The sequence below is a fragment of the Pseudopodoces humilis genome, chromosome 2, assembly GCF_049639895.1.
Source record: "Pseudopodoces humilis isolate 2021_Gansu_Grassland_sample_001 chromosome 2, ASM4963989v1, whole genome shotgun sequence".
Taxonomy (NCBI): Eukaryota; Metazoa; Chordata; class Aves; order Passeriformes; family Paridae; genus Pseudopodoces; species Pseudopodoces humilis.
The window spans coordinates 61916126-62054379 of NC_142201.1; the positions used below are offsets into that span (position 1 = coordinate 61916126).

General features: G+C 41.4%; 4 protein-coding genes across 19 annotated transcripts; 2 read left to right on the forward strand and 2 right to left on the reverse strand.

The window, feature by feature from the left end:
• Positions 1–2152: 2152 nt before the first annotated feature.
• On the reverse strand, positions 2153–63087 carry CAB39L (calcium binding protein 39 like). Of its 9 annotated transcripts, XM_088051909.1 has the most exons (11): positions 63073–63087; positions 61925–62051; positions 45537–45762; positions 36410–36558; positions 26055–26219; positions 21725–21843; positions 17127–17295; positions 13507–13566; positions 11889–11954; positions 11123–11266; positions 2153–3955 (listed from the first exon to the last, which is right to left on the reverse strand). In XM_088051909.1, exons 4-11 carry the CDS (start codon positions 36509–36511, stop codon positions 3776–3778), a joined length of 1005 nt encoding a protein of 334 aa, XP_087908035.1. In that variant the 5' UTR covers positions 36512–36558; positions 45537–45762; positions 61925–62051; positions 63073–63087; the 3' UTR covers positions 2153–3775. The 9 variants fall into 9 exon arrangements, with proteins under 9 accessions (XP_087908035.1, XP_014107595.1, XP_014107600.1 ...); XM_014252120.2 differs by lacking the exon at positions 63073–63087 and having other exon boundaries at positions 61925–62134; XM_014252125.2 differs by lacking the exons at positions 61925–62051; positions 63073–63087 and adding an exon at positions 56096–56111.
• Positions 63088–63490: 403 nt separating this feature from the next.
• SETDB2 (SET domain bifurcated histone lysine methyltransferase 2) lies at positions 63491–86276 on the forward strand. 3 transcript variants are annotated; one of them, XM_005516353.3, is made up of 14 exons: positions 63491–63786; positions 64771–64830; positions 67143–67265; positions 68696–68761; positions 69325–69427; positions 70035–70601; positions 72078–72197; positions 73176–73345; positions 74102–74324; positions 75210–75294; positions 76246–76339; positions 76990–77318; positions 78313–78401; positions 80428–86276. In XM_005516353.3, the coding sequence occupies exons 1-14, from the start codon at positions 63771–63773 to the stop codon at positions 80543–80545; spliced, it is 2163 nt and encodes a 720-aa protein (XP_005516410.3). In that variant the 5' UTR covers positions 63491–63770; the 3' UTR covers positions 80546–86276. The 3 variants fall into 3 exon arrangements, with proteins under 3 accessions (XP_005516410.3, XP_014116375.2, XP_014116335.2); XM_014260900.2 differs by having other exon boundaries at positions 78318–78401; XM_014260860.2 differs by having other exon boundaries at positions 69328–69427.
• A 6315-nt stretch (positions 86277–92591) lies between these two features.
• Positions 92592–120043, forward strand: PHF11 (PHD finger protein 11). Of its 5 annotated transcripts, none has more exons than XR_001331311.2 (12): positions 92592–92704; positions 93595–93730; positions 95356–95463; positions 96207–96340; positions 99276–99322; positions 102445–102503; positions 102903–102969; positions 104775–104897; positions 106109–106180; positions 109282–109339; positions 110006–110119; positions 118304–118429. XR_001331311.2 is itself a non-coding variant. In XM_014249954.2 (12 exons), the coding sequence occupies exons 2-11, from the start codon at positions 93623–93625 to the stop codon at positions 118402–118404; spliced, it is 933 nt and encodes a 310-aa protein (XP_014105429.2). In that variant the 5' UTR covers positions 92592–92704; positions 93595–93622; the 3' UTR covers positions 118405–118440; positions 119297–120043. The 5 variants fall into 5 exon arrangements, 4 of the variants coding, with proteins under 4 accessions (XP_014105429.2, XP_014105448.2, XP_005516409.2 ...); XM_014249954.2 differs by lacking the exon at positions 109282–109339 and adding an exon at positions 119297–120043 and having other exon boundaries at positions 118304–118440; XM_014249973.2 differs by lacking the exon at positions 118304–118429 and having other exon boundaries at positions 110006–110909.
• On the reverse strand, positions 111488–136400 carry RCBTB1 (RCC1 and BTB domain containing protein 1). 2 transcript variants are annotated; one of them, XM_014249935.2, is made up of 12 exons: positions 136306–136400; positions 129667–129837; positions 128629–128779; positions 128009–128175; positions 125272–125430; positions 124068–124175; positions 122996–123138; positions 120070–120260; positions 116957–117083; positions 116347–116498; positions 115575–115705; positions 111488–112627 (listed from the first exon to the last, which is right to left on the reverse strand). In XM_014249935.2, the coding sequence occupies exons 2-12, from the start codon at positions 129808–129810 to the stop codon at positions 112487–112489; spliced, it is 1614 nt and encodes a 537-aa protein (XP_014105410.1). In that variant the 5' UTR covers positions 129811–129837; positions 136306–136400; the 3' UTR covers positions 111488–112486. The 2 variants fall into 2 exon arrangements, with proteins under 2 accessions (XP_014105410.1, XP_087907071.1); XM_088050945.1 differs by lacking the exon at positions 136306–136400 and adding an exon at positions 136033–136127.
• Positions 136401–138254: the final 1854 nt, after the last annotated feature.

The following is a 138254-nucleotide window of genomic DNA, read 5'->3' on the forward strand; positions in this document are numbered from 1 at the left end:
CTTCAGCATGGGCTGTGATGGCAGGTACTTTAGCTCCTTCTCTTCCCCAGGCCACAGCAGCTCTTGCTTGCAGAATTCCCTCTCACCATGTGGCTGCACCTCCCATTGGAGGCTCTGGGACACCTTGTAGTCAGTCCATGGAAACCTGCATCTTTATGCAAGAACGCTTAGTTAAGGAGTGGGAGAGTTACATACAATTCCCTTTTATGTCACAGAGACCAAAAGCTGTATCCTGTCTTCCTCATAACAACTTTCACTGCCAGGCATAAGATGTTCCGCAGGAAGATGCTTTCAGCCAAAATGTTGAAGTGCTTCTGCTTCAGAAAGAGAAATGAAGCTTTTGTTGGCCCAGAGAAAAAACTTCTCTACTGACCAACACCATTGCACCCCTTTCCTGGGTTCTCTTAGCCCTGCTCCAATTTCAAAAGCAAGAGCAAAGCACATGCCAGAGAACAAATGGGATCTGGATCTCCTCTCCCTCTTGTGAGTGCTGTTATCATTAGGTAACAGCAGAGGCTCAAGTCATTCTTTCCTTTTCATCTGATCTTGTCTCTGGAGAATGCAGATTAAGAGGCTCAAGCGGTCTTAACGCCCACATTTGTGGAAGGCCAGAGTCCTTGGCCTCTCCCAGGTTCGCACCTGCTGCTGTACACACCAGGACACTCTGGGGAGCCTGTGGCTGCTTCTAATCAGATTTTCCTGATTTCGGCACAAGCTGCCCAAATCCCATAATAGAAGCTTATGGTTTAAAGATTCCTGACTCTTTGCTGTATCAAATAAGGGTTGACATTGCAGGATCGTACATCGTATGTTGGCAGAGATTCATTCATGCAATCCAAACCCCCTGAATGCTGTGTGCAGAATGGAATGGAGAGGCTTCCTCCAGCTTCTTTATCTTTCCAGTTTACAATCTTCTTTCCTGCCTTCACTCTGACGAACCACGTCCTCTGATGAACACAGCCCCCTCAGACAGTAATTTCAGATAAATTGTGAGTTCCTGGTGGGAACATTCCCTTAGGCAGGAGAACCACCTTGGCTGAATTCACCAAAGGAAATTGGGAGTTCTGTCATTTTTTCAAAGTCACATTAGGAAAGACCTCATTTTCATTTAATTAGGGATCTTTCCCCACCTGCTGTGAAATATTATTATGGTGCTTAATTTAATCTTCACCAATTTTTATGTTTTTTATTCTTTCAAAGATCTAAGCAAGCTGAGCTTGAGGAAAACTCTACTTTGAGTTGTGTTATCTACTGCAGGACCAATTTCTGGTAAGACAAGCTGCAAAGGCCCTGGTATATGCCATTTTACTTGTAACACCACTTCTCCCCACCACCCTTACAGACACACACAGATGCCCTTTTTCACAAGCCATCCTTACCACTTACTTTCTCATGTGGTCCAAAGACTTCTTGCCATGGACTTCTTGCCCTTCCTTCACAGGGCCAGGCCCATCCCTGTTCCCTGTTGGTCTGACACATCTCTGCCTATGCAGACACCAGGGTGTAACCCCACTCCTTGTGTTACCACCAGGTTTGGATCTCTTCAAGTGCTCCTCTGTGTCCAGACCATGCAGAAAAAGCTCTCACAGCATGATCCCTTATAGACTCTCTGAGCACCTCTGTGTGGGTCACGCTCACTTTGTCAAGGGCAGGCATTCCCCAGCAACACACCATGAGACACTTTTTCCTAGCACTGGCTGGAATCCCAATGTTCTCATGTGACTCCAGAGGCTGAGGCAATGGACACGTGTCTTTGTGTTAATCCAGCCCTGGAGACCAGCCCCACCCCAGGAGCTCAGAATACAGCCAAGCACCCTTTGGATCCAGGCTCTAAATCTCAGAGGATCAGACTAAAAATGACTGGCTCTGAGGACTGCAAGACGCTCCTTTATCGACCTGCAAGTGACCACTGCCAGGAAACACCACCCACAGAGTGGGGGTGAGGCTCATGGCCAGACTAAGCTGGGCTCTGGTTGCCAGACTCCTGCCAGCCAGAGCTGCAGAGGTGATGCTTCAGAGACCATTGGCTCTGAAGGCAGTGCTCATCCCTCTCCATCTGCTGAAACCAGCTGGCAAAGGAGAGAAGGAATTTAGCACTGTAGAGTCTGGCTATCCAGAAAGGCAAGAGAGAAAAAAACCCCAGAGACAGAAATAAAGAGTGATCAGTAATCATGCCTTTAATAGCTTGTAAATATATTTTTTTCTTAATTCCAGGCAACTAAGATGTACATTTGTTGTATCTGACATCTGAAAAAAAAAAGAGACCACAATCTGTTCTGTTTCTTCCCTTTTCTAAAGCACATAAATTAAAGTGTCAGTTACCTCAATACACAACAGTTCAATGAAAGAAAGGGGCTAAGGGGCTCGTTCTGTTTTTACAATTCAGTGTCACCTGTTATCTGAAGCATTAGCTAGAGTTTTAGCTAGACAACTTTCTTACAGCAAATAGGAAAACTCAGAACTTAGGGTGTCCAGAAAAATTCAAGAAATTTCCACTCCCTGCTCTCAAACTCCACTTCCTAATAAAGCATCAGAGTAACATTTTCCTGTTAGAAAACAAAAGACCCCAAAAACTCTTCAAACACACCATGGAAACACTGTCTGTACCATAGAGTTTAATAAACTCAAAACATTATTGGTGCAACAACCTCCTCTTCTACAACTTTAACACAGAACTGAATTCATGTTAGGATGAACAAGAACAGAAAATGCCAGACTATGGGTGGCCTTTGGTGCCTGGGGCTGCCCAGTGGCCTCCTGGGCAGATCTGGCTGAGGCCTTTTCATGATTCCCTTGCTGAACTCAGCTCAACCCCACCTTGCACAGCCAGGACTGGAATTCAGATACAAGGACACTAAGGACCCTCCCCTTACGCTGGTGCTGAGGCTCAGCCCTTGTCACAATTCAGCCAAGCAGCTCTGGCTACCACCCAATATTCTTGACTATGGATGGTTTCCATAGGTGGGGGATCACTTTATCGGCAGTACAGCAAGGCCTTTGATGGGGGGGTTGCCCTTGCCTTTTCCCATTACAGGGCATGTGAGCACTGTGTACGTGGGGCTGCTCCTCATGAGACTGCTTGGGAGCTGGTAGGAAAAACCTGTGCTCTAGCACAAGATAGATCACACACAGAGAAATGGGAGTTAGGCAGGAACAGCTCGGATGGCTGATATATCCATCCATTCCCTAGCACTGAATAGAAAACCTCTGATCTAGGGGAAAAAAAAAAAAGATGGAAAGAACACAAAAAGAAGCAAAAACGTGACCTTTACTGCTTTTCATCTTCCATAGTTTTGACTAAAGAACCTGACCTATAAGTGCAGCTAACTCCAGAGACTAGTGTACTCTTTCACAGTCTTGTGTGTGTGTGCAGTGCTAGAACCAAGTCACAACTACAGGTGTGAAGGAACAACGTCACAGTCCTCAGAAGACCTGCTCTGTGCCCTTGCCAGAGCTTGAGTTTGCTGATAAAGTTAAGCAAAGAAGTTCATTCTTCTTGAGCACAAAAAACCAATCTGTCAAACCAGCTTCTATCACAGAGAGATTCTAAACTGACATAAATAATTATAGTCTTGATTAAAAATAATATATTATTCTAGATTTTTGGTTTTTTAGTTCTCATGTAAAACCCCTATACTCTTGACATCTAGGAACAAAGACAAAATAAAAACCAGGCACTTGCTGTGCCTTCTCAAGCACTATTGTGGTGTTTAAGGGACACAGAGGAACTTAACAACTGAGATTAATGCCTACAGTGGAAAACAAGAGGTGTTCTTCACGCCGTTGGCTTTTTCAAGTCTCGGATTTGCTTAATCAGGTAGTTCTTCTCATCAGTGAATTGTTCGTCGTCCGTCCTTTCTTTCTGGAAATTGCTCAGAAACTCAATTAGCTTGGGTTGGTTTTTCAACAGGATCTCCACAATAGGCTGTGTTTTGTTTGGACTGGCCACAAAAACCTAACATGCAAACAAAATCAGGCACAGACAGACAGTGAGGGGGTGGGGACAGAGAGAGATAGACAGAGAGAGAGAGAGAGGAACATCAGTCACAACATCCCCATAAATTGCTTTCTAACGAGTCTGCTGAAGGCTGGCATGCAGATACTCCACTGCTACACACCTTGTCCCAAGGCAGTCAGACAGGAGTTCAAACATGTTGGTTCAACAGAAAATTAAAGCAAAACTATGCCTGCGTGTGGTATCGCTTCCCTTTCATTTTGGTCTTTGGTGATAAAAACTTTTGACTGTAAACCCAGCTGTTGAGAGGGAGCTATCAATATTCTCAGCCTCTTCCCACCCACAAGACAAATACACAGAAATTAATTATCAGGAGAATGGAAAAGCTTTGTGTCAGTATTGATATCATTTCCATATTAAACCAGGCCTAAAATTAGATTTGCCAGCTTTGTTTTGGTTTGGAAAAGTATGTCAGAGGCCTCACTTCCCTCTGCCTAATCCATTCATGGGAGCATGGAAACTTACAGCAGCAGGAGCAGGAGGGTCATGGTGTGCCCAGCATCTCTGCAGCCTTTGCTGACCAGAGGAGGGTGGCAGTGCAGGAAGGTGACATGAGACACAGATGCTCACCTAGCACAGCCAGCTCAGCACCGTGGGCTTAGTGGCCTTCTTCAATGCTCTGACTCTTTCTCCTGTAATCTCTAAAGCTGCAGTTTTCCAGCTCTGAGTAGGACCCCTCATGCCACAACACTGTTTCTTTACCATTTTCTCTGGCTAAGTGCAACCCTAAGGCTGGTTGCAAAGGGCAGCAATGAAAGGCTCTTTTCAGGGACCTCGGGATGCCACAGAGCTAGGGCTATGGGGATGTCAGTCAGGAGGGGCAGATGGGGCGCGGGGCTGTGGTGGGAACACAAGTGTAGAGCACCCCAGCCACTCCAGGAGCAGCTCCCATGTCTGGCTCACACCGAGGTTACCATGGCTGGTCAACAAACACTGCCTGAGCGCTTGTGCAATGACAGAAATAACTCCAGTTATTCTCTACCCGATGAGAAGAAATTAAGGATGGACAGAACTGGAAAGCATCCAGTTTCCCTCCAAGCCTGTCCAAACCAGAATGAAAACATCTGCTGACAGTACAGAAAGGCATGTTGCCCTGCCGAGCACAGGCGGCACCACCGCTGGCTCCCAACCTCGGGCTCTTCTGCAGGTCCCTTTGTCTCCCCTGAGGTTGTATCCACAGGAGAACCTGGGCCACATCCAGCTGCTCAGGGAAGAGCTGTGCTACCTGATGAGAATCACGCACACTCTGTCCTGGGGGGCTGTGCTACAGCCTCTTGTCCCTAAGACAACACCTGGTAAAGGTGGGGCAGGGTTCAGACTGGACCCACCATTAGACTTCATATTCCAGAATCAGAGGATGTTATACAAGTGGTGGGAAAAGTGCCACATTGGGGGAACATGTGGAAGGAGTGGGGTTCAACACACACCAACAGTACCCCACTGAGTACTTCTGCCCAAAAAGGAACCTAGAAGTGCTTTTTCATTTCACAAAGGTGAAGCAAAGCATCTGCTCTTAAACCCTGGCATCCTGATGCTAGAATAGTGTTAATCTATGTCTATGTTTTTGTCTCCTCTGGATCCCTCCTCCTCAGATGCTCCTAGGAGTCCCTGCTGCAAGGTACTTTGCCCTCTGCTGTGCAGAAAGAGCTGCAACCTCTACCATGCTAGGTAAACCCTCCCCAAATGTGCTACAAGTTTTCCTTGATCTAGTGTCCAGGCCATGGTCCCAGTGACAGTACACTATCTACAGTTATACACACAGGCCTCCACCTTGTCCTTCTCTAATTACCCTGAGCTATCATCCTAAATGATTACTTTTTATTCCCCCTTGCCACCTAAAACTTCTCAAGTGCAGCACTAACAGCCTCCACTCCCAAAGATCCCTTCTGAGCAGCCACTTTCCTGCACAATGCCTGAAGTACTCACAGGGCAGGCCTGTACCAGGGACACATCTGCCTGTGCGTGGGATGGCCAGTTCACAGCTCTCACTTCACCTGAGGGACACTCAAAAGCTGATGGATCTGAGAGCAGCATCTCCTCCTTTGCAAATAACTTTAATACACTGATGTTGATGCATTTCCTCCCCCTAGACTGGAGGAAAAAGGGTTTGGGGATGTAAATCTGAATGTACTTTACAGTCCATGCTTTATCTAAGGAACATGAATCTTGAGATCTCCTGAGTATGAATGTTTGTCTCTGGAGGAGGCTGCAGCACTTCATGCTCTCAGCTGGAGCAGCCCCAGGATGCAGCTCCCTGTGTGCTGACCTACAGCAGGTGATCATGCTGAGGGAAGACAGACACTTCCAGGATATGGACTATGATAAGCCCCCAGTCATCTGGATGAGCTACCATGGGGCAAAGCAGGATGTAAGCCTACAGGCAGGGATTTACTAACCTTTATGAGAAATTTTTATTTTGGAGTTCAGTTCCCCCTTGGTGATGAGGTGAAGAAATTAAATGCACTGGCAGCACCAACATGCTCAGACATCATCTATGACAATGCAAATGGAAGGCACTGAAGAAGCCCTGACCTTGAAGTGCTGAACATCTTCCTTCAATGAGTATTAGGCCTCCCTAATATTTGTCTGAAGGGTGACTCTCAAAATGAAGAAAACTGAATAATTCTTCTTATAAAAGCTGTCTGCTCTGCAAACAGAACGGGAAAGTTGGTGGTAAACCTAGTAAATAATATTTCATATTGGACCTACCACTGGTATTACCATAGCAAATAATAAAGAACTTAGTTTCATAGAAGCCATCACATCCTGTTTATCTTCCTGCTCAATTATTTATAGATTACAATCTTCCCCTTGCAAAACTGGCAAAGTGAACATTCAAACAAAGATCATCTCAACTGCCAGTCTTGCTCAGTGTCAACAGGGACTCGTAAAGAGAGAATGTTCAAGGACCAGAAAATTCCTGAAATGTTATTCAATACTTTGGCTAAGCAAACAAAATAAATTCTGCCAGTATCAACTGACCAGTTTCACAGAACCCAGGAGTAGGACCACCACAAGACTTTTTGTCAGAAAAGGTCCCCCTCATTCAGAACTCTGCATTGGCATAGAGATGGCGATCAGTCCCTAAAAACAGAAACATTATTAATGCTATCTGGAACATTTCAACTAAAATGAAGTTGGATCAAACCACAGAGAACTTGGTGTCACCCGTGGTTTTATTATGAAAGGATATACGTTCTAGAGCACTAAATTCAGATAGATGAGAGAGACAGAAACCTAAAATAAAGACAGCACCCATATAAAAAATCCAACTCTAAATATAACTGTCTCAAAACAGAGACAGATCCCTTTCACGAGTATTTGCAAAAGGCCTGGAATGAAAATGAACTCCAAAGCTTCAAAAGTTGTCCAAAGTGGAACAGTTGTTACCTTCTCCATTAAAAGTCCTAATGTATTTCTGCAAACAAACATCAAAATTATTTGATTAGAAAATCTGACCTTATTTCCTTACAATTAGTAACCAGGCATTACCACCTTCAGGGGCAGGAGTAGAGCAAGAACAATTACAGGATGCTCCGGACTGAGTATTTAGGACTTACTCTGGGGTCATGCACAATGTCACTGTCAGGACACTGCACACACAGAACACACACTGTTCATGCTCCTTATAGCACAGTGCTTCACATAATAACCCTTGCCCTTTAGATTATGCAGCTGAGAAACAGAGAGGACACATCCCCACAAACAAGGCCTCAGCTTCGTACCAAGAGCAAACCGTCAGTATGGTCAAATTATGTGAGGCTGTTTGCAGAGCAAGCTGCAGGAGGTAGCTCGTAATGTGCATGAAAGAGAATGGAAAAATGAAACTGAGGTCACAAAACACAGTGTACCCATTCTAATTTTAGATTTAAACAGTAAAATATATCTTGCTTAATGTCTCCTTAAGAGCAAGAAAGTCACATAATCCCAGCTCACTGCTGCAGGGCGTTTTCCTCAAAATCAGCAAATTGTGAAATCCAAGAGAGCTGTTCCTACCCTTTGTTTGTGAATATGTGAGGTCAAAGGAATCCCTGCACCACGTTCACACACATCTGAAAGATACAGCCTCCCCTACAGACAGGCAAACTCAGCGTAGGCTCCACTAGTGGAACACATCAAAAACCCACCACAGGAGCTGGAGAGCCCTTCCCAATATTTGACCCCCAAAGTGAGCACGCTCAAGACTGGTCCTTCTCTCCACTGAAATCACTGCAGAGAAGAACCAGTGACTCTCAAAGCCTGCAACTCTAAGTGATCCCCTTGGATTATTATGAAGGAAGAGCGAAGGGGTGAGGTGTGTTAGCTTTTCCTCATGATAAAATACTGGGTAATCCTTATGCATACGTTTCCTGGGACATCCAATTTCACAAAGCAGCTGCAGGCCTTTAGGATGGTGCTGCAAGGCAGAAGGTCCATTTTTTTCAGGCAAAAGAAGAGGTGGGGCTGAGTTAGGAGGAAGATCAGCCATCTCCTAAATGGAGAATGGAAAGAGTCACTGCAAGTGGGCACTCTGTCTTAATTTTCCCACTCACAGTAAGTTGGATGAATTACATATTCTCAGAGCTTGGGGGTATTGACATTTTCAGACACAAAATGTTCTCCAAAGTAAGTTTGCACTAGAAGTGCTCATCACTTTCATCTCTATCTTACAGTTTAAAATCTGCAATAATTAGAAATCGCCTCAGGGAGTAAGAGTCATAAGCCTTTTTTTGGGTCAGCTGGGGCATGGGAGTGTTGGAGTCTGGATGCTTACAAAACAAACACTTTTTCATTTAAACTGTGTCTAACTGGTGAAACATCTAAATCAGGTAATTTAAACCCAAATCTTTTGGCAGCTCAGACAGAGCAGCAAGTATTCACTTCTCAGCAGACCTTTAATTCCAAATCACTGTGGTTATTCTACTGTAATTTCAGCCAGGACTGCATAGGTATTTTGCAAGCATAATTTAAAAATGCAGGCACAGTTTAAAATTTATGAGATTAGAAGCTGAGGACAAGGTTCCTCTCCCAGTAACATCAACATGGAATATTACAAATGACAAGAGAACCAGGCTGAGGGACACGAACCCAGAAACAGGAGGCAGGGACACTGCAGAACAGGGCACAAACAGCCAGTCTCTTAAATATATAAGGATTTCAGTTGTCCTCAAGAAGTTAGAACTCAATTTAAGCAGTGAAATCAGAGGGAAAAGAGCTTCTCTGACCCTCTCTACAAAGCTAATTCACAGTGCAATTTTCTGTAACAAATCCTGTAACAACCCTTCCCCCTGGAGAGGATCTGGGTATGTCCAGGGAACCCAGACCCTCGGTGAGGAGGATCCTAAAAGGGGAGCTGCTGCACCTCTGCAGCTACTCTGTGGTGTGCTGCTGGTGGCTGTGAATGAGCAACTTCCAGTTGATCAGGTTCTGCTCTGAGTCTGCAGCTGCCCCACAGGGAGCACAGTGTGTGAGGCAGTGTGAGGAATGCCATGGGAATACCTTGGCCCTTCTGAAATGCTGCTGACTGGTACCACTGGAGAAGACCAACAACACCCCACGGAGGTGTCTGAAAACAGGGTTTGGCCCTTTGGACTGAAGAGACACAACACCACTGCTGCTCATGGTTTGTTTTGCTGGCACTCCAAGCATTATGTCCACATGGCAGCAACTGCAAGTGGTCAAGCAAGGATGAGCCTGCAATATCCCCACTCCAACTGGAAATGGGATGCAACATAGTGGAAGGGAGGAGAGGGAAGGCAGACTGGGAAGAACAGCACTGTGTTACATGGTTGCACACTGGAATCCCTTTACATTATTCCAAGTTCTTTTGAATGCCTCCTAAAAAAAGTGAAATCAGCCATTCCCAAGGCCTGGTCCATGTCTATCATTAATCCAGGAACAGCAACTCATGTCTTTCATAAATAAAAATCTTGCATTTATTCACAGAGCAGCTAAGAAACCCCAATCCTCCAATACCTTCTCCCCACTGGCATCTCAAAGGCTGCAAGTGTCTGGAGCCAGACTGCTTGCTTATCTTGGAGCCACACACCTCCTGATAAGGAGGAGAAGTTACTCACAGTGGTTCAGTTGACTGGAGGAAGCCAGCAAGGGAACAGCTTACCAAGCTGCTTATTTCACACAAGGAATTTTCTTTTAATCCTCCTTGAAGCTTTTTTGGGTTTGTTGGTTGGTTTTTTTAGAAAACTTAAAGATTTTTGGAGAAGCTGCACATTCTCTAAGTCTCCACACTGAAGATCTGAAAGCATTTTTTTCCAAATCAGAAATGGCATAAGTACAAAACTCAACTAGTCACCCTGAATTTGTGGAGGGTGTTGTGACCTCTTTCCACAGTCCTTTGGTGTTATCTGGTATCTTTCTTAGCCACCTTAGAAAAGGGATATCCTTAGAGGCTCAAAATTCCTCTTCTGGTAATAATTAACAACTCTATTTATAGTTTGAAATTAACATGTTCATTCCAAATTAGAGTTAGTTTTGCATAACAATCTTACCTTCTGTTCCAGAGCAAAGAACTCTTGTGATAGGAAAATGGTAAACTTCTAACTTTAGTTAGTAACATTAATCATCATGAAAAAAGGGACACTGGTTTGGTCTGGCAATTGTTTAACACTGCATTAATGTCACTGCAAAATGATGGAAGGGTAAAATTAATTTCAAGCTCAGATTTACCAAACCTTTTTAATACCTTTAAAAGCATGTTGCTTTTGCACTGATGCCCAGCACACCTACTTTTAATCTTAAGATAGAGATTTAAGATTATTTTTTTATCTTTACCCAGAATCACATTGTAAAATGATTCAAGAGTGGGGAGAAGGTCCCCTGGATACTACCTGGAAGTTGTGTATTTTGCTACCTGTATTTCATGGCTACTTCACTGACTACCCCCAGCTCAAACCAAAATGACACTGCTTTAGGTCTCACCTGAAGGCAGGCAAACAGAAAACCGAGGTTGAGTGATAGAAACCTTTTCAATTATGACACTCTCAAACACTGCAAGTGACTGTAAGCCCCAACCTTTGCCTTAATTTTCTGGACTTCTTCTTGCCCAGCTTGAAAGACACTTTTATGAGAAGAGAAAGTCTGCCATCTCTAAAACTCATACTGGCTCACCTTGAACACATGGAATGCTTCAAACTGAATGTTGGGGCTTTTATCTCGCAGCAAGTTCATCATCAGCTTCAGGTTTTCTGGTTTGCTGATGTATTTCGTCATGATGGCGAAGTTGTGTCGGTCCAGAATCAGTTCACCCAGAAGCTGTAAGCATGATTAGAAAAAAAACCACATTTTTTTCAGTTCACCACATCATTTTTGAATGCAAAGAAAGCAGCAGCCTATTTCAATATTTGCTTAAGAGGTTTCAATGTCACTACCTTTAAAAAAAAAAAAAGAACTAGACTTCTTATCATGCAGTGGGTTACTTAATGCCCAATAATGCTCATCTCCTAAATACTACAGAGAGGGATTCTGCATATGGGCTGGTGTGAGCAGCTGAGACAAAAGCAAGTGTAGTGCAGCTGTCCCTCATTTCATTCCCATGTTATATTCACACCCCTCTGCTTCCATGTGCAGGCCATGTCACACTTGGTGCACCAGACAGAGACTTTCAAGTTCATTGTAACCCACATTCTGAACCAAAGCACAGATCTGAGCTCAGAGGAGAGGTGATAGTGCTCGCTCCATAGAAATGGCCCAGTGCTTCCCCAAAGGTCCAGGAAAGAAAAGACACAGTGACCTCCTGTGCATTTCAGGAAGAGCATCACAAGCCCTTAGCTCTTCTTTTCAATAGAAAAATTGCTGCTCCATTGCCATACATGTACCTTGATATTCTGCACAACACATAGTACAAATTTAGGAGGAAAGTGCTGAGAGACTTTACCTTCAAAGATTGTCTCTTTGTTACATAATTCTCAGAATGAAGGAGTTTTTCATAATCCTCAAAGATCTAGAGTAACAAGAAAACACAAATACATCAGATTCATGTCCATCCTTTCTTCTCTTGGTCCTTCTCTCCCCAGAGGAGCAGCAGAGGCTGCAGCAGTGCCACCCTCTAACACTTCACTGCAGTGCCAGGCCCAGCTGCTCTTGGCTTTTCTCTTTTCTCTTGGCTGGTTATCATGCACTGAATTAACGCCCAGGAACACTCCTCTTCCAAGTGCTGCAGATGGGGAATACCACATATGGACTGGATGGAGCAGGGGGTGGTGTGAGCCAACTGGGATAGAAGTATGCCTGGACAGCCTTCTCCTACAGAAGAGTGACTCTGCTGCCAGGACATGTGAGTCCAGCACATAACATCCACTCACTCAAGATCATGGTCATGCCTGGCTGCATGACTTAATACAACACCCCAAAATGGTGATGGGGCATCCCAAATGCTCCTTTTGTGAGGTGCCACCTCACCTGCCTTCAGCAGCCTCGCTCAGTAAAGCACTTTGCCCAGGGAGCGTCACTAGGAGCAAAGTGTGTGCTGGCTGTTGCAGGGATGACCAAGGGGATCTTGTGCTCAGGAAGACTGAGAGAAAAGGCTGCAGTATCTTCAAACCATCTACCCAACAAGTGGGCAAAATCAACAATGCTGTCCAATAGTCACCAAAAAAAAAAAAAACAACCAGCTCGCTTAGGCAACTGATACTTAAAAATTTAAAATGTCATATAAATGTAGAATGGGGACTGTTCCAGTGCAGTGCTTCAGTATTCAGAGAAAAGATTAGCGGAGACACTTATTTTGCTCCAGCTAAGCTGCATTAGTGACTCAGCAATAATAAGCCTGCTCTTTATTTAACCTTTTTGGTAATCAGAATGAAAGAAATTTGTCTTTTCATTTTGGCAATGAAATAAAGAATACCTCAAGTAACATGAAAACATAACCCACAGTCTAATTCCATGATCTGTATCAATCCAATTTTAGTTGAATCCAATGAAATTTTTCTGACCCACATTTGGTCCAAAAGGGAGCCAAAAAATCAAGATGAAAAACAGCAACTAACTAAGGGACTAATTGCCTTAGGAAGATAATAGGAATACTCTGACCTCAGTTCCTCATTTAGGCAAATGTAACTCCCAGTAATGCCAGAACTTGTTTCAGTAACTCTTCTCCTCTGTCCCAAAGTACAACAAATAACACTGGTATGGCCCTGTCGGTGCTGGGGTATCTCAAAACTGTTTAAAAACATGCACAAGTTTTCTCCCATGATCTGTTTACACAGGAAGTTTCAGTTCCATTCACACTTGAGGAGATCCAATGCACACAGCAAGGAGTAAAACTTGCTCTTAACCTATGAGTTCTCCTGAAACCTTGGTGTTTGTCCCCAGGTGTGGGCAGAGAGGATATCTGCATTTCACAGGCCAGGCGTGGATTCTGCTCCACTACAAAGCAGTGTTTGATTTTGCAGTTCTGTGTGAGGAGTTTATGCAGAGCAGGAAACCACCTGCACATTTTTTTCCAGCCAAGCCAGAACAGATTTTTTAAAAAGACTTTTAGTGTTGATACTTACTACATCATAATTTTGTTCCAGAAATTCTGCCACCAACAATTTGTGTCGTGTTAACAGGTCCTGGGGAAGAACAGAGAAAAAGGTTACCTGAGAGAGCGAGTGCCTTTGATTGTCCCTTGATTCTCAAATGTATTTCAGCACTTTTGACCAGAAGGCATTTACAACATAATTTCCATAGACAACGTTGCATTCATTATGCGTATAGTAGGACTTTAGGGAGAACTCAGTTAATTAATGCTAACAGAATCAATATAGAGCTATTCTAATACTCTTTCTTTTTATTCCTGTTTCCCTTTTCTTGTTGTTGATAGGTCACAATGCACATTATTCACATTAAACAGGGATGGGGAAAAGGAAGAAATTAAATTAATCCTTTATAGAGGATGAGCTATGGTCTCCAAGCCAAAAGTGATCCACATGCTACCCCACAGCTGGGAATGATGCTAAGCCAGAACTGCTATTGCTCATCTCCAAGAATACAACACGGAAAACTCAAATTCAACCACTTTATATACATTCAACAATTTAATAAAGAAAGCTAGGCACCAGCCTAATGTAAGCCATCCACGCTCCCTCCATCTCCACTCCCTTTCCTGGAAGGAGTCTCAGGTAAGTGGGATGAGTCCCTTCTGTAGAGCTTTTCTTGCCCAAGGTTCGCTTTCTGACACAAAGCAGTAGTGGACCTTTCAGACAGCTGGACAGACTGCCTCCCATTACAGAAGGCAAACTAATCCAAATTTAAATTAAAAGAACCTTTCACACAGAATGGGGATCCTGGTGCTCGGTGACAGAGTTGCAAATGTTCAGCTCCACAAGAAATTGAGTCTTTCAGCTGGATGAATAGCTACAAAATGAGTGGCCAGTGTGAGACATTTAAGTATGATTTTTATCTTAGTGGTTATTTTAAAACATAACATTGGTCACAAGAAATGCCTGATGAAGTCCATTCAATCTGGTATTTTTCAGTGAATCAGTTTCTGCTTTTTTCATAATCTTTTTCTTGGTTTCCCTACCCAGGCAGAGACTGAAGCTGATGAGGAGCTCTAGCAGATGGACAGACACATCCTCCCAGATAAAAGAAATCCTTCACATACTAATCCTTTAATTTATTTTTACCATCAATTATAAGAGGAAAGCAGAGAGTTACAAAATCCAGTGCCTGTTTTAAATACATCCCTTCATTTAGCAGGACTGCAGTGACAGCAGTTTTAAAGGCTGAGTGAAACACGTGATTCAGGAGCTTTTGTGCAGGGCACTTAGAGGCAAGTATAAGTCCTTCAATAGGGGGCACAAATGAAATATAATCCAAAATGAGTTTTTCACAGGAAATAAAAAGCAAGCTTCCTCCACGAGGAAGTGTGGAGCAGCAGCATTCAGCCAGCCTGTTCCAGCTGCTGCTTGCACCCTCCACACCCAGCTTATACCTTGAAATACAAGCCCTCTTCATTTTTTAACAGCTCTGTCTCCTCTCTGCAGTGCACCTGGATAACTTTAAATAAGAAGTACATCTCCAGATCATCAAAAATTCCAGTGCTTCCCTACTATAAATATCCTCAGACTTTAATGCACATTTAATTAAGCCCTCCTCTGGTGTATAGACTATCCAAGGCTTTCAGCTCAGAACCAGACACCCTGGTGGCAATTGCAAATGCAACATGGGGACAACAGAAACGAAAAACGTGAGTTCAGTAATCCAGCCAGCAAACAATCACAGCACTTATTTTTCCAGTATTAGAAATGAGGTAGCTCCAAATTTCATGATTCAATCACTTCCACATCACTTCTTGCTGTTCCAGCTATTCAGAGTAACAGACAAACAGGAGATGAGATGAGATGAGATGAGATGAGATGAGATGAGATGAGATGAGATGAGATGAGATGAGCAGCTGGTTTATTTCCAGAACTGACCATGTATCAGGTGCTAAGAGGCAATTTCAAAAAAATCTAAAAATGCCGTTTATACATTTCCCCCAAGCATTTTAAAAGGCGATTTCTGTCCTTTGTCTGAGGATGAACTGCCCTCATACTCCTCTCTTTCCAGTGCATATGAGGATGTAGAATCCTATTTTTAAATCCTGCTAAAAATACCCTTCGTTCACAGGGGACAGAAGTACATTCTACAGCTGTAGATCTGTGAACAATATCCACCCCTCTTTTTTTGGGAGGGCTGTAACGGCCTACAGTCCCTGTCACAGCTTAATTCACCCTTGTCCCCATCCTGCCTCCTGGCTGGGGTGAAGACTGTCCATCACCACCAACACACTCTGCTGTCCTTATCAAAGTAGGACTTGTGGAGAAGATGCAAATCTCTTCTGTCAAGCTGGGAATTGAGTCCAGGAGCACTTTTTCTGACCAGAGACAAATATTCTTCTGAGCATAGAATAAAGCACCAGAAACAGAAGATTTAAATATCTCAGTTATGTTGCATTTTTATACCTGGCCTGTGTTTTTGTGCTACTTTGAATTTCATGACCTTTACCTAATGGACACCACAACAATGAAAACTTAAAATAAGGGAAAGATGTTGCAACTGATTAAGGGGTGATTTGAATTGCTAATCCTGCTCAAGTCATTACTGAAGAATGCAATGTTATCTCCATTATGCAAATCCTTATCCCATTCAGTAGGTTTGTAAACACCAGCAAAAAGACAGGTTTCAGTGTATATAGAATCACTGAGTTGAGCTCTAACATGCCTTACAATTACTCCTGAGGTCTATCTAATCATGTTTCTAATTAGCTTTGAAAGGAAAGAATAAACAATGTGTTTCCATGACAGCAGGGAGCTCAGTGATAGAAGAAAAAAAGGAGTCACATCTATATTTAGAAGAGTCTTTAACTAAAAAGATTTTCCCTCAGCTTTCTTAAGCTGTTTTTCAGAAATAAATTAATCTTCCCTGTATGTGAAGTTCACAGGCATCAATTTATTTTTTTTTCCTCAAAGACTCTACTAGCACCTGGTGGGAAGGATGATGGTCACATACAAACTCCAAGAAATTTGGCAACTTCACCCAACCTCATTTTTAATACAGCACAAACTCTACACAGTACACTCTGCACTCCACAGAGCCTATGCAGTGCTTCCACCTACTTTGCTTTTAGCTTACACTGAACCATGGGTCACAAAAGACTATGAATACATTGTAAAATAATCAGCAGGCTTAGCATTAATCTAAACTTGACTGCTGAGCTCAGAAGGGACAGCAAAAATTACAATGATTTTAAATGTTAGTTTTAAATGGTGCCTTCTATTTACTCATGTGGTCATGATGGGCAGCGGGTTTGTCTTGGGGGAAGGCAGGGAGAGAAAAAGGTAATGCATTTTACAAGAGCTGCAGGTAATACATGATTAATTTGAGTTTTAAATAGTAGCATGAAAGACCATGGGTTTGTCAAGGTGAAGAATGTTCATTAAACAGAGATTTACATTTCTCTAAAGATTCTTTGCAGACTTGATCACTGTTGTGAATCCTGCTGCAATCAGACCAAGGGTTGATTAATTACATCCTTTACTGAACAATAAAAAAGCCACCCAGTTCAAAGCAGCACAATGCTCAGTGATAACTTCTGGTGGAGTGCTGCTTTTGACATAAACTATGATGCACATATTGAATAATTCACCTTGAATGTAGCAAAGGCATCAGAAGCAATATCAAATGTTGACATTTCCACATATTTAAAAAAGTCTCTGAACTGTTCTGAAAATAGTATGATTTTGGCCAAGGGTTCATGGCGGATACACTCTCTCAGCATAATTCCACAACGTAAGGCAATATTTGGGGATTCATATCTGGAGAAAGAAGAGAAACAGAAAACATCAAAACATAGAAGAACAAAGATAAACAGGCACCTTTCTAGCAACAGGGAACTTTGTGGTGCAGGGAACACATGTGCCAGAAGGGACACCACACGTGGAGGGCAGCTCCCAGCCACAGTGCCATACCCAGCTGTAGGACCTCATCCCAAAGCTCAGGAGCAGACACACAGATAATGCTGACAGAATTTTTCATTGCAAAGCTCTCTCTTCCCAAGTCAAAACACATTTCGGTGTAAATTTGCACTACACCTCCTCTCTGTGGAAAGACCATGGGGACTGTGCAACATTTCAACAGAGCTCCTTCACCCTTTTGGATTTCTGAGAAAGCACAGCCTGTACAATATAATAACCTCCCTTTTCAGATTTAATTCTGAGAATTTAAATCTCCTCAGCTTATCCAAGAAAACTGTAACACCTCATGACCATCCATCACCTCCCACTCCTCCTCTAGAGGACATCACTCTGGAGTATTAATGAGGAAGGCAGGAAGAGTCTCTCCAGTCAGTCTACACAGGATTAAGCTTTCTGTAAGTCTGATTTTTTTTTTTCTTTTTCTTTTTTTTTTTTTTTTTTTGGTTTAGCAGGAATTCTGCTCAATTCCTCTTCTGCAGAGGCTCTGTCTGTGTTCTGGACACAAGCACGCATTCCTCAAGTTACAATCCTGTTATGGCACATGCACTGCAATAGCCAGGAGCCAGCACATATCTTGCCCTTGGAGAAAGGAGGGAGGGAGGAGGGAGGCAATTCTGATCATCTTCAGTTTCTGTAAAGTCTTGATTTCTTTAAAGCTGAAATTAATCTGAAACAAAACTGTTAGAAACACATTAAAAAATAAAAAGGATGAAATCCAACAGTCAAGTAGGACTTAAAATTAAGTTCTTCCAGCAGTCTGCCAGAAATCATGTGAAAGTGGTGAAGTCCAGGGGGACAGAAAGCACTCTCTGTTTCAATAAACTGGTTATACCATATCAGAACTGTGTATTATCACCCAGAGCTTATCAGCATCATTTTTCCTTTGCACAATTAATTCCTATCACTAGGCCAAAAGAAATACAATTATAAAAAAGGAAGAAAAATACAAAAGGCCATCTGTGCTGTAAGTGAGTGGGCCCTCAAACTTACCACCAGCATGCAATTTAAAAGAATGGTAGTGTTCTGCGAGCATACCAGAGCTGCATACTTCAACCTGCTGTCAACAATAGCTGGCTTAATGAAAATGGATTGCTATTCCAAACAGGCAAATGAAGCTTCCCACCCTCAAGGATATGCAGGCACTCAAGCCCCTATTTGTTTTAGTTTAGGGAAGCATTTGCAAACTTGAATTTCTAGCTCTACAGACAGCAGAAATTCACTGATGTTTCCTATTGAGGCATCAACTCTATTAACAGGAATATTAATTTTTAAGAGAAATGAGGCAGAGCTGCTCCTAGGAGTGCAGCCAGGAAAATATTTAATAGTTGGCTAATGAATATTTTGGTTGGAGTAAAAGCAAATTACATTGTTTCCAGCACAATAACTTTTAAAAACATTAAGTATCAACAGAATCATTCTTAGTCAAATGCTCCATTATCTGGAAGTGGGTTATGGACCTTTGGCTGTTCACATAAGCAAGGGAAGTTGAGTTTGGCATCTGGAATAAGCCTGAAAGAAGTTTACAGGCTGCCCAGTCATAGCAAGTATGTCCTTTGCACCCACACTTAAATGCACAGCCACCAGGCAGGAATGATAGAAATGTGTTTCTAAATCACTTTTAATGAGCAATTAGTGCTCTATGCTGATTAATTCCCACAGCAGAAAAAAATACTGAGTTCTTCTCTGTCTGGATGAACTTATAATCTAAAGAAACCCCCACACAGTGAATACTGGAGACAACTAGAAAATTAAACAATGGCCTTGAAGTATTTTCAAAACACTTATTGTAGAGTTTGAAAGAGGCAAGACTGAGAGCAGAAATGCATTTCTGTGTAAAGGGAATCATTCTTCCATGGTTAGTGAAGATGGTACAAGGTGAGGAGCACAGACAGGAGACTTGGAAGGCATCAAGGCTGGGAGACACAAGGTGTTAAAGAGATATATTCTGATCTGACTTTACGCTACTTGTATAGCCTGAGTTTCTTCTTGGATGAACTCAAGGGGAATTCTGCAACCTCAGCCAATATACCATTAAAGCTCTAACTGCCCTAACTATCTAACTGTGATATGAAGAGGTCATCACAACACAGGGTGAAGCAGTGTCTAGGGTAGAGATAGCATGTGGCATGAGCTATATAGATATATATATTCATAAAGAAGCTTCTAAATGTGTAACTTGAGAGAGACAATGCAAGTGCCATAAACTAAGTCCTCAACAGTCACTTACCTAGAGGGAAAATATTTTAAATTACAAAGGACCAAAGTTATTTCTGGGCTAATTCAATAGGCTGACACCAGAGAAAAAAATTGGCCCAAATACACCTGGTTCTCTGTGTACACCAAATACTGTACTCATCTGAAATCTTATACACAAAGCCTGCACTCAGAAAATAAGATGCTATTAAAGCAAGTCCTCGTGCAGCAGCAAAGTCAGATCACCTACATGAACGAAAGGAAGAAAATAAAGACATTAACTATGTGCTGTGTGTTTTCTGAAACTGAGAAGATGGAAGCAGGCAACAAGTAAAACAAAGCCTAAAAGGTAGGAACTGTTATCTCAAGCTGGCAGTTCCACTGCAGTCTGAGACAGGAAACACTGGGTGGGAGCTCTGACTGAAGAGAGCTCACATTGAGCCGCATAAAAGCGACCTTTTGCTATTGGGGACTGACGGGGGCAGAGGATATTTTGCATCCAATAGAAATACAATGTTCACAGTAGTCCTGGGCCATTTATTTTATAGTCATGGTAGAGGTGATTTTTTTTTCTCTCCAGGTAATGTCGTGATGTCATGTAACAAACACAAAATGGCACAAGTTAGCCAAACCCATTTCCTTTAAGCAGATTTTGATTTCCTATATTTCCTGTAGCATTATATAAATATATAGCTATATAATATAAAGGATATAATTCATTCAGAATTAAATAAATAAGAAAACATGTCCTCAAGTCACATTTTCACATGATGGTGTCTAACACGAGGTGCTTGTTTCCCAGTCCTACAGCTGACTGTACACACGCACCCCACGCTGTAGGCACGCAGCAAGCTGTGTGTCCAGGGACCTGCTGTGGCTGCAGGCACAGATTTTAGGTCTCATTTTCAGACAGTCCCAGCAGCAGAACACAGGCAGGGAAGGCATCATCACGTCTGACATCATTACTGCAGCATGTTCTGCAGCAGCTGCTCAGGCTGGGCAGGACTGACTCTGGACTTCTGCTGATGGATTCAACTGCACTTTTTTAACAAGACATTCCAGAAATGGCAATTCTGAACCAGTGCAGGGCTAAAGAGGGCTAGACAAGACATCATGAACAAGGAGCCCAAGGACCACAGACATGCTGCTGCATGCAGCAGCATTCTCCAAAAAAAGAATCTAAGTGACGTCATTTAAATTCATCCACTGACTCAGGTCACTTACTGTAAAATGTCTGTCAAAAGCACATATGCATAAAAACTTTACTATCATCTTAATATTCTTGGTTGCTACAGATGCCAAAGAAAATCTGGGACATAATCCAAAAATATTTTTTATCTTTAAATAAAGCCCAGACATATGGTAGTGATACATACTCAACATGCAAGATCAAAATGAGTGAAAACTGAAAAAGCAAAGACAGAGAAAAGGGAAGAAAATGATTGTATATACATATGAAGTTAAAAATAGTTTTTAATAATGATGAGAGAATTATCATCACTGTCCTGAGGTTGAAAAGACAAAAAAAAAATAAATTAATGTTGAAAGTTGTGGAGTTAATTACAGAAATAATTTAAAGTTGAAGTTCACTTGTGGCCACAAGCATTGGAGAAGTCTGTCCCACAGGCACAACTACTTTTTTAATGCATTTTTGCTTCTCTCTGTTCTACCGCACAGTGCTCCAGTTTGACTCCAGTTATTTACAGACACCACTGTTGGTCACTCCTGCAATGCAAAAAGGTCTAAATGAACCTGAGCAGTCACCAGCTATGCTACACATGAGCTTATGGTGAGAAATTAAATACATATCATGTGGGGAGCAGTCAAAAACAACCAGCACATAATTATTTCAGCATGAAGTTTGGTGAAGAAATAACAGCCAAATGAAATAACCTGATCATTAACAACTATAGAGTTCCATAGAAAGAAAGTCAATATGAAAAAAAAATACAGTTAGAAATAAGGAACAAAATCTTAAAATCCATTTTTTTAAAAAAAAATGAAAGTGAGAAAGTAGATCAACTGCAATGCCAACATGTTCCAGGCAATGCTCTTAAATGAAACTCAAAGCACCTACCCCTTTAAAAGCATGAATAGGATATGTGGATGGGCACTAATGTATTCCACAGTAGGGCTGCGTGTGCCAATTTGTCTTCTCAAGATGTTGTTGAATATCTGGGAAACATCCTTTTTGCCCTGTTAAAGAAGCAAAATATATCTTTGCTTAGAAAAACATGAGCAAACAACCATTTACTATAATACTGATTTAAAGTACAAATGAAAGTGAAAACAGAACAGGTCAGCCTTTTATTTTTTTCTCCATAATGTCTCTGCCTCATATTTGCTGTTTCCAGAAGAAAGCTTCCTCCTCCAGGCAGCTCTGAAGGCTCCTGACTTCCCCACTCCTATTTGCACCTTTTTTCCACTAAATGAAGATGTGCATTCCTCTTACAGTGTCAACCAAGTCCCTGGCTATTTCAAGCAGCAAGACTAAAGCACCGTGAAAGCAAGCCACTACCCCGAGCCAAGCGTGCTGTTGCCGTGTGTGCTGTTATTCCCGTAGCCTCCAAATGTGAGTAATCGAGCTGGTACCAAACCACTGCCACACTGCCTACACTTAAAAAGCTAAAGCTTTTCATTAGTCAAATGCAAACAATTCCAAGTATGATTACATTTCTGAAAATCAGGGTTGAAATTAAGCTGTGCCCATTATTTACCATGGAAAATGAAGTAACTACTACCAGTAAAACAGCTGCATCACATACGTGCCTCTGCTTTAATAAAAACTGAGGTCCTTCTCTTTGTCCTAATGTTGTGCTGTATGCACCTATTTACACAATCACATTTTGTCTTCAAATGTTTCCCTGTGCAAACAGCTTTCCAGAAGGTCTTTCCAAATCATGTTCTATTCAGCCACAGGGCTCACCAATACCTCTTGCATTAGAAATCCTCCTCCTCCCCTGCACAGCAGACAAATTGATGTGTGAAGTTAAGGGAGGTGGGAGATGGCTGCACTAAGGACCAGTAACCAAGGCACTGAGTCAACAGCTGGTCACTATGCACAGGGCAAGCTAAAGCAAAAGGTCACTTATAATCTGTACATGCTCATTGATCTGTCTTGGGAGGACAAACATTCCTTGGCAGAGAATTTATTGAATGTTTGAAGCCAAGGAGCAGATAGTTTCACATGGAGGAAAATTCCCTGGTTTCACCTCTACAAATAAATCAGTGCTAAGGAACACAAAATATTCTGCTTTCCTACTTGTTCCAGCCCAGCTGGTTTGGAGACTTGGAGACTCTGGGAATTAAACAGGAGAATCAAATCAGAGCAGGCCAGTCCATCTGCCTTTGTCTGCAACACTTTTTTTGACCCTTGGACGCAATTTCAAATAGGCTAATTCTGTATAAAGTCATCCCATTCTCCCGTATCTTTATAACACCCATATCATATGCCTGGAATCCTGCAATCCCCACGGGCTTCAGCAGTTGCTCCAAGATGAAAACACTTCAGACAGAGAAGAGCTGTTGAAAGAGTGAGGTAAAGATGGCCAGAAATTAAGGGATCCTCTCTGCTAGGCCAGATTTTATATTAGTTACTTAATACTGTGTGCATTGCGGCATAATATCCATGTGCAGAGAGGAGATAGATATAGATATATAGATATATGTATCCAATTATAGCTAATTTTCTAGAGATCAGTGAAAGCCAGAGTTGATTTCCATGGTTCTCCAGGAGGGAATGGAGGCAGATAGGAGGGAACCCTGACAGATTTCCCTCACCACCTGACATACATTAAAATTGTGGGAGTACTTTCAAAACACTCCTTACTTGGATCCGCAATTGAATTTTGCCTTATAATGAAACACATATGGCCACTGAAGGAAAAGATAAGGCAGCATGAAGAGAAAGAGGCTAGACAGGAACAAAAAAACCTGCCAAGGATGCATTATATAAATAAAATTTGTATAACACCCATACCTGTTTCAAGGCAAAGTAAGGGAAAGATTATAAAATCACCAGTTCTGGGCTTGTAGTTATTTATTAGGAGCTTTGGTAAAGCTAAAGGTTTTTTAAACCTTTAGGCTTATACACAGTAACATCTACATTTTTAGTCGACTTCTTCCGTTTGCCTCAGCTCTTCAAAGTTCAAAAATAAATTTCATATTTTAAATTTCTAAAAATCCAGTCTGATCTTGATTCTGGGCTCCTGCCCAAACCCGACTTTAATGTTTCATAACAACATCATCACTGAAATTATATCTTGTTTGTTGAGAGGCAGAAGTGATAAACCTGTGTTTTCTACAGATGTGTGATGGATGTGTACAAGTCTTCCCTACACAGTCTTTGAAAACACAAAGGGAAGCTCAGCTGTGAAAAATTGGGATCAAAGTAGGCAGAAGGGTTGGTGAGGAAGACACAGGGAATCAAGACAAAGCAAAGTAACATTATCGCCTTCAGAAATCAGATTTTCAGTAGTTAATGATTTATTTTTTACCATTACATATGGATGAAAAAATTAACTTTGCATGTTATAGAGTAATGAAATTGTTTGTTCAAAGAAGAAACTTAAATACCAGCTGGGGCCACCAATATAACAAAATGGAAACAGAAAAGTTGATAAACTGGAAAAGTCAGTAGGAAGACATGAAGACAAAGCAGCACATACTCTTACTGTCCTCTTGTTCAGTGACATTTGGTCTCTAGTGTTTTGTCCAAAGAACATGTATAACAGCTTGTCTAAATGATTGGAAAGTTTTTGCAACTAAAAAAAATATATTTTGCAATAAGAATTATGAGAATTGTTTGTAACAACAGCAATTCAACAACAGACTAGGTATTTCATCCAGTGCTTGCTTTTAAGGACTGTATGTACAATATGCTCATACAGAATTTTTTTTCTGGCAGAAGTAATACAGACTGTCTTGTAACTAAAAAAATGCAGAAGTGTCCCTTCTGTGCTAACAGTATCTTCTCCTTCCCTCTTCTCTATTTTTCTTAAAGGGTTTTTTAAGGACTTGGGTTGTTGGGTTTTGAATATTTTTGTAATTAGACATTTTACAGCAACCAGAGGAGTCACAGAGAAGACAAAGCATTAAAAAAAAATCTCCTGAACTTAAGACCCGAGCAAGAGTGAGAGAATTCCACTAAAAACTTTTTCAAAAATTAATACAAAATAAATAAATCAGTCCCTGATCCTGGATTTACTGGTGGTAGGGGACAGAGTGGGAAAAATAAAACGTAAATCACCCATTTTCCTCTCTTTCATTCATTTACAAAATGGGAAGAAAATAACTTCTACACATGACTCCCAGAAAAGGTGTCTCTGAGAGCATCCAATCTCTTTGAAAAACCAATTTTTCTCTTCAGCACCTGCCTGTACATTGGGTACTGCTCCTATTCCAGACCTCAGTGGTGGAGGTTTGGCTCCCGGGAGCTGAGGATTTCCCACTGATGGTCAGACACTACTGAGGAATCACCAGTGTCCAGGAGCTACAGAAATCACGGAACTCATAACAGCAGTCCCTGGGGGCCACTATCCCAGCTGACTGCAAACCACAAGAATGACAATGACCTGAGAGTGACAGAGTTTATTCCCATCCCTACTGGTCAACAGTAAATTAACATGTTGATATTTATCCTGAATTACTGCAATCTCTGCTGCTATAACTCTTCTTCTCATTAGTTATAAGCAAGTTTAGTTGTCATAGCAGTTGTTTACTAGGTTTTTTGCTTTAACAACAAAGCTGGAAAGAAGTTCCACAGAATATATCATTTTATATATAAATATATAAAATTAAATAATATATACATATACATTCATATTAATTTTTCTACCATGAGATAAAAGTTACATTCCTTTCTTCTTTTAATTCAAACAATTAAGTGGGGAACACCCAAATTACCTTGTGACATGCTGTCTGTTTTTAACATGTTTTTCAATTCCTTTTCTCTCAACTAAACCATTTTAATCCTTTCAGTCTTTGACACATGAAATTCTCCATGCTTCCAATTATTTTTATTCCATGTCCCTGAACCCCTTCTAAGTTGGACACTCTTCAGAGACAGCAGATAGCTCTAGCTGCAGTATCCCAAAGATCATCCCTGCAGTTTACAAGGTTGGTCCTAGACAGTATTCCCAGTACCATGTCCTATCTTGACTGGATACACATGGCAATATTTCTTTATTGTTTTTGTTTTAATTAAAAAAAAACCAAACAAAAACCCCGAGATTTACTGCCAGTGTATGAGCATGTCTTTCAGAACACCAACCAATCTAGAGCAGCAACTTTCTTCAGCCTGTGGAAAACAGTTTTGAATGCAATGAAATTATTTAGACTTTAGAAAAATATGGCTCTAGTCACTGACAACACCAAGACCAGGGAGATGAAAGAAGTTTATGACCTACCTCAAAATCTATCAGCTGCAGGTTGGCAATAAGTGTCACTAGAAGGCCACTGTTGTAGAGCTCTTGTGCCAGCTGGGCCACGATTTCTGTGGGTGGCTCTTTGTCTGTGGTCCCACATAGAATTTCCTTCATTGCTTGCAGAGATTTTGACACCTCCTCCGATGCCTTTTTGCCAGCACATAATGGGTTTTGTTTAAAAAAAATGAAACAGGAAAAAAAAAGAGTGTTCTTTTAAAAGACATGCATTTCAAAACAAATGTAACTAAATGTACTTACAATGATCATTATCTATTGTAAAAGGATATCCTAATTTTAGATAATCATGGAGGCTGGAGCATCCATACTGTACCCTGCAGGCCTTACACGAGATAAATTCAATTTAAACATGACATACCATCACTTACAGACTACGGGCATAAAATAGGGCCAAGAGAGCAATTACCAACCAGAGCCAGCAAGATCCTTTAACAGGTTTGGAGGCTGGCACAGTCCTGCAGAAGCAGCAGCAATTTCACTGTTGCTTCCCCTGTCCTCCCCAGTGGGTTCCATGGCACATGTGGGGCAAGAGGTACCTGATAAAGGTCCCAAACCAGGTGGTTACTCTCACCAGAGGGGTGGCTGATCCCATCCACTGCTTCCTGATGGGCTGTCCCAGCTCCCCTGCTGGGAACCCAAATAAACCCTCACAGCCCTGTGGCACTGCTTAACCCAGCACACAGCTGCACACCATACAGCCACTTGCTCGCTCCCCGCTCAGCAGGATGGAAGGAACTGGGGGGAGGAAGTAAATTTTTTGGGTTGAGATAAAGATAGATTAATAGGATAGAAAAAGAAGGAAAAAATAGTAGCAATAATAACAACAACATAATAAACAACAAGTGATGCACAATGCAATTGCACCCAATGTCCAGCCAGTTCCTGAGCAGCAGCCCTGGGCCAGCTTTCCCCCCAGCATTACATACTGAGCATAATGCCATGTGATATGGAATATCCCTTTGGCCCACTGGGGTCAGCTGTCCCAGCTGTGACCCCTCACAGCTTCTTGTGCCTCCAGCCCACTCGCTGGTGGGGTGGGGTGAAGAGCAGAAAAGGCCTTGACTCAGTGTAAGCTCTGCTCAGTAACAACTAAAACATCAGAGTATTATCAACTTTATTCCTATCCTAAATTCTAAACACAGCACTTTACCAGCTATTAGGAAAAAAATTAACTTTAACCCAGCCAAAGCTTGACAGCTTTGCATTGCCACCACCTATTTCTCCTCATCGGGTGTGATTTGAGCCAAAATCTTCCACAAGGGATTTGCTCTGAGGCAGGCACTTCAGTCTCAGGTTGAGAAATTTAAATTAAACAACTTGCTTTAGTAAAGCTCCACATCTGCCACCAAGTGAAGTAAAATAGATATTTCACCTCTTTTGCTCCCACCTAGAGTATACTAATCCTGTGCAATGTTTCAGGTACCTAATGTAGAGGATGAATCAGGAACTAATTTACGAAGTATCTTGACCAGTAAGATTACAACAGGGGAAGGAAAGAGACCTGCCTGTAAACAGGTAACAGCTTAGCATTCATGCAGCATGTTTAAATCAGATATAAGTGATAATACCCTACTTCCCAAGGAAAATGACTGCTGGCTACAGCATGGCAGCTCTGGCTCACACTCTCCTCACAGCTTCATTCCACTTGGAACAAATAAAGACTCTCTGGAGGAAAGGAGTCATTTTTTGATGTGTGTGTGTGGGCTGTAAATCCCACTGGCTCCAGCCATGGGGCTACGGAGGCAATGGATTCTTCTGGGTCAGGTTATATTTGATACACGCATGACCTGCAGCAAGGTCAATTGGATTCTTTGGCAGGGAGTGGGAAGAAAGTAAGGAACAGGTTTGAAAGCAAAGCTGAGAATGACAGCAAAGTGCCAGGCAGGATGCTGAAGACAGGACAGTGTTTTACATCTCTGAAACACCTTAACTTGAAGTTAGCCTTTTGTTAGCATAGCAGGTGAAAAAAAAAAAAAATCTGGACAAACGCAGAAAACCCAAGAGTGATTTGTAAAAGCTAACTGGGAATTAATGGATGTTCAAAGCCAAGTCAATAATTTCTATATATCTCTTACATATATTGAAAGGAAAACCATCATGCTTTCAAATACCACCCCATCAATCTATATAACATAACTCCACAGTACTCTGAGGAGGCATCTCTCACCTGCTACTGATATTCCAACATTTTCAACCACAAATTTTATTCACATTAGTGAATAAAAATTATAGAAAAAATGACAAGTCCCAAAAGAAACCAAAACCAACCACAGTAAAAAGCCACTTTTACATTGCTGCTACCTGGAAGATTTAAGCACTGGTTTTGCACAGCATAAAGAGCTGCTGTCCTCCAACCTTTTTGTACCTACTCACAGTTTTCTGCTGGTTGAGATAGGTCAGCATGAGCAGCGTGTAAATGAGCATGACTATGTGATAAATTCTAACAGCAGAAGTCTTGATGTTCCTTACCATCACTCAGCAAAAGAGCCTATTTTTACCTCAAATGTTAGTGGTGTGTCACTTGAGATATCCCACAGAGTACAGATGGGATTAACAACAGGGGCTCTATCTTAGAAACTAAAGCTCTAAATCTTTATAAGAGCTAGGGAAATATTTTCATTTCAAAGGAAAAGCCCGTACATTTTTTCGCTTTCCACCCCTTCTGCTGGGTTGGGTGTGACTATCTCTGGCATTCTGTAATTAAAAAAAAACATTAATAACTTTGCTTTCTAGTATAAGTAGTCTTTTCTGATATGTAGAAAAAAGGTCTGCAGGACTCAGCTTTAGGTTTAATTCTCAAAAAGGAGACCAAAAAGTGCTGTGTGAGAAAATGAAACAGAGAACACTGGTTCTGGTGGGCAGAAATGGCCACCACAGCTGCATTTCTCTTATCACTTGCCATCCCATCCACTCGTCTCCTCAGCTTTTCCACATGAGATTTACATTTCATGTGTCACTTCCTCCCCCTTCACAGCCTCTCCACAGCCTGTGTTTTGACATGCAGCTCAGCACCAAAAGTTATTCATAGTCAAATATCTAAGGACCACTCCTCAGGGGATATCCCTCATAATATGGCTGGAGGAAATCTATAATCCCAAACACAGATTCTTAAATTAACAGCCTCCATTTTGACATTACCACTTAATCTCACAGCAATTCTAGAATAATACCTTAAGTACATAAGCACTGTTTCTGGGATGGAAACTTTCTTAAGACTCAGAGAAAAAAAGACATTCCAAGACCCAACATCTGTCCAAAACAAACAACAAAGCACATTTATTCACTAAAATACATGGAAAATGCGAGATGACAAAAACATATCTGCATAAGAAGTCAGACCAGTCCTGACCCTCTTTAGGAAAAATTGCAAAAACCAACAAAAAGCCTCAGCAAGACATCCTCCCCCCAGTGATGTCACAAACAGAATTTCAGTGGCAAAAAAATAAAAAGGAAAGAAATCCCTATTATGACTTCCATGCTACTTTTTGTTTTCCATCAGTGGGAAGAGCAACAATAGCAAAGTGCTGCAACCACCACTCCTACAGAAGTTACAATGTAAAAAAAAAAAACCAAAAAAACCCAAAAAAAACCACCAAAAAAACCCCCCAGTTTCATGAAATATCAAAGCATTTCAGCCATTTGCCTCACTCTTGCAATCAGGTACAAGCTTATTTCCAGCAGATTTTCTTTTTATCCTCTAGGTACAAGTCCTTTCCACAATTACTGAATTTATGCCATTATATTTAGAGAGGCTGTTGTGAATAGAGGGAAAAAAGAAGGAAAGGAGAAAACTAAACACATAATCCTAAACAGAACAGCTTATACACATATATATTAATGTCAAAAGTGGGATATGCTGAACTTTCGACTGTCAAAAGTTGCAGGTAGAGACAAAAAAACGAGGATGAAATGCAAGCTGATTCCCAGCATACACACAATTTTAGTGTTTGCACTGCTGTCCCTACACAGACATCAGGATCTCAACCTCCTAGGCCAAGTTTCTGGTCTTTCCAACAAGTTTCTTTCCAACAAGATCTGACTCTGCATCCACACAATAATATAATAACCACCAACCCACAAGAGGCTTTTGTGGGTCCATCTTGAAAGACAGGATTTTGTGTAAATGTTGAACTCTAACAATCCTTGGATTCCTCTGCCAACCCTACTGGACTAGATGATCTACAACAGCCTTGGAGATAGAAAACAGACAGTATAGATAAACCTGCATAACTTCTCTATGTCAAATTATAAACATGTTCAACATCCCCTCCTCATATAGCTGTTTTTTTGTCAGCATTTATGTGTCTTTCTAAACCTACCAACAGCTTCAACCAGAGCTGGAAATGTTATAAGTTGAAGATTGTTGTCTCAGTGTATTTTCCTCACAGATCAAAGTTTTGTCACTGTTGACTTAATGGGAACATAATACAAAGAAAGGAGCTTACAGAGAAATGATTCCCTGAAATTCTATATTAAAAAGTCTTCCCTGAAAGACTGATTGATTTTCACATGTGGGATAGTCTGTGGAGTGCCATAAGAATATGGCAAACAGGAGCATACAGCTTCTGTTTGTGTACCTAGCACATTTCCAGATGGAAAATCTCTCTATAAACTGTTTCCCTCTTGCACAGCAGCAGGCAGTAACACACAGAGATGCCTCCCAGTGCGATGTTAAATACTCCAATGTGTGATTCAGTGATCTGCCAGTACTCCATGCTATATATTGCAACTAAAAGCATAAAGCTCCTTGATTCAGTCCTATCTGGTTCAAAAATATTCTTACTGTGTGATTCAAACCACTTTTTCTCCTTAAAACAGTGCCAATGCAGCTCTCTCTACATGCGACTGTAAGGATTCCCAAGAAAAGCCACTAGCAGAATCTGAATCCAACAACCACGTAACATCAGGATCACCTCAACTGGCTTATTCTTGATGCAGTTTCATGTTAAATGGACCTACAGGGCCAAACTGTGGATATTTTAGATCAGGAGGCATGATGTCTGTCATTTAGCAAAACATTATGGACTAGTATTCAAGTAAGCTGGCAAAGACAATTTGGCCAAGCAAGTACAACAGGGAAACGCCTTTTAAAAGGATGCATGATCAAATGGAGAAGACAGCTGTGCCCTACCTGGACATAAATTCTTTTACCACTGTTAATCCTGTACTTAAGACAGAACTAAAGGTTCTAAAAGTCCTTAAAACATAAAAGCAGAAGAGACAGGTTTAAAACTTGGCACCAGAACCTGAGAGTATCTGGAGTTTCTCCCACCTCTAGAGCAGTAACAGGCCTTAGCAGAACAGGGAAGCTGAAACATGAAATGCTCCACAAAACCCCAGGACACACAGAGCTAGGGGGAAGGGGTGCCAAACCCTTCTTATCTCCTTCCCTCGGTTTCAGTGTGCAGCAATGAAACGGAAAGCAGTTTTGCAACTGGCTCTGGCAGCTGCAGAATCGCATCCATGGTGTTCACATTCCCAGCAGTCACGTAACTGTTCTTCCATGCAAATGCACACAGAGCCCTCTGCATGCACCTCATCTCCCACACCAGTCCCCAGAGCTTTACTGACGCAGCAGCCAGCAAGGTGAACTGCAGCCAGGAATGGCTTCCTTGTTGCTATGTAAAAGAGCAGGATTTATTGATAGAAGTATTTGTTCCAGATATCTTGAAGTCTTTTAATTGTAGCCCTAATAAATTGCTGCTCTTCTGACCCTTCTGAACAGCACCAAATTTGTTACAGCATGTGGAGATGAAAGAGAGGACAGATTACAGTGACCTACCTGAACAAGCAGTCTTGTTAGAGAGATTTAAGTGAAAGGGGCAGAAGTGTGGCACTTCAGGTTATTTTACATCTCACTTCCCTATGCTTCTGAACACTGACTAAAGGCACTGCAGCCTCCAGTTCTGCCTGACAGGAAAGCACTCAGCACAGCGCTCTGAACCTGCTCTAACGCATTTGGGTTCATTTTCCACAATAAACCCTTGTCTTGGATCAGCTGTACCAGAAACTGCAAATCTTTCAGCCCATCTAGACCACATGCAAAGATTAGACCGAGTTTCAACCAACCTCAGATCCGTTTGCTGCACTAAATTAAAAGCCTGTGACACTTGGAAGGCTTTTGCTGCAGGGCAGGTTCAGAAAATGTTACCAAACCTGTAGGCACCACAGATGGCACTGAGTCAGGCTGCCGCACCCAAAGGTGTTTGGTTAGCAGCAAGAGGGTGATGGGTTCAAGGACGTCCTTCAGTGACAAACTGGATGCCACCCGCACTGCTTTGTGCTGACTGGGCTCAGCAGCTGAACACCAGGCTTTGAGAAGTCAGCATGACACACCTTTTTCTTGTGAGGTTGGTCAAGCACCCTTTCTATCAATGTTCCTTTACAATCTCCATCAACAAAAGACACAGTGACGCATCAGTAGTAAATGAAGCACTGTGACCGGAGTGTCACATGCTGTCTGCTCTTCGTCAGGTTCAACAGATATGACCTCTTGGTATCATGGGTTCTCTTCTCTTCATCTCTATTTACATACATCCTCCAAATGCTGTAGGAGTTAGTGCCAGAAAGAAGGAAGAGAGCCTAAGCTCTGAAGGCTTCATTTCCTATGTATGTAAGTACTTTCCTGCTTTTCTAGGTAGTTCCAGAGTGGGCAATTGTCATTAAATTCAAGGACTGATTGGTTCTACATGATTGAGATTAAATTATAATGACGTTGATACAATACCAAAAAAACTTAATTAATTGTTCTTCACCACATCAAAGCCCAAACACAATATCAGCAATTGTATATGCTGCAAGAACACATTATTTTATTTCAGATGTTGGAAGAGAGGAGGATTGTTGATAAAGGTGGTTTTAGTCCACTTTTTCAGCTCTGTCTTACCCTACTTAAACTCCCAAATATAGCATTAAATTTGCCAGTGCTACAATCCCCTCTTTAAAATAGATACTATTCTTAAAAATTTGTAAAAACAAGGTATTAGAAAGAGCACTTCAGAGGAAAAGGAGCCAGATGTGCTGGCACTTCTCAACCTATGGTCTGTCAACCATCAAAATGTAGATGAGAAAATGGCAAAGCTTTAAGCATGCATATATCCATGCAGGCAAACAAACAAGAAAACCCACACATAAAAGTAAGAACCAAGTGTCAAACTTAGCCTATTTTTCAGTAGGGGGTGTTTAAAAAGCATTAAAAAGCACTATGGCAACACTACACACATTAATAGTTTAAAAAAAAAAACTAGACACGTGGAGAAAGTGGGTCAAATTCAATCCTTATCTAAGAAGACAGATGCTAGTGCAGTCAATAGAGTTTAGTTAAAGCTTGAATGGGTACTGCTCCATGAGTAACAAAAAGCATAATGAAGAAAGAGTGCAAATCTCTGTATATTATGTGTGCATATGGAAATGCCTCAGAAAAGATGTATAATTTCCTTTACATTTACAACTGGCTTCTCTGCATCCTGTCTATCAAGTTATATCCTCCACCCTTTTCCCATTACCTAAGAAGTCTTAACTGCCCTGCTGCAAAGTTCCCTCTACCTGTGCACTGCCTAGCTTGTCAGGAATGATCCTTTCTGCATTATTTAGAAATATTCCCTCCAAGACAAAGATGGTTCCTGCTGAAAGTTGCGCAAAGTTTTGTTATTATCTGACCTTGTGTCCTCCTGGCTGCCCACAGCATCTTCACCTCAAACTCACGATTTCTCAGCTGGGAAAGGAAAGGAGGTTCTCTGCCAGCCCTGCAGTTCATTCAGGCTTTGCCCCACTTCTCTGACAATTCTGGCTGTATTAGCAGCTTTTAGCTGTCTCAATACACATACCACATTGGCTGTATTACAATAAAGCTTAATTGTCACCAGATAAATATTGTTTAAGCATCTGAAGCAAGACAGATTTGGAAACTACTTTGCATGCTAAATCAGGGATGCTCTGGAGCTGCACCCTGGAAGTGCTGAGAACCTTGGTTTTATGGTGAGGCATAACAGTAGTCTTCTAGTTCTTACAGCAGACTAGGAGCTAGAAATCTGAAAAATTGGACAGCCCTGAGTCGCAAACTTCTCAGGTCACAGGGCAACAGGGTCCAAACCTAGCTCTGAGACATCTAGCATCTCTGGCTCTTGCAGTAGCTAAACCTCTAAGCCCTTGCATGAAAGTTTGATAAATATCCTCTCTCTCCAGAAATCAAATTGGAGGTGAAGTTAAAAACCTTGCTAGGTCTTCAAGAGCACAGTGTACAGCACTGTGCTTCATTTCTCTTTGCTTTTGTTTTCAGTCAAATTTCTTTAATCATGCTCATGAAAAGATGTTACTCATTAACATTACTGAGCATCTTTTGAAAATCTGTGGGCCACTGAAAGGTTTCCTATTGTCTTTTCTTCTCCAATTCAAACATCAAACAACACTTAGAAATGGTATTACTAAGTTCACAAACTTGAATGGATAGCAACAGGTGTGATTGGGCTGATTGGTTTTGCAAGAGCTATTTTTCCTGACATTTTAAAAAGTTTATTATCATCTCAGTAGTAAAAATAGTCCTTATGATTTAATTCCATAAACTCAGGAGAATAAATTTATCTATTTTCCTTAACAGGTATCTATTTCAGGACAGCTCAGTGGAACACTTTAGATGAAAGGCAGAACTACCAAGGAGTCTCAAACCTTTCCTTCTGCAAGGAAAAGGGCCCTATGTGCTTCCTTGACATCACAGCACAAAGCCCTGAGTCAACAGGCCACGTAAGCTTAAACAAGCCCAAAAAAAAGGCTTTCCTCACCTTCAGCCTTGCTGCTGCTTGTCCCCCTCTCTCCTCTCCCCTGATCACCCACATTCACGCCAGGAACAGCCTCTACCCTCTTGCAATGAAGTACATAAAAACTAAGTGAAAACTAGCCTTTTCCTGTAAAATAAGCACCATTAAGTTCACGAGCTGTTTCCATTCTAATACTCCAGGGAAATTTTCTGTATCTTTCCCTCTGTGGGGAAAACACACACCAGCTGTTCTGACTTTTATGAAAAATTTACATTGAACACTCAATTTTCTAAGAAGTCTGAATTTCTCCTTGTCACTGACACCCAAATATACAAATCAGCTCAAAACCAAAAGTTCCCAAAACCACAACCCAGAAGACTCACTCTGCAAAACAAATCAAAAAGAAACCCAAGCATGGAACTTCTGCTTTGAATGTCTTCTTTAATCAGGCTCCAAAGGATGAATTCAGCAAGGGAGAACAAATTCTGTTGATTTATTTAGTTATTTATTTTATGTCTTAGTTCAGAGTCAAACTCTCTCAGTTCTCAGGTTACTGAAGGTATTTCAGAATGAAACATCAAATACCAGAGACCGCCCAGAAATCTATGTGACTTACATAATTAAAACACTCTGAGCTACTTGCTTTGAAGCAAAAAGTTTCAAGAGGATTTCACTAAAGGTGCAAAGGGGGCCATACCTCCATTTGGGTTGGGTTTGTTTTCATACAACTTCCTGCACAAGGTGGGGGAGGCACAACATGCATGCATGCAAACATCAGCTCCATGGGAAGTGTCCCTTATCAGCTATTTCTGCTTCCACTGACAGTCACTTTTAACTTAAAATTAGTCTGTTGTTAACTAAAACCATACACTTCTACTACAGCAGTAGTGTAGGGGGAAAAAAAAAAGTTTTATGCAAGCACAAATTCCTATCTGGGATCATTTTGTGTGTTGGGGTGTACCTTATCAAGTGGTCACTGGGAAAGCAGCTAAAGTGACTTGATTCTGTGTCATAGAACTAGAAGAGAGCAGTAATATTAGCAAAAGCCTAGCACTATAAATAGAAAATTCAGCTCTTTTAGGAAGCACTAGCACCCAGAACATTAGAAAGGAGGGAGAGAGATCTCTTTTATACACATCTGGACACATACAGCTTTCCTGGTTTCTGCAAACAGTGTTCATTAGAGATAGTTTTTCTCTGTGGGTACCTACACATTAATTGGCAACCTCATTTGTTATCCTGCTAAAACCATTAACAGTACAATAGTTTTCACACAGCCTTCCAAGCTGTTTTGCTAGATCCATTACTGTTTGAAGTAGTGGGAGATCACCCTTGGTTTTGACCGAGGCTCCTGGATCTTAGCATTTTCTGCCTGACCCTCAGATTTTATGTACTTTATTTATGCAAAAGCCCCCTCATTTCAGCAGAACCATTCAAACACACAGCTACATCCACAGGCAAGCACTTGCAGAATCAGGGCAGTAACCAAACACAATATTATTCCCTTTATTCTGCTGTTCTCCCAGCATAAAAACCTTATTTGTCTTCTACAGCATTACCTCATACCTTGTCTGTCTTTTTTTCTTGTTTTTCCAATATGGCCATATTTTCTTTCAGAACTTTCACAATCTCAGCAGGATTTTTGTGTGATTTACTAAACAAAGGCATGGTCTTCCTTCACCTGGATTTCTTCCTTCAGGATACAAGAGGACTGCCTTAAATCAAACAACAAACAAAAACAGCTTTTAAGGTTTGTACAAAAACGCAATAAAAACACACAAAGACATTATGAACAAGAAAAAGTTACGCTTCAGGCACTACATTTTGTTTCGGCCACCCAGTGGAGCAGTAAAATTTCTCATAGTTCTTGCAAGTTCATCAAAGATTCACAAGCCACCATTAGAACACGAAAAGCAACTACTCAGCACCTGCACAGGAGCTGGAGGCTTCCTGCAGGAAGCTCTGACCTACAGGTCAGCACTCCTGCACTCCAGCACTCCAGCAAGTCCAGTGTAATTTGGACACTGCACATTTGGCAGGCTCCACTAGATTTCACATATGGGTTTCTGTCAGACTTCACCTGCTTCATCACAGCACAGAAAACCAACTGTAGATGCCAGCACACCAAAAGCACCCTTTGTTTAAAGCATTGCAAATTGGAGTTCCAGCTTCCCTGCCATCTCTCCTTCAGTTGCTTTGCTTTGTCAGCCTAGGGGACCTTGAGAGGAAGCAGTTTAAGCTATCCCTTAAGTCTGACAGACTTCAAGAATCTGTGGGTCAGATCTCACTTGTGTAGAACGTTGCCCGAGTTAAATAAAGAGCAGAGGATCAGGCCCAAATATAAACACAAATGTATTCATGACATTTAAATGACAGACTGAGAATTTTAATTAAAATGGATTGTTTGTTTAATTTAAAACATTCTTCTTCTGTATGGTTAGAAAGGCAAATACCACATCACTGAATTTATATATGAAAGAAACCAAGTAGCTCAATTGCTGATCTTACAAAGCCTTAGGCTGTGAATTCTTATGGGTTTTGCCAAGGGTCCTATACAAAGATCTATTGAAGTCAGTGACTGACTACAGATGGGAATATGTTCTGTTTAGAATCTCAGCACTGTTCTGGACCACATTCCAGATGGTGCAATAAAAAAGAGGTAAAAGGGGAAAAAAAAGGGAACAAAAGCAAAAAATAATCTCAAACTTTCATCTCCTTCCACAACAAAAGAAAAACATCACAATTCCTCCACACACACATTTGTAAAATTAGTTGTGAAAACATAAATACACACACAAACCACTTCAATCCTATTACTCTCCAACATTTGCAATTTATAAAAAAGCTTTGTAAAAGAGGTATCAAATAAGAGAACTAAACAAGCTCAATACACACAGCATAAAGAAGAAAACCCAGTGGTCCCAAAGAAACAACTCTTCTCATGCTTCATTGTTACTATGGGCACACTTTAGAGTCCATGAGGAAATACAATCCCATTTGAGCCACACATCCATATGTTACTAATCCCCAAATAATCTATGGAATTAATACCCAGATTAGGCATACATTCTATTGCAAGTATAAATAGTAACCATATAAAACAGACAAGCACAAAATTCAAACTTTAAAAGCAAAGTCTATACAGGCTTTGTCACAATATCTTATTAAAAAACATTTCAAAACACTTTTGCAGATTGTCTTTATAGGAAGAGTTTCTATGACATACAGGAAATATTTTTAAATGTCTTATTTAAACCAAAAGTTCTTTTATAGTGTCCAAAACAGGTGAATTTGTATGTAGCTTCTCATTTGTTGCTAGGTCAGTTTTACAGGGATATTTTCACATTCAGTGTCTGAAACCTCACCACTTTCGAGTTCCTATTTTCAAATTCCTCACGGTCCTGTTCAAACTCATTTTTATTTCTCCGGTTTTGGCTACATGACCTTCACTCCTCAGCTGAGCTCCCAGCTACAGAGTCCTGCTCCCATGCAGCTCAGAGGTGCAAGTTTTGGCAGCACCAGTCACCAGAGCAGAGTGCCACCTCAGCCTGACAAGGTGCAAGTTTGAAACCTGGGTGTACTAACAGCTCACCTTCTGGGGCATGCTCAGCTACACACAAGCACTGGAAAAGACTGCGATGCCAGTATTACACAATAAAGTTGTTTAGGTACTGCTAGCAAGCGCCAAGCACTCTGTAATCCCACATGTGATGCAAATAGAAGATTAATAATTCACAATACACTTTGAGAAGGACCTGATTCTGCATGTTTTTATTATCCTGAAGGCATGGCATGAGGATGTGATGATGCAAGAGAGAGAACATCTGAAATCAGGAGCTTAACAGGCAAGTTGTGTTTCATAAAAGAACTATTTTCATCCAGGGTGGGGTAGGTATACTCTGATTGCTAAAGCCACCCCTTCATCTTTTCTTCTCAAAAGTCTTCACACAAAGAAAAGCACAGGGGGAGATAAATTGATTTTTCAAATTAAGTACTCATAAACGGGAGGCTCTGAGATTTTTAAAAATGAAGTTCACATTTCTAACTGAAATGCTGACAATAAACTATTATTTCCTCTCTAAAAGTAACTTACATGGCTGTCTAGAGTAGTGTATTTAAAATAATCACTAATTTTGCCATAGAACCAGCACTTTTCCACTGCATAGTTCCAGTATCACCAGCAAGTCACCACAGCACTGCTCAGTGATAAAGTACCATTTTTTTTCCACTACATACCCTACCAGTGTTTTAATCACAACAGCAAAAACACCAATAATAGGGCAGGAAAGGACTCAAGAAACTGTTTAATTCATTGTTCTGTTGAACAAAGCCAAGTCTCTGCATTACTTGTTTAGATACAAAGTCCTATATACAAAGCAAAGCCTCTGCTATATGCAAGTGGAGGGGGCAGAGAGAAAAGTGGGAAGAGCCACAGATGTCCATGAAATAACATTTTTGGATTTATCCCTTCTCAGGATACAGTTTTTAACCTGGCAAAAGATGATCCATCACTTCAGAAAATACATACTGGCAGCTGCAGAACCTTTCGGTTCCCTATGCAGGAATCTTCAAGAGGGACACATGCTGTTCACAGTTACAGGCAGAAGCACAAGGGGGTGAAGTCACTCTGTGAGATTTGGGAGTCATATTCTTTAGTCTTATGGCTGGCTATTCCATAACACAAGTTGCAAAACAAGGACTCCTCCTGCTTTGCTTCACATGACTGGAGTTTCCAGAATCACAGAAAGCACAGGCTCTTACTAAAGAAGCTTTTATCACAGCTGGGCATTTCTGTCCTGTCCTCCTCTTTGTATCAGCTCTCTGCTCTCTAAGCTTTTTCTTGGAAGGCCTTCTGTTCAGTAGAGGCACTAATTTGGCTTAAGAGGTCCTATTTTTTACATCACTTATTTTCAGTATGTTTTTTGGAACTTGTTTTTTTTTCCTGGCAACTAGTCCTTTGTCAAGGTTGCTTGAATTTCACAGTAAGTTCAAAAGTTACCCTGAGAATTAGGATGAGAAATGAAGAGTGTGACCACATAAGCTTCATTTTCTCAAGAAACCAGTCTAAAAATAACTGAAAAACAAAGATGAATGACAACTGATAAGAATGCAACACTGGCTCACCAAAGGTAGCTCATACTACAGTCCTTTATAAATACATTTTAAACAGAGAAAACACAGTAGAATCCATGTATCTAACATGGAAATGCACTGATTTGAATATAGCACCAAAAAAATAGTTGAAGAAGAAAATTATTGTATCATCTGACTGAGAAGGGAAGAGCAATCTGTGGATGGGATCATATTTAGAGAGGCATAGGAATTAAGAGCCTATCCAAAAATTGTGGTGACTGAAAATATAACAATATTATCAACACATGACTGGAATATCTTTACCTGGGAAACTGGATGGAGTCAAGAACCAAGGTAATAAAAATGGGATAAAAGTTAAGCGAAGGAAGTATCGGATAATGCTGAATAGTGGACGAGACACAGCTTGTAGATGTTCCAGATCCCCAGAAACATTCAAGATCAGATCGGACAGGACTGCGTAACCTGATCTAGATGATGATATCCATGATAGGGGGAATCGAACTAGATGACCCTTAAAGGTTCCTTCCAACCCAAATCATTCTGTGAATATCTGCCTCAAGCTGAGGGCTTACCATCAGCAATGATAAAAACAAGCAGCTGATGACATATACAAACACACAAGTATTTTACAGATGTGAAAAAGACAGATGCAAATCTGTGATGAATCACAAAAATAATGGTCAGTAGAAATCCAAAGGTATTTATGCCTTTCTACAAATGTTGATAGATCTTCATACTAGACACTGTACATAGCCCTGAACACCCAAAGTCAAGCAAAATCAACAGAGATTAGAGTGGGTGGAGAGAAGCACACTGGATAGCCAGAAAAATGGGAAGACCAGCAAGTCTTGGAGGCTACAAGTGCCCGCTTTCATAAGTTTAGAATAAAAATACAGGAAAGTTGAAAAAAGTTATTTCAGTTTAAATAACAATAACACTATTTATGCAGAAGCAAATGGCTATAAACTGCTGATGAATAAACCTCAGCTGGAAATGTAAAGGTTTCCACCCTTTGGAGCTTTGAGGTTTTGAAATGACCTACTCTACCAGGCACACTACAGAGCATCTGTTCATAATTTTTTGACACTGCTGTCTGGCAGCAAGGGACAGAATGAATGAACTGAATGAACCCCTTTCTTTCCCACTTTCTAGGAAAACTTTTTCCATCTAATGGTTATTCAACATATGTTTTCATAACATCAGGAATGGATTGTGGACACTCCTGAATTCATAACGGAGAACCAGCCAACTTGTGAAACAAACGTTTAATTTTGATGATGTTATTTCACTGGTGCTCTTGAGAGGCGCTTATGAGACCAAGGAAAGAAACAGCTGTATCTTACCAGATTAACTCTCCTGGTCTCAGAGGTTGTCTCTCCCAGTCATGAGGAAAATGCCTCGGCAGTGCTGTAGGAGGAAATGAAATTTCCTAAGCCTGCTGTTTCCATCAGCATGAACATGACATTTCAGACACCAGAGTTGGAGTCCAGCACATTTTAGAAAATCTACTTTTACAAAAATACTTTCATGGAATATCATTCCATCTTTGGGAGAAAAAAATGGCACAGACTTTACATTAGATAAACCATGGAAACACCAAAAGGAAACATTAAAGAACCACTTTCTAAACGTCAGTCTGTTTCTGCTCAAGTCAGGAAAAAAGGAAAAAAGAACCCACACGGACTAAAGCAGAGAATTGAATCCAGAGCTGGATGTGGTTTACAAGACATGAGTTTTAGGGTATTCAGTAGCCTGTCAAAGTTAACATCCTTTCATATTCAGGGCACCCAGCCTCTCAGAGGTTTCCAAATCTACACACACTTAACAAAGATGAAAAACACAATTTCAAAAAACCTATCTACCTACTTTTATTCTATCTCCTCTGCAAAGGGGAAAGCTGAAACACAGAGAAATTACAAGACTTACCCAAGGCCACATAAAATCAGTGGCTGTGTCAGGAATGAAACCTAGATCATCTGAAACAAAGCCAACACTTTATTAGGCTTCAAAATATCTCTTCTGCCAGTTTATCTGCTCATAAGGAGAATGTACTAAAAAAAAAATAATAGCACAGCTATAAAATACAGAAAGAGATCTAGTTCTGATTGTAGGCGCTCTCCACAATTTCTTTGGTTTTAAGTCATATACTTCCTCAAAATACTATCGTGCATCTGAACTCGTAAGCACAATGAAAGAAAAATGCACACAGCAACACTACTCTGCTCAGCAGCCCCTCCCACTATGAAGTGACTCACTAAAGCAGCTCAGTAACAAAAGCTTCTTCCTGCCCACGAGAGCAAGAATGGAAGAGAGCACATGCGCCCATCCATGCACTCTTTGCAGATGCTCTTCTGGAAAAAAAATTTGGTCTTCAAAAATAAATGAGCAAAAGTTATTCCTCCTCATGGAGTATCAGACATTTCTCTTACCTCAGCTCCCAACCTTCATCAAGTTATTGATCAGAATCAAAACATTTTAATAACGCATATTTTGTGAGAGTTTTGGAATGGAAAAAAATACCTTAGTTTCCCTTTCACCGCACTGTGCCTATGACCCATATATTTGGGTCCTGACTTAGCACACCTTCTTTATCATTTTGTCTAATTCAGTCTCTACATAGTGTAAGAGGTTCTCATTTCTCCCTCCTGCCATATTTGGGAAAATTGCTGCAATGACAGAGCAATGTACTCAAACCAGGAGATGGAAGCCCCCATGTGTGATGAGCACCCAGAGAAGCCCAGTTTGTCCTTTTGCTCTCCCCAGTGCAGTCCCCTCACACAACCCACATTTTATTTGATGTGCAGAAGGAATCAAGGCTATGGAACAAGCAGCTTCTCGGCAAATTCTCAATGAGTTGCAGATTTTGGAAGGCACACTGCAAGTGAGACAAAAGATTAACAGAAGACGGCACAATTTTATGGTTAGGGTGAATGAATGCCATCTCTGCTTGGCAACTTAATTTTTCCAAAAACTCAAGAATTTACTCAACATAAGCTTTGACATTGGCTACTCATTGCATTACCTGAAATGAAGATGGATATTAGCTGAAAATTCACCTGAACACACAAAACATCACAGAAATGCCTACCATCAGCACAAATGTCACTTTTTTTAGCGGATGTCAAGTATCCAGAAGATCAGACATGGAAAATAAGTTGGCAGCTCTGCCATTAATCTGATCACCTCTACAGAATGAGAATAATAATATCACACAATTGTTCAATACTGTTATGAAACTGAAGGCACTCATGGGGATGCTCCACTCAAGTGCTGTGGTGTAGCTCTATGGAAGCACTTAAAGAAATTATTAACTCTTTTTAACTGAGTGCTTGAATGCCACTTTAGTAAAAAACAAATAAAACCCACATGTATAGTCTTTCAGCAAATACGGGATAAAATGAAACACTGAAAAGCAGCCTGGTCACTGAGGCAATCTATTTTGATAGATGTTTTGCTCTTTGATGGTGACACCCTGCTCCACATGTATTCACATCCCTACAGCCTCTGTGGGAGCCATTCAGCTGTTGCAGGGCCACATGGTGAGCCAGGTCAGGGAAGTGACCCACGTTAACAAAAAATAGCCTGCTGAGGCAAAAAAAGGTCAAACAGGTTTCCAGTGGAGTTCTGCCTAGATACATTCTAGAGCTGTACCAGCACAAGAAGAGAAGGGGACAGAAGGAGGGTACAGAGACAGGCCTGCTGGAGCAGATGCTACAGCACAGATATTCACCAGCCAAACCCAGAATGAGGCAGTGATGATCATAAAGGGGGTATAAATGTGTGGTAATACAAACACAATACTACTAATAGAATAGTTTGGGTCAGAAGGAACCATAAAGATCATCTGGTTCCAAGCCCCCTGTCATGGGCAGGGACACCTTTCACTAGACCAGGTTGCACAGAGCCCCATCCAACCTGGCCTTGAACACTTCCAGGGATGGGGCATTCACAACTTCTCTGGGCAACCTGTGCCAGTCTCACCACCCTCACCATAAAAAAAATATTCTTAATATCAAATCTAAGTCTATCATGAGTAGGGTACAGAGAACAGAACTGAAGTTAAGGACATTTTAGGTGTTTGAATTTGCTACCTTGTGTCCTTCTACTGGAAGTCCTGTGTTTTCATATCTACTACTACTATTATTATTATTATTATTATTATTATTATTATTACTACTACTACTACTACTATTACTATTATTACTATTTTACAGAATTTTCACACTGCAATGCCAGGTAACATTCAGATTCTCACCCATGCAGAAATGGAATCCTGTGGCACCATACTCACACCAGCATCATTTATCTGTATCACAGGATCACATGGGCTCTCCCAATCATGCTAATGAACTAGCTAGAAGTGCTAGGTTATTACTTCATGTTCAATAAAACTAAAAATATACTAAACCAGAGGTTTTACAGCCACCAAATTTGCAGGATATTCAATAATTCAATAATTCAATAGCCAAGAATATTTGGAATCCAAATTTGCATTTGCTACCACAGAGATCTTTAGAACCTAAAAGATTAAGAATTCAATTCGATGCCTAACTGTAGTCCATAGCAAAACTCCCACAAACTCAGTCATGCAGAAAGAGCTCTCTTAACTAATGTCTCTGAAGTACACATAATTCTAACAGAAGAGCCCTTAACAGCTTTTCATTTACTTAAGTAAAAGGGAAACCGAGTTAAATATCCATTTCTAGTAGGAACAGTGACTGTAGAAATAATGGAAACTGGTAACATAATTTAAATAACACAGGCAGCAGCCAAGAGGGAATAGGACTTCCTCTACATCCATTAGTGAGGAATTATTTTTGCATTTGGTCCCATATTACTAAACTTACCTCTCTACACAGCATTCTCTTGATCAAGTTCATAGCAAATCTGCTGAGTTACTTTCAATAGCTTCATAATGGATTAAAATAATTTTCTATAGTAGTAATTTCACTTTACTCACAATATTAGCCCAAGAAAGAGCATTTGCTTTTAAGAAAAACCCCTACTTCCCTTAAGCTCCATTAAAGTTTTGCTTGATAAAGACTTCATGAGTCGCCCATGCCACAGAATCAGTATTTCAAGTGGACAAGACCTATCGGCTGCAAACGAGGGGCCGGCTCATTTACACACGCCGTTCCTTGTGGCACTTCACCCGCACGCTCATCTTCCCTTCATCTCCTTCCCCCTGCCTTATGCAAGTGGCCACGCTCCTATTCCTCTGCATCTCAAGAGCCAGTCTGCAGCTGCAGGCGGCCCGAGGAGAGGAGTAGGAGAAATGATATATTGCAGATATTTTATTTTTGGAAACCACACTGTAAATAAAGCCATTTCCAGAGATATTCCATGGACACGGAGTGCTTGGTCGCAGAGCCAGCGCCTTATGTAACAGGAGGAGTATTGTTTAGGGTTGCCTGCATTAAAGAGCCACTCCTGGTAACACAGTTTACAAAGCTATAAAAAGCTACCAGCGTAACTATCGAGAAGCAGGCAAGCGGTTTATTACCAAAAGGTTGGTGCTAACCGGAAAAAAAAAAGGAAAGTTTCATTAAATCGCTCAACTTTCCGTCACTCGGAGGGCATCACCTCGGCTGACACTTACTGGGAGCGGGAAGGTGGGGGCTCCTAGGCAGCCCGGCGCAGCCCCATGGCCAGGTGCTGAAGACAGCTCTGCCGCCTCCCTGCAGCCCGCGCCGCCCGCAGCCGCCTTCAGTGATCTTCCATTAAATTCCGCTTTATTCCCCCGCGCCGATCACCGACAAGTGGCAGAGCCCAGCGATCCCGCGATTCGGCCTCCCGCTCCTCTTATTCCGAGCGACCGTCAGCCTCTGGAAAAGCGTGAGCAGACAGGATCACTTGGACATGCACAGGCGCTCACAAGCAGCTGTAAATTTCCACTCCCCGCTGCCTGCGGCTGGACTCGCGGCTCCTCGCTGCTCCTGCTCCGACCAGCTCTGTGCCTGGCTGTGCGTTTTCCCCCACCGCCCTCCCCGCTTCCCACTCTCTCACTCGTCTTGCTCACAGGCTCACAAACACACCCCCCAAACTCCACGTCAGAGGAACACGTGGAAAAGCAAAGGATGAAGCGATCGCTCCGCCGAGAGATTTCCCCAGGGTTAAGGGAGGACATGCGACAATTTCGCATCACTTCTGTAAGTTTCCATTCCTCTCCAAAGTCTGCCGGTGCAGGGAGAGGCATCGCTGCCGGGTCCTCGCACCATCACGTGGCTGCTGGAATTAAATTATTCACCTTGCCGTCCTGCTAGGAATGCAAATAAGGGAGCCCAACTGCGGGTTGTTGTTACAAGATAGTAACAAAATCAACATGCTCACGCACCACATCTTTCAGCAAAGTCCTGTCCTTCAGAAAAGCTGAAGTTAAGCTGCTTCTTGCCTGACTATATGTTATTACACAAAGATCCAAATACTTTTCCGCAATCATACTTGAGGGGAATAAAGAAAAAAAAAAAAAAAAGACCTGCAGAATACTCTGCGCAAAATTTAAATCCTGATGAAGAAAAAAACATTAGCCCAAAGTATTTTTTCAAAGGCTAATGTGATGGGGAAAAAAAACCAACAAAAAAAACATAAAGTGTTCTGAAACAAGTACTACCAGCTATTATCAAGCATACAAATACAGCAAAATGTAATTAAAGGAATTTTTAGTGCTTCACTTTTCTCTCTTGGCAACTATTGTTTGGCAAGAGCCACACACTTCCAAAGGGAATGGCAAGTTCTGTCCCCTTTGCCCCCCAGCTGTTGAGAGCGGGGAAAGAAGGATGCCTTACTATGGGCACTAAAAGGTGGGATTTAAAATGTATCCTCATCTGGATCTTGGCTGAGTCCCAGAAGGGATGTGTGCCCAGCATGTCTTTCTGTCAAGCTCTCCAGCTCGGGGGAAAATCTTTACCTCCCATCACTTCTTCCACAGGGCATAGCCTAGCCAAAGTCCTACATTATTAAAAATAATTTGGTATGCTACATTTGCTTGGGGAGCTGATTGCAGAGTTAGCAGCTCTACAGTTGCATCAGATCTTGATTTAAGGCTCACCTGCAGTAGCTATTCACATTAAAGGCAGCCAAAAAACACATGAGAAACCTTGTTTCTAAGGAATACAGATGAAACACACACCTTTTAAAAGGCTACCAGCCTTTGCTTGCAATGCCAGCTCCAAACTGAAGCACACAGGAGTATCCCAAATCCTCACTTTGAAGAGTCACTTGCCTGTCCCTCCTGGGTTCAGAGAGGCAGAAGCCATCCCTGCACCCTTAACCTCCCTGGATTTGTTCCTGCCTTTGCACAGGAAGAACCAAGCCAACCTTAGATCAGCAGATTTGTACTCTCAACTTATCTATAAAGCATGTCACCATTTCTGCTCACACTTTACCTAACAGATCATCAAGATACTGCAGCCCTGTGTTTTTGGAGTGCCCTGAACAGCACTGGGAACAGGGATTAATTAGTGCTGCTCCTGCTGCACCAGAAAGCACTGCAACAAGTGACACTAAGTAGCAATTTCTGCTCCAAACCCCCTGTGAAATATTCTTCCAGCACTGAATTAAAGGCTTCGCATTAGCCATCACTGGCCAGGTTTCCTCTCCAGGCCACCTCCACAGAAAGCTCAACAAGGGACACCGTGGACACCATGCTCGGAACAGGATGAGCCACCCTTCAAGGCAGCTTCCATCTCCACAGAGCTTAGGAGGCACATGAACAACCTGCACAGATGTGTCATGGCATGAAGGACTTGGGGAGAAAAACTGGCACTGGGCAACTTTTGGGGGGTTCCCTGCTCTGTCCCAGCTGGGTGGGAGAGGAAAGGGGTGCCAGTCCTTGTGGTACCTTACACCCATTCTGGCATTGGCCCTTTCTTTTTTATTGAATACCTCAGCCTTTGGATAAACAGTGAAAATCGAATGATAAACACTCTGCCCTTGGGCTACTTCTGAAGGCACTGGCTTTTCCTACAGCAACACAACAATCAAAATACATCACTGCTTCCACTGTGTGTTTTTAAGAGAAAAACTTCTTTCCTCTACCTCTCTGTCTTGGGTTGCAAGGTGTCCCAAGAGAAATTATATCTTTTCCATTGTAAATCCACGATCACTTCAACAGGTAAAACCCCAACTTTTTGTTGTACCATGGAGTTTAACGGGGGTAGATGTTACCCTGAAATCAAACTATCACAAAAAAAGATTGAAATATCACCAAAAAAGCTGTTTTAGTTGCACATAAGGGACAGTGGGGATAATTTGTGTACCACTGCATTCCATAAAGTATTCACAGATGATTCTGAGTATCCTGGCTCTTTGGAAGTATAAGAAATTTATCTACAAAGTAACTGTCCTCTGTTTCAGACTAAATAGGCTTGTTTTCCTGATTCAGAGCAATAAACTGAATTTGCATTCAATTACAGTTCAACTTTGCTCATCTTCTACCTGAGGAAGTAGGGCTTTAATAGGAGCCCTCTACACAGCAGGAGAGCAAGAAACCCACCTGCCTCCATCCCTTCATTGCAGAAGAAGAAACTGTGCAAAACAAGGTAGCTAAAGGGGCAGGGGGAAAAAGATTCTCTGTTTCATCTTAAGTAGAGTTAATTCTCAGATGACAGGAAAAGGCCCTGTCCATTAAGGTGTTAATTAAGCCATAATTACTTGGTGCTCTTATCTGTTGGTGTTTTTTGGGTTTTTTTTAAGCCAAGAGGTTATTAAACATTTCTAAAAATGTTTTCTTCAATTCCTAATTTGTAGCCATCTAAAATCTAGAATGATGTAATTTAAAATAGACAAAAAATCTTTACAATCTCAAAGTACATGGAAAAAAAATCTCTGCACTGCTAAAGTACTCCAGCTTCCACATATTTAAATTTCATTATATTTGTTTCCTTTAAAGAGAGCAGAGTCCTCAGGCTAAGGCATGGTTAAAGTACTTTTGAGAAACATTTATCCCTGCTTTCATAACTTAAAATCATTCCATCTAATAAAAAACAAAGGAAGAAAACTCTGGTTGATTTTCCCTGCCCTTTCCATTTTCCTTCTAATGTGGAAAAGAGAAATTAGGGTACTTCAACAATGAATTAAATAAATTACAGCAGCAGATGATAAACACACAGCATATATATATATATTAATTCTGCTTATTTAATCATCCACTTCCAGTCTGTGTACCTCCTCTGAGATTACTTCCAGCATTCCAAAGCCCTAAGCAGCCTCTAATAATAATAACAACAAAATCCTTCCTTCCCCCCAAATTGCTCAATGCCCCAGGCCATCAAAATTCAGTTCTCCACAGCAACAGGTTTAGTTGTGTAATGCTGAATATCAAGAGGAGAAGCTTTAGCATACTAAAAAGATTCCCCCACCCTCCAAAACCTGAAAACTAAAGAACATCCCCCACAGGATTTCATGCTATTCTTACAAATCCCAAGATACCAACATTTTGGCAGTTTATTGGGGTGGAGGGGAACTGAAAACAAGTAATTTATATAATCTGCATCGTAAAGCTGTTACACTTTAACTCAGAGCAATTAGTTTTACGGCAGAGCAATATAAAAAGTGCCCAACAACACTTCTAAAACCTCATAAAATAAGATGCTTTACAGTAACTTCATACTTCTTTGTTATTCTGCGAGTTCACAGACATTCAATTTCTTCAGAGCAATGTGGTCACTTCAGATTAATGCAAATAAATTCTTCTTCATCAAGTAGAACCCAAATACAGACATGCAACACTCACACTTTCTCTCCATGTAATCTTGGAGGGAGACAAGCTTGGAACTGAGCCTGTATGTCAGTACCCCCAAAACAGCTACCAGCACCAAAAGGCAAATTAACATTTGGCTGCTCATCCAAATGCAAAATAAGGCAGAAAAAGGGGTACAGTCTATGGAGGCAGGTGACTTTCCCTACAGCCATGTTAAAAGCAGCAAAGCTTCTGGCCTCTCTTGGGACTAGAAAATTGAAATTTCTTCAGTGAAGTGTGGAAAACAGAGAGCAGCAAGGTGCAGTGGCTGACCTGTAGCTGCATTTTAGCTGAAGTGAGTGGAAGGATTTAAATGGATGCTTTATAAAAGCTACTCCTAAAAATGCAGACATGTCTTCAACGATTATTTTCCCCTCTTCTTCCTCCTAGCTCCCTCTAGCGCTTTTAAGTACATACGGTCTTCTCCTTCCTCATTTATTTAATGCAAATACAGTTGCTAAGATGTCTGGTTTAGCTGGGGTTTTGGGGGTTTTTAAGATCTGCAATAGCTCTTATAAACTGCTCATGAATTTTTACTGAATATGTTATTCATGTGTACAATCACTCCAGAAACTAAGCACTGACAGTGGCTTTTCTACCAGAAACTTTTGTGTATTAATACTTCATGTACAGGCCAGTGTATTTAAAAGTTTACTCATTTTAAAGGCATCCAGCTCAATCATTAGAGAAAGCCAACTAAAATGAATCCCTTTCCTTGAGCATTCCTACTCTCAAGGGAATTGTGTCTAAAAAGAACGTTACTACAGCCCAACAACTGAAAAATATAGCACATTAAAATTTTATGTCTGCCCTAAAGTCACTTATAAAATGTTAATTGTGCCCCTTATCTACTGTGTCCCAACACAAAACACAAATGATAACCATACCTGCACTCCCACTTTTATGAGCAGAGGAACAGTAAAATTATGACAACATCATGCTCTTTACCTGCAGACTCATGCAAACAGAAACTAGCTCCCCAAAATAGGTGACTGACTGAAGAGCCATGCAAGTATTTTTTAAATAATTAAAGCTTTCACCTCTCCAAATTGTTTCTATCCCAGTTCTGTACTGTCAATCACCCTAGTGGCCATGTTTGTTTGTTTCTTCAAGGTCCATCCACAGAATTAAAAATGGGAAGAGGAAAGATCATTTCAAGCGGTGCAACAAAAAGAGCTTTGCTGATGACCTAAAACCACTCATCACATGTGTGCCAGTCTTGCAGTTTCTATCGCAGCACACTAAAAAAATGCTTTTCTTTGTGGAATTGAAAAGTTATTTTAAGTGTATAAAAGCATTTATCTGCCATCTCCCATTTCTGAAGCAGTCAAACAATATAAAAAGTGCTTAGTCTCTTGAAAATACTGAATTTAGTTACTGGTCTCCATATAGCTGCACCAAGCACTTTTCTTAATGTTAGGCAGCACAGGGTTAACCACAGATTAAGACATCCCCTTCCCCCAGGCACACTAATGCAAAAACCCTATAGATGTTCCCTACAAGTTCTTTGATGGTCAAAGACAACGGAGCACCCCTAAGCAGAACTTTACACTTCCTAAGAGTGCTTGAAGCTGAAAGCTGTATTAGTGTATATTCACCTCAGCAACAGTGATATGCAGTGAAAATATTGGGCAGATCAACTGCCCTTTGATGCCTATAATTTCTTGATACACAACGTGTGGCTGTTTCTGACAAGCTGGAAGGCAGTCTGCAATTTAAGACTTTTCTTCTGATCACTGCTACAGAAGGCTAAAGCATTTTTCATCAGATGCTTTCAGGATGACATGCAGACAAACAAAATTAAGTTAAACACAAAATTAAAAACACAAGTTAAATGCTCCAGTGAGGGGCTCACTGTAACACCCAATGGTGTAACACCCAGAGGTGGCACCAAGCAAACACCCAAAGGTATGCACTCTAAAATGTACTGTTAAAGAATATCAGGAGATAGGAATCATCATTCTGGATAAGACAAAGCTCTGTTAAATCCCATCTCTAAGAGGAGCTGACACCAAGAGCAAAGTAGAAAAAGAAACATATACCAGAGGAAGGACTACTCTACTCTTCTTCTGCTTCTGACAATTAACACCTTTGAGGTTTCCTGAAGCATGATCCAAAATCACCGTGATGAATAGTTACACACCTTTCACTTTAAAGATCCCAAAGGAGCACTATTCCCCTTCTAGGGAGACTCTTAAATCACTTCTGCAATACTCAGATACAACAGATTGCTCAAGATTGCTTCTGACTGTCGAGACTGAGCAGCCAATTCAGCTCAGAGACTATTTCCTCTAGATTAGGGGCCAAACAAGACAGGCTCCAGCATCAATTTATTGCATTCCAGTTAGTTCCTTCTTCAGGGCAGCAGAGACAGGATTTACTTGAAGAACCATTGTATTTTCCAGGTGGTCACCCCTAGACAAGGGAACAAGTACTACCAGAAAGTCCCATCTAGAGACATGGTGTTGTACTCATGAAGAAGATGAGTTCAGACCTAAGGAGAGTCAGTTCCTATTTATGTCACACTAGGTGATCTTGGAAAAGCCACTTAGTCTCTCTACTGGAAAATTTATGCATTCAAAACCATAAGGTGCTTTGACACTACGGTGATGGGACACAAACAAACACAGCAGGCAGTGCCCAGCTTACTTGTGTCCTTTTCCTGCAGACTGGGATAACAGTCCTGCAGTTCATGTGATGCAGGTCTCCAGAGACCATGCCCACAGACACAACAAACTTCTGAGTCTTTTCTCATGAGGGTTGAGAATCCTACTAAAGCAGAACAGTCAAAACAAAACCAGAATATTAGGCTAGAAGTCTAAACTGCTGCTTTCAGATGAAGAATTACAGTTTTTTCTCAGTGTCAAATAATGAAACCCAAGCATTACTATATTCTTGAAAAAATGGCTGTTATACTTACTCAAGTGCTGCTCTAAACTGACTTGCCTAAAATCACACAGAAAAACACTGCTCCCTGGACAAAGAGAACCCACATCTTCTCACATTTTACTTTTTATCAGTTTTGTCCTGTGACATTAGTTTAACATATTGGAAAAGGACAGGGAACCTTGAGAACTCACCAAGCTCAAGTTGCACAAGGAGAAATTGTCTTCACAAGCACCCTGAAGTCATTCCTCCTGACAAACAATTAATATATTCATCATTTGTCAGATTGCAAACATATTTGCCTTCATGTGACAGATACATGGCCATTTGATGAAAGACAGGGTGCTTGCACTTTTCTGTCCCACATTAAGTATTTTACCACAACTTTAATGTTACTTTCCTGTTAGGTGGTGAACAGTCCATGTTGTTACAAAGCCCCTATCTCAGATTTTAGTAATGTATTTTTTTGGTCCCAGGAAAACCTCCAGTGCCTTCCTAAAGACCTCTGTAGTCCATTCCTGGACAAAAGTTGACTCTGTTGAGCAAATTAACCTGTAGGGTATTCTTTTAGGTCCAGTACTGTTACTCCCCAGTGGGGAAAACCTATCCATGCACATTCCCACACTACTAAAAAGCCATTTGCTGTTCTCCCCATCCGTGTTGACCAACAACTGACATTACAAATGAATTATTATGTCAGACACATACAACTACAGAGTGTCCAATTAAGGGCTGAGTTCCTTTTGTTTTAATTAATAAACCAGGGTCATGCCTTGAAGTCCTTAAATGGAAGCAGGCATGCTGCAGACTGGCATTTTTTAACCAAATCTGTCCTGAACAAGGACCAACATGAGCCGTGTGTTTGTCTTTAGGACAATTTCTGTTTTGGAGGGAGAGCAGCTCCAGCACCTGGGTGTGCTTTGATTCAACTCCATTTCTGTGTAGCTTCAACAGTGGAGATCCCTGACAGGCTCTGGATACCTGGAAGAAAACCACTCACCACGTGACATAAATGGCAAGCTCTAGATATATAGGCTGTAACAGGTCAAATATACTCACGGAAATCTTCTTGGCAAACATCATTCTTTGAGACATCTCTTAATGAAATCTGACAGCTTCAATATCACACAGCACACAGATCAATACTCTTTATAGACAAACTTTTGTCACACCCTCTGAAAATAGTTTAAGAAATCAGTTTTCTCATTCTAAGGGTCACTCACATAGCTGTTCCCTTCCCACAGAAGCAACAGATAATTTTCTTCTCCATTTTTGCAGTGTGCATTCATAAAATAACTTTATCTACCATCAAAATATACACCTCTGAAGGGTAAAAGACTGCTACTGTCCACTTATAAAAGTCATGTTTAACACTGAAAATAAGTAAGGTGTATGCCTCTCAAATGAAAAAAAGAGTCTCAAGCTGTATTAGCCCAGACATGAGAAGTTATCTACTATCTTTGCAAAAAAATTAATATTTTTAGCTAGATACTGAGCCTGATCACCTGCAGAACATATTTTCTAATGTATATGCATGCAGCACCTTGAATTTATAAGAGCTGTAGGCCCAATAGCAGAATTTAGAGGGAAGTCTCAAAACTGTTTCTTTCAGAACTGCAGTGCCTACAAGGACACAAAATTATGTCTGGCATTGTTGCAAATTTTGGAGTTTCCACCCAAGTACCACTGAAAAGAAATGGCTTGTTTCCTGAGAGCGGGCAGAATCCCACTAGAAGGTCACCCAGCAAAAGTCTTATCAGTTCAACTTTCCATGACCAGAGCAAGACATCTAGCTCTCCTGCTAGCTGTCATCATGGGATGAAATTACCTTCACAAGCGTAAGAACTTCCATTGACACATTTCAGCACACAAAGGCCTGTATCCAGAGAGCTGCACAGCAGCCAAAGATGTGAATGTAAGCTATTTAATACCTTATCATTTAACCCAAGAACCACATTACCTATTTTTATGTTTTTCCATTTAAAAAAAAACTAAAAGCAGATGACACGGAAGTTCATAAGTAAAAAATAGTATGACTCTGTGACAGTTTACACAGACTGGCTTTTCTTTCAAAACTAAAGACAAGTTCTATATGATTCCTACACTTATGAAATAAGACCTTGTTTGGATTTAAAATACGTTTGAAATAGATGTTTTTGTTCTTCTCAAAACAATAAAAGAAGGTTGTTACTACCAGCAAAGGAGTTTTAAAAATTCAAATATTTAGTCTGGTTTCCAGAAGCTTAACAGCTTCTTGAACAAGAGCAGCATTTTGAAAGATTTTGTATCTTGACACTAATTTTTAGTGCTGGAGAATCTGTGAAGTCCATTAATTACAGAGTGCAACAGTTAATTGGTTACCACTTTCAGTGTTTGGGGTTTTTTCCTTTTCTGCAAATTCATATTCTGTTTTACTTTCTGCTCCCTGACACTAAGATTCCTGTGTTTGCAAATGTGTGTTCTTTGAAGGCTATTTTATTCATGCATAGGTATGTGATCAAATCACTTCAACAAACTCAAAATCTACTTCTTCATCACCACCTACGTTAAGTGTACAGTTTTCTGATACTTACAACTTCAATTAAAAAATATCTTGAAGATAACCCATCAGATCTGATTGTATTACAGAAGTGAGGTTGTTAATACTGCAAAAGAAATCTCCCACTCTGCATTCTGTGTATTCAACTCCTCTCAGCTCTTGGCTACCGCTTATCTACAGGGAAGTGTCTTGTCCACTGCCTGTTGCCCATGAGTTTTGACACCTTGAAGTATTTTCAGATACTGTTCCTCATCTTTTCAGGCATATCCAGCCTCTTCCCATGGTTATTAACTTCACAAAGGTTTGAGTCCATCTTTCAAAAGAGTCAGCCAACATGCTCTTTGATTCAATCAAATACATGAGGCTATGCCATCATTTGTCATCTTTCTACTCTGCGTGGCCTAGATAAAACTGTCAGAAAGGATTGTGCATTTTCTTTCAACTGTGTGTTCATTTGGGGATTTTTTTTTTTTTTGCAAACAAACATCCAATGACTGAGCATAAAAAAAATTATATAACAATTAAAATATTCTTATTGACAGTAATATTTTCAAGATTGATTTTCTTAGCCAGAATACATCAAACCCCTAATCTAACTGAAATACTAGACATTTTATAATATATTTTCTATTAATCATGTTTAATATTTTGCTTCATGACAATCCTTAAAATTTTGGAGTTTTACATTAGACAGCAAAAAGAAATAAATTCTTAGTCTCCATGAATTTTTGAAAGTATTCTGTCGGTCTTTATTTACTGCTGTAATATGATGGATATGTTCACAGCTATGTGATCATTTGTAATATTCATCTTCATTCTCACTACAGAAATATGGAACAGTTCTGTATTTTCAGCATCATTGTTGACAACTTTAGCACAGCCATCAGACAGATGTCACTGTTCTTTTTGCTCCTGGTATTCTTAAACTTCTTATTAGTCTTAAATCCTAAAGAAAACCCAGTGAATTTTCTGTAATCATCTTTATAAAACTTACTTGTACTTATTCCTATATATTGGCTGCTGCCCTGGAACCATTTCTAAGTCAAGACGTGACTCCTCCATTTGCTGAAACCCTCTTTTTGTACCTATTCCAGACAGCTGTGTGTTCCCACATCCTCAGCCGCTCCCCAGCTTTGGTAGACACTCTTGCAGGCAGGGCTAGAAGTGTACCAGTGATGTAGCAGCACATCACACTGCACAGAGGAGATTTGCTGAATCCCTCAAGTTTTTGCAGCAGTCTTCTCCCATGGCCTGATGACCTGTGCCGAAACCTTAGGAACCCTGGTGAGGAGACAGTTTACAGTGTGGAGGGAGTTCAGCAAGGGAAGAAAAACAACGGATAACATCTCTGTGCATTTTTAACTAGCACTTAACTGCTGCCCAAGAAACCAGAATAGCATAAGGATATCTCAGCAAATCCTCTGCTAGCATCTTCCCTTCCCTGACAAAAGGGTGGAACACTGAAGAATTGTAGTGGAGTGTACCTCCTCACATTAATGCTGATTTCTTGAAGGGCAAAAGTTTTCCAAAAACACAACCTGAAGACCACCAAGCCAGCTTGACCTCAGAGTACATTCAAACCTGTCCTCATTCAAGCTGCCTTCAACCTAGAGCACTTTATCTTTTACTTCCATATTTTGCCCAAGGCTGTGTGTGATGCTTGCAAACAGAGCAGTACAGATGTTGCAAGTAGCTACAGACCTAAACATGAATTGTAATGTAAAGGACAAGACCTATTAATGGTCTGCAGGTAAGAAGTAGGACCAAATGTCAAAACAATTTCTAGGTAATAAGCTTTTATTTAGAAGGTTCAGCCTTATTTTGCTCACTTACTTAAACTAATTAATAAAAAAAAAAAAAAAAAATATTCCCTCTCCCCAACCCCCACAGATTTTTCCAAGGAATTATATGATATACACAATATTTACCCTAACAGAGGGCTACAAACAGCATGCAGTCCTGCACCCACTCTCTAAGGTTCAATTTGGTGCTTACTTCCAACAACAAATAAATCATATATTGCAGACAGCTTCTCTTGTAGCCAAAAGCAACAGGTAGTGAGTGACCACCATGAACTGGTAGTCCAGAATAAGTTTTGCTTATTTGAAAAAGTGAAAGAGAGCTGTCTGACTGCCAGTGAACTGCAGAAAGTGAGAGTACACAATTAAAAGGTACACTTGAAGAGGGAAAGCTGATACAGCCATGTCTCCCTGCTGACATATGAAAATAGGCAAAACAAAGAGCTGAGTGCTCAGGACATTACAGCTACTGGAAATGAACCCTTCCCACATAATATTATCCATCTTCAGCAGTCTCCAGTGCAATGACTTAAAAAGCTGCACATCATTTCCTTCCCACACTTAAGAGCAAACAAACTGTATTTTTGCTGCAATAAAGTTGATGTATAAATTTGTACAAGTGCCTATGTGCTACATTGACACAGGATCTTTAAGAAAGACCAGCCAAAGAGCCAATGGCTGTCACAAAACTGTCCCCACATTTCAAAATCCAGTTATGTAACAGTACTTTCTTCCATCTTAATTATTGTCTCTTGCAGCAGAAAAAAACAAGATACAAACTTTACTGTGATATCAGAAGGGGTGTTTTTAACTCATGCTGTAAAATCATTTTAAAATGTTGTTTCACAATTTATCAAGTTGCTGTAAGGAAACATTGCTGTCAAAATGAGAATTCTAGTCCTTACTGCCATCACCTCCCTTGCATCAGTTCTAGGAATGACATGACTGCAGAGGGAGGCAGATCAGCCTGCTGAATGAAAATTTAACAGCCAGAAAAAAAAAAACAAAAACCCTGGTACCTCCCCTAAAAGTCCAGCTTTTTGAGAAGTGAGAAGTGTGGAGGACTTGTAAATTGTATGAAATTTTTAGAACTACCTCTATCAATATGAACAATATTAAAAGAACAGAAGGAAAAAAAATCCATCCAATCATGAACATTTTCTTGGAGGAGGAGGTGGGATGCAATTTGAAAATATTTCTACAATATGCAGCAGCAAAAACAATTAAAAAAAATCTTGTCCCTTTTTGCTGATTTCTACATCCAGGTTGCAACCACACATCTTGATCTGTTAATGCAACACCTTGCTATGAATTTGTTAACAAAATAATTTCATTCTTAAAAATGATCATTCACTTTAAGTGAAAGCAAATGATGTTACCAAAAACTTCTCAAGTAACTGGCTCATCACAAACTTGACAGAAACCAATTCCACACACTTCACTATGACAAACAGCAGTTTGGTGGTTTTTTTTTAAAATGCATATTATGTGTCTAGAAGCATTTAATCTTAATAAAGCTTTTTTTTTTTTTTTTTTTTTTTTTTTTGACAGCCTGAATGTAATCTAAATTGTGATTACTTTGTAACAAATAGGATATGTATGCCCTTCTGTGAGAGGAATGCCAAATTCATACACTGGAGTCACTTGAGTAACATTTCTTAAGAAAAACAGCTTTTTTTTTTTCTTTAGAAGAAAGGGTTACAAAGATTTGGGCCCACAGTTCACTTCGTGAAAGAATGTCAAACATACTTTCAACATAGCTTCTTTGGTTCCAGTTACTCAAGAATTTTACAGGGAAAAAAGGTAATAAAGTTAAAAGCAAGCACTCACAATAGAAACCCACTTGTCTCCACTGTCTGTAAAAAGGCAGGAGGGGATTTTTATCCAGCACAACTGAGAACACAGAGATGTCCAGGTCCTGCTGTGTGATAAGACCATCCAAAATAACCGAGATACAGTAAGTATTCTGCCCATACCACCACTTTGCTCATACTATAGAAGTAGTTGGCTCAAGCACTTCAAACTGAGATGACACCAACAATAAAATTAGAAAGCAATCATTGTTTTCCAGACACTCATTTTGCACCGAGGCCACCTCCAGTTCCCTGAGAAAAGCACAAATACCAAGTGGCTGCACAGCAAATTAGATGAGAAAAGTTATTCAGGTAAATATAGATGAGCCAAGTAAGTTTTTGTGGGTTTTTTTTTGGTTGGTGGTGGTGGTGGTTTTTTGTTTGTTTGTTTTTGTTTGGGTTTTTTGTTTGGTTGGTTTTTTGGGCATTTTTCTTTGTTTTATTTGTTTATTTGTCTCAGTATTTTGTTTTGGTTTTTGTTTGTTTGAGGGGGTTGTTTGGATTTTTGGAGATTTTTTTGAGCCCCAACCAGTCCCCTGATTAATGACACAAAGGAACAGGCCAATCCAAGAAGCATCTGGACTGTTTCTTTCTTTGACAGTGCCAATTTGAAATGTTCAGGGAACTGTGGCTTCCCTGACCCTTCAGACGCTTATAAACAAACCCAAATGAAATAAATATTAATAGGACAATACTCCCCCACATTCTTGCTCCTCCTGTTCTTCACACCTTACTGCTGGTTCCACACCTCTACAAAGTTAAGCCAAACCAAGTTCTGATGCAGCACATTGAACTGGATCAAGGAAAAAAACCAACTAAAAAATTAGAATTTTCTTCTACTAAATTAATTTCCCCACAGGAAGCTGTGACTAAGGACTGTTTAGTCCAGAATATTCTCATGAAGAGCTCTATCATTGAGCCACGACAATACATATCTACCCTATTTTCTAAGGTTTTTGTCAAATTCCCTTTAGTACATTTGAAACCTTACAGGTTTCGGTTTTATTCGGAAGTGGTTATTTCACCACACATAATAATGACTTCAGGTTGTTGCCGTATGCCTCCTCGTGATGGCTTTTATTAGTTCAAGTCCAATTCTACATCAGGCACTGCCTCTCTGGCCTTTGCAAAGCAGCTACCAAGACCAGCACCAGCCCATCAAGCTTCTATCAGCTGGCACCACAAGGGCAGCTCTTCCACACTTGGATTTGTAAGGCAAATCAGAATGAAGTTGTGGGGGTCCCCATAGATCGTCTCTTCAGAGTAAGAACACCACAAATTCATTAATTCTTGCAGCTTGCTTAATGTCTGCGACATGTTCATTTAATGAAAATAGTTTGTGTGCATATTTTACCCTGCAGGCAAACCCACAAAGAGCAATCAAAAAGTTCAGAAGACGTTACAACCACAAGCATTTCTTCAGAAAGTACCAGTGAAAATTTATTTCAGATAAATATATTGCTGTGTTCACACAGAAAAATGAAGGTAAAAAGGGTTTTTGGTACCCATTTATCTTGGATTCCTTTCATCATATACATCTACTGCCCGGTTTCCAGAGATCTCAGGCCCTTTCAAGTGCACTTGTAATCATAGGCTTTCAGATCTTATTAATTCATCCACATCACCCAAAATTAGAGGGCAGAGTTTCAGGTCTTGATCAGTTGTGGTGGGGCTGTGGCACAGCAAAGGCAACACATGCTGCTCAGCTTGGTCTGACATTATCTAGTCCAAACCAGTCCTTGCTTTCTGTGCTCACGCAGCTGCCTGGAATCTTTGCTGGCAATGAACACCGAGACTGTAAGACAAATATGGCTGAAACTGAAAACACCTCTACTACGTAAACAGTCAGGAAAGAAGAAATCCATTGCATTACCAGTTTCCAAACGCAGACCTTGAAGAAAATGCCAGCCAGTGGATGGTTAAGTTTCAGCATATTGGGCCAGATTCCAAAACCCTCAAGCCAGTTAGTAATTAACAGACATCTAGGTCCTCCACATGAAAGAAGTCTATTGTTAAAACAGTGACACAAACTTTTCCTTTCCTTTTCCTAGCCAGTCTCTGCCTGTGCTTTAAGATTCTCTTAGGACTAAACAGCCTATGATTTTAGAACCTCCACTTCTCAAACAGACAATTTGTTAGATTTTTAGTTGCCAAGAATGCAAACATGCTTACACCAGAGGTAGAACAAAATTAATTTACAGGCTTCTCAGAAACCCATAATCTCCCCTTTCTTTCATTTAATACCTTGAAAAAAATAATATCCAAAAAACCTTCTACCATATCTACAACAGCAAATGAATTACAAAACATAGTAACAAAACATACTGGAGGCCTGTAAATAGTCTGAGATGAGTCCAATTAGTGAGCAACATACCTACGGGGAATATTAGCCTGTGTCTTCACAGATAATGATGCATAATAGTAAAATTTCTAAGATAAACCAAAGGATGCCTCACTAAAACCATTGCCTGTTCTCTGTTCTGTTACCTTACTGAAGACAGACATGTGAATAACAAGTGACTACACATAAACCACACAAACTAGGCAATGTAATAAAAGATTATGTTAAAGTTGCATTTTGAAAGAATGAAGAGCAGACACTCATCTGTAAGGGAGCAAGTTAAATCATCAAGGACAACAGGGAAGATGTGACAGTGCAGGAGCTGGCAGAAGTATTCAACAGATATGACAATTTTTAAGAAGAGTCAACAAAACAAAGAGTCAAGCTCATCAGAAAAGAACAAAAAGTTCTATCAGATTTTAAAATATTTTCTGAATGCCCGTGGCTTTTCAAAGTCTATGGGTTTGACTGCTTTGCTGTTTGCTGGAGTTTGACTGGTGTGTCTCTACCATACCCAAATCTATCTGGTCATATGAGGAAAAACCCAAATCCCCACTGCATTCAAGATGAAAAAAACATCCTTGGAGAAAAGAACTAGATGAATCCCTTTGGGACCAGGTTCACCTCCTCCCACTCCAAGGAGCTCCTTGCACCCTACCTGTCTATGCAATTGTTCATTTTAACTCACTACATAAGACCAGAATTATGTAATGAAAGCTTAATTCAGCAACTCAGTCAACAGCACCATTCACCAGGACAGTCAGTCCTTCCACTGCCACCCCAACAAAGGTGCCAGCAAATATGTAGGCACATGGAAGTGCTGCTCTCACCTCTGGGTACAGGTAGTCAGTCCAGGTCCAGACTGCAGAGCTCCAGGAAGCTCGCACTGCTGCTGGAGGAGAGCTGCAGGCAGGCTGCTGGCATGTCAGATCAGCATCGCTTGTGAGCTTCTGCCACCTAACAAGTTTGGGAAGAACTGAGCTTACTGGTTCACTGGCAGACTCTGCTGCTATGTTGCAGAAAGCCTATCTTGCAGCTCCAGGCTAAAAGCAAAATGAAGGAAACTCAGGCATGTTTCAAAAGTTACTCATTAATTTTGTCCTAAGTCATTAATTTTGTTTTAAGAAAGATGTATTTCTCATTCTTTTTGCTTCAAATAGTAAGCAACATCTATTAGTACTTTCTAATATAGTCATAAATTCAAAATTTTCTGAGGCAGGCAGTTATGTTCTTTCAGATTCTTCTAGCACTGGGCTCCATCTTCTCTGTATTTTGTTTATTCTGTATATACAATTGTAAAGCCACAAGTGTTTCCTAACATTCAGTATTCACACGCACATGTATTAATAATTCAGCAAAGCGAAAGTAATCTGCAAGCAACATCTCATAATGCAGAATGTTCCAACAGCAAGAAAAGCATGTGCTTAATTTTAAAATGAACAATTACAAGGGAGAGGTCTCTTTTTAATAACTTTATAGAAGTACTTTTAAAAACTTTATTGAAGTACAAAGCAGATGCTGGACATCAAAATTTTCTGGAGGATCTTGGGTCAGGTGAGAACTCCAAGTCACGTAACACAGTATCCCCGTCCCCAGAATAATCACATCCCTAACCCCCGCCACAAGAGTGGCAATATCTACAAGACTGGAAATATTTTCACAATTATTTAAGCACATCGTGTTTATCTCTACAGTTTTAAAGTGGTGGCAAAAAAAAAGGAACAAAAAACAAAAAAAAAGCACTCTCTCTGCTTTTTAAGAGTGGGGTTATATTCTTGCCCCTCTCACAAACATTTTTACACGGCCACAACACCAACACTTGCAAAGGCAACGCAGCTGAAAATTTTAAAGCGCGATACAAAACTTTATTTTCACACTTCCAACAGAAAAGAGCAGCGATAATTTAGCACTTCATACAGCAGCCAGCAAAGATGAAAAGCGGAGGCCAGCAGTGAAATTACGCAACCCGTTCGCGTACCAAACGCTGTAAATTACGATACATTAACGCAGAGAGCGCCGCCCGCCCAGACCAGCGGGCCCACCCCTCCCATCGCCCCGCTCTCCTCCCGGCCCCAAGATGGCGCCGCCGCCCCCACAGCCCCGGCCACAGCCCGCCCCCCCCTCGACCCGCCCCTCCAAGATGGCGGACGCACCTCCAGTCCCTCGGCTGCGCCCCCGCCCCGCCTGCTCCGCCTCTCCGCCTCAGCGCCGCCCCGCCCCCTCCCCGCCCTCCCTGCTCTCCCATTGGCTGATGCCGCCGCCTCTCCTGCCGCCACAGCCAATGGAAAGAGGAGGGAAAGGAGGTGCGCGCGCGGCCCCGCCCTCCTCACATCGCCCGCATCCAGTAGCTCTCGTTCCCCGGCGGGATTGCGCCCCCTGTCGGTCGGCAGCGCAGGTGCAGCTTTGGAGGAGGAGGAGGAGGGAGGAAGAAGCAGGAGAAGAAGAAGCCGGCGGGGGCCGGAGCGAGGTCCCGAGGGGTACGGGAGTGACCTGGGGCCGGACCCCTGACCGCAGGCACCCCCCATGCCAGCCTCCCAGCCCGACAGGCACCCCGGCCCCTGCCCGCCGGCCCTCGGCGCGAGCCCTGCGGCCGTGCCGGAGCGCAGCGAGACCCCGACCTGAGCTGGGCTCGGCGCCACCCCAGCGCGGGTGACAGATCTCCGACATCCCCGGAGGATGGAAGAGAAAAGAAGTAAGCCTTCAAAAAATCATATATATATATATGCATATATATATATATATATATATATATATATATGCATGTTTTGGGCATCCATTAGTCTTGTCAGATTTTTAGGAGTCGACTGTCTTAACCTGTCTTCCCGTTCAACTAAATGAAGTATCCAGACTGAATGCAAAGGTTTGGGGTTGATTTATTTTTTCAGTTACGGTATAGAAAAGATGAAGTAGCTAACGTCAATAAGGCATGCTTTACGTTGTCTGTGTCATTATGGGCTGCCCACGGAGGTGGTGGAGTCACTGTCCCTGCAGGTGTTTAAGGAGAGGCTAGATGCGGCATTCAGTGCCGTGGTCTAGTTGGCATCCTGGAGTTCGGTCATAGGTTGGACTGGATCATCTCAGAGGTCTTTTGCAACCTATTTGATTCCATGATTCATGGAGATAAAAATTTGGAATCTTCAATGTGGTTGAAAAGTGCTGTCTTACTTCTCCTTAGTATTCTTGCAGTGAAGGGTCTCTTGCATTTGTCAGGAAACAGATTCAGTAATTTATTTACCTTAAAAAAGCTTTCTTTTTTCCCCCCAAATAAATTAATTTAGTTATAGCACTGTTACAGTGAGCACATCAATTTAAGAAAATAAAAAAAAGGAAAACAGTGAGTTAATGGGCAGGGGGGGTTTGTGTAGACTCATCTGAATGTGCTGGAAAGTTTGGATCACCTTGTGACAGCTTCATGCTTGTAGGACAGTAAGAAATTACCTAAGTAAAAAAATTTCCTCACCTTGCTTGCTTGAGTGTTCCTCAGCTAGATCTTGAAAAGGCGTGGGATGACTGTTTGAAAGAGGAATGACTATTTCAACACAACATATTCTCACACAGTGCTCTTCCTGATACCTGCTGTAGTATTTACTTGTATAAATTTTGAAAAGCTGAGTAGCTACAACTATTTTAAATTTCTCACGTGATCTCTTACTTGTCCATTCTGCACCTCTTGCAGTGCTGTGTGACTTCTTTGAAGAGGAGAACCTTACCAGTCCCAGGGAGGAGAGCACTGAAGGTAGTATAATTTGGATTTATGAAGGGAAAGAGGAAAAGAGTGTATATTTGGCACTGCTTCTGATATGAAAATTACAACTGGAAGACAACAGCTTTGCCTTTTGTGATGCGAGAGGTTTGTCAGCAGCACTAAAGGAAACATGCACTCAGGTCATTTATCTGGTAGCTGGAGTAAGTAGCCCTGACCTTGGCTGCTTGTATCTTGCTCTAGCATCATTCCCCTGCACAGTGCTGGGAAAAAAGAGATACATGATAACGAGGATTCTGTAATGGAAAAAGAAAATCCCTCCAGCCAGATGCCAGTGCACACCCTGATCCATCAGCTGGAGAGATGGTTTTGAATGCTGACAAGGTAGAGGTAACCAGTGTCTCCTGATTCCCTGTCCTTCTGACTGTGATTGGTGATAGCAGCGTTAGCACTGGAGAGATTAGTGGTGTGGACATCTGTCTTTTTTGAAATGAATATTATACTATCAACTTCAAATGCAATCTTCGCTTCTCCATGCAAAACAAAGCTTTTGCTGCTGGAATTTTTGGGGCACTCCAGCATGAGAACTGGGGAGGCATTTCCAATGTGTGTTTTATTTCCCTACGGCCTATGCATTATTATAGCTGAGGACCCAGAAACAAGAAACTGTTCTGTCATCCATCCTCTGAAGTAATCCATCCACCAGTACTACCCAGATTTTATTTATTTATTTATCCAGATTTAGTAAATGTATGGAAACACCTGGGAACACATAATGAAGGACAGCGGTTTTAATCTGCAGTGGAGAAACTTACTACTAGAATATCGAAATGCGTATTTTTAATTTAATGTATTTTTTAAATTTTATTTTAAACACAAATATTAAATACACTTTTTGTTATTTTAAATTTGTGATGCTGTCATGAACAGCAAAAGGGTGGGAATGGCTCAGGGCAGGTGGTGTCCCTTGGACCAGAAGTGTAGGTTTCCAAAAATTGTGACTTTTTCTGTAACTGGACTTTACCCTTTCCACATGTTTAAAAAAATTTCTGTGGATATAAGAGATCATTAAATTTTGTTGAGAGTTAGTGCCAAATCAAACTATTTCACAAGACAAAGTACTTTCATCATTGCCTGTTGATATTAAGTATTATGCCTTTAGCTGCTGGTGACATGAGCAGCAGGGGTTGTGGTAACAAAAGATTGGTACCTCTTTGACTGCTGTCATGGTGCTTTTGAGAGTAACCACACTGCCATAGCATCATTTGGCTTCTGATACCCTGGGCAACAGAACTCATTCTCTACTAAGTCAAAAAATGAAGGAATATTTTTTTTTGAGCCTTACAAGAATGCAGTATTTCTTGACTGCTGGGAAGGTGTCACGCCAGCACTTTTGCCAACAGAGATTTGCTGTCTGAAAGTGGAATGTAAACCTAGTGTGGTGACAGTGGACTCCACCTCTAGAAATGGAGTAGGAAAACAGATTTGCTTATGTTTTTGTACTTGGTCATTGAAGAAGAGCAACATTAACTGAGAAAGAGCTTGTTCTTTGTTCTGCCATAATTTTTTGACGTGCTGAAACATATTTCCTTTTCACAGTCCTTGACAAAGATGCACAGCTAAAGTTTTAACAAGAGCCTTCATGAATGGGCATAGCACCTTAAAGGTACATACCTTTGGAAGAGGAGAAGTTCTAAACCAGTAGCTTAAAAAACATTTATTTAAACAAAATGTCCTTTATAAATATTTCTAGTGGAGGAAGGAGGCATGATATATGGGGTGTATTAATTATTTCAAGTGATACCCCTTGTTGAACAAAATTCATCAAACTGCTTTTATCTGAAAATATTTTGAATGTTTTTTTCCCCTACTAAACATACCAAAACTAATGATGGGAAAGGATAGACAAGCTGTGCAGCTAAGAGAGGTTACAGCTATAAAAAAAAAAAATCCCAGTATCTTTTATCAAGTAAAATATGCAGTTTATTCAGTTGAAAGTATTCTCCCGTTTCACTTTTGTGAGTTTCAATGATTAATTTTTAGTGGGACTCATTTGTTGTTATTTGAAGAAAGACTTCCACAGCTCCCTTTGTGACTTGTTTAAAATGTTTCTTGAAGGAGCATTGTGCACAATTGGAAGCCACTCCAGTTCATCACTTGACTTCTGTTTCCCTTTTTTGATTAAGTTTAGGAATAGACTTCTGGAGGTATAATGCATCCTGCTGTACTGATTGTTTTTCAGAAGTGCCTCCAAGTTAAATGAGTGGGAGCCTTTGAATAGTCCACTAGGAGTTAGGCATGTTTTTAGACTTCTCAGGAGCTCTAAATGGTAATTTGCATTTCAGGAGATGTGAAGACATTTTGGAAACAGCTGGGAGGTAGAAGAGTAGATGTCATATTTGAGCAAGTGCAAAATGTGCTGTCGGTGCTGAAGGAAAAGATCAAGAATGGAACTGCAACAAACCAAGGTTTGAAATCCTTGTAGTGGGTAAACTGGACTGCAGAGTAGCTGTGGCCTGCATTGTGTAGGTCTGGGATATCTGCCATAAACCAGATATCTGTGAATTTTAACAACTTAGCTGTTGGTGGTTTTAAGCACTTAAAAAAAAATCTTTACTTTTTTAAAAAAGAAAAGTAATTTCAGGTACAAGTGGCTGTTTTCTTGTTTTGCCTGTATACTTTTTCAAACAATGCATGGCTCTTAGGTACACGGAACTGAAATATTAATTTTTGAGAAGTAAAGAAATATCTGCAGTGCCTTGTGTTTAATTTATCATCAGAAGTTTTAGCCTTTCAAGCTGATCTTAGTGAATGGAGTGGTTTTGGGGTGGGATAAGAATAATCTCAGTATTATTTTTTGTCAGAGACACCATTATAACTTGGAAAAATAGTAGAAAAATGTGACACTGATGCAATTTCAGATTGTTCCTGATTTTCAAGGAAATAAGCTTCCTGTGTCTACATCAAAATACATTAAAATTGTCATTCTGATAACCTTGGAGCAGTATACAGATTTCCTTTTACTGGTTTATTTAATTGAGTAAAATTGCTTCTTTTTGTTAAGTCACCCATATAAATGTAATCTATGGATCTTATTGGGGTTTTTTGTGCAAGAAAATGTACAGTGGTGTAAGATGCTTTTAACCTAATCTGTAGCCACACACTCTGCATTATATATATAAAACACTTCCTCTAAACTGGAAGTGCAATTTTTTGTGTTCTTGAGCTCCCACATCTTGACTGTTATGACAAAATGTCAAAGCAGTGCAGAGATAAAAGGTGAATTTGAATCCCCAGATGATGCAGTGAATCTGTGATAAAGTTCAATTTGAATTTTTCTATGCTTTGTTCTGTAAAGGTTTCAAGCTAAAATATTAACGTGGATTTTGCTGAGAGTTGTCTGGCAGCTTGTAATATTTATTGCATGGGGTAAGAGGTTGAGACAGAACAGGTCTCTTGCATTCTTCTATCTGAAGGCCATTTCCACCAGTTTAGAAGTAGCCTTAATTTGGTCTGCCAAGTTCCCGCCCATCCTAGCCTGAAGATGATCAGGCTCATGACCAAGGTAGAAGCTTACACTAAATTGTCTTTATATATATTACTGCAACTGTAGGCCACCAGTTTGTGTGTGTTAGGAAACATTCCATCAGCTTTCCAAAAGCTGATGGATATTCACTGCCAGCTCACAGCTACTACTATGAGCTGTAAAAATTTTGTAATTCCTAGATGTGTCTGCTAAAGTCTGTGTGTGTTGTTTCTAGCAGTATCAGTCTTTCGATGTTCTAGGTGAGCACAGTGATAAGAAGCAAGTGTATGTGGAGGACTTAACACTTTGTTTTACCTATGTCATTACTTAAATTAAACTTAGTATCTGTTTTGGTTTGTTTTTTTTGCCTAGAATGCTGGCAGGCTTGGGCACTGGTGAATGAAGCCAATCTAGGTGATCTCTTAACCTTGGCAAATGGTATGTGCATTTCCATTGTGTTTGTTCGGTATGTGGGTGTAATTTGTCTTGTTTTACTCACCGGAAGCTCAATTCCCTTCTTTGAAATCAATAAAATAGTTCTGAGAAGGCCATTAGCATTGCACTGAGGAAAACCTAATTATTAATTTCCTCAAGTACTGTGAACTCTCACGTGGGTTTGTATTTTTGTGGTTTGTGTGTATAATACTCGTACCACAGGAAGAGAGTTTGAACTAGTAAGCCCTTATGAACTCAAGCTGTCTGTGAGCAGGTATTCTGTACATGGCTCCACTAGCTGTAATAGCTTGGCATGCTTTTATCTCTAAGAATGAAGGTAAGTCTGTAAATGTGTTTAATGAGCATTTTCTTTGTGGTCACTTTGAAAACCACATGGAAGGCTTTTCAGTAGGGCACTTGCTAACAAGCTTTTGTTAGCTGTAGTTCATAGCAATGCCTTGTTTGTAATGTGTCTTATTAATTATCTCTTTAGTAACTGAAGTAAATTCAATCATAAATTGAAATCTGGATTGATGAAGTTTTTGCTCACATTCAATTTTTTTCAGTAGGCGATGAGTTGAATGGAGATGGTACACAGGAAACAAAACCCAACCTGCAGCCTCTTCTTCCAGATGTCAATGCTGCAGACACTGTAGAAGCTTCTGACAGGTCAGTGCCTTCATTTCAGTTCCTTATTTGACATATTCTTTACTGCAGTTGAGAGAGTTCTCAAATTTGTATTTCCAAAGTCAGTGTTTTAAACACTGTTTGAATCCTGCGAGTTTTCAAAGTGAAAATCTTTTTAACTTAATCTACGTGGCAAACCTGAGATTTTGGATAGACTTGTCTAATTTCTCACGCAAGAACATTGCAGAATAGGGCATTAGGTTGTGAATAAAGGTTTATGAGTGTTATCAGGGTTAGGACTTAAGCATCAGTTCTCAGGCTTTCCTTACTGTGCAGATAGTCAGGTGTGTAACTTAGTCGCTCTGTGTTTAGTATTTAGCCTCAGGTGCTTTTTTGAAAGATGGGATAAATACATCATTCCTTTTTTTGTAAATGTCCTTTCTGTGTTTTAGCATGTAAGTTCTGGGCAGAACTTTTTCTTTTATACAACTGAATATGTCTTTATATATTAGGACGATTACACTATGTGAAACCTTGGGCCTTCTAGCAATGGGGCTAAAAATATTGAACTGCTAAAAAACTGAACACCACACTGGTTGTCTAAGATGCTGCTCTTCTTTCTTTTTTTTTCCTCCTTTGCTTCAAATAGCGAAAAAGAAGACATGGAAAGAACCTGCTCAGAGAGTAAAGAAGCATCTAGCAAAATTCAAGGTTTATCTTTAAATGTGCAATATCAGAACCACAAGTGCTCTAGTGCATGTCTTGCCAACAGAGCAGCGGGCTCCTACAAGGGTGAAAATCCTCTGAAGATCCCAATCCTGTTTGACTTTCAAAGACGCCATGCAAAAGCAGATTGCCTTTCGAAGCCACTGGATGTGAATTACAAAGCTCCTTGCGGTCGGAGTCTGAGAAGCTTTCGAGATGTACAAAATTACTTGTTTGAAACAGAGTGCAATTTTTTATTTGTTGATCACTTCTCCTTCAACACATATGTGCTGTTGGGCAGGAACACCATGAATCCCGAGCCCCTTGTGTTTGAATTCGATATTAGCAACGGAGCAGAGTCTGTGCCTGTCTCCTTCTATAACAGTCTCGACCATGCAAGATTGCCTTATTTCAAGTATCGGAAGTCATCATGGCCACGTGGATATTATCTCAACAATTTCTCCAGCCTGTTTGTTGATTCCTGTGACTGCACAGATGGCTGCATTGATAGGTAGGTAGAAAGATCTCATCTCAGGCCAGTGACACAGGGTGCCTCAACAGCAGGGTGGTGGGGTGTGAAGGCACAGTACCAAAAAGGACCAGCACTATCTTGTGCCATGCTTTGTGTTGACTGACACCATTGTGTCTTTCTTTTCTCCAGAACTTGGGTGCTTCTATTGGTCCACCCTCTGTTGTAGGGAAAGAAGCGATCAACAGGAGGATTATTGTGCTCCTTTTTCTTGCTTCCCAAACTGGCAGTGCTTCTTCTCCAGGTGGAGCTGACAAGCAGATATCTTGGCTTTGGAAAAAGAGTAGGGAAGGGAGTCTTGTGCCAGCAGACGCAGGCTTGTTTTCATGGCAGGCAGGGAAGGATCCTGCATGACAATTTCTGCTGCAGTTCCTAATGTAAAATGGCACCCTAAAGATTGGGTGGGACAGCCTTGAGGGATCAGATAATTTGGAACTTAGAGGATTACTTGAGAGCAGATGAAGAAACATCCCAACCTCTACATGTTGTCCTTCCCCTTGTCTAAACAGAAACTACAAAACTCAGTGGTTACAGAATACCTTTGTGGTCTGAGCAGTCCCAATACTCTTGCTCATTTTCGTCTTTTCTAAATCCAAATAACTCTGAACTGTAGACACTGTGGGAACCTGCCACAGTTACCATATGCAAGTTTGGTGGTATTTTTGTCTACTTCCTTGTAGGGTGTTTGTCTAATCTCTGTCTGTAGGCGTTATTTGGTGTTCCATCCATCTTGTATTATTGACAGCAAGGGCTGTTGCACATGCTGCTGTGCAACATAGTTGCTCATGACCCAGAAAAAGCTTGAAATGACAACCTGGTGTAATGAAGCTTAATGTTAGTAATTTAGTTTCAGCTGAGTGGTGGGAAAGAGCAAGCACACAGCATGCCACTTCTATGCACTAAAGTCCCACAAGAAGTGAGATGCTTTTGCTCTGCAGTTTTGGGGTTTAGGATTTGCACAATTGCTGTGACTCTTTGAAGTTTTTGTGACATACAATGGTGAAGACAAGCACTGTTGCTTGAATTTTCTACAGTGTAAAATTCTTCACTTCATGGGGGCTAAGGAGGGAGGAAGATAACCGAATAGTGGCAAACAGGCTGGGATGCTGTGCCAGAAAGGTGATTTTTATTAATTTGATCCATGTGACAGTGCCCTGCTTCTGATAAGTTTCTGTTGTACTTCAGCTGTTTGCATGTGCCATTTAAGGGGCTTGGCAGAAGAATGGAGTTGGGGTGGAGAGAACATGGTTATTGCAAAGCACATGTAACCAGACAAGAGACTAAGGAAAAAGGTACCTGAAACAGCCTCATGGAGTAAAAGGAGCAGGGAGGGGGAATACAGGTGTATACATGGAAGTGTGTGTGTGTGTATAGTCAAGTGCATTTCAAATTACCTAGATTTATGATTGATTTATGCTGCTTCAAATCCATTCTGAGATGTTTTACTCTTATTTTTAGGTCAAAATGTGCATGCCTACAGCTAACAGCAAGGGGCTGTAGTAAAATTCCTCTGTCACCAAGTAGTAAAAGATCCCGTGGATACCGTTACAAAAGACTGGAGGGACCTGTTCCTAGTGGGTAAGAAAGACTGCAGGAGTAAAATAACAGCATACAAATAAAACAGCAGTTAGTAGTTCAGTCTAAGTGCCACAGGATTAAAATAACTGGAGTTTTTGTACTACTGAAACCTTCAATTTTGTCATAATTTCAGTGACAGATCAGGATGATAAATAATTAATGTGACTTGAGTAATAGGAGGAAAAAAAAAACTTCTGTATTGCAGATCCTACAGTTTTCACAGCTTAGGTCAAGGTCCAAGAGAAGTTACCAGAGTCTTAGAGACACATCAGCCAGCTGCTTTTGCCAGGCTTAGTTATGGGTGACTCTTCCAAGAATCTCCAAAGCCATTCAATGCTTCCTTTTCTTTCCTTTTCCCCTTTCTCTTACTCAGCTCCTGTGGATTAATAGGTGGTCTGGAGAAGATGCCAGTTACTCCAGGTGTCTAGGAGAGGAATTATGCAAGGTAGCTTTCAGCAATAGCCAAGGGCTCGAACTACAGACTTGAGGAGCCCCATCCAGTCCTCTGTATGATGCTAGTTTTTGGTTGACATGCAGAATTAAAGTTGTCAGAGAGCCCAGAAACAGATGCAAAATAAAGCACAATTATGAGTCCTTTTGGAAATGCTTCAGTAAATCCTGAAATTCGTGACAGTGAAGTCCAGGCATAGGTTGTCTTGGAAAATCTGTTCCAGTATAGAATTAGGTGCTTCATAGGGATTTCTGTCTCTGTGTGATTTAGTCCTATTAAACAAAAATACGTCATTTGTTTTTCTTGTATACTTATGCCAAAATCTGGCAGACAGGCTCTTAAAGTTAATGAATCAGCAGTCAAGAAAGTCACAAGCTTCAGAGCATTGCTGCACAATCAGTTTTAGCCACAGACTTTATATTTCAGTGTACTGCCTTGTTGACGCTTAGAAGGGGAACTAATAATAGGAACTTGGTTATGGTAATGCATCCATTTATGTCTTGTTTTGTTTTTCTTCCTCTTGACAGGATTTATGAGTGTAGCGTATTGTGCAGGTGTGACAAGCTGATGTGTCAGAACAGAGTTGTACAGCATGGCATTCAAGTCAGGCTGCAAGTGTTCAACACGGAGAAGAAGGGCTGGGGTGTCCGCTGCCTGGATGACATCGACAAGGGGACATTTGTTTGTACTTACTCAGGTAGCAGGAGGGGACCTGTGAAGACATGTAGCATAATTCTCCCTCTCCCATGGTGCATGCCCTGGATATTTTTGAGAACAGGAAAATGCAGGGTTGGAAGAGAAGTGTATCAATGGAATCTTAACCTGCAATAAGATCAAATGGAAAGAAGAACTTTGAAGAGCTCTGCTATGAGATGGTTACAGACAAACAAAACAATATGCAGTAAAACCTATCTCAGACTGCTGATTTTTTTGCCTCACAAGTCTGTGCATCCTATGCCAGGGCTAATTTTCCTTCAGTAAAAATCATTAAATAGTAGAATGGTTTGGGTTGCACCTTAAAAAACATCTAGTTGCATTCTCACCATGGGCAGGGACACTTTTCACTAGAGCAGGTGGCTCAGGACCCCACCCAACATGACCTTGAACGCTTCCAGAGATGGTGCTTTCACAGCTGCCCTGGGCAACTTGTGCCAGTGCCTCCCACGTTCACAGTGAAAGAGTTCTTACTACTACCTAATCTAGATGTGCTCTCTTTCAGTTTAAAGCCATTGTCCTTTGTCTTATCACTACATGCCCTTGTCTAATTCAGTTTGTACTTCAGCCTATACTGACATCGTAGAATTATAGACAGCATTCATATTTTGCTTTCCCAAGTAATACTCTTGTATTTGTTAATGTAAGTTTGACCTGTGATAGTGAGACTCAGCAAACAAGCATTAAAAAAAACAAAAAACAAAACAAGAAAACTTGTTTCCTTTACTTTTTCTTTCAGGCAGATTAATGAGCAGAGCTGAAGTATTGGGAGATGCTGAGCAAGAGCTGAAGGAGAAAAGTGCAGTGAATGACAGAGGCCATGACTTTTCTTCCAGAAAAAGAAAACTTGACGTTGATCGTTCAGACTCAGTGGTTGAACTAGTGCAGACTGACAAAAATGACATTCTTGAGAATCAGGAATCTTTGTCTCAGACTGTGGATAATGAAAATAAATCAAGCCTGTAAGTTTAGCAAAGTAAGCTTAAGCATAACAAAACTAACATTCTGCTAATCTAGGAATTTTGTTGTATAACTTAATGTATGTCCTCATATGGGGGTGGTGGTTTTTTTCTATCTGAACTTCTTATTAAATTCCTAATTATTTCTTCTAGTGAGATAGAGTTTTCCCTCTATATTAATTTTTCTTATGTGTACCACTTGGCATTTTCTAGAAATTCAGTTCATCTCTTAGGTGTACTTGATCTTTTCAGGGCATTAATGGTAATGCTAATTTGAAAGAAATAATAAAATACTCTTGAGATAGATTGTTTAAAGATATTCAATGACACTGAAGGGTTTGCTAATACCTCAGCCACCAGCTGTTTTGCCCTTTGCTCCCAGTCTCTAAACTTTATGTTATTTGTAACGTAACCTTTCTTGCCAGAAACCTTAACCTCTCCTGTTAAGAGTCTGGCAACACCTCACTTTTGCAGTGAATATGTTTTCCTAGTTGAAAGCTGTACTGTCAAAACTGTTGGAAGTAGTAGCAGGAAAAGGCAAAACTCTGCAGGTGCTCTCTTTTGAGATAATCTGATATAATAATAGTAAAGCAACAGGCAGTTTGATTCTCAGAACGAAAACTGGAAAAGGAGTAATTAAAGTAAAAGCAGCTGCTGATCTCTCAAAAAAGTTTGAGCAACTGCCTTCTTACAAATACTATAGAGAACCTAGCCTATGTTCTCAATTAAAAACAAAATACCCACAGAGCATGGAGTGAGGGCAGACTGCAGGCTCTGCCGTTGTTCCTTCTAGAGAAGAGACTAGAGACTGTTAGAGAAGTGTGTGTTGTGAGAGTTCCTTATGGGTCTGTTTGTCTTTTATCATTTCCTTTCAACCTTTCTGTATAGGGTTCATCTAAAGAACTCAAGTAATGCAACTGTGGGAGGTCCTGGAAGAAAAACACTTGTTTTTCACAATCACCAGCTAAAAATGGTAATTAGTGGCTTCAACATATTCATATTTCACTGTTCTGAATATGTATGTTAATTTTGACATTTTCATCTTGTATGTTTAGATAGTTTTAATGATCTTTCTTCATGAGATTGTGTCACATTGTGAGCTAGGCTGTCATGCTGGAAGGTGCACCCCATCCCCTCTCCATTAGCAGTCCTTCAGTATGTTCCCCCAGACCAGCACTATCTACTCTCACTGCCTCCCCTTCTCTACCCTTCACTTATACTCCTCAATAGCCTGAAGTAATTATTCTCCCCCTACACCCCTTGTGTACAGGGTTAGGGGGTCAGAGTGATATTATTTTTGTGATATCTCCCCGAAGAATGGTCTAGTGGGGAGAAAAAGGCATCTCAGGATGTCTTATGCAGTTTTCTCATACAGTGGCAGAGCTGGGAGAACTGACCTGAATGAGACTCCTGACCTTTCATGAGTGTGCATGCAAACATGTGCAGAGGAAAACTGGTGTAAACTTATGTTGTAGGTTTTACTGGATTCATTACCCTTAAGAAATGCACATGGAATTTTCATGCAAACATTTTGCTGTGCTGTCCATTCTAGAGGTCCCATAACTAATTGCCTTTTTGTGATGGGAGAGGAAAATTCTGCCACATCTGGTCATTTCATTGAAACTGTGTAAAAAGCATCTTTGGGATTTGGCTCAGCAACTTACAATTCTAGTGAAATTGTTGAGACTTAAGCACTTTTTTGCATGTCTTATTGACTGAGGGACTCTTTCCTGGTTATTATGAAGGATAATTTGAAATTAAGATAAATGTTGCATTTCAGTAAATGTATTAAGTTTTAAAATTCAGCCACAGCTATGCATGACAGTAGCTTTGAAACTTCAGCCTTGGTGTTCTTGCCGTGCCCTCTTTGGCCCAGAGTTGCATGCAGCAACAACACATCACAGCCTTTTCATTTGATTCACAGGTGCACAGTGTCAGCTCAGACGAAGATGATTGTTCTCAGGTTCATCAGTCAAGCAAAACAAAACTAATGAGTGGAACCAAGAAAGGAAAAGAAAGTAGGTTTACAGAGCGCTACATATTGCATGCTTTGTACAGTTGTGTCCCATCAGGTGATACACTTTGATGTAGACAGTGTGGGCAGGCCAGTTCTTAGAGTAGAATTGTGTTGTCTGTAGATGTTGAGACATGTTGAACTGTCCAGCCAGCAGCTTCTTAAATACTGTGCAGTTGTGGAAAGTCAGTCTTGCAGATCTTGCTGTGTCACACCCAGTACCTGTTCCAGACAACAAAAGTTGAACAGGATATAATACTGGAGTGGGGGGACCTCAAGTTGGAGAGGCAGTGTGAAACCGATGCTGTCAAAACACATCTTTGTTTCTGTCTTAATTACAGTTTGTGATTCTCTTGGGAATTAAGGTGGAGAATGATCAAAAATGCTGTGTGGGAGAAATCAGTCTGGAATGGGATTTGAGAAGAGTGAGACACTAGGTCATTCAGAGGCACCTTGGGCTAATGCTTTAGGCATCACAGTAGGAAACAGTAATTTGTGGGAGGATTGATAAGAGACATGGAAAAGTTGTGTTACAGATTTGTAGCTAGCAAGGAAGACATGGGAAAAGTGAGTGGCTAAGAGTTCAGGGCAAATCAAGGGAAAGGCTTTGGCCTTAAACTGGTGTTGAGAAATAACATACACGTCCATTGACAGAATCCACCCAGAAGCAGAAGGAAGAACATCTGATGGAAGTTGGGCAGACTGACTCTGCTGGTGTACAGAGTGCAAGATGCAAAAGAAAGAGTCTGTCACTGCAGAGTGTTCGTTGTCGCAAGTCCAGTGTGCTGGATGACACATGTATTGTGAGACCATCCAATAATGCACCCCTAAAAGCTGACTGCAAAGGAAATAGCAGGCAGCCAAAACAAGATGCACTTTGTGAGGAGTCTGATGGTGATGGGATGCTTCCCAAGAATGATAATGAAGGAAATATTTATGTACTGGATGCCACAAAAGAAGGAAATGTGGGTCGTTTTCTAAATGTAAGTACTAAGTTGCATGGGTTCTCTTTGCTGTCTCTGCAAATACATCATCTACTTATTTAAGCTTAAACTAGAAAGTTTTTGCACATAAACAGTATGGGTGGTAGGCACATTACAAGAGAGGCACATGTGGTGCTCTCTGCCACTACAGGTGGCAGGACAGTAGGCAGAGTCACAGGTTGGCTGTTCATGCCTCCATAAGCTGATAATGCTATGTACCAGATGTAGTTTTTGGCACCACTGGGTTCCTGAGAGAAATATTCCCAGTAATGAATGATACATTTTTTGTGATGGCTTTTTTTAGAGGTTCAGAGACTAAATAGCACATTTTATTGAACCATATGCCTTCTCCCAGCTTTGTTTGCTTTGTTCCCCAGCCATTGTAAATTCTAGTTTGTGTTGGTTTAGGACATGTGTTGTGTTGTTGTATAAAACTTCCCTGCTGTTCAGTCATAGTTTCAGAAAATGGTGTGTCATAGTGTACATGTTTGCTAACTAAGTCTCTCGATTTTGACTTGCCAAGAAATAAATAGCAATTCATTACCAAGTACCTCCAGCTAAAAGAAATGGTTCATAGACACATCTGAAGATACTCTGCAAATAGTTTATTTCTCTTCATTGGCATGAATATGTCTTACAGCAAAGCCCTTGCTTATGTTGAAGCTGTTCTTCCTTGCAGAGGTAATATGGTGTTAATATTAGTAGTGCATCTTGCAGAAACCTTCCTTCTGTTCCTGTGAGCATACACATGTTCCTACATGCACCTGAGTGACCTTTCACATCCTGTACTTGGCCAACACACAGTCATGTTATCCATTGCTTGCTCCCTTGCACTGCTGCCCTGGCAATGGCATTGGATGATAAACTTTCCATGTGGACTGGAGAAGGGAAGAAAGAAACTACCTTTACTGGTGACAGATATCTGGCACAAAATATTTTTTCAGGCAATGATGTAGTGTTGGACTGTTTCTAATTCAGATTTTCTGTTTTACAGCACAGCTGTTGCCCAAATCTCTTTGCACAAAGTGTGTTTGTAGAAACTCACAACAGAAGTTTTCCTTGGGTGGCATTCTTCACAAACAGGTGAATTTCTGGAAGCATAATATTGTTCATTCAAGGCACTAGGAGGAAAGAAATGGTGCTTAGTTATTAGGAAATAATTACACTGAGGGGTGAGGCAGATGCTTAGATCATAAAAGCACAAAACTACCTTCTTACAGGTGACTTCTTATTGTGCACTAAAGACAGAAGAAATACAACTCATTGGTTATCACTAGTGAGTTTTGCTTCAGTTTTGCACTGGAATGTAAAGTAGGGAAGGTTAATTTTGATGTGTCCACTTCAGTGATAATCTTCTTCAGTGGAGAAATAAGCTTCACTCAGCATGAAGATTTGGAAAGCCAAGATTCACTCATCCCACTGTTGTGTCGCAATGAATGGCCACCAGATCTCTGTCCTATAGAGCAGGATTGAACCCCACAGGATATAAAGGCTGAGACACTGTGGGCCAAACAAGCTGGCTTCGGTCCTTTTCCTCACAGCTATCAAGACAAGCAGGACTTTGTGTAACCAAGCATGTCGTGGGGATGTGACAATGGGATATTCAGAGGGGAAAATTTGTTCTGAAAGTACCTAGTGTCTAACAGAAAGAGAGGTAGACAGCTGGTGCCAGCAAGACACAATATGGCAGCAACTCAACCCAGGAGAGGAAAGATGAATTGCATGAATGAAGTTAGCTGATATGCATGCCAGCAGTGAGAAATAGGTGAGAACAGAACAGAGAGGAGAGACTTCGTGCTGATAGACCAGTTCCAGGGAACACTGATCTTCTGTGGAGCCTTGCAGCTCTGCTCCATACTGACACAGATACTGTGGATTGCACTGGGAGGTCTCCAAGAACTGTGAAGACAATGTTTTGAAATATGTCCAAAAAAAGATTTTATTTTAGGTAGAGTCTTCCTTGCTTAGTTACTCAGTAAAGAAGTGTAGTGGGGACTGAGGCCACTGGAGAGAGATAATAGTGACCAGCAAAGATGTTTAGGGAAGAAGATGATTGAACGAGAGTTCTCCTCACTGTCTCTTCAATTGTTTGGGCAACACCCTTTTACAACTTTTCTAAATTAAGGACTTCATCTGGATAATTGAGCTTAACTGTGTGCTTTTCATGAACTTCCCCAGTCACCTTTTTATTTGTTTTACATGTCTGGTCTCTAGAACATCTCAAGTCAGCAAGTCCAGGCTGCAGTTATGTACTGTATGAAAAGTCCTCATTTTTGGTTGTCAGTTAGCTGCCTGGAAATTCACTGGATGTCCTCTATACCATATCCAGTGAGAAACATCAGAGAATTACTGTCTTCATCACAATATTCATATTTTATTACATTTTCCATCAGTTGTCCCTCAGCATCATAGTCTCAGCTATTTAGTTTGGCATTCATTTTGGACAATGAATTTCCTACCTTGGACATTTCTTCTATTGTACTACCAGAGCAGCTGGTTCATAAGGAGCATGTGTTTAATTCTGAGTTTTGGGCTTTGTTTACATAGTGCAATTGCATTAAAAGGTAGCCAGTCAGACCAAAGATTAGTCTTCAACAGCATATCTAAAAATCTGTTCAAACTTCAGTGATGCACTGTACATAGTAAAAACAACAAAACTGTGTTATTCATTTAGATGTATCACTTTTGTGGTTTTCCTTTTCTTCTTTTTTTTTTGTTTTGGGGTTCTGTTTTGGTGGGTTTTTTGAGTTCTTGTTTTGGCAATTTTTGTTTGTTTGTTGTTTTGTTTTTGGTCTTTTGTTTGGTTGGCTTTGGTTTGGTGGGGTTTCTTTGTTTCATTTTTGTTTCCTAGAATTTCCCCACTTAAGTTAGAGCACATTATTTAGATTCCAGCCCAATTTGCAATCTTGATAGCAATTTCCATAGGCAAAGAAGCAGAAGTGTGCCAGTGACTCTTTGTATCCCTTGTTTCTCTCCCAACAAGCTGCCTGTGTAATGCTCCCTGCCCCGTGCAATTTTTGGGTTTGCATGTGTGTTGTTGGTGACAAATTATTAGCACAGTACTGTTTCACTTAGTTCAAGCAAATTGACTGAGTGTTTTATTTCTTAGACATGTGAAAGCTGGAACCGAACTCACATGGGATTATGGTTATGAAGCTGGAAGCATGCCAGAGACAGAGATTTCCTGTCACTGTGGAGTTCAGAAGTGCAGGAAAAAAACCTTATAGGAAAAGCTTTCCTACTGTCAACACGTCTTGTACCTAGGGATTTATATGCTGGAAGGGATGACTACTCAGCAAACAGTCCTCAACTCCATGGTGCTAATTGCATTCAACTAAAATGCCTTTCACCCGATGATTTTTTAAATTTATATTTAAATATCACTTTTGTAGTTTACAAAATTAGAACTGTTTGTCCTAAGAAGAGGCATCAAGCCTTTCCTAGGTAATTTCTGTTCTCCTGGTCTTCCTCCTCCCTGCTTCTAATCCACAAGCAAAGTTCATAGTGTACTGGAAGAATTCCTGCTCCATGCCATCTGCAGCAGAGGCACGATGAGAGCAACAGTTCCTCGGTGCTTTCTGTGTCCCTCCACAGTGCAGAGTTAGCAAAACTCAAGTTTCTGAAACTCATTATGAATGCAAGACTGCCTGTCTGGGCTCTAGGAGTTGTTAAAAGACACCTAAGATGTCAGGTCACGACATTGGTGGCTGGATTCTTTTTCCCCAGGACTGAGATTAACAAGAGACTGTTTTCTCGTGTTTGGGCTTAGTTGTTTATTCTTTCCTTATCTATATTACATATATACAGAGTACAAGAAGCTACATACATTAAGATAGAAAGGTGCAAAATGGAGAGCAAAGAATCTTTCCAAGGTCTTTTATGTGTCTTTTTGTCCAATAATCAAATGCCAAGTAAATTATTTTTCTTAGTGACCCGATCACCCGAAACCTGTGTGCTGCACTGCAGATTTCTTTGTCCAATCACTCATTATTACCCAAAAACCCTTAGAAGAGGATGATGAAGAAGGAAGAAGGAGAAAGGGACAATGCCCTAAATCGTCCATATTGTCTTATTTTCTAATATAGCTTAAACCCTAAACTCTAACTTTCTTACCCAGTGACTTAAGAAAACTCTGTGTAACTTATACACTCACATCACCAGTTTCTCCACTTAACTTTAAAAGCTGTCTCCATGTTTTTAGACTAAACTCAGTGCTGTCTTGGGTGTCAGAGCCAGGCACCACAGACCAGGCCTGTTTTCTATGCTTCTGACCCCAACACAAAGCCTGTTGGATACGGTGGGACAGATAGTCCTGAACAGAGGCAGAATTAAACAGAACAGTTCTACAGAGCTGTATTTGTGCTACAAAATGAGCTAAACAAGTCCTGCTGCAGCAGGAGAGAAATGACTGGGTTTTTTGGATTGCACCCCTTTCCACATCTGTGACACACAGAGAAATCCTTGAGAAATCCAGTGTACCTTATCTCAGTGCCATATTGTGTATGGGACAGATGGGCCACAGAATTCCTTACCACATTGTTTGCTGGTAAGACAGCAACAAGCTACGTTAGGAGACACAGAGTGCAGCGCAGGAGGTGGCTCTGAGATGGAACAAGGGATGGGTGTGCAGGTGTGTGGCTTTTGAATATGTTGGAGCCTTGGGCAAGCAAGGAGGTGTTGCAGATGAGCAATTTAGACATTTGAAGAACCACTCCCAAAGGTTTCAAAAAAAGTGGTTTTATTAAAAATGTTGTAAAAGTAAGACTTAACATAGTGCGATAGCAAAGTTTACTTTTACTGCAGAGGATATGATAATGGTTTAAAGTTACCAATACAAAATCTAGTGGCCCTGTAATACAAGGCTCTGTGTGATATCAGTCACTTATCAGAGACCTTCAGTTGATCAAGTGTCTCTCAGCCTTGAGGAGTAACATTGACAGCATCCCAGCTCATGGGGAGATCACTGCCATACAGCCAGCTGATTAGCATGAGAGCTAAGAAAACCCACTCGCTCAGGCTGTCATTTATGGAATAAAATGGTTGGCTTGAAGTCAAATTACCTTTGTTGGAGAAGGTAAACATGAGAGTCTTGAACCTGCACCTTTCTTTGTTCCTTGATAAACTAGTCTTGGAACTACCACCCACTATTCATGTGTTGATTGCATGGTTGGTTGGTATCCCAGATTCCAAGTCCGCATGCCTCGGTTCTCACCATGTCACCCTGCTCCTGTGGGGGTTTTCAGAGAAATGGTTGGAACAAATTAAGGTCTTGGCCTGGTTATGTCCAAGCCTATACTGCAAAATGAACCAGTTCTCAGCCCTGACGCCAAGAGGCAATGGATGTCTTATGCACACATAGCTTAGGGTTCTGTTTTAATTGGGTTGTATCTGTGCTCTGTAACTGTGGACAAACATAGCATCTGTGGCCCTAAGTGGTTTTCTTTTTTAGTTTGTTTTGGATGCTTCAAGCTTAAAAATCATGGGGAGTTGTATTGCAACACAGGATGCTCTTGAATTTCTCAAGTTCCAGCATGCATGAGGAGTTTCAGTGTGTTAAAAGTAGACTTTTAACAGAGAAAACAGACCTGAGAACCATTCTGCTTACAGTGAAACCAGATCCTCTCTCCCACAGCTCTGTTTGAGAGTTTGACATGTCCATCAAGCAAACCTCTCCTCAGCTTTCATCCCAGTTATCACACTGGGTTTGTGTGGGCTTTCACCACCCGTCTCCAGAGACAAATGCAGAAGAGTGGGGTTACCCCAACGTTGGTGCAGTACCTCCTCAGAAAGTCAGAGCCACCCACTCTTGCACTGATTAGCCCCTTTGGCACTGCATCCTCTGTGTTGGCCGAAGACAGCACTCAGCCCAGTTGCTTTTTGCTTCATTGAAGATTTGTGTCTACTCAGGAGGAATATGCCTGGGGGGAACATCTTTCAATGTTAACCAGAGACATGCCAAAGTGTATGACAAACCCGTGGGTAACCCAGGAGTGGAATTAGCCTTTTAAACAAATGAAAATGTAGAAAACATCTGTGTCTATGCTTGACTTGAATGTGGAAAGAAGAGGGGATTGTTTTTAAAGCATCAGGAGTGGGGGGAAAAGAAGGTACATTTTACTGCTGTTGATTATATATTCCAGATCAGTGGTAGAAATTAATGATACTGGGCTGGTGAGGAAAAGCCCGGTTTCTTAATGCAGGAGAACAGACCTGATGTTTCAAGAGGCAGCACTTACTTGCTCCATGTGATCTGCAACTCTGGGAGAGCCTGCTGTGGGCGTAGACGTGTATGAGACAGGGCTTTTTGGCTAACTGGGTTTATCAGGTCTGTCTCCAGGCTGGTGCTTCTTCATTTTCCTTCTCCAGACCAGAGATCATAACCTATCCATGAGCAAAATCACCTTACAAAATGTGATTTCTGCCTGCTTCTGTAGTATTACTAGGACAAGCTCTGCTGAGAGTGTCCTGCAAGTGTCCTCTGCAGGAATTGACCACAGGAGTGCTCACCTGAGCTCGCTCTCTGCTCTGCTGACTGTTCCTCTGCTTGTCACAGCTCACAGGTGAGGATGTTTCTGAGCACAGCCCCTTGCATCACCCATGCTTTAGCAGAGCAGTGTGTAGAAGCACCAAGCCATAAGCACTGATGGAAAAACAGGTGAAGATATTCCAAGTGAAGTATTCAAAAGCACTTGTGGAATGACACATTTGGGACTTCTCATCAGCCTGTCAGGGGCGTCATAAATGAAGGGATGGGATTTATGAGGCCTGATGGGAATTAGTTGCACTGAGATGTGAATCGCAGCTCTTAAAGTGAGCAAGATGATCTCTATGGAGGGACAGCAGGGATCTAAGGATTTATAAGGGCTCCATGGAAATTAATATTAGTGCCCAGGATACAAGCATACAAATGCAAAGACAGCTGAAGATCACTTATGGCTTAAGTATAAAAGAAACTAGACTGGAGCATATTAACTGATTTTTTTTTTTTTCTGGGACAGAAAATCACTGAGCATTAATTTCCAGCTCTTTGTATTTCACAGAACTTAATAGTGCAACAGGTTGAAGGAAGAGCTCACAAGGGTTTTGGACTTGATTTTCCTCCACAGAGAATTTTTTCCTGTGTTGAAGAACAGACTTCTGTTAGGAAGATTTTACTAGTTCAAGATTTATGCATCTGTGTGTGCTTGAATCATGTTTGAGTATCATCTAGGTAATAGACCTGGGAATTGGAATTGTGTAGCACCATTTGGCTAATAGATGTAATCGAATTCCAAGCCTGGGCACAGGGGTTGATCTTAGCTCTGCTATGCTGCATCTGGGCAGGTACAAAGAGATTTGGGAAACCAGCTGGAATGATACCAGCAGTACTGAAAAGCCAAAGCTGATCTAGCTTGTTGGGAAGGTAGAATTAGAAAGAAATTATAAATATGACTCTTTAGCCAGAAAGGCTAAGGAAGAAATACAAATGAAAGCACCGTTTGAATAATTCAAAGAAACCGGTCTGGTATGCCAGAACACATTCTTTCCCCCAATAAAACTAAGCTAAGACCCCTCTCCCCAGCCTTATAAGGAAAGGTCTGAAGGACCCTGAGATAACTAAAAATATGCAAAAGCAGCATTTTCTATAGGTCGCACACAAATGTTACTGTATTAGTATACTTAGAAAGATTAGTTAGTAAAAGAATAGAATATTCAAATGTATAGATTATATAAGTAATTGTAAAAGAGAGTTCTCTCTCTTGCTACGCTCTCTTGCTCTTGCCTCACTCTTTCTACGCTCTTGTTTCTCCTGTTTCCTCTTGCTTCTCTCTTTCATCCTCTTTTTCCTGGCTCTCTCACTTCTGTTCTGTTACCCTCTTTCTTAGCAATCTTAAGTCTTGAACTCATGTATTCATATTTTACCCCCTTTTGTATTGTTCTCTCCGAGCCTGCTTTGAGCTCTATCTGCTGGCTCATAGCAGACTCTCTCTCTCTCTCCCACGCCCTGAAATAAACTACTAACATCTAACTCGACTATAGAGGTCTCTGCCGTGTCCCGGACTGTCCACCACCCCAAAAGCGTCTCTTACATAGGTGGTAAAGGTAGCTGATCTTAAAAGCTCCATGTTGTATTTGGTGTGGCCTCCTGATGAGCCAGATTATGCCTGTTGTGAGAAACTAAGCCCACTCCTGAAAATTTTAAGAGGTTAATAAGGGATAATAAGATCAGTGAAGCAAAAGGAACAGCACTGGATGCACACACACACCTCTCTAGCAAGCATTCCTTTATACTGTTGCAGTTGCATTACTTCCCCAAATGACTCTGCCAACTCCTCAGAGTCTGTTTACCACAACTCCACCTCAGATTGTTACAGCATTGCATAAATCCACATTTACAGTGTCCGAGAGTCCATCAAGGAGGCAGTCCAGGGTGGTCTTCTGATGCCCTTTAGACTTGGTATTTTTCCTTTTATGGTATCTTGTTCTCTGCCTGTGCTATCTTGGTTATACACAAGACCAGCCATATCTTATTGTTACAAATAGCTGTGTAGTTGTTTGCTTTCGCTATTATGTACTGGCTTTTGCAAATTATTATTAATCACAACGATTTTAATATTGTACAGTTTATAATCACTTTTAACTGCTTTTGATATAGTATAATTTGTTAGCTTTTTGATGCCTTGGCCCCTGTGTAGCTTGTATCCTTAGAATATCATTTATGGATGATAGTTTGTGGACAGTGTGATGAACACATTATAGTTTTGGCTTTCACAAATATTAAAGTGGATGCTATCCATTGTGCATTATAATGTTAACTTTTGCAGAAGTAGCTATAGTTGTGAAATAATAACTAATGTTTTATTTTTGTAACTGACAATAATGAAAATAACTCAAATGGATTTGTGGAATAGCTGCAGGATTGAAAGTGGTGCAAGCCCTGCACTCTTGCCAGCATTGTTCTTCTCCCTTTTCACTTTCTGTTTCCTTTCTCGTTTTCTTCCCTTTAGTCACTTTTATGAAAAAATAAAATTATTTAAAGTACTTGTGGTTAACTTACAATAATGAAAATAGCGAAAAATGTCTGCATGGTCAGATAACATTTAAGGAACAGATGTGATGAGGACCCCCGCCACCGACTCTTCAATTATCAGTAACTGTTGCCTGCTGAAACCACGGAACAGGGAGCCTCTTGTGAGAAACTGACACTCAAAACAACAATCCAGTTGTCCACAAAAGCAACTACAATTTGCATTATATAATTAAAGCAGTTTCAATTTATAATAATTTGCAAAAGCAAATATATAATAGCAAAAGCCAACTCTTACATAGCTCATTATAACACCAGTCAATGTGGCTGGTGAGCTCGCTGGGGGACATTCAACAAAGCCAAATGCCAGGTCCTGCACTTGGGTCACAACAACCCCAGACAGGCTGGGGGCAGAGTGGCTGGGAAGAAGCCCGGCAGAAAACAACCTGGGTGTGCTGGTCCTTAGTGGCTGAACAAGAGCCAGCTGTGCCCAGGTGGGCAACGGGGCCAATGGCATCCTGGCCTGTGTCAGCAATAGTGTGGCCAGCAGCACCAGGGCAGGGACTGTCCCACTCTACTTGACCCTGGTGAGGCCACACCTCAAATCTCAAATCCTGTGTTCAGTTTTTGGGCCCCTAAAATCAGGAAGGACGTGGAGGTGCTGGAGCTGGTCCAGAGCTGGGGAAAGGTCAGGAGCACAGCTGCTGTGCGGAGCTGCTGAGGGAGATGGGGCTGTTTAGTCCAGAGAAAAGGAGGCTCACGGGTGACCCTACCCCTCTATGGAACTGCCTGAAACGAGGGCGTAGCCAGGGCGGGGTCGAGACCTTCTCCCTGGCAACAAGTGACAGGAGCTCCACCCAGGGAGGTTTAGGTTAGACAGCAGTTCTATCATTCTGTGAAAGGTGAACACGGGGCTAGGCAGGGATGCAGGATAGCGCCTTTCCCATAGTGAAAGCCCTCGGGAAATGGCTGCCCGACGCGGCCGTACCTGGCACAGGTATCGAAGCCGGGTATCGGGTCCATGACCCCGGAACGCCCGAACGCGCGGCGCCGCCCCGCCCGCGCCTCCCCTATGACGTAAGGGGGGCAGCAGCGGCGCCCCTTCCCGCCTGCCGCGCGAGGGCGGCAGCCAATCAGCGCCGCGCGGGCAGGCGGGGCGGAGCGTCGGCTGACGCCACCGCGCATGCTCCGTGCTCCGGCCGGGCACGCTCACTTCCGCGCGGGACAGTTGAGGGTGGGGGAGGGGGCGGTGGGAGTCACGGCTGGCTCGGGCCGGGCCGCGCCGCGAGCGGGCGGTAAGTGCCACAGCGGGCACGCGGGCGGGGGGAGCGCGGGGCCTCCTCAGCGCCGGTCACGCAGCGCCGCTCTCCCCGCAGGGTCAGGGAGTGGACCCTGCCGGGTCTCGGGCTGAGCGGGGGGGGCCGCGAGGCGGCGCCGGGACCTCCGTGAGGGCCCGAGGAGGTGCTGGGAATAAATTCTTTACTTGTGAGAGTGGCGAGGCACCGGCACGGGCCGTCCAGAAAAGCTATGGCTACCTGATCTCTGGCGGTGTGTGAGGCCGGGTTGGATGGAGCTCTGAGCAGCCCGGTGTAGCGAAAGGTGCCCTGCCCGCGGCTGGGGGGTTCGAACGAGATGTGATCACAAGTGAAAGGCGATCAGAAAGATAGCTTTCTTTATTCGTTCTCGTTCCTTGAGAAATCTGGATGGTTTTGTTCTGTAATGACGTGGGGAGAATGGGGGAGTGAATGTTGGTCATTTTTAGATACCACATATCCTGCCGTGCTTCTTTCCTCTCAAAGCACAAATGAGGGACACAGTGAGTATGTGGTAACAGGTGTGTGATTTCTTTCTTTCTTCCTACTTCTATAGATCCAATCTTGCACTGCGCTGGAAGGAAGAGGAGAGCAGAGCGGGAGCTGGGGCAGTGGGTTTCAGTAGCGTGCTGGAAGTCAGGGGACTCGGGTTCTTTTCCTTACTGCCCTCTGGATATACTAAGAGATTCTGTGCCTTAGCCTTCTCCTGTGTAAAAGATGAATATTTACAAGGATGCTTTCAGAACTGGGTCTGGAGAGCAAGTTCTTAGACACACTGGTAGTTTCAGCAGGATTGAAAGTGGCGCAAGCCCTGCGCTCTTGCCAGCACTGTTCTCACTTTTTACTTTCTGTTTCCTTTCTCGTTTTCCTCCCTTTAGTCACTATTATGTGTCCACGCTTCAGCGGGGATTCCGGGGATATTTCTAGGTCTCAAAGAGACATGAGCAGTCGATGGTTGCTAGAAAGGTATTTATTGTATAAAAGCATCAGTCTCAAAGGCAAAGAATTTAGAAACTTAAAGGCTTTACTAAAAGCTTTGGCATAAAATCCCAAGTTCTGAGCAGCAACTCTCTGGTATAAAAGTCCCGATGTTTGGGGCAGCAGCTTCACAACGTGGCATTCTGTTGTCCTTGTTGTCCTGGGCCACAGAAGCAGTTGGTGATGATGATGATGGAGCTGCTGTTCTTCTTCCATCGATGTTCTTTCTCTGATCTTCAATGCAGGGGATTAAATTCATAAATCATCATATCAACTAAAAACACGCTTCTAAAACAATACTTTCTACACCAATTTGAACTTAATTCTCACATGTGAAAGCAGCGTTCTTTTTACCTAAATCTTACATATAGGGTATTATCTGTTTACATGAATAATCCTATCTCTTCTTATCCAAGAACGCAAAGTATATTTTCATTATGTCTAGAGCTAAGTTGAATCTGTGAAGGGTATTATCACTGAACTTTAAACTGGGTAATAAGGCTTTTCACTAGCTAACAGGGACTGACTCTTAGGGCACTTAAGCTATACTTTTACCTACTTAAAACTGAAACCTACACTTTTACTCTATATCTATGGTTTAATATATTTTAATTCTTTTCTCTCTCTGAGGAGCTCAGAGAGGCTTTTATTTTGGATTCCAGCAATTATGAAAAAATAAAAAAACAAAACCAACAGCCCTGCTTTTAGGAAATGGCACAGGTAGAGGAGAAGTGGCCTGGTGTGACTGTTCTCTCAGCTGCTGCTCTGCCTTCTGTTTTGCAGCGTCATTTGTTCTGTCATGAGCAGAGGGCAGCAGAAGGCCCCCCCAAATCTTACAGCTAAATTAGGCCCCCTGGGTTCCCTGTGGTGGTGACAGTGGAAACAAAGGGTTGCAGAAGGGCTTTGGGACAGTAAGGGAATGACTAAAACAGCAGGTGAAGATCCAGCATTGATAAGTGGAAGATGATAGATGTGGCAGAGAAACAACCATAACGCTGATGCTCTCCCTACTTAATCTAATTCCACTTGAGAAAGAGATCTGGGGAATTGTAATACTCCGTACTACTGGTCTAGTTGACAGGGTGTTGTTGGGTCATTGTTTGGACGTGATTATCTCAGAGGTCTTTCCCAACCTAGTTGATTCTGTGACAAGTTTGTGACTCTCACTGAAAGGCATCCCTTCTAGGAGAGCCAGGAGGACAAACCTGTGAATCTGTCCCTATGGTTTCTGCGTCGAATTCTCACCTTCCAGTTAGGTGCAGATCAGGGTACTTTTGTACCTTCCATTGTTTGTGGTCGCATTGCACAGAATGCCCCTGAGGTGCAATTGGTGCAAAACATTTCCCTTAAAGCAAGGGCTAGAACAAAGCCACACGGCTCCCAAGCTGCCTCACATTCCTCCCCAGACCCGTGGCAGCACGAACCACCAGCCCTCCATCCAGTTTTGTCTGCTCTGATCACCGTGGGCCCCATGTTGAGCTTTGTGGTTTTTTTCACTGCTTTATGATTCTAACAGTAGTTCTCTGGAAGTGTCAGCTCTGCACTCAGAAGCAGGCTAAAATGTGATTGGAATAGTGAGAATTATTAAGGAAAGAGGAAAAATACAGAGTGATCTTGTGACTTCGTAGTATAAATGGTAACCCATCGCTTTGGAGGTGGTTTGTTCCTCTTCGAGTGTAGCCAGAGGAGTAGAGAAGTGACAGAGGTGAAAAAAACTGCAGACCAGCTTCTGTACAAAGAAGAGCAAAATAGTTTCAGATTGCTCAACTTTAAAAAGAGACAGCAGGAGAAATAGTAACAGAACAGTGCTGTCATGAGTGCTACTGAAAGAGAAGAGCAAGGATTTCTTGCCTTTTCAGACAGATCCAAGGGTGTCAGCTGGAATCCCTGAGTGGGAGGCTTAAGCCCTGCAAAAGCAAGGCATTGTTTAGATAAAATGTAATTGAACTGTGAAACTGGAAACCTGCCCTTAGCCTCTCCCTTCTTGCGCAGGAGCAGCCAGCCAGCTCCTCCATATCCTCTTCCTGGTAGTACTCTGTAGCAGAAACTTGGGAAGAGCACAAGTTCTTGTGGGGGTGTGTTGGGTTTGCATGGCCAGGTTTGGGTGATGGAGGAGCTACAGGGATGGCTTCAGTGAGAAGCTGCCGGAAGCTTCCCCCGTGTCCAGCAGAGCCAGTGTCAGAACTGACCCTCTGCTGGCCAAAGCTGAGCCCAGCAGGAATGATAGTAATGCCTCTGTGGTAACACATTTAAGAAGGAGAGAAAAAAAGTTATTGGACAGATACAGTTGTGGGCAGAGAGGAGTGGGGTGGGAATGTGTGAGAGGAGCAACACTGCAGACACTGAGGTCAGTAGAGAAGAAGGGGCAGGAGATGCTTCAGGTGCCAGAGCTGGGATTCTCCTGCAGCCCCTGGTGCAGACCATGGGGAGGCAGCTGTGCCCCTGCAGCCCATGGAGTTTCATGGAGATGCAGCGATCCACCTGCAGCTTGTGGAGGAGGTGGATGCCTGAGAGAGGGCTGTGGCCCTGTGGGAGGTCCATGCTGGAGCAGGTTTCCTGGTAGGACTTGTGACCCTTGGGGGGACCCATATTGGAGCAGGCTGTGCCTGAAGGACTTCACTCCAAGGGAGAGTGACCTATGTTGGAGCGATTCATGGAGAACTTTTGTTCATGGGATAGACTCACGGAGAAGTTTGTGGAGGACTGTCTCTGGTGGGTGGGACCCCAACACTGGATCAGGGCAAGGGCTACTTGAGTGTGGCAGGAGCAATGAGTGATGGGCTGACTGTAATCCCCATTCCCCACCTCCCTGTTCCTCTTGGGGGAAGGAGGTAGAGTTTGGAAAGAAGGGACAGGTGAGGGCAAGGTGGTTTTAAAATTTATTTTACTTCTCATTATCCTGCTCTGATTTTTTTAGTAATAAATTCAGTTAACTATCCCCAAGCTGAGTCTGCTTTGCTTGTAATGGTATTTGGTGAGGCATCTCTCCCTGTCCTTAACCCCATGAATCCTTCGTTATATTTTCTTTCTCCACCCAGTTGTGGAGAGGAGTGATAGAGTGGCTTGGGGGACTGCCTGGCATCCAGACAGGGCCAACCTGCCACAGGGGGCCAGGGTATGGGGCTAAACAGGGCAGTAGGTGCAGGCTGGCTGCTTCTGCACAGAGGAATGGCCAAGAGCTGTACTTCCACTGCTTCAGGATCCCTACGAAAGTGCTGGAGTAACCCCAAAGCTGACCTTGACAAGTGTCTTCTTTTCTCCATCAGCACCAGGATTTCTCCGGAGCCTGTAAGAACACCAGGGACTGTAGACTCTGCCTTTAGCCCCTTCCTTAAAAAATTCCTGGACCTGGATCCTCTGACTGGGCCTGAGCAGGGCCTATGTGTCTGCATCAATTCCAGGTATTTGTTTGCTGCAGAGAGCTTTTCCTGTATTCTAGGCCATTCAAACTCTAGCTTGTTCTTCTTTGGAATTTATTTCTTTTCTATTCTAGTTCTAATATGTCTTTGTGTTTCTGTTTGTTTCTATTGTGTTTGTTTATTGCTCAAGTTAAGAAACTGATATGATAGTCAGTGTATAGATGGGTATTGGAAATCAGTTTCTACCCTGCCTTGCTTACAAGACATAGAAGCACAGAAGTGAAAAAGAACTCCAGCTGTGTGCAAAGGCAAAGTGACTTGTGATTATAAGTAAGTTGTCACTAGTGTGAGCCAGAGGAGAGAAAACATAAAACATCTTCTTCTACTCTGGTGGTGTTTTCACTTGGGGCTACCCAGTCTGTTTTAGGCAAGGGAGATGGGAGCTAATGAAAACAGTTTGTTGAAACCCAGAAAAAGGTTGCAGGATTTGTTGGACTATGAGATTTCCTGCCTATTTTTTACTTGGGCCTTACTACCTCTCACTAGAATAATTCGACTTCAGATCCTCCTATTTCTTGAAAGTATATGCAGATTTTTCTTCCCCCTTCTCATACAGGAGTTTGTGCTGTCAGAGGTTACATCTCCAGCAGAGGACAGTTTGGAGAATCGCACCTCGTAGGAGTGGGAAGTTGTTGAAGATTTCTGTGGTGGACTTCCACAAAAAACAAAGTAAAATTTCTGCTGCAAATGTTGTGGGGTGGTGCTCTAAACTGCTGGTGAGGGATGCATGTAAAGGCTTGTGCAGAAACATTTAGACTGCTTTTGTGAAGTAAGTAGCTGGCCTCAGAATTTTGCAGCTGCTGGAGAAAGGCTGTGTGAAGAGCAATTAAGACTTGAGTGGATATGGCCAGGAAAAGATAACAGGTGTCCCTGGGGCAATTTTCCCCTCGGGGAAAATTCTGTCACTTCTGTTAGCATTTCATCTTGTTGAGAGAGAATGTTTGAATCTCTCATTTTTGATTATTTTCTTGTGCCTCAATTTACTTGTAGACCTCTCCACACTGCTGCATCCTTCTTACAATAAGAAATTAGCATTTCTTCCTTGTTTTCTGTGAACTCCTGGAAGGCACTGGCAGAGCTTGGGGGCTGCTGTTTTCGGTTCTTTGTTGACTTGCAGACCCACACGTGGCAGCAGTAGGTTAAGAAAACACAAGTGATTGCCCTTCTCCAGTTATAAATGAGTTTCATACCTTAGGGCATGACTTGCTGGGCTGCTCTTGGCAGCAGATCTTGGCTGATCTGTTTTTGGAGCAGATATTGCCAAGCAAGCTTGAAAACTTTTGTATTACCCCTTATGACTTGTTAGTGACTTTCTAAGAGGAGATAAACCACTCTTTCTCCTGCTCTAATTGCTGGACCTCCTTATCTGATTTCCATCCCACTGCTATGCCAAGAGCGGGCTTTGCCTGTTCTACCGGTTGTTGTTACTGGAGGAGGAAAGCACCAAGGGTCCGGAATGTAGGTGAAAGAGCAGTCAGAGGGCAGGTGTTGGCAGGCTCTGCTTTCTTCTGTCCTGCTTGACCTGTGGAAGTTGTCAATTGCTTTGTGTTTTGTCCCAGTTTTCCTGCTCCAGGTGCTTTCTGGATAATGGCGAAGATGGTGAGAAGAAGATGTGCATTTTGTTCAGAAGGGGAGGCTGGCTCTGTGATGTATATCGCCACAGAGAGAGATATTGCAGCTCATCAGGATTGTCTGGTGAGTGCCTTTAGCTGGTCAATACTGAAGAGAAGTGGAAAAGGGATAAAGGGGGAAGTTTCCACTGCTTACCTGTTTTTTGATTTTGCCATGATGTCTGGATTGAAAGGCTGGTTACTCAAACCAGCAAGTTTATATTAGATGAAAAGCTGTGAAACGGAAAAGCGATTTGGCCAGGATTCTGTAGTGGGAGAGGATGTGTCTGCACACCCAGAGCTGTTGATTTGTGATGTTTTCATGGATGTCTGTTGCTAATCAGTGGTCCCAGACTCACATGAAAACACCACAAAGACCACATATGGCCTAGCAACAGGAATAGGTCTTCTTGAGACACTGTTGAGACTCATCCTCTTGGATGAGGGTTCTCAGACCACAGAAGGTTGTGTACTTAAATCTTTGCAGGAAAATATCTATACCTCTTGATGGTTAAAAAACTTTCCAGTGTGTGCCTTATTTAAAATAAGAAATAAAAATATCAGAAGTTGATAATATAAAAAAATCTGTGAAGCTCTAAGTGTGTTGTGATCCTTCTACTCTCTTGCCTCCCCTTTATTCTGGAATGTTGGTGAATCTGGTTCTTGGTGTGCAGAATCAATTATAGCTCCTGTATTCTTCCTTCAGCAGAGGTAGAATGTAGCTGAGGGCCATTTAGTGCCAGAGATTGCTGCTAGAGCAACTTTCTGTCACTGTCCCAGCCTTATTCTTAAAATTATTACATCTACATTGTTATTTTTCTGATATCTTTTATGGCTGGTTATTTTTTTAACAGAATGTTTCACAATGATGTTTTTTTACAGCACTTGAATGTTCTGTTTGGAACAGGTTTTATTACGGCTTTAATTCTCTGGTTTTTTTCTTTTCTTCCTCTTTTCTTTCTTCTTCCATCAACTTTACTCATTTCTCTGCCTTAGACTTGTTTGCACTGTTTGGGGTTTTTTTTGCAGTCAGCTATCACCTTCTGAGCAGACAGACTGTGCCTGCTAGATGATGAAAGGGTAGCTCCCTTTTGTTTGGAATTTGCTACATATAATGCTTAGGAAATAATTGCCAGGAACTTCCCTTTCCTCAGTCATTGTCATGGCTCAGTAGTTCTGTGGGAATTAAAGTGGCTTGAGTGTGCACGTGTGTATTTTTAGGGGGTTTCTCCCAGGATGTGTACAACGTTTCTGGTTTTTTCCTGCAGTCAGCTGTTGTCAGCAATGGGCTATGTGGAAATCTTATTACAGAGAAATGTTACATCCAGCTGTAGGTCTGAACAACTGAGCACATAATAAAATGTCCAAGGTGTGGAGGTCTGTTGCTTGAAGATCTTCTCATCCTACCTCTGGGCACCCTGGAATTTCAGATTTTCTTTGTTCATGTTTTTAATCAGTTAACTTTTTCACCTTACTATCTTTTCTTAGTTTGCCTTCAGATTATGTGAAATCTCCTATGTGGAAGGAGAAACTTCTTTTGACTGCAGAAATTTCTAAGCACAGCTCCTTGTTTAGTGTAGGTGGAACCTCTTGAAGATAGAGAAAAAGCAGCCTCATTATGTAGGGCAAGAAAAGATGTATTCCTTGTCTCTTTTTTGCACTGGTGACTGAGTCATTCTTATTTCTTAAAATTGTCTCTTTTGTTTTTAGTTATTTTCCTCAGGATTTGTGGAATCTGAAGATCATAACCCAGAAAATCTGGAAATAAGGTTTGATGTGTCATCGGTGTTAAAAGAGCTCAGGAGAGGAAAGCGGCTGGTAAGGAAATGTTTCTGAATATGCGTTAGTCCTGTCTCATAGTATTGAAGGCTGTCTGGCTTTCATTATAATAATGAAAAAAATTCATTAAAGTAGCTGGTCCTTCTGATATAGTAAGATTACGGAAATGAGAGGTTTAGTGTTGGAGTCGTTGATTTAATATTTGGTTTGGTGAAATTTAGTTAATTCTGTATTAAAATGCAGGTGTTTTTTTTTCTGGCCCTTATGTCCTCAGTCAGTTTCCTGAGACTTTGGTAAAGAAGGAAGCCAGTGCCTGAAACAAAAGAATGTGATCCACAATCAAAGGAGAGCACCTTCTGAGTTTAGCAGAAATAAGATTATTTAAATGAGACTTTTTTTAATTGCCTTTGTCTTCAGCTGCTCTCCTCCCCTACGTCCTGGGTGGAACTCTTTTCATTATGAAGTTAGCCTAGAAAACATAAATACAAACATTAACACTAATTAATGTTAAAATAACTTGGGCAAGTTGCTCAGTGCTCTCACATGGCTCTTTGACTCATTTTACAAATTTATCAATATGAAATAGAGGTGAGATAGCAAAAGGGTGGCGGAAATAATGACCAGGGTAGGAGTTTGCAGGAGTGAATTTGCCCGATGAATTACACAGAGGTGATTTGCAATGGAATACTAGCTTTTCCCACAGAGAGTGGCATTTGCCCTGCCTGGCAGGATTTGGAGTAGCTGCCTGTGACGTTTACCTGGTGAAACCCCTCCTGTTGTAGGTGTGCAACTTCTGTCGCAAGAAGGGGGCCACAGTGGGCTGTGAGGAGCGCACGTGCCGCAGGAGCTACCACTTCTTCTGTGCGCTCTGCGATGACGCAGCCGTGGAGACCGACCAGGTCAACGGCATCTACCGGTACTCACCGAGTGTCCTCTGTCACTGCCAGCCTCTGGGGGTGTCAACAAGAGGGACTTCCTTGGGTGGGGCTTAAGGGGATTTTAGGGAAGGAAATAAGTTCTCCTCTCCTAAAGTGATGCTTAATCCTCTGTTTACAAACTGTGGGAGAAATGTTTTCATTTCACTGCAGTGGGAGGGAATCTGTTTAGTGCTTAAGCCTGAAACATCACTGAAAGATAACAGCGCCAAATCTGAGAAAGTCAGTCCTACTGACTCTCTAGCTAATCTTCAAGAAACAAGACTTTTGTTAATGTCACTCAGATTCTAAATCCTTTCTTGGTTCAGAAGCTCCAGTAAATGTAGTCTGAGCACAGAGCAGGTTATAGCAATTCTAGGTTTGCTCACATTAGGCAGGTTTGGGTAATTTTCCCTCTCTATGCTAGGAAAGAACTTTGATTCCCACCAAAGGCCTTGTATTTTAATTATTTTGCTAGCATTAACACAATTTATTGGATTCTAAGTAAATTTTCTGTCCTGATCCTTCTAGTCCTTGTGACCACTGCCCTTGGTCTGCCTGCATGGCCACTGACAGATGGAACAAACTTTGGAGGATGCAGATGAAGGAGTTGAAAAACTGTGGCTTCAGGGACCTTTAGAAATGCTGAAGTTATAGTGATGTCTGAGGTGCATAAAAGCCCTGGTACTCATTTCTGTGCAAGGCCAGAGAGATCACAGGTCACATTAGATTAATTTGAGGATTGTCTAATCCTGCTTGTTTCAGAAAGGGGTGGACTAGTGCAGTCCTTGGTAGCAATGGAAGATGGGTCCTTTTGTGTCAAGACACTTGCACTCCTGGCTGGTTCACAGCACTCTCTGCCTAAAATGAATGCATCTGTTCAAGGCTATAAGCCCAGCTGTGCAGGGAGGAGGTGATGCTTAATTGATGCTTATAAAACCTTTGTGAATCTGCAGAGCTCATGAAAGAGTGTAACTGGGAAGATGGAAACTTTCTATGATCGCAGAATGAATGGTTTTCATCTTACAGCTTTAGAAGGGATAACTCAGGTACAAGAAGGCTGAACTCAAGATGTTGAAAAACAAGTGGGTCTGACAGCAGTCTAGATATAAACTGGTAAAGAAGTGCTTGCATATACAGTTGGGTTTGGTGGCATTTAGGAGATGGTGACCTTGGAGGTTTGGAAGAGGGAACCTTAAAAATGCCTTGTTTTAAGTCACTGTGTGACACTGAGAGCCTAGGAAACTAGGCTATAGCAACCTGTATTGAAGAGCTGGGAAAGGACTGGATTAGAGGAAGATATTAGGACAGCTTTCAAGGATTTAAACCTGAAGACTTTTGCACAGTAGCAGTGGCATAAATAAAGCACAAAATTGTAGCTAGCTGAAATTATTGGAGAGTAGACTTGAAAAACAGTGGATGTGGATTGACAGCACCTTCACATTTTCATGGTGAAATATAACATACTAAAAAGAGAGAATTCCTTTGAGAGAGGCAGAGCCGGTTATTTTAAATTCTGAGTTGCCATTGTTGTAATGATGAGTAGTGATGATCAAAACAAATTGGGCAGAATGGAAAGAGAAAGCATATGTTGCTGTGGAAGTGGCCACAGAACAGAGAATAGAGTGGAGAAATAAGTGCAATTTGCACTCCTGTCTCGCAAAAATGATAGTAGGGAAGTGCCTCCAAATAAAGTAGCCTGAGTAGTAAAATATATTGTCTGTACTTTATAATATGTTCTTGTGCTTAGGATGGGTTGTTTTCCACTGTGAAAGACTAGAACTTAAGGGAGGGGAAGAACAAAAAACACTTTCCAAAGGGCAGTATTAGAAATTCAGGGATGTAAATAAGGTCTCTCCAGTATATTTTTCATTGCATTGTTAGGCATACCTGACTTTTTGTGCTTCAAGATGCATTTCATGCAAAAGAAGTTCCTCATCAAGGCAACAGTCTGCATTTCGAAGGACAGTGCTTCTGTTTTTGTTAAAAGAATGACAGTAATTAGAAAATGTCCTAGTAAATGCAGTTCCCTTTAAATATTGCATCAGTCTTGGCAAATAGATTTGTAAGGAAGAGATAAACTAAACCATGCTCCTGACAAGGCATTTTTGCTTAAAAAGTGACTTGGGATCCTTCTGTAAGAAAGGCACATTGTAAAAGCTAGTTCATGTTCTCTGCACAGTATTGTATCCAAAAGATAAGGAATATTTTCAGATAAATTTGTTTCATTTTGCCTCTTCCAAGGAGTTTACATTGCTCTCCTAGAACCACTGAAAATATTCCCATTTCACATATTACTGAAGTCTTTAAGTAACAAATAGACTGAGCAGCTTTAAGCTTCTGGATCTCATACAGGGTTGCCCTACTTAGTCAGGATTTGGGGGCCGTTCTGTGAGCACAGGGCAGCAGGAGCGAGGTGCACAGAGATCTCCAGTGCTGTGTGTGGTGGCACTGCCACTGTCCTGCAGGGCTGAGGAATGGAGAGTGACACTGAGCAGATGTGTCTGAGGAGGCTCCTGGCCTGCACGGGGCAGGGCCAGGGCGCAGAGCCGCAGTGGCTGTGAGGGAACAGTGTCAGGACTGTGGTGTTTCACCTTGGGAGCCTTAATCTCATTTCAGTGTCTCTGACACAGTGATTGCCACACACAGGAAACAGGTCTGACTCAGGGTCTGAACGGTTGGCTGGTGTAACTGATCATTCAGAGCTTCAGTGCTGAGAGTCCATTGAAGCTCTGGAAGTACAGATACAAGGTTGTTCATGCTTTAAAGCAGGTGGTTTCTGAGGTGGGTAATGCTGAACAAAAGTCCTGACTTTTTAACTGTCTTTCAGTTTATGTTATGAATAGAGGGGAAAATATCTGTTTAAATCTGTCAGCATAACTCTGCATATTTATTAATACTTCTTCTCTTTTTCTTGAAATTTAACTTAAATTTTAGAGTGTTCTGCCCAAAACATGACCCAGGGAATAGGACCAATCACTGTGGTGAGTTTCTTTAATGACATTGATTTAATTTGTTTTAAAAGTTTGCATCCTACAGTCAGTAGGTCATATGAACAAGATATTATCACCTTCATATTGAGTGGTGGACATCTAATCTTCCAGGAGTGGTTTGGTTGAGATCTGCATGTATGCACAAAAGAAATCGAGAAGGTTTTTTTGAAGTGGGAGTAGTCAAAATTAAGTTGTCCCTGAATTTCACTGAAAACTGACTTAAACCACAATGTACACAATCTTTTATGGAATCATTCTTACTCTGGGCAAGTAGGTCCAAGCAGCTTGTGAGACAGGAGAGCTGCACACAAGGTTGCACTAGATTAGCAAGGAGAGGACTGCACCTTGGGATTTTATCTGTGATTCTGCAGACTTTCACATTTGCATCTTCTGTATTCACTGCAGCAGTTTCCAAAATAGGGCCTTTCATTCTGAAGGATCCCAAAGAGCTTTTTAAGTGTAACAAAAGAGTTGTACAACCCCTGTTTAAGGATTACTTCCTGTGCTACAGAAATGCAACTTTATTTGGCAGTCCTGACCCTTCCTGATTCAGAGGTATTTGGGAATCCAAACCCCACAGCTGGATCTTGTTAGCCTAATGCATACAACTCTGCTTACAGTGAAGTGGGTTCTAGACTGGCCTTCACTTTGAATTTTAACTCATTCGTGCTGTGAGCACTTGTGCTGACAGTGGTGTGTTCCCATTGAAGTCTAGCAAATTTTGGCTAATCTTCTTGACAGAGTCTTGCTGCACTCTGATGACACTTAAGGAATGGGTTAGGTGATTATTATTTAAGCTTTTAGTCATGAGGGCTGGGGCTTCTTAGCCAGACATAGAGTCTGTTTAATATCTGATATTGCTGTGGTTCACTAACCAAATGCATCTTCTTAGTTTACTTAGTAGCTGTGCTTTCTACTTATCCATAGTTCTGAATCTTGACCTTTCTTTTCAAAATTACTTTGTTTTCTGTGGTCTAATGGTTGTCAGAGTCTGTTGGGGCTGCCCAGGTTCCCAGGTGGTCTCCTGTGCAAGTACTGGACCGGCCCAGGGTTGCTTTGTTTCCAGTACCACATAATAATCCGGCATTAGACCCAGCCCTCTAGACCACCTTGTTCATAAGGAGGACTTAAGTCTTAAAAGGTTGAATCACAAAATGCTTTGGGTTGGAAGGAACTTTGAAGATTATTTAGTTCCAGCCTCCTTGTCTTGGGCAGGCACACCTTCCACTAGACCAGGTTCTCAAAGCCCCATCCAAACTGGCCTTAAATATTTCCAGATACAGGGCATTCATAACTTCTCTGGACAAACAGTTCTAGAGTATCACCACCCTCACAGTAAGGAATTTCTCTCTGTCTAACCTAAGCCTGCTCTCTTTCAGTCTGAAGCAATCTCCCTTTGTCCTGTCACTAAATGCTGTGGTACAAAGTAATTTTCTGACTTTCTTGTAGCCCCCTTTAGATACTGGATGGTTTTTGTCTTCAAATGCTGCATATACAATGTTCCCTGAAAAGAGAGTTTTCTCCTAGAGGAGTTCTTCCAGAGGCACTTAATTTAGAGACCTTCTGTTTATGAGGGGTAAATGGATTCTGCTGGCGGTGTCTGGCCTGCCTCCTGAGCTTCTGTCACCTCCTGAGAGTAGCTGTACCCTGGGAAGTGGGAAGCAAGTGGGAGAGTTGAGTACAACACACTTGGTTCCCCAAGCCCCGTGTCTCTTGCTTCATAATTTGGAGAAAGTGGATTGCCTTATTCTTGGTTCATACAATATTCTTGTGCTGAAATGTCAGGGCTCTGCTGTGTGATTGGGAGGGGATAAGGTGCCTTATGGGCCAAGAACTCCCCTTGCAGCTCTGTGCAGCAGGGATGTGAGAGCAGCTTGGACTTGGAAACAGACTCCAACCTGTTTAACTGGAAGAGTTGAATGTGGACAGAGTAAAGACTGACAAATGCAGGAGAGCAGCTAGCACTGTGCAGGGCAGGAAGAGTTGGGCTGCTCTTCAGACTCTGCTCCTCTTGTATAAGGCATCCTTACAGCAGATACCAGGGAGAGCTCAGAAAATCCCATCATGTGTCAAAAATACCCTGCTGGACAGCAAGAAACACTTTGTACAGCAGTATCTCCCACACTGCCCCAAATTAGGCCTTACAGGTTTGTTTTGGATGAAGCGAGAGACCAGTTTCCTTTCAGGCCCTGAAAAATGCTAATGTACAGCACCAGTGCCCAAACTTGATTCCACAGCCTCTGTGTACAGCAGTGGCTCCTCATTCCTCTTGATAGGATGATTTCTAACAGGAAAGACTATTAAATGCTGCCCAGAGGTTCTGGAATTAAACAGGGAAGGGGAAGTGTAATCCCACTGTACTTTAAACATTCAGGTTTTGGTGGGTGGTTGCACTCTTCTCTGCCTTTCTCTGCTCCTGCCTTGTCTTCCTTGCCAGAGCTGTCCTTCTCTGCTTGTGATACTGTAGCTGTTTCCAAAAGCTGCCAGTTACCATGTTGGCAAGAGTCTCTGGTGCATCCTGATGAAAACAATGTAGTGAAAGCAGAGATAATTTTTCAGAGATGTCACATCACATTGCTACAAACACTTTATAGCATAAATAATGTTAAACTGACAAGTTAAATGGCTTCTGGAGGTTTTCTGGGAGGGTTCTTATGTTGATGAAAAACTTAATGCTATTTGTATGTCTTTGAGACACCTAATAATTCTTAAAGTAATCTTAGTTTTGAGGGTGTATTAACATGCGAAAAAATTGTTTGGAAAAGAAACCAAACAGTTTTTTACCACCTAGAGGTAGTGCTGCTGCTGGGAGGAATAAGTTCACTCTGCCACAATTAAAAATCTACTGAGTTGAAAAGGTTAAGTGATATCCTAATGCTGTAATGATTTGCACTTTTTCCTAATGGTTGATTCATGCTTGCAGTTTTCTTAAATGGAAACAGTGTGAATTCTGCTGAAATGTCAGGTGTTTGGGGAAGCTGAAACATACTTTTGCCTTGCCACCCAAAGCTCCTCAGTTCTGTAGCTTTTTGGGAAAAGAAGAAATTTGAATGATGTATGATGGTCAGTCTGAGGTTCTCACTTTTGTTACTTTGTTGTTTATTGATTCCTAGATGCAGCAAATAAGAAAAGAAGACGTACATTGACATCTCCCACCATCACAGAAGAAATGGTAATTCTGAATTTCAGTAGTACTAAAACAGGGGACCAGGGGACCTGCTACAGCAAAGGATTTACTTATCAAAGGATTCTGACAATGTTCAGAAAGAGCCTTGGGAGCTCCCAGTAGGCATTTGTTAACTTCTCTGCTATTTGCAAATGTAATGGTTAAGGAAGGTCGTGTCCCAGGTGTTTGGCTTTTCTTAAAGGCTTTTTGCTTTGAAGCGGTTTTTGCTTCCATTTTCAAAATAGAATGTCTGGAGAGGAATATTATTAGCCATGCAGAGAAGCTGACTGTATTCTCAGAAATGTGGACTGCTTTTTATCCTTCTGCTAAGACAGAAATATGATAATGAGAACAGCAGTAAATGTCAGCATAATGTAAAAATACATTGGTTTGATTTTCTTACAGAGTACAGAAGAGACAGCAGAAGAAAACCATTTACAAATACTAAAACGAAAGAACAACAGGCATAAAGGTGAGACTCACTTTGATACAGAAAGGTTAATTCAGTTTTTTTACTGTGCCTGTGAAACTTTTAGCAGAGAAACAAGGCATGCAAACACTGCTCCTCCAGCAAGGACAGTGGGAAGATAGAAGATAAGAATGCAGTGATAGATGGGACAAAGGACTGAGTCTTTGTGAGCCTGGGGTGGGATTTATGATAATGGATAAATTGTAATATGTATGTAGGAAGTGTATATAAGCAACACACTTAACGTAGAATCGAGGTGTCAATGTAAGGTCAGGAGTACCCCTGCAGGACCTTGGGCCTGAAGAAAGGATTCCCACTTTAACACAACTTCAGTGTTGAGGAGCCTTTTTCTGATATATAGACATTTGGTAACAACTTTATGGAGCAACTAGGAAGTACTGTGATCTGTTATGTTGAAGTGCAGAGCTTGGAGATGGCTGGTAGCAAATGTGCTGCAAATGGATCTTTATGATTCTCCTGAGATGAGTGGCTCTCTGTGCTCTGGCATGGCAGCAGAAGTCTGATATGTTTTAATAACTGCAACAAACAAATACCTGTGGTTTGGCTGAGTGAGACTTGCTTTGTGATGTGAGCTAGTGATTCAGATGGGAATGACCCCACTTCGGCTGGCTGCTGCATTCAGCTCCGTCTCCTGCAGACAGGGGTGCCTCTGCCTGATGCCCCTCCTCTGTATCAGTACAGTTAAATGGGAGCCCTGGAAGGTGTTAACAGAGGAGGTGCTCTGAGGAGGGGGCAGCACATCTTACGTTTGGAAGCCTGGGTGTACACAGGGTGCTTAGCACAATGAAGTGTTTTATTGCATACGTGTGGTGTTACAACAATGAGATGGACCACGGGATTCAGTGCTGCAGTTTTCATGTTACCCTGAAGCTCCAGCTGCAGTTGCTTGTTCTGCTGGCACTTGGAAGTCTGGAATGTGCTAGTGGTGATTATTCACCTCACTATGGATATGTTTAATGTATGGGCATGGTATTGCAAGTGGCTGCCTAGTGTTTTTTCTGAATTTCACTACCACTGTAAAGAACAGGAGACGTATGAAAAATCCTGAAATACTCATAGAGCATCTCATGTAAATGAGACGGCATTTCTTTCCTCACAAATGTCTCCAGTAAAATGTAACCTTATTTTTAATGGACTTTAGTTTTTTGTAATTGACTTAATGTTTTTAAGGGCAGACTTTTGTGAGCCCTCCAATAGCTCTTTGCTTTTGAACAGCCCATTGCACTGATCTTACTAAAACATGTCACTGACCTGTTGCTCTGAGATAAGTAAAAAATGGTTATTTATCCATCAATCCAAATCTGACAAAGTAGGTATGTAAAATGGGCTGTAAAAAAAAAGTTTAGTTGCCTGGATCACTTGGAGTAAAAGTAGCCTCAATTTTTACCAAATCTAATACTGATTCATTTCTTGCACTGTTTTCTGTGCTTTAGCCTGCTTAGTCCATGGTGTGGTCCTCAGGATTGGTGGCAATGCAAGCAAGACACTAGGGGGTATCATGAGCTTTAGGAATGGCACATTTAGAGTTGTGGAGCTGTTAGCTTGTGATGAATGAAGCCAGATCTAGAGCTTAGGGAATTTCACACCCAGCACAGTACTTATGTTTGCCTGGCTTCGTTTTTGTTCCCACTGAAAAGGGCTGTGTGGGTGGCTGGAGGAGCCAGAGATCTGCAAAAGTATTTGTTACTGGTGGACGGGCTTTGGCTGAAGTTTCAGCTTCTGAAGAGAGGGAACAAAGCCCACTTTACAGATCACTTCTGTATGAGACTGCTTTTGTGTTTTTACAGTTCGAATAGACTTTGTTAGGAAGTGCAAACAAGCTGGGCTTCTGGATGACATATTTGAAGAAATGCTGGACACACTTCACCTGGCTCAGGAAAAACTGATGGATGACAACACTTCAGAAACAGGTATGTTTCAGGGGGACCCATGGCAGGGACTCAGCTCTCAGAGCAGAGGTGCAGATCTGAATCCCAGGCACTTGGCTCTGGGTCACCTTCCTGAGGATACCATGGTGCTAAATAACTCAGTTATTTTTGCAGCTGTGCAGGAGGTTGAGAATGACCTTCCCTTTTGAGTGACCACTTACGATGAAAGTTCCGAGGAACTTCTTTCTCAAAATTATGTAAGAGCTGCCAACTCAGTATCTCTAGTGAGACCTTCTGACTTGAATTCTTGAAGCCACCTTTTACAAGTTGGAATAAGCATAGAAAGGTTCAATCCAGCCTCTTCTCCCAGGAACAGAGAGGTCCTGAAGAGAACCAGGTTTTATTTAAGTCATAAGTCTGTGTTGCTCTTGCAGCTTCACAGAGGGGACCAGCTGTCTGTTAATATCAGCACTCTCTTCTAAAAATCCCCAAGTATGTACATTTTGAGGCTTTGGATGATTTGTTACTACTGTACTGTCAGCTGTTAGTGTCTCTTCGGGGTTTTTATGGGTTTATCACCTTTTATGAAGTCCTGTGTTTTTAAGGAATTCCAGTCTAATGTTGCTTTGTCCACAACATAATTAAAGAAAATTTCAAGCCTTCCTCTCCTATCGTCCTCCAGTTTTTCAAAGTTAGGAGTAATACCTTTGCATAAAGAATGCTATTTTATGTAAAGTAGCACACGTGTGGAAAGTGAAATGTCCCACCTGGTAAGTCTTGCTTCACGATCAGCTTGTGTGTCAATGGTCAGTTGAACTCTGTGACTGTTTTGTATTTTGCTTCAGCAGAAGCCTTAGGCATGAAACTGAGGTGTAATTCTTGGATGTTTCTTAACAGCAAACAGGGATATCTTAGTGCCACACATGATCTGTCAGGAGGAGTTGGTGCAGTCAGCCCTGCCATCACACAGTCCTGGCACACTGAAGTGAAGTATGACTTAAGTACATTTCTCTTTAAATGCACTGTTCATGTGGTGTAGACCCAAAAAGGGAGTAATTTTCTGTCTGAAACTAAAAAGAATTGACAACTTGATCCTTCTTTCTCAATACAGATTATATGAGAAGGAAGACATCTTAAAACCTCAAGTAGTCAGTATGATGGAAAAGAAGTAATTACTGTTTTGTGGTACTTCTAATGTAGGGGTCTGTAAACCTTTACTCAGTAGTTTTACAGCAAGTTATCTCTTTCCCCAGAGTATGAAGAGACAGTGATGGCACTGTTTGACTGTGGACTGTTTGAAAATATACTGACAAATATTCATTCAGGTATGTGCAGAAGAGCTGTCAGAGCAGCAATTGCTCTGGGGTTTGGCATTGAAGTTATTCTAATGAGAATTTTGATAGAAGAGTCATTTTAAATGAAAATTCCAAGGAACTTTTTTTTTCTCAGTGTTATATAAACAGTCAAATAAAAGCCATGGCTAGCTGAATCTTTAGAAATAAAGTATATCAGATTTGGCTGGCTGACCTGAAGCAGGGAGCGACTCACAGTTCCACAGCTTTAAACGGCCAAAGGGTCTCCACCCCAGGGGAACTCCCTTCTCCTGCAGCTTCTTTGGGTTCCTTGTCCACCACCTCCCTTCAGCAGCTTACCAGTGTTGCAGCTCTGCTGCTGGCTGACAAGTGCTGGTCAGAGTAATGCTTTCTGCTGAAACACAGCAACTAAAGGCCAGTAGAACTCACCTGGACTGGGGGCAGGGGGGGCAATTGTGCTTTGAAAAACCAGACAAGGATGCTCAGTGATATGAAAACAAAGGCAGGAACAGCTGCTTGGGAGCACCAGTGTGGAAGGAAACTGTTTGAAGCAACAAGGCTGAAGCTGTTTTCAGACAGGCAAGTCTCATGCTTCCCATTTCCCTCTCCAACAGTTGTTCCAACTTTTGCTTTAATTTAGTCTGGTGAAAAGGGTTTTAATTAGCTAATGTTGAGGTTTGGTATGTGAAGACGATATTTGCTGTTTCCCTTTCACTTGACTGCAAAAGCCAGGCTCCTCCCTTCAGTCTCCTGTTCTTGCATTTAAATTTCTTTTTCAGCAGTTGGAGTGTCCAGTGTTGCAGTTATCTGACACAAGGTTCCACCAGTGCCTGAGCTGAGGACATTAAAACATCTCTGCTCAGAATTCCTCATGTGACACAACCTTGGATCACACTTGTTTCTTTCACTGCTGCATCAATTATTTCATCCTCTTCTCAGCTTACAGGAAAATCTCTTGATATTGGCACCTCTCTGAACACACCATGTGATTCTCATGGGTACTAGTTGTCCCCTCTCCAAATCCCCACAACTCTAGCAGCTCAGTTCTTCCTGTACCACACAATCTCCTTTTCTGAGACCTTTTAAATTTCAACATCAATAATGAGGTTGGTTCCAAAACTGAGCCAAGAGGAGCTCTTAAAATGAAGCAGTGAGAAAGGAATGAAAACCCTGTTAATTACAGGTTAAACAGCAGAGAAGGAAGAAAATCACCAGCTGCTTTTTTTTTTTTTTCACTCTTCTTTTTTCATTATTGCTACTGTTGTCATAATTGCTTACAAGCTCTAGCTAGCACGTCTCTGTGGTGACATACTAAGTCAAGAGACTACATAAAGTAGGACTGGTATAAATACTGTGTCTCAAGCTGATGGTTTTGGGTCATTTGCCATGCTTTAACTTCAGTCCTTTTAAATCATGATACAAAACCTGTTCTAAAGCCTTACATGCCAGCACAACATTCCAAACTGGAACTGTTGAAAGGGCTTTTTAAAATCCCTTTTATATACAGGGATCCACACTCCTTTTGCAGTGTGCAGCTTTTACTGCAGACTTGACTGCATGTAAAACCTTCCACACAGGATATGCTGTTGCCTCAGCAGCAGTTTCAGATTTCTAGGTTGGAGGTTTCTTTTCCTCTACTCCAAGGAGAACCAACTTTTAGTTTTGCTTTCAAATTCTGTTGTGTGTCCTGCTTGGGCAGGATGCCTCTATCAGCTTCCCTCTCCTGTGTGCTGGTCAGCAGTCTGGCCAGGAGCTTTTGAGCTCCTTGACAGCATTTATTTTCAGGGGGTTTGTAGCAGCAAATTCTGCAATTCAGATAAAGGTGTTGGAGACAAAGGCCACGATAATTAATTTTAAAACTGTCATGCAGTTCCTTCACCGAGAATCCGTTAGCACTTTGGGGCAGTCATTCCAGGTCCATGGCCCTCAGCCCATCCCTGATTTTACAGAAATACATTTTCTTTCCCTTCAGGCCATTTCCTCTATGAGGTGGAAGGCTTCCAATCAGTTACCTGCCTTCCTGTGGAAGCACTTCTGTAGGCCAGCCATTCCCATCACTGGCATCTTTGGGCTAGTTCTATTTTTGCCACATCCTTTTGGCAGCAAACTGAGCTGTGTGTTCAAGCTGTGTTTGTTCCATCTGTAGCTCTCCCAAATGCTGAATCAACAGGCTCACAGTGTTCCAAGTTGGAAGGGACCTGCAAGGATCACTGAGTCCAGCTCTTAAGTGGCCTGTATGGGGATTGAACCCATAATCATGGCATTATTTAGCACTATGCTCTAACCAACCGAGCTGCTTTCTTTATTTCTGATGACTAATTCATATCCAGATTCTCTCTAAGAGTTTTTTTTTTTCCCTGGTTCCACTTGTATATGTCCAACTTCTTTGAGTAAGTGTCATCTGAGTGCAGAGGGACGGGACATCTCATTTTCATTCAGAGGTAGGCTGGGGCACCAGCTCCCTCTTCAGTGAATGCTACCAGAATTTCCCATGGGCAGCAGGCACCAACATTGCTCTGGCTGCCTGTTTTCAACACCTACACCCAGCTTTGGGTAATGTATTTAAAAACATGTCCATGTCCATCACCTTCCACATCCACCCACAGACAGCAGGTGCTGTGCTGTCTGTGCTTTCTGACTACAGAGGAAGAAGCAAGCAGCAGGGAAGCAAAAGGCCAAAGTACTTTTTTATGTTGTTGTTTGTTTGTTTTGTGGTTTTTGGTTTGATTTTTTTACAAAGCTCTCTTATTCTGAATGGCATAGGGTAAACATCTGGAGAGAATTTCTCCACTCTACTCACTGAAACTTTAGAGACATCCTTCAACATCTGCTCCCCTAGAACAGGAAAAATATATTCAGTTTGTACAAAATGCCACCTTCTTACTAGAATCTGAACTCTCAACATTCTCACACACTGAGAAAGTCATTTGTTGTTCACAGACCAACCTGGCTGCACAGAGGTCACCAACACCTCTGTGTGTCCTGTTAACTGAATAAAGCAGGTGCTTCATTTAAAACTTGCAATTAAATAACTGTAAGGTTGTGGTAATGCTTCTGAATACTGGCATAGTTCCTTTCTGAGCTCTCACTGACTTCATAATCTTTAACATTAGGGAAATGGAAGCAGCAGAGGGAAGCAGAAATGCAGTCAAGCAGGGCTTTGCAAATAAGGTAAACAACTTGGTTAATCCCATCAGGATACTGTCAATAATGATTTTGCCAGAAGAAGGAGAATAAGTGCTGTTGAATTGTGTTTTTGAGAATCGAGTTGTTGAATGCAGTTGTCTAAACCATCTCTTTTTAGGTTTAATTTTGTTGTTAGCTAAAATCCATTAGCCTTGTAAATTTGCTTTAGAGTGTCATTTAGAGATGTTAGCTTTAAAGATTTAAAAGACATCATTGTTGGAGGAGCTCTCACACAAATGGGCTCTGAAAACAGAACTGTTAAAAGCTCATATGCCAGTTAACACAGGGGGTTAGTAGCTAAACTAGTAATTTTTATATATGCTGAGATGTTTCAAATTTTATCTCAAAATTAGCTGTTATAGATTTCAGCATATGGATAGCAGAGTATGTGACTCCTGCTCTGTGTTTTCTCTGACACACCAGCCAGGCTCTCAGCAGACAGGGTTCAATTCTTTGTGAAGAGACCAGGTGTGCAGGGTCACAGACATTGCTGTAGAAAGGAAAAGCTTTTAGTGTAGGTTAAACCAAGCATCATGAGCTCTGCAGAGTTAATCAAGACGTAACATGTTTTATATTAGTAATACTTATGTATAATAATAAAATATTCTTATCCCTTAATAAGAAAAGCTTTTTACCCCTTTTTTGTAATAGGAACAGAAGAAAAAATCCAGAAACTTCTGGAAAACAGAAAAAGACTGGATCACAAGATTGAGCTACTGCAGGATGTAAAAGAAGTCATCCTTCCTACTCCAGAGAACACGGCCAGTACGTCAAGTACAATGTCTGAATAACCCCTGTCTGTGATGGTGCAAGAGTTAAGATTTTCTAATGATAAAAACCATAGAGCAGTCAGGTCAGTGCTCAGTTCCCCAGCTGCGAGCAGGGGCTGAATGGGTGCAAGAATGAAGTGTTATTTTTATACCTCACTGTTGCAATAATTTAAAGTTCTTCAAGTGTTCAAATCTTCATCTTCAAATTTTTCCCTGATTTCACTATAAATTTTCATTTGTATTCCACAATGGAATATAAATGAATGTTTTAAAGTAAATTTAGCTTTTACAAACACTCAAGAACACCCTCCAGTGAAGACCTTTTTCTCAAAGCCAAGGCAGTGTTCAGCTGCCACAGAACACTTGCTAAAGTCACTTTAACTGTGGGAGCCGGTTCTTGGCTGGGCTCTAGACCATGATGTTTGAAGGACCATAGTGCTGCTTTGGCTTTCCCAAAAAATATAAATGAGCAGAAGTTGCACTCAAGGAAGCCTTCTGGATTATAAACAGGAGTTTAATTTTAAAAGCCCAGTTTTTCTTTATTGACTGGTCAAGGTGTAGCTGTTTCTGCTGTGATGGCAGTGGTAAAGCAATGTTTGCAGGCAGACCAGAGAGGGTAGGGCATTAGACTCAGAAAACATAAAATGTAAAATTGAGAAAAACAGTGACTGGATCTTCCTTTCACTATTAAGAAAGGGTTCAACTTTCATATATTGTTTGAATACAGCAAAGCATTGTTTAGCCACAACAGAATAAATATATAAAATAAAACATTTTCTAAAGGAGCTGTGTGTGGAGTTGTGCTCCCTGTCCCTGGTGCTGCACAGGATTTGGCCAAGAAGGGGGAGTGCTGTCAGACTATGCTTTACCCAGCCTTTGGCTGAGGAACGAGCAGAGCACTGGCAAACACCACTTGGCGTGACACCAGTGAGATCCTGTTACAACAGCTGTATTCGGAATTCCTCACTTGAGCTTGTTCTGTGGGATGATGGGGATTGATAAGCAAAGAATAATAGCATTCAAAAATGAGCTCTTGAACTATAAGATGTGCATGATTCAATAAAATAATAGTAATTTTAAGTGCTTACACAGTTCAAGTCTGCTGCCCTTCTGGGCCTAGAACCATCACCAGTTTACTGCCCAAGCTCAGGACTTGAGTACCACTCAGCCTAAAAAAACGCCCACCTAAGCCAAAAATGCATTAACAAGGAGCTCTGTTATTAAACACAAGAAGAATGTTAAGGATGTCCATACATACCTTTTGAAGGGTTACAGCCACTTAAGGATGATATAGTATAAAAAATCAGATTAACAGAGTGAATGATTGAGGTCTAAAATCAGTGCCTACAAAGAAATTTGCTCATTTCTGAAATCAAGATCACATTTATTTTGTCAGGCACAGTGAAATCAGCAAGATTCATTGTATGGGGTGAGTTGGGTTTTGGCTTTAATTGGTGTTTGTTTGGGTTTTCCTTTGTTGTTTTGATGAGGTTTTTTAAATGAAGCAACTTAGATGCTGTATGTAACACAAAAAGCTTGCAATGTTCTACAAAACCCAAAGTTTTCTAGCGGAGAGGTACAAAAAAGTGTATTTTATTACATGTAGTTTAAATTTAGACAATAATTAAGAGCACAACCCCGCCCTGCTTTCCCTTCCCCCTCCAAGGGAACCAACATCATCTGAAGTCACTGCAGAGTGGAATTATTTCCATTAAGCATTATAAATATTGCTTGAACAGATTACACAAAGTACACATTACAACTTATATTAAAATATACCCAAATATAGAGATTTACTTCAAATTAGTTTTCCTAATAGCTCCTTTCTTCAAAGTCACTTGCTTAGGCCTTTAATTTTTGCACACTTGAAGCACTGGATACACTTGGTTAATTACACACAGCAAATGGCCAATTCATTCACAATCATGCAAATGCAGGAAGAGATAACCATGCCATTTGCTTCTCTATAATCCCAGAGAGTTAATGATTTAAGTGACATCATTCAGTGGCTCAGGTCAGACTATTTTCCAACCCCAAACAGTAAACTGGAAATATGAGCAGGCGGTGCTACAACATATTTCCTAGGCTGGAAAGGCAAGTCCAGAACACCAGCCAGAAGCCTTTGCACACTGCAGCATTTTGTCTCTGACTGAAACCTCGAGCTGGTTCCACCATCTGGGTTTGCTAAACACAAGTGAGTATTTTGCTTGACATTTTTACAACAGTTCACTCTTGAGCACTGAAAACGTTTGCTTTCGGTCCTGTGGTGGAAGAGACTACGTAACACTTGCCTGGACCCACACAGTTACATTGTAGCTGGAAAAAGAACCCTCCAAACACCTTGACTTACGGCCTCCTTTTTTCAGTTCTTAAAGGCTCCACATTTACTGGCTTTAGCAATGAATTCCTTTAGCAGGGGACCATCCATTTGCCAAAATGCTGTAGTTTGTGTCACTTCCGTCAAATGATTGACACAAAACTTAAAGCAGAATTCCTCTAAGTCCTAAAGAGGAAGGAAAAAAAAAAAAAGAAAAATTTTATCAGCTTTGCTTTCAATCACAGAAAATGTCCTTGAGGCTGAAATGCCTGTTTATGTTTTATTTTTGCAGCGAATTAGACAAACACACACAGTGGTTCTCAGTGTTTCCCCCTCAACAGTCACTATGTAAATGCAAGAGAAAATAATTATTTACCCCTGTATGTCACTATGTAAATGCAGTTACAGGGGGAAGTAACCAAAATTTGTTTCTCACTATATAGCAGCAATCACAAAAAACAGCTGTTCTGAGCAATATATATTTTAAGTTCTCACACTTGAAGAGTTTCATTGCATTCTCTAACAACTTTGAAACTCCAATATAAATAGGAGATCTTGGGGTAATGATGTATAAGCAAGACACTGGAAAAAGAAAATTCAGCTCTTTCATTTCACAGTATAAACAAATCTATTTGTAAGGTTGCTTGACTTCCTTCCTGCTTGTTGAAGGGCTTAGCTAGAGCCTTGAAGTTCCATGTCCCCAGCTCTACACATGTATCCTTACTGGATAGCTCATACAGCAAAGATTAGGCAGAAGGTCTTTCTGTGCATTAGAAACAGACTCATGCTACAAAGTACTTCACAGGTCTCCCAAATGTGATTCTAATGCAGTACTGGAGCACAGTGCAGCACAGCAATTTTTGCAGAAATATTGGGCTCCAGATATTTGAGCTTACTTGGAAGCGCCTTCCATGTAATAATCAGAGAAGCCTCACAACCATCATTGCACCCAGGTGATGTCAGACAGAGAGGATGCCTTAAAGAGCACAAGGCACAGTCCTGGTCAGCGCAAGGTTCCCCACAGAACACTTCCCACTCAGATTATTTCCAAGTCCTCCTTTGAGGACAAAATCTACTCTGTGGTGCAGATCTAAGCTGCTTTAAGGAGGATGCCGCAGTCCTGACAAAAGGGCAACTCCCCACACTATTCTCATTTTATTAGATGTTTGTAGGACTCTACATGAAAACACATCCTTCCTTGGCTGCTCAGCAGACTGGGCCCTGCAGGCAGGCACAACAAATTTGCAGAGCTCTCTAAGCCCCATAAGGTATGAAAGACTGAATAATATTCATGTTTTCTCTTAAGGTCAACACTGAAACTAGAGCAACTGTATGTGCCAGTGACAGTTCTTGACAACAACAATATAAAAATATATCCTGGCCTAAAACCAGGCATTCTGAAGCTTCAGATCTTGACTTGTGTGGCATCTGTGCAATAAAAAAAGACAAGCTTATTAGAACTGAACACTGACGGTTGTTTGTTTTAAATAACAGCATTAACTAGCATTTTAAAGAAAATTACATCATACACGTTACAATATTTTGCACTGCTTTATTAAAAAATTCATATTCCAAGTCAATGCAACAGAAGCATACAATAAACGCAATTCTTGTAGTATTAGTAAGTAACTCTGGAAAACCTAAAGTTCTGCATATAAACAAAGGCTGAGTTTCATTTGCAGATGGATGAGCTCCCAGCAAACTACTCAATATAGACTTAGGTGAGTAAAGGCACAAGGTACAGCCAAGGATTATTTTAAAAGCTACAATGAGAAGCTAGCCCTGACCTAATTTTTGCCACTTCAGTCAGTCAGCAAAAGAAACTGCAGGAGTTTCATGTCATGGAGGTATTTTAAATTAGTGAAGCAGCTTGTTTTAAGTGTTGTCTTCCAGGCACACACCCCCTGAATGAACTACATCAGCCAAGCAATTCCAAGCCCCCTGCCAGCATTGCAGCATGTAAACCCTTAAAGCCCAACCCCTCGACATCACCCATTCTCTCCTGGAAGCAGCACTGAAGCCTATGGTTCTAACTTCACTTAGCTAGAGAGGTATGGGTGAGGCAGAACAATGGGATTTCTTACAGTCCTTAAAAGCACAATCAATCACACACCAAAGACCCATCCTGCAAACTATCTTTGGAGGCTAAAATGTGGGACTCTTCCTATTTTTGATCAACTTCTATCAAAGACATCACTATTCACAGTAGATCAGAAGCCAGTACAGACACTAACACAGCCTTTCAGTAAGATCTATCAAACAAGCAACACATTTCAAGGCTCTGAAATAAGTTAGGGCAACCTGCTTGCCAGCTGCTGGAAATTAAGGACAAGAAAAAGCAATACCTTGATTTACTGAGTACCAGAAAACTGCTTCATAAGCATAAGTAGCAAGTTCAAAACCAACCTATTGCGAAGTTGCCAACACAATGCACAGATACTACTGAACACGAGCAGCCAAAGCAAGCCCAGGAATACTTCCTGATTAGTTCCTAAAGCAGCATGTTAGGGATCTAGTAGTGGAGTCAGACATTCTACAGTGAGGAGGCTTCACTCCCCTTCTCACACACTGTTGCTCTGTCTTCAATGTTTATAAGGCCCATGAAACAGTTCTTATCCTGACACTTCATTAGCATACTCTGAGAACTGGAAGTCTATTTGTACCTAACAAAACCAAAAAACCAAAAAAAATCTCCACCCCACCAACCAAAAAAAAAAAAATCCCAAATGCACTCAATCCCCAACCTACCACCATGTCGTCACACACAACACACAGTCTTTACAATTAAGCAACTTAAGGCTTAAAAGCCTACTTTTCATTATGTTACTTCTTTTACTTTCTATTTAAACCCCCCCTCATTTCAGAGTTAGTATTTCCATCCTCAGAAATATCTGTGTACTAGCTCACTTTCCCAGTACTGGTTAATGGGGAAAACCAAAAATTTAAAAAATGAGATAAAAAAACCTGTATTTGCCATGAGATGCAAGTCCAAAATTCTCAAATTCTGAAAATGGCAAATAGTATTAAATGAAAGTAAGAGAGAGTTTATAGGAAAACGTAACCAGCTGCTTTTCTCCGTAGGTTAAATCAGGAAGCAGCCACCCATTTAAGAGATTGAGCTTTAGAAGTTTACCTCTGCATCATATCTGACAGCAGCAGAGAGCAATGAAAATGCATTTTCCACAGTAATTCCTCTCTTGATAATGTGCTGACACAGTTTTTTCAGTCTGTTCTCACAGTATGAAGTAGCCAAATCCAAAAGTCCTGCAATGATAACACCATTGTATCAGTCAGTTGTAACAGGATCTATGTTCTTCCAGTAACAGTTTATGCTCCTGCAAAACTCTGTATCTCTATAATGTGCTTTTTCCAAGTAGGTTACTATGCAGAAAATGCAAATTACAGGCAAAGAAAGGCTTTTTATTACCTCATTCTTTACTCCTGCTAATCTCTGTAAATATGAAAGCTGTCCTACTGACTTGCATACCTAGTGACAGGCACCACAACACGAGTAAAAAACTGCTATTATCAAGATATGTGCTTGAATTACAGCTTGCTGTAATTGCTCCGCTGTCCAAGTTTCCTCCCCATTAGATCTATTGAGATTCTTTAATAGCATGCCAAACAGTAATTGACTCAATTCAGTAAAATATGCAAGTATTTTCACCCAGAGAAGTAGTTTCTCTCCCAACCTTGACTAAACTGCTCATAGTTTATTTCTAAATATGCACCATTTTTGCTGTAGTTGAGTTTGCTACAACAGCATTTTAAAGACAGGTTAATTGATCACCAGTAAAATGCGTTATAGGCTAGACTAGAAGCCTGTATTTAGTCAGTTATTCTGCATGCCTTGCCCCAGTTTTTCTGGATGCTGCTTTCTGACACAACTGGCCCATCAGCAGTACCTATTGCATCTTCAGGCGGGAGGTCAACGCTGTCCGTGTACAAGTACTCGAGAAAGGCACGATACACAGGGTAGGAAAACTGGTCTATTTCTATCACCTCCTTCATATCCTCATTCCAGTATGACTGGAACATGGTTCTGAAATGTTCACACCTAGGAGACAGGGACATCATCTGGAATGCTATTATACACACACAAATGTTACCTTACAGTCCCCCTGAAACACATATTTGGGGCACCCTGCCATGCGCACAAATATTTTACTGTGCCCCACCAGGGCCAGCAGTCCACGTTTTGGTTCCTAACACTGTAGACTTCATTATGCATTTAAATAAAACTCTTATTGTGTCCATGCTACAGAAACATCTGTGTATACATTGCAATCAGACCAACTTAACAGAATTTATTAACCCAGGAAAAACAGGCTCAGTGAAAAATGAATGTGGACCACCCCTTTTACAATCACTTCATTTAAAGCTATTATGGATATGTGGATGCTACCTACTAGAAGTTTAGGGGTCCCTCCGTCCCTCTTACTTTTTTTTGCCCCTTTGAAGATATCCCTAAGAGTTTGTTCTCTACAAGTAAGAGCTGTGAAACACGACCACTACCTGATTTTTAAAACAGCTTTGTGGACATGGATGTACTTTCCATCCACACGGAACTTCAGGTCTGAGGTTTCTGGGCTGTCAAACTCCTTCTTCAGAGACTCAGCTACTGTTAAAAAGTCTTCATGCTCTACAGAAACAATTTCAAAACAAGCAGAACAAGATGTTAAAAGCATCTTAAATGGAACACACACATCACTAACTAAAGCTAGCAACTCCACTAAGAGTATATCAAGGAAAACAGATCCGTGTCAGGGATCCACTGCATTAAGCAGCAAAATGGGAAGGATTAATTAATCCAATAGCATTTCCTGTTGGGAAGGGCTGCTCCACAACAGCTACAGCAGTGGTCAGCAGCACCCATTCCATCCCATTGCACAGAGGTAGCACAGCACTAAGGGAAGTACCTGGAGAACTGTCTCCATGTGGGCACTACCCATGAGATTCCCAGCCTCCAGGCAGCTCAGTGCCTGTGCTGGCTCAATTGAGCTCTGCCCCCTCACCTGCACTGTGCTGCTAATGGGAGTCTGCAACACCCCTGAACTCACTGGGCACGTGGCCTGCAGCACTCCAGCCACTGACATGGTGTGGGGCTGGGCCTAAAAACAAAACAGGTCACCACATGGTCACCTTTCTGTGTTGGCAGACTGGATACAGCCTGCAGGCTGATGAGGTCTCTGCCAGGGCTCATTAACATGAGCTGTCACTGACACCAGTTACTGAGTTTATGAGTCAGTTACAACACAAAATCCAGCAGCAGTGCTGCTGAAGGTACAACCAAGGACACAGAATCTCAGCAGATCTGGGAGTGGATTAAAGCAGAAATACCACTGTTCTCTTTATGGAGGCCTATGGCACTGGTCCCACAGAGGCCAACTCGGTGTCTCTAGAAATCACAAAGGAATTGCAGCACAAGCTGTCCAAGGCTTTTGGTAAAGCAAGACCTCTGAAGTTTCAGAAAACCTAATTTAATCAATCATTTTGATGCATCTTAAAACTGTGCTTCAAAGCACATGGCTTCTAAGAAGTGAAGCATGGAAAAGAAAACAAATGGATTTCTACAAAATGGGATGCAATCCATCTCCTGTGTCCCACAGGGCTGTACAGTGTTCATCCATATACAATCCGCACACCACTCTTCACCATTAGGGACACTAAATTATTTTGTATTTAAAAAGAAATACTGCTGGAACAAACTACTCAGAACTGGCAAGTCACACCTGTGCCACAGAAGACCTTGCACTCCTCTGACTTACACAAATCACCCACAGAAACTGCATCTCCTCTGGGCTAACTAAACCATCCTCCAATCCCTCTCCATTTGCTCATGTGATCTTTTTTTTTTGCCAGGTCATGAGCTTAGCTTAAGCTATGCTGATCAACTTTCACTCCAAATACTTTCAGTCCTGCAAAAAGGCTGCAGATTTATACTTCACCACAGCCTATCCTGACTGGCTGATTCATTTTTTGGCAGAGGCATCATAATTGTAAGTAGAACAATGACCTTTACACAGAGTTAGCTCTCCCTAAGAAAACAAAACACCACAAAAAACCCAAACAAACAAAAAACAAAAAAAGAAGGGTTTACTCCTATGTGATTAAAACAGGTGGGGAAAGGAAAACATGCATTTGGAAAATGGAGATTTAAAAACGCCCACAGAATTAATTATTTTGATTTAAATATTCAGTAAGATGAGGAAGAATCCCCAAAGGCTAAGAGGAATTAAAGTGCAGGTAATAGAAGTCAGACACCTGGCTATACTCAGTCTGGGAATACCTCATAAAAACCAGGAACTTGAAACTGGGAGAGATCATTTAAACAGCTTTCACTATTAGCAAAAGGCAACAGACTGGACAACCATGAGACCTCCACAAGTGGTTGAGGCAAAAGGGAGCAAGACCAGCACATATTGCAGAGGATTAGAGAATGGAGAAAGTGACAAATGGGATAAAAGCAGACTTAGATTGACTCAGAAGCAGACTGCTCAAAGTTAATCTTCTCTCACTTTAGTAATTCTACTCAGTTCTCCCCTACAGGTGAGATGTTGTTACCTGGACCTCTACAAATGTGGAAATGTGCTAAACAAGAAGTTAACACAGAGAAGTTGGGTTAGCACAAGCCAAATGCAACAGTAAAGTCTGAGAGACTTAACTGGAGAGTGGTTACTTAGGATGTGGTCCATTGCTCCCCAAAAACAATTCCATACAGGGAATAACAAAATTAGGGGCTGTTGTCAATATGAAAATGGATTAGACGTCCTAAGAGATCTTGAGAATTGAGGCAGCAGAGTAAGATGAAACATCCTTATTTTTTTAACATGAAAACACCTTCATGTTTTCCAGGAAGTGCAAGCTAAGCCCTTTATATCCTATTTGGGGTCAAATAAGAATTAGCAGCATGCGGATCAAAGAAAATTGAGAAAAAAAGGTTTGATCTTATTGTGGGACACAGAAACAGCATCCCAGAGAGTAATTCAAAGTAGTATAAGAAGAGAATTCCAACAGAAAAAGCAATTATATAATGAGTCTTGTTTCACAGGGACTGTTATTTACAAGCCTGTCCGTCCTTGAGGAAAGTCAAGCTAAATAGACTTGAGACAAATTATCTCATGAAATGAAAACTTGGAACTCTGTTACCTTCAAAACAAGAAAACATAGGGAAGAGACTGGCTCCTAGAAGGGGAAGTGCTAATGAGGGGAAAGCTACAGATGACACTTAAAATCAAAGGTTATTAGACACCAAAAAAACAAGCCCTCAGGAGTAGTCTTTCAAGCAGGAATAGTTTTAAGAGTGGAAAAAAACCCCAAAGTTTTGTTAAATGACTGAGGAGTCCTTCCTGGACCTGAGCTGGAGTTCAAACAACACAAATGGAAGAAATACGCAATATTCATCGTGCAATGGTACAACAGGGCTTTCTTTGGATGTACACTGGCAAGCAACCTTGTTAACCCTACCCTGGATCCCCAGCTGCTGAAACAGACTCTTTTCTTTAGAAGTTAAAAACAAGTAGCTGCTGAGTTGCCAAGCTTCCCTCCTTGGAACAGGAGCCTGCCAGGGAAGCAGAATGCTGTACCAGTCGCTAATGGACACAGGGACTGTGAGAGCTGGAACTCACCTACAGAGAGCAGGCGCCACATGACAGCAGGGGTGGCGAAGCAGGCGAACACATCGTCAGTGCAGGCAAAGTGGGTAAGGTGGGGGAAGGTCACAGACTGCCCCCGGCACTGGCCCCACATGTACACCTGGCCACTCTGGGTCTTGGCCGCCGACGTGTGCGCAGAGTGGCAGGCGGCGATCTCCACTACCCTGCGGGCACAAGAAACGCAGTAAGGCACTCAGAAGGTACGGAATCCAGGGACTTTCCAAAGGCCTCACCAAAATAACAGCCCATCAAACTATGCAGCAACATCCCTGTACTCAGGTTTTTGTCCTGCAGAAATGTGATACTGCTTGAACAGCTATTAAAAAATCCCACGATATTTTCAGATTGCTTGTAGATTTTATTGTAACCAGATATTGCTTTAACTATGTCATTCTTATCAACTGACTTTTCTCCTATTTTTTCATAACCATGGAAAAAGGGATGAAGAAAAAACAAGTTTGTTTTTCCCCCTTAAAACCAACACACATCAGAAACTTATTCTCAAGAAGAAATTTTTCTACCTCCTTTCAATTTGATTTTGTAGGCTGACAGATCTGACCCACTGCCTGTACTTCAGACTTATTTTGCTGTTAAGCTTATTTCCCTAAACACTGAAATTCAACATAAACACAGTGCTTCATTTGAGGGGAATGAATCCTTTAAGAGCTATGGTTGTTTTTAAATAAAGTCTACATTGTCCTTTCGCCCACCTCACAGTTTTTCAAAATAACTGAAGCTGCTGATGCTCACTTATCTATCCTGTTCTCCCACTGCTCAGGCAATCCCTAGATTCTTATCTGAAACACTGCAAGAACTAAGAAACAATTCCAATTAACACACCACAAAGACACTACCAGAGTTTCTGTGATAAGCTAAACAGGGAGGTTCCCATATTCAAAATAAAAGCTGTGCTTTCCTGGTTTTTCTCTGTGGTAAAAACACATCAGAGAATTTCATGCTTTTGTGCCAGAAACACATCAACCAGGACAAATAAATATCTTTCCAAGCAATCTAAGAATACACACACAGAAATGTGTGCTCCTTTATAAAACAATACCCATGAAGAGTTAGATTTTTAGGGAAAAAAAAATTAAGTTTTATACAATGTTCATATTTTAAGTGCAAAAATTATTTCAAGATGAAACTCAAAGAACCTACATCACCTTCAGTACATATATCAATTTCTGGCAGAAAACTGATTGGTTGTTTTACACTACTATCAACTTATGAACCTCTGTGCAACATCTTTACAAGACACATCAGAGTATTTATTTTAGGGACAACTTACTTTTTATCACAGCTATCAAGCTAAGCCACTTCCTTCTCCAAACCTTTTCTTAGCAGAACAGAGTCTTATTTTTTTACAGACTATACTACACTTCAGCTGTACCAGCAGAACATGTACTGTAATACATGTATGGTACATGTAAACATACTTACAGTACATGCACAGGGTAACATGTTAAGCATGCATTTAACACCAAAATTCAGGAAGCTGACCTTCACAGCTGTTCCTCCAAGCTAAAATGAAGTCTAAACATTCCTTACAAGCAGTATGTGAAATATTTTTCAAGACGGCACCAAATGAAACCTCCTAACTGCTGCCAGCATTAAATATCAATGACAAAAGAATTACATAAACTAAAAGATCAGCTGCAGCAGCAATGTGCTTCATGAGAAATGACAGCTCACCCACTTTTAGCACTGTTTCCAAGGAACCAAGTCAAGCAAGATGAGTAAGTTCAAGTGACTTATCTCTCCCTTATTAGATACCAAGCAGATGTTCTATGGTATTTTCCCCCTCCTTCATCCATTGAATAATGCCAGGTTTATTATAACCCCATGCTTGAGTTCACATACAGCTCTAAATGCAATAATTCCCCTTAGTTCACTCATGAAATAAATCACTAACAAAACAAAGTTGATCATCTACAAATGCACACATTTCTCTTCCACTGCTTTTTCAAATAATATTTCATTATCCTTCGCTAGTGTCAGTTTCTTCACAGACAAACCAGCCCCATTTCACTGGTTTTTATTGTGATAGTTCCTTTCTTCTTTCCCTGCCCCCCATTTTTTAAGCTCTTAAACATTCTCAGTACTGTGAAGCTTTTAATTTAATGCTAAGTGGGAGAAACAATAAAAAATAGGAATGACTTCCCAGATGGAGGAGAAAAACCAAGCAAAAGTGTTTCTTAGTTGAGAGGAAATTGCAGATTAAGACATCTATAGACCATAACAAGGTACATTAATCTGTAGGTATACACAAGGGCCCAGAGAACAGGACTAAGGTCCACATTTGTAGGTGGAACAGCAAAAGATGAGGATGATGAAAGGGTGATGAAAGAGGATTGACAAGGGTTAATTTCATTCTTTTATGAGTCCAGGAAACTAAAAAACTACAAACTACTAACTGGTATGAGTAATAAAAATGGGTACTAACTGTTCTTAGCTCAAGCAGCCTTGCAAATTGAATTCTGTTTTCATGGTGGACCATTTTCAACCTTTCAAAAATTGTTTTTTCTCACAATGTCACTTCTTGCAAAGGGCACTTTCTCCCCACTTTTTCTTTTTTTTTAATGTAGGCATCAATTCGTGGCTTGGCTTATTGATTTCATAACTCCAGTTTTAGGCAAAGGAACCATATACAGAATAGCATAACATTCATTCATTATCTTTCAGTATCAGATAAATGCAAAGTGTGTTCAATAACCATTACAGACAGCAAAAAGCACTCAGTGCTTATTGTAGACAGTAAGTTACCATCCTTTCCCACGTTTTTAACATTAGCAACAGAAAAACAATCCACCAAGCCCTACACATGCATGCTTCCAGGGCTACAGACTGCATAAAACATGCTCAGACTTTATCAATCCAGAAACCGCTTCAGCAAGATTACCTTTCTTTCTCCATCATGATCTGCACGGGGCTGAGCTGGTTACTTTTATTGCCAGTCCCCAGCTGCCCGTAAGTGTTAGCTCCCCAGGCATAGAGCAAGCCCTCATCTGTTAGTGCTAGAGTGTGCGCATAGCCACAGGCAATCTGTAAGTAAATGTATAAAGCGTTATTCCTGAACCAAACACAGATGAGAAACAAAATATCACACACATTACCTTCGGCTAGCTCACCGTAAATATCTCAGGCATTCCTCACTCAGCACCACACTGTGTTACTTCTCAGTACTTGCAGCTAACACAAGGTATGTCAGCTGTAGGTACTGCAAAAGTCCCAGCTTCATTAATTTAAATTTGCTGCTCCCAAGTAATTTACTGCACACTAGACAAGTCTCCCTAGATGCTACACGCTTTATTTTCATGTGGGGAGCACTGACCTTCTTCACATCTTGTAATACTCTGAAAGTATTTCAGATCTGGATTATTCTGAATACCGTACAGTATGAGTACTCTGTAACGAGGAGAGCTGCAGTTCAACAGTTCAACCCAATTTATCACATTCAACTCTACAGAACCTTCCCAAAAAACCAGGAAATCACAAATTTTAGTTTGAGTCTCTACTTAGGAAAAAAAAAACACAACCAAACACCAAACAAACCAAACCAACAATCAATCTACCCCATGTGTCTTGTCTTTTCTCTCTCCCCTTGCTTCTAAAGGACTAATTAGAACACTAGAATTAGAATACTTAGAACAAATGTAAGCATCTGGTTGGCCTTCATTTCTTGTCTTTGACTAGCACTGATCATTCAACTTTGTAACAAAATTGCAATTTGTATCCGGAGCATAATATACTAGTAGCTACAGTAGCTAACTTTAAATCTTTGCAAGCATTTACCAAAGCAAGTGTCTCACAGCTTACTTGCAGGTTTTAAAAGCAAAACATACTTGATTGTAGCTAAAAAAAAATTCATCATTTTAACTAGTGAAATCTAGAAGCAGGTATAATATTCCAAAGAGAGGGTTCCAGCAGAAGCTAGCACCAGGAATGCACTTTCACTTCCACATTTGGCATACCTGGAGCACACAGACGCTGTGCAGCGCTGCCACTCTGCACGGCGTCAGCTGGTTCCCGTTGTTCCCCAGGCCGAGTTGACCATTGCCATTGTAACCCCAGCCATAAACCTGAGCACACGAGGAAAATAAAATTAAGCCACTCTTCAGTAGGAATACGGAGCATTTAAGACCTCGTATCAAGCACAAACCAAGGAAAGTACTTATTATTAAAAAATTGTGTTCTATTTGAAGAGCAATACAGAGAAGGTTGAAAGGTATTAAATAAACTGCAATGCCTTACTGCACTCAAACTTCTCCACCCTGCATTTACCTTTTAAAGAAGCTAAAAAAAACACATATTTGAAGCGTTAGGAATTTTGCAATAAATTTATATTACACCGAATTCTCTCCCATAACATCAACACTGACTTTTATGTCATCCTTTCTCTGTATTACTTTCCCTTTTTTTGTTTAAAGAGAACGTTTAATTAGTTATTCTGATGAACTGATCAGTTTAAATGGCAGTCCCCAGTTTATCTCAAATTCTTTAGTTTTGTTACTACAGTGGACGCACCCTGACATACATAAGTACAACAAAAGTCCATCTCAGCCTCAGGGACTTTACAGTCCTTCCATTCACAAGGAGATACTACCCTCTGTTTGGTGAAATGAAGTAAAATTTGGGTTACAGTTCATACCTAAAAGCAAGACAGCACCATAAACTTACATCATATGGAACAGTTGCATAATGGGAGGCCAATGTTCAAAAGAATGTTTTGGATTTGTTGCTGGTAATTAAGCAATGTGTTTAAGAAACAGGATCAGCCAATGTATCCTTGCAGAAAAATTAACTGTTTAATTGTGCATGCTTTAAAGAAACAAATTGAGACTAATTTAATGAATTAAAATAATTTAACATGCTTTATGTTAGATAATCTATTTCAACTTGAAGACAGACACGGTTAATAAAACTGTTCAAATTCTTGCAGTTACGTACTCGGTAAGAATTGTGTTCCAGTACAGTCTTTGCCATAAGAAGGAATATTAAAGAGTGCATCTCCAGTTACTTGCAGTGTTTTCCTGCAGTGGTCTCACAGAAGTTGTCAGGATAACTCTGTCAATACAGCCCTAACCTGAGCACTCCTAGCAGCATTTCTCCATGTTCAGACACCAACTTGGTAGATTCAGGTAACAGAGAATGAGGGAATGCAGCAGCAGCACTTACCTCACCATTGTTTACTACAGCCATAGAGGAGGTCTGGCCACAAGCAATGCCAACCACAATTTTACCCTGCAAGCAGTTGGAAACTCTGCGAGGAGTTGGCTGGTTGGCTGTAGATCCGGATCCAACTTGACCACAGTTATTGTAGCCCCAAGCATACAGCTGTCCATGAAAACAAACAAACAAAACCACACAGTTTAAAGCTTAATAATAGCAATGATAGCAACAGATAATCTTCCTGTAGTCAGCACCAGATAGGGTAAACTATCCTACTCAACAAGCTAAAATGTTTAAAGTTCATTTTCAACAGATGAAAATTATAAACAACATTAGGACTCCTTTAGCAAATAGGAATATAGCACTTTTTCCAGCTTATTGCAACAGTATGAGAGCATCTGACTAAAACAGGAAACAAAAGGGACATATTTCCATATTAAATACAAGTCAAACTGTAAGACAAAGAGCATTTTGTCTTTATAATTTCATGGTGTTGGGAAAAGGAATGCAAGCCAAAGCGTCATTTGTTTCCCAGACACACTAACTCCCCAGTTCAGAACTATGTCGTTTTCTCCATAGAACTCTAAACCAGGTTATTGCTGGACACTCATCATACGTCTACGTCTTTCAAAAGCTGTGGAAGAATAGGGTTTTGTCAGCCCACGTTTCACAATAGTTAAATTCTCTCACACAGCAGCATTAATGAAAAAACCCCACAATTTCTGTCAGTTTAAAGTTTCTGGTGGCAAGCTAGTACTAATACAAGCAAAAATATGAGTTCCTTTTATCTGAAAGTCAGGAAGACAGGGAAGTAGTTTGCTATAAAAAAAATTTATAAGTCTGTGTTTTCAGTGCTTCCAATTTTTATTACATGTCTACATGCCCACAGCTTGGCATAAAACTGTTTCTGATGGCTCATTCTCTGGTGCTTCACCCAGTTCAAAAGTCTGCCTTCTTGGAAACACCTTCCACAGACATATTTAGCAGTACAATCACACTGACAGGTACCCTCATAAGAAGCCTACACATCCCTTTGGTGCCAGAAGCTGCTTGTTTACTGCAACACCAAACCAAGAGTCATTAAAAGCTAACACTTCCATTAGCACCAAAAAAAAAACCCAATCCACCAAATACAAGAACAGAAGACCCCCCCATCACCAACACAACATTTACATTCATTTACAATGAATAATGAACAAAAGAAAGAATCAGTCCTTCGGTTTTTGTTACTTCTAACTGCTGGATATTTGATTCCTACTGAATATTTGAAGATGCTTTATAAAATACTTCAATTTCAACAACAGCAAATATTTAGGTAGAATCTCAGAAGGTAGATCAAAATGCCAAAGGATGTGCCAGAGAAGCATGGATGTCTGCATTCCTTGTATTTTAATACTTTTTTAAAATTTGCACTGCATTAAAACTGCACTGAACCATACCAACAAATTATGCCAGGTATTGCCACAAATACTTCCAACTTCAATGTCTCCCTGAGGCCTCAGGTATATCAGGACACAACAGGGCTAGCAGCCAAATCTTTCTGTAAAGCTGCTTAACACATTTTGCTGCTTTCAGTGCACACAGTTCTGGTAAAGACTCAGAGTACAAACACACCAATTTACTGCAAGGTACGCCAGGGATGGATTTAAAGTACATTAACAAGCCACACTGGTGCACCAGCTGCAAATACCAATTCCACAGTCAACAAAAAGAAATTCCCCTGCTTCCACTGAGATTTCAAGCATGCCACATTTATGACAAGAGGCAGCATGGCCTTCACAGGCAGCTACCACACAGCAGCTGGCACCTCTAGTGTAAGTAAAGCGTGAATGCCCTCTCCTTCCTGCATGCTCACCAAGTTTTATAGTTTAACCAAGCCAAACATGACAGCACAAAATCTTTTCTACATGTAGGCTCTTCTTTCAGCTAAAACACAGACCACTTAACCCAATCTCTCTTTCCTACCCTTAAAATACTTGGTATTACTGTTGCACTACTATTCCATACTGGACCTGCTCAGATCAGGATGAGAAGATCATCTCGGGATGAGAAGAACTGTAGTTTCCCTTTTAATTACTAAATGGTTTTAAAATTAGAGCTTTTCTTTTGTTAGTGCACAGTTGAAACCAGATTTTCCACTGTGCATTGGTCAAATCTGCATAACTGGAAACTAATTGTATGTATTTCCTACGACATGTAGCCTGAAGCCACACAAACAAACAGCATGAAGCAGACTTGGATATAAACCAAGTGCTCTTTCATTAGCTACACACCAAGGTATTCAGAGGTGTGCAGAGCAACATTCTTTGGCAGTACCAGTGTGGAAATGCAAGGCATTTCTACAAAACAAAATTCTAACCCAGGAAATACAAATTCAACACACCCAGTAACTAACAGAACTGCAAGCAAATAAATTACATTTTGCACTTCACAAACCATTATTTCACCTCTAAGTGGCACATCTTTCTAGTCTCATCCCTCTCAGAGGCACAAAAGTTGTATTTCCCTTGGTTTTAGGGTTGTTTTTTTTTTGGCAGAGGGGTTTAGTAATTTGGTTTTGGCTTTTTTTTTTAGTTGTTTTCAAGTCTGCTCTGAAGAAAAGGACAGCCTAGTTTGAGGCAGCAGGAGAAAAGGTTATGTTTGTAATTATACTGTAGAAACAGAGAGAAGTTCAAACTGCAAGGTCACCTCTACTATTCACTTCAACAAGGAGATTAAGAGATTTGAACAGGTTTCAACTTACATCCCCATCCATTGAGAGCGCCATGGAATGATGAGATCCACAAGCTACTTCCACCACTTTCTTTATTAACAGATTTGTGCAAACTTGAACAGGAGTAATGCCCTGATTAGTTGTGCCATTTCCAAGCTGGCTGTAACCATTATGTCCCCAAGCATACACTTCACCATCTGCAAAAATATTTGTGATGAAAACCACTAAAAATTCCAAGGAGGTTAAGACAGAATTTTAAGAAATTAGCAAATGCCAACATGAAATTGAAAGGATGTCAACAAAAAGTGAAAGTATTATAAGAATCATCTGTATGCTAGAAAATTATATACTTTGTTTTATATAATATATCACAGCATATCCTCTAGATTATGGGAACACATTGAAGTGCACAGGTAAGACAAAGTACATCATAAGTGACAGTAAAATCCTACAACCTCAACATAATGGAAATGGAAACTTTACTGATTATAAAAATCCATTTACTTCCACTTAAGACCAATGAGAACCTCTTAGTGTACATTAGCCAGTTAACAAGTTAATACAATTACACCATAATCCATTTCTGTTAAATGCAAGTGGAACTTAAAAATCTCTAACTTATGTTCCTATACTAAATGTTAATTTTCTACCTTCAGTACAAAGAACAACATGGGGTCCACTTCCATAACTGAGACTGGAGATTTTCTTTCCACATAAGGCTTCTAATTTCTTTGGTACTATTGTGCTCTGATTATCTCCAGTTCCCAAACAATTACTGCAATTCAGTCCAAAAACAAATACCTGAAAAACAAAAGAATAATCATTTCCAATGTTTTACACTCAGGTATGCACAGATGTGCAATACTCAGGGTCTTCATTAACTGGGGACAGAGTTTCACCTTGGACCTCCAGGGTCCAGAGATTTCCTACATGGAAATTAACAATCTCAAGAGTCAGCACAAGGGCACTTTGGATGTCAATAGATGAGTCTGAATTACTCAGATTTGTACAGTTCTGGAAGTTAGCCTTTTCATTTTTACAAACTGCACCACAAAAAGTCTGAAACTGTGAAAAGTGGAAGACACCGCCTTCTTTTAAAAGCAGTTTGTAAACAGCAAATAAAGCATAAGTATGCAAAGAGCTATAATGTGGGAGCCTCATCCTACAGGCACTATTGATAGGACTTAAGGGGAAAAAAAAAAAAACAAAACACCACCCTTCTCTACCCAGTCTTATGAGAAATCTTCCTGTTAATACATCCCAGAACACCAGAACATCTGGCTTATTTCCATTCAGCAGCACTATGCTAACTCATTATGAGTTTCTGAACCATTAAAATCTACAGATACTCTTCCAAAGTATTTTTTACTTAGCAAGCCATAACCTCATTTTCTATCTTCATACCTGTTTGCACTTAACTTCAAGCTACCTCACCTTCTTTTAAATTCTGCCTGTCTTCAAAAGTGCATGTAATCCATCCTGACCTCTGCCATGTGAAAGTTTTCTAAATAGTCCATTTATATTGTCCCTACACAAAACTTAAAAAAAAAATAAAAAAAGCAAACATTATATCCACTATGTTTTGGAGAACATAAATTTCACATAATGCTTTTGAGAAGCTATTAATCTACAAACATTCTGAAAACAGCTAATTGAGGAGCAACCACCCAGCTCGATGCCAGGCTCACCTCGTCGTTGTGCGTGATGTAAATGGCTTCATTGGCCGACGTTCCGAACACACACGCTTTCCGAATGGAAGCAATTTCTTGGGGGGACAGTAAGGTAAATATTGGCCACTTGCCTACATCCACCATGATGCTGCTTTGTGTCATGATGCTTCTACAAGCAAGAGGACATTGCTGCAACAAAAAACACCAAAAGCTCATTAAAAAAAAGTATTTTGTGCTTTCATTAACAGACAAGAAGGTAAATTTCTCTATGTGGAGAAAAAAGACATGTAGGTCTGAAAGCAAATGTTCTATTCTGTATGAAATATGTAATTGTATTTCCATGTATTTAGGTGAACAAAAGGTAGTCAGTGGAAAAACAGATTCTTTTCTTAACATGGTATTTAAGTAAACTATATCCAATATAGCTGAATATCTGCTCTTTAACATGCAAACTTATTAAAAATTTGTGATCTAGCAAATATCCACTGACAGCGGAGTGGAACTCTGATGGAATTTTCAAAGGGGATTTCAGCTGCAATTCGAATTTAGAAAATTTTCACTTGTGAATTTTTTTTTGTAGACTTACAAGTTATAAATGCCATGAAAGCAAGCAGTTGATACATGTGTCACCCTGAAAACTCAGTTTATCGACCTTGTTGACACAGTTTCTAAAGACTTTCCCAGGACAGTAACTGTAAACATAGATATGTGTACATTCTTTCTGATACACGTCTTCTGATAGACATCTCTCATGGCCAGTTTGGTTGGGAAGGTGTTATCCTGACTATCCAATCCCTGGCCATGGTCAGAAACCTATAAATATTGAGAGAAAAAATAAAGTTCCCTCTTCCTTTCACCACACCTCGAGCTGTGTTCATGTGACCTATTTCGTGTCCAGCAGCAACACATATGTGAAACGTGCAAATAAAAATGAGGCTGGAGCTGTTGTGAACATGACCCAAATCTGCCATCCCTTGGGTAATCAAAAGCTGTTATGGTCAAAAAATATTTGTGAGAGCAGGAAAGCATGAGCTTGTGCAATTAGGCAGTGAAACATATCAGAGAACAGCAATTAAGTAAAATTGCCATAATCTGTTACTTAGAAACAAGGTGGATCACGTAACAGCTGGAAACATGACAATACCCTGAGATGTTAGCCAGTGAACACAGATGTATACAACCATCCTTCTCCAGGGCTCCCTCTTCCCAGTTTCCTCAGGACAACTGCAGCAGCTCAATAGCAAAGCTGACAGCACAAACATCCAGAGCTTATTGAGGCATTCAACCCTGCACATAACATCAGTCGCACCCTGAAGGGACTCTGCCACTTACAATCTATGATCCATGGCCAGGGCTATCAGCAAGTTTTGTGAAACATGGAGAGCATTAGAAGAATTCCACAGAATGTCAGTGACAAGATAAATCATCATAAAACAGTAAAAACCAAAAAGGCAGGGAATCATTCAATGGGTAAGAATTGCAGTCTGTACCCAGATGCCATCCTCTCAACACTTCTTTCCATTTGTTTGCTTCAGTGCAGCCCAATCCCTCTACTCTTTGCTGCCTTGCTTTCAAGTCAGGCTACCTCTTGATGCCTGGGTACCAGATATGGATAACAGTGAGAACACAAGATAGCCTCTCTGCTCTTCTTCTCATGCTTGGTTCTCAAAACTTTGCTGACAACCAAGACTTGGCTTCAGAGAGCCATTTAACAACAGCAGTCAACTGTTATTCAGTGCAGATGCTTCTTGGAGGAAGGGAGTTTAAAAAAAAAGTAATAACAATAATAACAATAAAAAAATGAAGTTTGAGAAACACTGAGGTCACTGTGGAATTATGTCCACAGAAAAACCCCTAACACAAACAAAACCCAGGCAGCCTTGCTTCCTTATCAGATTTCATAACCTTGATCCAACAAATCCAGCTCTGCTCTACAGGCACTGCTCTTACTAAGAGCCTGACTTGACTTTGCATCTCACATTTGAAGCAGGTCTTGAAAACACCTGAAACCTCAAAATATATCATAATAGATGACAAATCATAATAGATTTAATTGTAGAACACTTTTTTAAGTCTACCTGATGCCCAGACATAGAACATTCTACACAGCTAAACAGGTTTGGATGCATTTAAGCCTTCTTAATTTCTAGTCCAGTTACAAGCACAGGCTAGTTAGCTGCTAAGATTTGTTACCTCACCTTGGCAAATCTTTTAATGTATGACACTATCAATCAATTAAAACAAGGAAGCAATTACTTGTTCTTTTGAGCAGACCAAGGAAGTGTCCCTTCTGACTTCACCTATTTAACTTGCCTCACATAATATACAACTGCCAAAGCACAAACGTGTCAACCTGGATATTAAGAAAACTGTTTTTTTCACTGAAGAATTTTCAACATAAGCTGTGAAGTTAAGACATGAAGACAATGTGTTATTTTGCTAGAGAATGTCCTAGCAAATTGACAAGTTTTGCATCACTCAGAGAACCTATTATACTCTAAAAGTAGTAAGTGTGACATGTGCTGCCTTTTCTCTCCCTTCCTCACCTGTGCACTACGTCTCTAATCCATTTGACTTCCTTTCTGCTCTGTATAACTCAGTTAATCACTGCTCCTTGACAAAACCTTTCCAAGCACTTCCAAAACTTATGCAAGTTACGCTGCACTTCCCACACCTCACAGCTCAACCTGACATCTTGTCAGACAAACTAATACCCATCGATAGATAAAAGCTTTCAAGCACACCAGACTTCCCGAACTGGAGATATGAGCAATTAACTCCATCCACAGGTGAAGATCCTTACATTTGTTAACAGGTGTTAACAATTGCTTTGTTCAAAACAATGCTGTATATTTTCAGCCATTTCAACTGTTACTACAATGCTACAGTTATTCCAGGGGTTTTCCTCAAAAGGTTCTTAAGGACAACTCATCTGCCACTGGCAAGTTAGTTTCTTTAATAAATCTCAATCCTAAAGTCGATCCAGGTTTACCAACCAATGAAGGTTCACAAAAATCCTTAAACCAAACAAACAACAAAAAAGCCTCTCTTGCCTTTTATGTAATATGTACTGTTTCTCCTCAAAGACACACTTTTCCCTCCGCTTGAAATATTAACTACTGTCCTTAGATTCTGCTGTTTGCTGGAGTACCCATCATCATTATACCTTTCAACATTTCTATGGCAGCAACAGCAGCTATTTTCCTTTATCCTTTTGACTGAGAAAAATTACACACAAACCTGAAAGTTCTGGGCCTTATACATAGACTACTGTTTCTTAACTGTAATTTTGCATAAAAAGCTGACTTAACTACCTATTCTTCACTTCCCACAGAAAACTAATGCTCCACCTAAGTAGAAGCACCACTCTTTCTCTCTAGAGACAGATTCCTTAACAAGCCCAGCCAACTACCTAGTTTTCCAACAACAGTTCTGGCAGTCACAGGAAGGAAAAATAAAATCCAGAGTGAGGAAAAAAGTATTTGAGGAATCTATTTTTAAATGTAGGACTGCAAAGGGAGGTGTCAGTAAAGTAACTCAGTGTTATTAAAACTGAAACCAAATTGATTCTAGCATCCTGTAAGACATACTGCACACTTGCCAAATGAGCAGATGCTTTGTGATACCGTGACTGACCTCTCACACCAACCACACTCACACTTCATCCCTGCACAATATTTGCCTGAATCTAGAGGGGACAGGTGTGTGCCGAGTTTCCTCTGGGCAAATCCTTGCCATGAAAGGCTGGTGATCCAGGAGACTCCAGCCATGGCACTGTAAGCAGTAGAACAGAGAAACCCAGCATCCTTCACTCACCCTTCCTGTAGTGTCAGTCCCAGACCTAAGGTTATTTACTTTGCCTGATAGGACCCTGTTACATCACACACTGTGCAAGGGCTGCACCTCAGCTGAGAAGTCTGAAAGAGCAAATGTACCAGATGGAACCCCAAGCAGTCAAGGTATTTTAATCTGTTTGCTAACAGCTCTCAATATATTGGCTCTCAAGCTATTGCTCAGATTCTGTGTGCAACAAGGCAGCAGTGGCTCTGAGGAGCATCTGTCATGTATCAACACACAGCTCTTAAGCTGATTGAAATTAAAAACTTTATGAGTATAAAACCCCTGAGCTTAAGTCTAGCGCTCTAGTCGCTTTTAGAAACACGGCATGCCACCTCTCAACTGTTAATTTCTGCTGCATGATGCGAAGTTAAACAATTATACAACACAAAGCTTTATTTCTGCTGCAAAATCAACCAGCAGAGGGAGTTTACATCAACAACACCTTTTCTCATGGCTCTGCCATCTCCAAAATTATCCAACAACCTCAGTATCCAAACAGGAACAGAAACAGAGATCACTCCTTGAATTTCACTTGAATTTCAAGCTAAAAATGAGTAAGAAAAGGCAACTTGTAGAAGAAAGAAAACTGAACTGGCCGCATATTGTGATGAAAAAGAAATTGACATGGGGTAGGCATCAACATTAGAGGGAAAACATCTACATCTGCTCACAATTTAAAAAAAGCCACACACTTTTGGAGCCATAGGCCCCTCAAAAATTCTGTGCTAATCTGCTGCCTACACATTCATCTCCTCAGTAATTTGCTTACTAAATAAAAAGCCTGCAAGCCGATTCACAGTGGCACATGAAAGACAAACATGAATCCCTGCCTAAAAAAAAAAAAGGCAACGTTTACAAAATGCTTTGTTAAAATTATTTTAGATACTGTTCTACAGAGTTTATAGTTCAGCTAAATAAATCCACGCTGGATAGAACAATAGCCTAACACAACATCCTACTGGGAAAACAGTAACAATTGTCCTTGCAACAAAAAAACTACAGTTAACTCCTCAAAGATTATCCCCCTATTTGCAAAGGCTGTTGGAACACAATTGCATGTTTGTTTGTTTCACTCTTTCCTCAGGCTCCAATGTCGCAGTAGACCTACTCCTGCACGGAAAAACTGCAGGCTCAGGCCTTCATTTCTCCTAATTGTCTTTGGGAATTATGAACAGCAGTGAGAACACAAAAGCTGTCACAGGATATCTGGCTTTAGAACAACACAGACTGACTGGCACACTTAATCCCTTTTTAATTTGAAGTACACCTTAACCAAGGAAGAATCAAATCCTTCACATCACGCCGACCTTCCCCCAGTCTACGTTTGCTTCTTCTGCTTTCATATTTCGGCACTGAGAAGGAATATGGAAACAATAGACTATTATTATTATATTAACAATACGATTGTTATTAAGTAGATGTATGAACCAAGTGATGCTACTGAGGCATTCTCCCTACCAATGAAGAGATTGCACTCGCTGAAAACATGTGCCTCAACTTACTTTCCTCGGAGCTTGCAGAAAACAAAATTTCTATGGCAAAACTCACGTGTTCCAAACCTCTACACAATTTATTCTCAGATGCCTTTAATGAGCCACATGGGGGAGGAAAGAACTGACGATCCAAGGGCTGACTACCAGACGTCCTGTTTGCTTTGAGCAACCAGCTGAGAGAGATAAGCAAGCAAAAAGCACCATAATGCACGTGAAGGCTACTGAACAATACTGGTTTAGCCACAGGAAACCACCCTTATGAGGATGACAGTCATTTACCCACCAAAACAAACCTCAATTACAAAACTGTAACTACAACCACACTTTGCCTTATTTTCTTTTTTTTTTCCTCCGCTGAGCCATTAGTGCAACTTATCAAATCCATTCACTAAGGACAACACATCTTCTAAAGCAAAGCTTGCCCTTCAATCTGATGCATTCATAGAGAGATAAGCATTCAAGGGGAAACATTCATATTAAGGCACTAAAGAATGAATGTATCTTCCAAACAGCTTCTAAAGTTTCTCCTAAAAAACTTCATGCTCCAAATACATTTCCATTTATGATGCCTTGTACCTCTTTCTCTTCATCCCACCCCTCGTCGGAACGATTAAAGCCCATTTTACCTTCCATCAGTAGAGGACAACACAAACGGGTCACTTGAACTTTCTAAATCAGCACCTTGCAGATTACTTATAAAACAGGCAAATATTCCTTTAGTGTTAATTTACAAGAGCTTTCTAAATTGGAACTCTGCAAGTTCCTTTAAAAAACAAAATAAATACCCCTTCAACTTAGAAGAAGCGGGTTATAAAGCCGAACAAACGCTGGAAATGTTCATAGGAAGCCGGGCGAGGAAAAACAAAAAGCGTTTAATTTTTCCTGTCCCCCTTTATATTTTTTTCCCGACCAGCCGGGTACCTCAGTCAGGCTTCAGGAAGCCGGCGACAAAAGGGAAGGATAAACCGAAACACCACGAACCAGGAAAGAAAAAAAAAAAAAAAACAAACAAACAAAAACACAAAAAAAACCCCAGTATGTAAGAACATACAGTGTTAAGGACATGCAGCAGGAGCTTTCCAGAGGGCTGTGGGGGAAACTGGCTAGCGGCGAGACAGAGCGCGGGTGAGGGTCCCCACCCCAGCCCTGTTGTGGCGACAAGGACCCCCTCCCTCCCTCCCTCCCTCCCTCCCTCCCTCCCTCCCTCTCTCTCTCTCTCCACTCCTCGCGCTCCGCACGGGCACCGCCACCCTCGCAGCCCCTCACAGCCGCGGTGCCCGCCCGCAGAGCCCTAGCGGGACGGCGAGGGGCGGGCGCTGCTCACCCGGTGCCCGCGGCTGCTCCCGGCGGGCTCCCGGCGGGCTCCCCGCGGCCGCTCCGCCTGGCGCGGCCCCCGCGCGCCCCGCCCGGAGCCGCCGCTCGCGCTGCCCCTCACGGCCGTCGGGGCCGCGCGCGCCGCCGGCGCCAGCGCACGTGACCAGGGAGGGAGGGGAGCGGGGGGGGCAGAGCGGCGCCGCATCACGTGACTCGCCGCAGAGGCGCGGGAACCTTGAGTGTGGGGGGGGAGCCCCCCTCCCTCTTGACCGTTCGCGCGCGCTCCGTCACGTGGGCGGCTCCTCGCTCCCTATTGGGCGCCGCGGGTGTGCGGGGCGCGTGACACGGCCCCTCCTCCGCTATTTCCCCTTCGGCCCCGCGCGGCGCGGGATGGCGGAGACGGGGGCGCTGGGAATGATCCCGGTATTCTATACAGTTCAGCCTCTGGCCGAATTCCACCGCGTCAACTAGGCCATGGCACTGAGTGCCACGTCCCGCCTTTCCTTACGCGCCTCCAGGAACGGTGACTCCACCACCTCCCCGGGCAGCTAATTCCAACGCCCAGTCACGCTTTCTGTGAAGAAATTCCCTGGCATAGCTTGAGGCTTTGTCCTGCTGTCCTGCCACTAAATTACCTGGGTGGAGAGGCCGACCCACACCTCGCTCCACCCTCCTTTCAGGGAGCCGCAGAGAGCGATGAGGTTCCTTTTCTCCAGGCTGAGCAACCCACTCAACCCCAACTCAGACTCTCTTTATAACTCCAAGCCCTTCCCCAGCTCCCTTTCCCTTCTCTGGGCCCACTCCAGCATCTCAGTACCTTTCCTGAACTGATGACACCTGTCTACCTCCGCGTCCTCACCGGCTCGGAGCCGAGGGCAAAGCTCATCCCAGGCTCCCTGCCCCGGGGCTGTGGCAGGATCCCTGCTGGTCTGAGTCCAGATGGATCCCAGAGACAGGCACAAAGGTCTGCCGACACATGCACTCAGCGACTTCTCTTAATTCCAAAGTATTTAGGCAGCCTATAAACCGACCTTAGCACTGGCACGGTCTTGTCCCTTTACTCTTCCGTTTCAACACCTGCAAATCAAGTAGGAAGTATCCAGGAAAGGGAAGATTGGAAACCAGCCTTCCCAAGAGAAGTCTTTTGTTAACACAAACTTGTTACCAGGAAATGGCTTCCTGCTTTCTCAGAATTTCATATTTTTCCTGCCAGTCGGTCAGAAGGCAGCTGGGGGTTGCAGGGAGTGGGGAGCTGATGGATCTGGAACGTAAAGCAGTAAGGTCAAGTCCACTGGAGGTATCAATTTTTTTTTGAGGGTGGTCAATTTAAGAAAAAGGTAAAATGAAGAAATTGTAATTAAAAAAAAAATAAAAGAAAGAGAGAAGAGACGAAAAATCAGTTTCAGTAACTCAGGGGTCAAGTGTGGATGGATTGCTCTGAGAGGGAACCAGTGATGCTGAAAAAATTCTGCTCTGGAATATGAGGCAAGGAAAGCACAGTGGTGGGTCCAGGGTAAAAAGAGAATTTTCTTGCCAAGTTGCTGCTTGCTGCGCTGCCAGCATCAGGAAAGTACTGCTGAATAAATTGTGGGAGTTCTGGAGCAACAGAAAGAAAAAGCATAAATAAGATAAGTGGAAAAGTGTCATCATCGCCTCCATGGGAGGCCCAAAAGAGCCAGAAAGGGAACATACCCAACACTTGTTTTCAGCCTATGTTTGTGGCTTTGCAAAGGAGTTGTCTGTCAAAAACAGCTGCCTTTCCTGACATGGCTGGGAAATGGTGCAAAGGTGGAGCTGCATAAAAAATGTGATTTTATTTCTGCAGGACAGCCCTGCTTAGTTACCACATGCAGAAACCCAGTTGTTTTAACAAGCACCAGAACACAAGTCAGGGGGTTTTTTATTCACATGGGTTTATTTTTCTTATTATTAGTTATCACTAGTTAGTTTTCACACTAA

Excerpts from the sequence above, each read along its gene's own strand:
- CAB39L (XM_088051909.1), bottom strand. The coding sequence starts at position 36,511 with ATGCCTTTGTTTAGTAAATCACACAAAAATCCTGCTGAGATTGTGAAA. Across the intron at positions 21,844-26,054 it reads TGCAGCTGATAGATTTTGAG|GGCAAAAAGGATGTTTCCCA; the intron begins GTAGGTCATAAA and ends CTTCTTTAACAG. Across the intron at positions 13,567-17,126 it reads ATGCCTTTGCTACATTCAAG|GACCTGTTAACACGACACAA; the intron begins GTGAATTATTCA and ends GTTCTTCCCCAG.
- SETDB2 (XM_005516353.3), top strand. Across the intron at positions 72,198-73,175 it reads GAGGGACCTGTTCCTAGTGG|GATTTATGAGTGTAGCGTAT; the intron begins GTAAGAAAGACT and ends TCCTCTTGACAG. Across the intron at positions 77,319-78,312 it reads ATGTGGGTCGTTTTCTAAAT|CACAGCTGTTGCCCAAATCT; the intron begins GTAAGTACTAAG and ends TCTGTTTTACAG.
- PHF11 (XM_014249954.2), top strand. The coding sequence starts at position 93,623 with ATGGCGAAGATGGTGAGAAGAAGATGTGCATTTTGTTCAGAAGGGGAG. Across the intron at positions 95,464-96,206 it reads TCAGGAGAGGAAAGCGGCTG|GTGTGCAACTTCTGTCGCAA; the intron begins GTAAGGAAATGT and ends CTCCTGTTGTAG. Across the intron at positions 110,120-118,303 it reads TACTCCAGAGAACACGGCCA|GTCATGAGCTTAGCTTAAGC; the intron begins GTACGTCAAGTA and ends TTTTTTTGCCAG.
- RCBTB1 (XM_014249935.2), bottom strand. The coding sequence starts at position 129,810 with ATGACACAAAGCAGCATCATGGTGGATGTAGGCAAGTGGCCAATATTT. Across the intron at positions 116,499-116,956 it reads AAAGCTGTTTTAAAAATCAG|GTGTGAACATTTCAGAACCA; the intron begins GTAGTGGTCGTG and ends CCTGTCTCCTAG. Across the intron at positions 115,706-116,346 it reads CCCGCCTGAAGATGCAATAG|GACTTTTGGATTTGGCTACT; the intron begins GTACTGCTGATG and ends TTATCATTGCAG.